This window comes from Tetrao urogallus (genome assembly GCF_951394365.1).
Source record: "Tetrao urogallus genome assembly, chromosome: 3".
In the NCBI taxonomy this organism is placed as follows: domain Eukaryota; kingdom Metazoa; phylum Chordata; class Aves; order Galliformes; family Phasianidae; genus Tetrao; species Tetrao urogallus.
This window is the reverse complement of record NC_136815.1, coordinates 55,428,440-55,572,618: the sequence shown is the minus strand read 5'-3', so window position 1 is coordinate 55,572,618 and position 144,179 is coordinate 55,428,440. Positions and strand designations below refer to the sequence as shown.

Genomic DNA, 144,179 nt, shown 5'->3' with positions numbered 1-144,179 from the left:
CACACAAATACCATTCCTTTAAAGTTGATGAATCTGAGGCTGATGTAAATCAATAAGACATCATTTATGTTGTAGAACTGCCCAGTAAAGCAGAAAAAAACATTTCAGATTAGACAGAGAATCTTTCAGGATGAACTCCCCCACACACCAATTTCTCAAAAATCTGTTGTATATTTGTTTTCTATTAATAGTCTGTTCTTGATTGCTTTGAAAATATAGCACAGCACTTAAAGAGACTGGCTTGTAAAATAGAACTGTAGATAAATTGAAAGTTCTCTGTTGTCTGTTTATGGTTATTATTGTCAGTTCTTTGATGAGTTTCACAAGCAGCTGTGTGGGCCTTAGGAAGCAACCCTGGAGCACAGTGCTGGGTGTGCTGAGGGTCGATGGCCACCTACACACTGAAACTGAGCAACAACTTAGGCTCAGCATGGCCTGTGACAGGCCAGAGCAATTTCATTTTTCCCATTTTCCCTGCCTATCCTGAAAATAGATCTGGCTTCTATCCTTTTAAAACCAGATGAGCTGTAGAGAACATCAGTGGAAATGGAAAGCAGCATGAGGCAGGTTTGTATTAAATAGCTTTATAGGAGGCATGCTTGTATTAAATAGCTTTGTAGAAAGAATCACTACATGCTACTAAAATCAACTGGTACTGTCAGTCTTTATATCTGCTTCAAAATGATTGGTATCAGAATGATATTTTTTTGCAGACTGTAAAGAATGAAGATGCACCATATCTTTTTCAGCTCAAGGATGCACACTTTTAAATGTAAGAATTAATGATTCACATAAAATATTGCAACAAAAAAAGCTCACTTTGGAGTAATGCTGTGTTATAAAAAAAACACTGCAGACACTGAATTATGATTGTATTCTGGCTAACAGTGTACATGCAGCAATTTTCCGTAGAATGAGTACTAAGTCCATAGCTCACTGATTACTTACCTCCCTGAGCTGTATATTGAAAGACTATTTTCTAAAATAATTGATATTAGAAAACCTTAAGACCAATCTTCCAGTACTGCAAGCTTCAGCTTTTCCGCTGTTCTTTGTCTTGGTGGACTCAGTTTCAAACACCCATTCACATTCAACATCGTTTAATTGCTAGTTATTGGATACTATATCTGTCTGCCCATGTGTCACAGCAGCAAATTAGGCACTTAAACATCTAACTACTAATATTTTCCCCAGCAGTTCACTGCATGCACTGGTTTCACATTTTCTTTTGCCAGAAGAGGATTAATTTTAGAGGCCTGATTGAGATCCAGCTAAAAGTTTTTCTCTCAAGTGTGAGCTTTTAAAGACAGCGGTAGGCAGTTGCATTAAAACCAGCATATAAAAATCACCTAAGAGATTGGGCGAATTTAAAAAGGAAGGAAGGAAGGAAGGAAGGAAGGAAGGAAGGAAGGAAGGAAGGAAGGAAGGAAGGAAGGAAGGAAGGAAGGAAGGAAGGAAGGAAGGAAGGAAGGAAGGAAGGAAGGAAGGAAGGAAGGAAGGAAGGAAGGAAGGAAGGAAGGAAGGAAGGAAGGAAGGAAGGAAGGAAAAGAAAAAAAAAAAAAAAGAGAGAGAGATTTATTCTTTGTTATATTCAGAAGTGAATGAGGAATTGTACTGTTACCATTGATTTGCTAGAACGGTTTTGGAGAGAGAGCATTTTTCAGTTCCTCTGCCAGAGCTGTACACAGGGCTCAGCCCCACATTTCTGTTTTCTCAACCCAAAGAGCTTTGTATTGACACCTCTAATGCTGCAATTCCAGCCCTTGGGCAAAACAACCACGGATTCAGTGACCCCAAATCTCTTCTGCCCTGTTCTGTCCCCTATGTCCCTCCTCAGGATGTACTTCACAGAACTAGGGCAATGTCCTGGCCCTTGCATGAACATAGCTGGGCCCTACAGAAGGCTGGCTGCAAATCTAGGATTTCACTGTGGCTGGGGTTTCACCCTGGCTACAATTTGGGTGACTCTTTTTCTGCAGATTTTCACTATTCCTTTTTCTTAGAGGTACCACTTATATATGAATGCATTTGGTGCAGCGGAGCTTGTGGAGCTTTCTTCCCTTGCTGCAGGAAGAAAAAGGGTTTTGAAGACATCACATACTGTTCAGGCAGTATGTGCTGGCCCAGGCTTCACCACGACCTCTCCTGTTACGTGTCTCACTCATGATGTGACCTACTAATTCAGCAAGCCTGAGAAAGCAAGAGGTGTGAGGTGGAAAAAATACAGAGCAGAGATTACTGCATGCAAATCATTGCTGGCTCTTCTAAGAGGTCAGTCTGTCGTCACTGATCCATAATCAGATTATTCCATTTGCAACACCTATCACTGCCCAATCAGTCACTTTGGTAAAATGTCACTCTAAAAAGCATATTATTGCAATTAAATAATAGCTTTTATGCCTGCATATATACAGACATGCACACATGCTGATATGTATGTATAGATATATCATTCATACATATATATATATATATATATATATACACTCATATAAAATACTTTGCTGTACAGAACTCTCTATATAAGGGTGATTTATTTTTACGCATTGTTAATATATATATTTATTATTTAAGTGCATACGTATATATACTTATATATATATGTCTAGAGCAATGTAATATATATTATGTGTATCATTATTACTGCAGTTATTATTATTCCAGACATGTAATTTGCAAAGTCTCCCTCAGTTTTCACATTGCTTTCATCTTATTACCTGGTGAGCCACCACTTTTGATGTTGGCGCACTTATTATTTTTCAGTTTCATGTTGAGATTTAAAAGCAATGCTTCTGCACATACTGAAACGTTTTGCATTGTCCTTTTAAAGAAATGATATTGTTTCTAAAATCTTTATTCACTAAGCGTTTTTTACCAGTAGAGAAAAATCTTTGCTGACCTTACATTGAGCAAGGCCAGGGCTATCTCTTGTTAAGCCATGAACTTCTAATTTGAATTTGTAATGTTTTATGCAGAGACACTTTAGCAGAGAAATGATCTTTTTTTTGCATGCTGTACAGTAACTCTAATGAAGCTAAATTGCAAAGGGAAGCATGTTCGGCTGTAGGAAATAAGCAATGATGTTGGAGTTGGCATACCCAAAGCAGAATGAACCCCTGGAGAGGTGCAGGCTGTACTGGCAGCAGGCCAAACCCAGTGCAATGATGGGTGATGGATGATTGCCCATCGGAGAAAGCGGAGAATGAAAGAAATGTATATACACAAAGCAGTACCATATGGCAGGCAGCACCTGAGACGGGAGAGTGGAGGATGTTCCTTGTTCTGCCGCTTCTGCCTTTCACTCCCACTCCAGTGTGCCTTGCTGGTGTGAGAAATCCCAGCAGCAGTGCGCTGAAGTGATCTCTGTGGGTTCAAGCTATCTTTGGAAAAGAGGGGATGGGATAGCTAGGAATTATTTCTATATTTTAGAACTTGCAAGTTTATTTGGTTTGTTAATTTTAGGCTTGAACTTTGGGTGGAATCTGAGGGCTAAGTTTTTGGAAATAAAATGCACGCATGTTAGAAAAAAAGAAAATGAATGAAAGCTCTGTGTTCACAAAATGGTACTTAAATGTGGGATTGAAGATGGCGTGTTTTTAAGTATCCCGTCTCTACCTTTGTCATGAGATTTAATACTGAGAACTGGGAGAAGATGGGGGAAGAATTAGGATGATTTATTCTTGAAATGTGGTTATGTTATAGTCATCTTGACTGGATGATAATGAATAGACAAGTTAGATTTTCCCCTAACATTACTGGGAGTTCTTCACAAATATTGAAAAATGAATAAACCCTTCCACAGAGCAGTTATTAAGAGTACCAGTAAGTAAAACTCTTCACTCTTTTCATTATCCATTCCTGGTTCTTAAAAAATACGTTTTGGAGATGTCAGCCTAATTATTTCCATGCCTTCAAAAATTGAAAACAAAAACCCTCTTTATAGATTTATGACATTCTAAAAAAAATTTTTCAATGTCTTAATAAAATATCTTTTACTACAAAGCTGAATAAGGACTTTTATTGTGAATAATGTTATTACATTGAATTCTGCAGAGGAAAGTATTTTATGATTTATTTTAAAGGATTGACAAATACTGTTTGCTAGATATTTGTATTCCATTCCTTTAGAAGAACTTTTAGCACACAGTGCTAAAGTTTATGATTGATCCAGTAGCAACAGTCCAATTCATTATGTATCTGAGGGAAAGGCAAAAGTACAGTCATTGCAGCTGGGAAAGTTCCCTTAATAATTTTCTTGGAGAGATCTAAGCGGAAGAGTTACACCTCGAATGCTGATACAGAGTCACTACACCAGGCTCCATGTGCTGGTTTGCTGAGTTGCTTTGGTGAACCCAGAAAGAAGCATAATGATTTATGCATCTTCTCTGTGATGATTCAGCACTGAAAGAAACATCACTTGCCTTCATCATTCCTAACTGCACAATCACAACTTACTTCTGGGAATATACGCAACAGTTCATAACTTTTTAAAAAAATGTAATGTCAGTGAAAATACTGTAAAGTCATATTAATTATTAGTTTAATTTAAACTCTGGAATATAGATTTAGAAATGAATTGCTGGCATGTTAAGGTCTTCAGTACTGCCTCTAGCATATGTCTCCTGATTGCTAGACAGTAATAAACAGAGAAATCAGCCTAGGTTTTTTGTTTTGTTTTTGTTTTTAATAAGAAATTGTTGAAATTAAGTTTCTTAGCCAGTGGAAATTAATTACTAAGCTAGCAGCAAATGCTGGCAAATGATATTTGACTTTAAAATCCTTTTTTGCATGAGTGGGTTCCTACTTGTCTACGGGGGTGATATGCATTTCGTGCCAGGCTTAGCAGTATTTTATGTCTACTTGTTTCCCCTGGAGAATATTAGTATTTCTTCTTCTTCCTCAAATACCTATAAACAAATAGCACCTTGCAAAGATACTGAAAAGAGAAGAAGGGAACTGTTTTTCAGAGCACTTGAGACCTTGTCGTATATGAATCAACTGCAATTAGTGTTTTTTTTGCAACATAGGTTGCTCAGCAAAACAAAATTTCCATCAGTATTTTAATGGACATTTCCATACACAGATTTGTTGTATTGTCTTTACTCATTTTTCATTGAACAGTATTTGCATAGGAAAACATGAGGGAAATACTTCACATAAATGGCTTTAGTGCTCTTCGGTTTTTTTGTTTGTTTTTGTTTTGTTTTTGCTATTGTATTCTAGACATATAATGTGCATTTTAATGAGTTTGGTAAATGGACTAAATCCCTCTGAACTCTTTCAAAGACATTACCTACTATTCCTGATTGTGATTCTTTCTCTTTTTCAGATTCTCTGACAATTTTATTCAGCACATTATTTTAGCTTATCAGAAGAAATGTATTATTTTAGTTTCTTGCCCTTATACAGGCCAGCTCATTCCTCCGTGTGAGGCAAAAGTGTTATCAATCCTTTTCCGTCAGACTCATCATGCTAACAGATGTCTTGATAACATCTACCTTGCTACTGTTTTCCTATAGTCAATTACAGGACAGAGGCTCAGGTGCACCACTGAACATGCTGGAGGTTAATGCTGAATCAGTCTTCAGGAACTTGAGTTTTTCTTGCTTTTGATAGCTCTGGAAAAATGAATGTTCAGCCAGAATGTTCAGCTAATTCCCACCAGCTGTGTGTATGTACAGATATTCACTGAACACTTTTATCATGAAAACAGATATCAACAGATAACAAGAAAATGCTGTATGCTGCAGAGAACTGATTCTGCACCTTCATGGCATGTCTCTAGGAAATCACATTAGATATGTTTCTAAAGTGTTATTATAGCACCAAATAATGTTTTCTGGCATATATAGAGACACAGATTCAGTAGGCAGCCTACGCAGATAGAGCTTTACTTCCAAATCCTGTTCCAACTATGGAAATTATAGCTCAGCTGTTCAATCAGCACAGCAGTTTGCAAATGTTGGTGTGGAATATATTCAAAGTAATTTCAATTAACAACAATTAAATTGTATTTGGTTTTAAAATAGAATGCTAGGAATGAGGAGCTAGACATGCAGCATCCCTACAGGTGATAAATGCAGATCTGGCCTGCTGTTCACCTGAATTTTTCAGATTTCTTCTAGGCGAAAGTATTACCAGCAGAACCGAGGAAATCAGCAGAACAGCAGTTGGTGGGAGGATATAATGTGAAGAGGGAAGGAAGAAGTAACTTGTTCAGCATGATGGAAACAGAATGAACTCTGACTTCTCTCAGTGACTATTTTGCTCCTAGCCCAGGAGGAGGAGAAAAGAGAAACAGTTGTCAGCCAAGAGGAAGATATCACACAAGGGAGCAACACAACTTCCCAGCTACTGCTGTTCTCAAATTATAACAAAATATATTCATCAGACTGTAGATATCAGAACTCCCATCATAATTCAAATAGCTGAATGTTACTAAAATGTGTAGCTTGGCTACGTGACTCCAGAATTCTTCCAAAAAAATGATCACACTTAGCCTGAACAACTAGCTTTATTTTGCTGAGCAAATTACTGAATAGCGAAACCCTTAAAGTTTTCAGTGACATTCTCAGTAATGGCTCTCTGTACTTTCTGTCAAGGAGCTCCTATGGATAGCTAGGCAATTTATGTCCTCATCAGAGGGAAAAAAAAAAAAGAATCAGAAAAAAGAATCAGAAGGAAGGGTTTCTGAAAGGCAGAAAAATGCAGGAGGATGTTTTAGAAATTAAAACAGAGTAATGTTAAAAAAAATACAGCATACACTCAAACTAATGCCAGATATTTCTTACTGTTTACTTACTCTAACTAAGTTAACTAACTCTAACTACTCTAACTACTCTAATATGACCAACATATTGTTAAATAAAGATTCCTGTTATATTATCATAGTTTGTTGCAAATTAGGCTTGTTTTTTTTTATTTGTTTGTTTGTTTGTTTTCTTTGTTTTTTGTTTCTGAGTGGGAGGTAGAATTATGAGGTAGAATTATTATTGTCAAAACATATAAAATCAGTTTAACCACATTATATGGGGAAGAATGTGAGTGAATAGGACTTGTGACAAACTTGTCTGGCTGTATGTAGTCCTTTTCCCATAGGCAGTTGCAGAGACTGATATTTTGTGGAAAAGAACTATACCAAAGTCTGCAACAAAGTACACTGAAATTAAAAAAAATTTAATATTACTGAGTCAAAGTGCCCAAAGCAGTGTTTGGTAAAACATACTGAATTTCTTTTAAAGATGCGTCAGTTTTTGTTTGGTTGTTTCATATGATAGTTTTGTTCTTCCAGATATTTTGACAAATGTTAAACATAATCTCTACATTACTTTTTGCTTACACAACAAAAAGAAGCTATGTAATAAAGAAAGTTTTTTATATTTGATGGTTGATGAATTTTTTTATTGTAGTGCCTTTTCAAAAGTGATATTGATAAGCCTGTTCCTGGAATAACTGGGGTACCTGTAATTAGTAGCATAAATCAAGACTGAAGAAGCAGTATGCTTTTTCAAGACTACTGTTAATTAACATTTTAGTAATTCTGAAAAGGAATGGGATCTTGTTTTTATCAATAACAGTGTAAAGTAAAAGTAACAGTAATACACTGTAGTTTCTTTTAAGCTAAAAATATGAGCTAGGTATTCTGTAAACAATAAAGTGTTTCAACTCAAAATTTAGTCCCAAACTTAGTCACAAATGGTTGAAACTTCATTTGCTTTGGATTTGACAATAAAGTTTTTGTTTGTTTGTTTGTTGCTTTTCATTTGTTTGCTTGTTTGTTTGTGTGGCATGCCGGAAAGTCTTCTTTTCAGGGAATGCTAAGTGGGTTGGTAAAAGCCAAATCATCTTTATTCAGTTGTGAATCTTCTTCCTTCACCTGGAAAACAATTGAAAAAAAATTGTTAAATGTTAATCAAATAGAAACATTGTCAACAAAACCAAAGCCAAGAATTCTGAAAAATCAAAATACTTTGAACCAGCATTTTCCAAGTCAAATGCTTAATTTTGGAATTGGCAATACAATTTCAGTCTTGTAGTTTTAAAATTAATAGCTTACTATTTATTTAGAAATGAGATTTTATTTACTTAAGAAGAAAATCAAAGAAAAAAGTTAAATATCATATACAACATGGGTATGAGTATGAACTAACCCAAAATGCAATCTGTGGAGTTTGATATCCCCTTACTCACATTCTCTACTCAAACTGTAGAGGGAGTCAATGACAACTTGACTTTTAACTAAAGTATACAAATTAATTGGCTGTAATTAAGTGGAACATTTCCAAGCTAAGACATAAGTTAGGGTAAGATTTAGGAAAATTCTGCTTTAAAAAAAATGTTGTAGTGTAAACATATGTTTAGATACTATAGAATTTTGAAGAGATTTGAATGCTATTTGTTGTTGTTTTTTTTTTTTTAAATAATTTGCAGAATATACCTACAAAATACCTTTTACTGGTATGAGAACAGTATCAAATGTAATTTTGAGCAACCTAGCCTGGCTATCAAAAGGTGTCTGACTGCATAGTTTTTTAGGGAAAAATTAATTATGCCAAGAAGTGGTATTTTGGGCTGTATGAAAATCCATGTGAGACTTTGTGTCAGTTGTGGTAACATGTTCACTCTGACTGCACAGTGCTTAAGTTTTCATGTTAGGCACGTCAACAGAATAACTTGCAAGGATTCTTGTTGTTAACTACTGTGAACAGCACAGATTGCTTACAAAAGAGACAATGCAATAAAAGCATAATTCCAATCAGCAATTATTATCAGTGATCTTCATAGAGGGAGTAATGAAGTATTCTGAAAATCTGACCATTTAATATTGGGTTAAAACAAAGTGAAACAGTACTACGGAAACTAAACTCATCTTAATTATTCAGATATTACCTCTTCATAATCTTCCTTTTCACTGAAGCAGTGTTTCCTTGCTGATCCTCATTCAGTGCTGCCTTTTTTTTTTTTTTTCTTTCTACAGAATGCATATATCAAACTGAATCTTAGATAAACAATAGATACTTGGGGTTATATGTGTTTATCCAATTGACCGACTTGTTCCTGCTACACTGTCCTTCTTCATTTCAACTGCTATTAATATCCACAGCATGACTTGAAAATTAATTGCCTATTTAGTGCTGTTGTTCTGAAGAACAGTTGAAAACTTATGCTAATAAATTACTTGATTAGTGTCATTTGACACAATGTGAATAATTTGTCAGTGGCAAATGTCTTTCCTCTTAGGAGAGCAAAGGTTAAGCAGAGACAAAATAGAAAAGCAAATATGTGAATGTCAGCATCATTATTTCTGGAATAGAATGTGAATAGAACAAACCTCTTTTATCACAGAGGTTCTTGTTTATTTTTGATCATCTTTGTTGTTATTTTGTATTGCCTCCTACAAGAATCCATATAAAGGAGAGTTTGCAGCATCTATCCTTCTGAACCAATGGAACATAAAAGACTGTGTTAGGAGAATGTGGTAAAACCCTCAGAGATTAATGCACAATATCTTTTATTGTCCAAATACATTTTTCTTCACCAAAGGATTTTATCTAGTTAGCCTCAGTACATGTATTTAAACCTCGGTTACTGTCAGTGGACCATCCTGAAAGTTACCTATTTGTTCTTCACTATTAAGGTTCTCCTTTATGTTTGTAATTTGGACAATGTGTTTCTTCCACTCAGTTATTATGTTTTCAAGATGTAAGGCCTAATATATTGTACAGTAGTGTTTACCTCTGTAGCTCTGCCAAATTGCAGTAAGAATTCAGTTTCAGTTTGTTCCAACAGGACTCTTTTGTGTTAATATCCAGTATGCAAACAAAGCTGAAATATTTCCTATCAGAATAACTGATGGATATCTATTAATTATTGTTTTTATTGTGGTAATACTTAAGTAAATTAATTTTGGATGATGATCCCACTTTTGGAGCTACCATATAAATGCAGGACAGAAAAGGAATGCCCTGGTGTTTGTGCTTGAATTTTAACACAGGAGATAGATGTGTGAAAGATGATTGGTGACCATAAAGAGCAAGCAATATAAATAACTGTGCGGTGGCTATGACAAGTAGTCATTGGTGCACATTCCCAGCTTTGTTACTGTTGCTTAGGTAGGCTTCATGAAGTGGGAGGCTTGCAGAAAGATATTGCAGTGCTGATTTTCAAAATACTGTGTGTCAGCATAAGGCAAAGAGTGGCCAAAAGCAAATGAATAAAACCATGGCACTGACAGCTGTCACCATGGAGTAGTCAGAACTGAACCTTCTATTTCTTATTATGCAGGAAAAGTTTACAAGTGAAACTAAAGATAAAACGTATAAGAAGTTTGAATTTACAGTGAAAAGAAGATGCACTCACAGATGTGAATCATTCGGTCAAAGGGACAAATCAGGGACCTGTTCTTTCAGAAGAAATTCAGAATGGTTAGCAGTAAAACAACTCTGAAGTTGAAGGCTGTGGCTTAACTAAATAAAGCTCATTTTACAGAATAAGTCTCTGTTTTTTTTTTAACACTGCTGCTCAAAGCTGTATTACGAAGACTGAAGAGTAATTTGAAATATTTTTGTATACAGCTTAGCAGTAAGCTCAGAGTCGGGAGAAGATAGGGGATCAGTCTTTTCTCTAGCAGTTCAGAAAAGGGAGACTGATAGAAGTTAGGAAAGAAAATTACCCAAAAAGACCATCAATTTGAAGCCCAATGCATCAGGAAGCAGGGGAACTGTTGAGCCAAGAACTGTAAATAAGCAGGACTGTGGGCCATGTGAGAGTGGAATTTGGTGGAGATAAAATGTGTAGAAGCACACAATACAAGTAGAAATAGGAAAGTGTCTGCCTAGTCTGACAAGAAAAATTCAGTCATCTTGACGCTAGAAAGTCTGGATGTGCATACGAGGAAGAAGATCAGAGATAGTAAAGATTACATTTTCTTTCATTTAGACTTCATTGTTCCAGACAAGTGAATTCTTGACATGCTTGGTGGACCAAAACATCTAGCAACTCAAACACCTACTGAGAGACCTGGAGGCACCTGGACGGAATGATATATTCTGTGCACGTTCACTGAATACCTGCCTGTATCACAAAGAATAAGAGTTTAAATAATTGATTGGCTAAGGGAAAGGAAAAGACTAAGGTGGTGAGCTCTGCTTCTGATAGGAAGAGGTTTGATTTGCAAATATCCTTGGAGATGAAAGGTATTGGCAATAAGAAAAATATATTTTGAAAAAGGTAAAATGAACTACACTTAATATTTAGTTCCACAAACCAGAAAAATCAGGACACAGGATATTTTGTTTTCAGTCTTATCCTTGCTAGTCATCCACTGCTGCCAATTGGTAAAACATCAAGCAGTAAGCAATATCATTTCACACCATTCTTGCATCAGTGTGATGGTCATTTGCACCATCTGTCACACAAATGTTATTGGACAGAGAAAAGCACTTCCTGAGAGCACTGTTGAAATTGCATTGAGAATCAGATAAACAGTTCCTGTGGCAAAAACCAAGGAAATAAAGAATACTGCTACAGACAAAACAGATGAAGAAAATAAGATTGAGACAAACATAATACTGCTGTTGAGTTCTGGGAGATCTTCTGTTGCAGTCCTATTGTTGTCATTTATACAAAGTCAAAATATGTGAAGTCTAGAACAAGGCTACAGCAGATTGGTGTTGTATTTTAAAACAGAAATAATGTAGATTACAGGCATTATTCCGTGAAATCATGATGAAAAGGAAAATTGTGTGCAGCATATAAGTTTTGGACAATGTCACAATGATGGATGCACTATAACTGCTGTTTAAATGCTGGTTAAAATGCAAAAGCATTAACCCGATTCATAACTTTTGGTTATGAATATGAGCCTTGGTGATTTCTTTTATTCTGTAACTCAACCTGTTTTAAACAAGCAGGCAGGATAACCATGCAAATGCAGAGCTCATCTTGAAGGAATTACCAAGTCTTCTCAGCAAGATAAATTAGAACACATTTGTGTAGCTGTGTGATTTCTGTGCAGCTGCTGTTTGCTTCTGCTACCTTAATTCAAACTATCTAAGGTTTCAGAATGCTACAAGGCCACATGAAGAATGAATATAGTCAACCTCTACAGCTCTAATGATTTCTGAACTTGATTGTAATAACCATGAAATCTTTAAATCTTTCTGATTGGAATAATCATCCTGTCTTTGAAATTTCTTCTGCACTTGAAAACAGCGATCACTAAAATCAGCATTAGAACATAGTTCCCTGTATCTTCTGCTTTATTTAAAAGGAAGAATAAATATATAATATTATAATATAATATATATATTATATTATAATAATATTATATATTATATATATATATTATATAATAATATAAATATATAATAAATAATAGGCAGTTGCCTGTGATATCACCACATATTAAACATCAGTGCATCTGAGTGTTTTAAGTGGCAATCATTGTGAAAGATGTTTCTAGAGATTTTTCCCCTGCCGTTCTGGCCTTTTCTAATTAAGCATGTTTGATTTTTAGATTTGGGAGATTATCTCTGGTATTAGGCCACTACTTGCAAGGGTTTGCAAGTAAGGAAGTTAAGACAGATAGATAGACAAATAGATTTGTATTTTCTTTAAAGCGTTACATTAACATACCTATTTCCAATACATATAGATTTTTAAAAAGATCTCATAAATGCCTCTGCTGTGCCAAGTAGTTTCCATAAGGCCTAATTAACTTTCTTCTCAAACAATATGAAATCAGATAGAAGTATGGAAATGCATTTTGTCTGTACAGTTTAGCCTATATTAGTAACAGGAAGAAACCCCAAAGAAAGAAATATCACAAATGTCATTGCACGTTACTGTCACAGGGAATTCAATTTGAGAAGGTTGCTTATTTGCCAGTGTAATTAGATAGCATTTCCTACAGTAGAAAGATACTTAGCCTTAAGGAACTAGGGATTGAATTTCTCTGAATGACTGCCTTATGGTTAGAAATTACCTCAAGAGAAAAAGAACGCCTGTATTTTAGTGCTCAGTGGTGCAAGTAGAGCATGGATTTCCATCCTATGCCTATTTAATACATATTTGAGGAAAGCTTGTACTCTGAAATTCTCTTATGATCCTTGTAAGTATTTTGTCAGTATGATAGTTGGCAGGGAAATATGGATTTCATTATCAGCGTTGGTGAAGAGAATGGCTATTACTAACTTTCAGTTAATATAATTTTGTATGAGTTTATAATCACTTTATTTGCAGTTGGTAAGCACGTGTGTGCTCATGTGTTGAAGATGTACTTATACACATCATTTGTATTTTCCCAAAGTGGACATTGGTGTATTCTATAAACATTATACAAAAAGAAAACCATTCAGGCTAAATAGCCTGACTGGCTAAAATGTTGTGCAATCGAAGGGCCCCTGAATTTTTCATCAATTAATGCTCTTTAATTATGAAAACTGTCATTTCTGGTAGCACAAAATACCTCTGGACTCATCTCAATACTTGGAAAAAAATCAATACTCGAATGATTTGAATAATCAGCGTTCAGAACTAGTTGTATCAGTTAGCATAAACCTTTTAACTACAATATTTTAAAAAATCAGGGTTGCTCAGTTTCTACCAAGTGCTTTACAGAGAGGAGAATGATTTTGCTGGATAGGTTTGTCCTTGGAGTTCCTTGAGGTTTAGTTTTAGTCTTGGGGCCAATCTTTTTCTATTAATGACAGTGGTACAAATAGCAGGTTCATGCTAATAAAATGTATGGATGAGGCAAAATTGAGATAAAAAATCTGCATAGAAAAGGATTGGAATGTCTTATGAGAGTAGAGAGTTAGTAGCAGAATGTGGATAATAACTGCAGATCCATTAGGACAGCCCTTAGGAGTTTGAAAAGCACCTGCACCCTCTCTGCAAAGAGCTTAGTTTTCTTGTAAAGGAGTGGCAGAACAAAACTGATGCAAAGCAGCTCCTTGTCCACCTGTGACTAAAGCTTACTCACTTTCTAGAAAATACTGTATTTTTGCTACCTGTGATAGTGGGAGACCGTACAGGAACTGTTGAGTCATGGCCTGAACCACTGATTGATCACCTGAGGAAAGGACTGAGTCAGCCGTGGGAGCACAGGTGAAGGCAATTCAGCTGTGTGACTGGAAGAGATGGAGCCTGGTTCCACCTCTCCTAGATCCCATTTAAGGGCTGACTGCCACTGGGGAAGGGTTTCTTTCTGGAGATCCTTCTTCTGTGGAGTCTTTTCTTCAAACCTAGAATTTCAGATATAGGTAAGTGTTCCTTCCCTGTTTGTTTCTTTTCCTATTTTCAGATTACGTGATAATCTTTCCAGCTGTTACACTGACTGTAACAGTGACTGTTTCTATACTCTCATGTTTGGGATGTTTCTGATAATAACACTAGAAATTGTATACAGCTAAGCAAAATATAAATCATGCTATATTAAAATGCCTGGTAAGGGCACTCAGATGCATTGTAACAGTATGTGTCAGACCAGGTCATGATTTTTTCTGTATAAATTTATAATTAAACTCTATTGCTAACCTCTAATTCAACATGCTAGAATTTAGAACCAAAATGTAAATGCATGTTACCATGCAGGACAGGTTTTGGGTGGGAAAATTACTCCTCTACTAGCTCATCACCGTGTTGCTTGATCATGAATTAAGTTTTTCTCCAAAAGAACTGTAAAAATATCTGTGTTACTTAACATGATAATACAAAAGGAGATGTATTTTGTTGAGTAGCTAAATCAGAACAATTAGAGTTGTCTACTTTCATTTTGGTTTTTTGTTTGTTTTTTTTTGGTGGAGCAGATGTGGAGGAAGATAGAGAAAAAAAATTCAGCCTGCTTCATCTTCGGGTGAAGGTGAAATTGGAAAAAAAAAAAAAAAAAAAAAAAAAAAAACCCTTAAAAAAAATCTCCTGTGAAGTGAAAATGAAAATGTTGCAATGAAGGAAAGAAAAAATACTGGGATTTGTGAAAAACTATTTATGTCTCACTCAAGTTAAAAGCTGTGAATGCTGCTTCAGTTCTTCTATTACCTGCTTCACTTCTCTCACGTGACCTGGCTGTCACTTGGCATGAGTAATGAATACTTCTTGCTAGCTCTGCATTCCTGATCAGAGGGCAGATAAAAAGTAAAGGGTCAGCAAATGACAGGGGATGTTAGTAGAGATAGTTAGAGGAATCCTAGCCAATGATTAAAGTAATATCTGTAATTATGGGGTATTTTCTTCTTGCACATCATATTTTGCATTATTTTATTCAGTAATACTGTAGATACAATCTTTAAGACATAACATTGCCATAGAGATAAATATCTTTAAGATTAATTTTAAACCAAGCACATATGAAACAAAATCATCCACTTTTGAGATAATCTTGAAAACTTCTTAAAAACTAAGTGAAAAGTATCAGCAATTCCAACATGAAAGCTGCTGCTCCATATTTTTGAAATTGAGATAATGAACAAGCAACCTGTAACAGGCACTGCACAATGGTTTGGCAAACATGATCACTACTTTAGCTTACAACTTTGCTTGAACATTTTCAATTTCTACATATTTATCACTATATGGCTTTGCAAAATCAATTGTTTAAAATGTAAGGTTGTTGTATGGGAACTATTAGGTCAGAGCTTGAACTAGTAATTGGGCACTTGGTGAAGGGGTGTGGCCAGCCTTGGGAGCACAGGTGGAACCAAGTCACCTGTGTAACCAGAAGGGGTGAAGCCAGGGTCTACCTCTTCCTAATCTCATTTAAGGGTTGGCAGATACAAGGCCTGTCCAGGGAGGTGGCAGAGTCACTGTCCCTGGCAGTGTTCAAGAGACATCTAGATGAGGAGTTTGAGATATGGTTTAGTAGCTTGTGGTAGCAATGGTGATTGGTTGTTGTTTGGGCTAGATGATCTTGTACATCTTTTCCAACCTTGTGATTCTATGATAAGACAAAGATCTGTGCTTGGCAGTTGCCTCCTGTGGAGTGTTTGGTGAGCCCTAATCTTCACAAAGGGATAAGATATTCCTTCTTTTTTACTGGATTGTGTTCATTACAGAATCACAGAATCACCCGGGTTGGAAGGGACCTCAAGGATCATGTAGTTCCAACCCCCCTGCCTAGCAGGGCCACCAAACATACACATTTAGATCAGGTTGCCCAGGACCCCGTCCAACCTGGCCTTGAACACATCCAAGGACGGGGCATCCACAACCTCCCTGGGCAGCCCGTTCCAGGGCCTAACCACTCTCCTCGTAAAGAACTTCCCCCTAACATCCAACCTAAATCTTCCCTCCTTCAACTTGGATCCATTTCCCCTAGTCCTGCTATTGTCAGCCCTTATGAAGAGTTTACTCCCCTCCTGGGTGTAGGTTCCCTTCAGGTATTGATAGGCTGCAATGAGGTCGCCCCGCAGCCTTCTCTTCTCCAGGCTGAACAAGCCCAACTCCCTCAGCCTGTCCTCATAGGGGAGGTGCTCTAGCCCCCTGATCATCTTAGTCGCCCTCCTCTGGACCCTTTCCAAAATCTCCATGTCTTTCTTGTACTGAGGGCTCCACACCTGGACACAGTACTCCAGATGGGGCCTCACAAGAGCCGAGTAGAGAGGGACAATCACTTCCCTGTCCCTGCTGACCACCCCTCTCCTGATGGAGCCCAGGATCCCATTTGCCTTTCGAGCTGCCAGAGCGCACTGCTGGCTCATGTTGAGTCTCTCGTCCATCAGGACCCCCAGGTCCTTCTCTGCCGAGCTGCTCTCAAGGACCACTCCTCCCAGCTTGTACGGGTGCCTGGGGTTCTTCCGGCCCAAATGCAAAACCTTGCACTTTGCCGTGTTGAACCTCATTAGGTTCATTAACTTTAAGTGATCAAAAACTGGCTTAAAGCAGCTATATCTGTAGCTGCCTATCCTTACAGTAGTTTAATTTCAAAATGAGCTGGGTGTTCATAGTTGAAATCTGATACTTTCCTCCAGGAAACCATGAAATCACCATTACTTCAGCTGCAGGTAGTGTTATTTGTAATGACTACTTGGGAGGTGTTTGAATGTAACATGTTGCAACAATTATTTCTAAAATATCAGGGAAATGCTGCTTTTTAAAATAGTAAATATTTTCAACAATACTTCAGTGTAGATTAGTTATTGCTGATGTATGTATTTCTTACATAGATATCATATATGGATTTGAACAAAAAATAACTTTCTCCCCTTTTCTTTTAACATTTGTATTTTATATGGCTTCCAGAAGTGCTTTAGTCCTTAATAAGGTAGTCTAAACCACCTTATTTCACTGTATTGTTCTTTGTCCAGAACTGAGTACTGTAATGTGAACTGATTATCTTAACTATGCAGTTGCACATTTCTCAGCTTCATGTTAGACATTTTCTTAACATACTGACACTGTCAGTAGTGAAAGAACTTCAAATAAACAAAATGCCTGAGCAGAGTAGATGTCTTTGCTCACTCACATGGATATTGTCAAGATGATATATCTACTTAGTTGATAGAGATTCTGATAATGATAATAATTGTAGTGAGGTTTTATAAAGGTCTCTTCTTATTGCAACATGAAGTTTTGAAAAGGGTTTCAACAGTGATATGAAGCTTTTTCTTTATGAAAGGAGTTGCTCAGACTTCAAACATTTTTTCACATTACTAGGAAAAAAATAATTGCTGGAATGAAAGGTTACTCCAAAGACAAAGGCATTTGTACATTGGACAAAGATCAGGAGAAATATTCCTCCTTATCAGACTACATAGATGTCTCACATTTTCAATAGAAATGCAACATCTGTTGGAAAAGCGTACTACAGTTGTTAGAGTAATACAGATTTTCTTCCAGGTTATATATAAGATAAATTCGAAGCCCTTCTGGAGAAAAAGAAAAGAACAAATATTATTTCTGTCTTCAGTAGTCTAGGTGCTGCCTACTCAGGCTGATTTTAATTAGCAACTAAGGCAAAATTCTCCAGTTGTTAAAAAAAAAATAATAATAATAATAATTATTATTATTATTATAAATAAAAAATGTTTTTTTCAGATAAGACTGTTCTGAATTTTATTGTTTTCAGACTATTGAAAATAATAGATTAAATGGAAAAAGGCTAAAGGTCCCCTTGCATTTTCTTCCTGACTTGCTCCTCTCAGACCCAGTGAAGGCCAATGCAGAAGGACTGAGACTTGTCCCTGATAAAGACAAGCTAAAAAATCTGTTTCCTGCATTCAAAAAAATTTTTTTTTTATCTAGCCACTGTCCTATATTCTCTTCCAAGGAGGATAGAGCTATTTACTACCTAAAGATTCAGGACTTGAGGGTGACTAAGCAAAGGCTGTGCCTTTACTGAAGGGATGTAGTCCCATAGCATATCAACATACTAGAGGGTGGAGTTGGGAGCTGTTGGCAGTCCCAGATGTGTCCTGAGTCAGATTGGTGGTCCACACAGTGTTTTATCAGGAGCAAAAGAAGATAGAGCCAGACAAGGCTGGAAGCAAGTGGCAATTTATGTACAAGGTCTCCACGTAGGAGAAAAGCTACCTATCATGGCCTTCAGAATCAATCCAATGATTAAGAAAAGAAATCGGCCTTCACCTCACTATATCCTCCCTTTGGGTCATTGTACAGAATAATGAGGTCTCCCTTCAGCTTCTTAGTCTCCAGACTAATCAACCTCAATTCCCTCAGCTTCTCCCCACATATCATGTTTTCTAGTTCCTTCACTAGCTTTGTTGTTCTTGTCTCAGTGCATTCCAGCAACTGTACCTTTCTGGTAGTTACTTTTAAATTTTGATTGAGTCTGAGGTAGTTCTGATAATCATCTGTAGCTATGCCATGCACTGCTCTTTGGTCAACCTTGTGATCCTCATGTAAGCTTTGATCTAGTACAAGGTGTTTAAGGCAAAAAATATTTCTGTGCATCACTCATGCTGTTAAAATTCCTGGGGATCTATTGAATATCTTCCTCACATGGAACAACAACGGTTGAGGAAATAATAATTGAGTTTTGCAACAAATTGGAAATGCTTAATAAGAAATAACTGAAATTTACAGGTTTTATAAACCAAAAACAACTTTATGATGATACTGACATACAACAGCATTTGTTCTTTTTTTTTTTTTAAAGGAGTTTTCTGTTTATTTTTAGAAAAAATTAACTTGGACTGAAAGAGGCTTAAGAACTGAAGTGGAAAACATTCTGTCTCAGTTCACGCTGAAATACAAATAAACATTTTGATGCCAAACTTCTGAATATCAAGCTCAGAATTATGAGCACCTAGGTTTTCCCATTTAGCTCTAAAAACACATGGCATTTCAAAAATGTTGTATGTATGTAAACACAACATGGTACAATTGTTACTACTATTAATGACTCTTTAATGACTCTAATTGTCTTTATTTTTAAAAATTAGTTTTAGAGTAGATCTGAGCATCTGATTCCCATTTGTCTTTTGTCTGCCACAACAGAGATGCTGGGTTCTTGTTTATCATTTTCTGCTCTGTCCTCTTTCCTGGGAATAATAGATCATACAAAATTTTCCATACTGCACTTCATGCCACTGTAACTTCAGAGGACTCTGCAAGCTTTTCTTGTATGTCATCATATAATATTACAAGGCACCACACGTTTGTGTGTCCAGTATCTCATTACAGTGATTGAGAGATTGGCACAGCAGAGGATTCCCAGAAAATTTTTCCATGGCAGCATGGACAAGTTGAAGTTTGTGTATTCCCTTTACAGCTGGCACTGTACCCACCTGGCCAGATGGGCGTGTTTGCATTATGCTTAGGTAACAGACATAGAATCATAGTCATGAAGGTTGGAAAAGACTTTCAAGATCATCCCATTTAACTGTCCATCTACCACCAACATTGCCCAACTAAACCATGTCCTCTAGTACAACATTTAAATGTTTCTTGAAAGTTTCAAGGGACATTGACTCCACCTTCCTGGACAGCCTGTTCTAGCACCTGACTACTCTCTTGGAGAAGTAGTATTTCTTAAATGAGTTCTGTGAGTTTCCTGGCACAGCTTGAGGCCATTCCCTCCTACCCTATTGCTAGATAGATAGGAGAAAAGGATAACCCTCACATCCCTTCAGGTGGTTGTACAGAGCAATAAGGTCTACTTTGAGCCTCCTCTTTTTGGGACTAAACAATCTCAGTTCTCTTAACTGCTTCTCATGAGACTTGTGCTCCAGATCCCTCACCAGTTTCATTGCCCTTCTCTGGATGTACTACAGAGCCTCAGTGTATGTCTTGTAGTGAACACAGTACTCAAGGTGCAGCTTCAGCATAGCTGAGTGCAGAGGATGATTGCTTTCTTGCTCCTGCTAGCAACACTGCTTCTGATACAAACCAGGATGCCACTGGTCACACATTAGGGAAAAAAGGATGCAGGATGCCTCTATTCTTTTTAAATGAGTGAAAATCTATATCTGAAGTTATTATCAACTAGTACTTTACTTTCCTTTTAAACATATTTTTATGAAAAAAAAATTATAAATTGAATGCATCCTATCAGACTTAAAAATTCTGAGACTCTATTATCTTTTAGAGAATACAATGTGTTTTAAATGATCAGGTGAAGTAAATGTGTATACTACCTTAGGAAGTGAATATGTCTTCTACTTCAAATTCTATAATGTATTTGATTCATCTACCAGAGAAAAGTTCACAATTCACAGTTCAAAGTGGCTTGTCCTCCAACCACCCACAGGATTTAATACATGTAGGTGTATTGTTTTGTAAAATCAGATGCAGTGGAAAAATAAAGTGAGCCATGTTGAGTACATTACTGGAAGTGAAAGGGATGTTTGGAAAAGTCGACATGGATGCTTAGGTAACATTATGTCTTACAGGTATAACAGAAGTGATAGTAAAAAAGAATGATAATAAAATCAAATATGAATAGTACAAGTCCCAAACCAGATTTTTCTTAAGGCAGGAAGTTCTGGTATTTCATATCCTTTCTTTGAAATTATCCATGAATCTTTAATAGATACTCAGTGGCGCATTTTTCACCAATAGTAGAGTGTCAAAGTTTTGTTTTTTTTTTTTTTAATTAAACAAAAGATGAAACAAAACAAGGCATAAGCCTGAATTTTTTTTTATACAGTATTCAATGGTTGAGGTCAAACAGAAAATTTTGGTGAAGTAAATAAGTACATTTGGCTTTTTCTGTTTGCATTCTGTTTGCATTTGTTTTTTCTCTAAAAAGCTTGGTTTATAATTGACATCTACTGTGCTGAAAAATTGTCAGAATATTCCACTGGGGGATTTTTGTTTGCGAGAAAGAGTATTAGAGAATAAAAGAAATGCAAAGAAAGAAGAAAAGGGAAAAACTTGGAGCTTGATACAGGATAAGTATGAGATGTGATCAGGAAAAAATTATGTATGAACTGGCATCTGTCCTGCTTGCCCTTGCATGACTGAAAACTGAAACTGTATAGTTCAGTTATTCCCTTCAAATGAAAACCCAATACTTTATTTGTTAAATATTTACAATTTTGTCATTGTTGTGAAATATGTATTTCCTTCCAAGCATACTTGTATACATGATGTATATATTTCTGTGTGGTATGTAAATATTAAATTTGATCCAATTACTGTAAGAGCTGTGAATGTTTCTGATGAATGAAGGTTGCAACTCAGAAAATTCACAGATCTATAGATGTGTACTCTGTACATATTGTTTCTAAATATTCTATAGAGGGAAGCCAATGTCATTATTTTATTCCATACAAATTTCTAGATTTGAGTGTTATGAAATATTACAGATGGCACAATAATATTCATAATACACTGAATATTTAAATACCTTTCACTTTGCTGCAAACTTGAAAGTTCATTTCTTACATTAAAAATCAAGATAAATTACGTGAATTGACTTGACTAAAAGCATTGATGCTGCATAGATGGGTGCTTGAATCCATGACAACTAGTTATACAGGGCCACATGCTACCTGATGATATTTGTATTCTGGCCACATCCTCTCCTGGTGCCCTTTGCCAGTGCTGGGTTGGGACTGAGCTGCCATCTAGGCTGATTCTGCAGTAGCTAGGAGTCTTTCCAAGCCAGATACCTTTTTGGCTCATCAGCTTTTATATTTTCTCTTCCTTCTATATTTGGGATCAAACCAAGATGCCAGAGTATTTTGAGATCATATATTTGTTTTAGCCTTTCTTCACACAATATAACAAGCAATCTGTAAATATTACTATCTAGTTGATTCCCTCTCTTTTCTTCCTTAGCCTCATTGAAAGTCTGTCATCAGTTTCTGTGCCAAGAAAAAGAAGCACAAGCAGGCTAATGATAAAAGTCAAGCCAAATATGTCCAAACCCCTGTTGCTGCTAGATTTAAGCAGAAGTGCAAGTTATGGGAAGCTTGCTTAAAAAAAAAAAAAAAAAAAAAAAAAAAAAAAAAAAAACCTGCAGTTCAAGACTTGGGTTGTATTTTAAGTGCTCTTCTCTGAAAAGATTTCTGTGATGTTATGAAGATTTTCTGTTTTGCTTGTTTGTTTAATTATTATTCATAACTAAGGGGGCAGCTCTATGTTGTAAGCAATGGAGGTACAATCTAGGTCTTGAAATCAGTACAGATTTCCAATTCATTTCAGTAGAGCAGGCAGGCTGAAGAGGGACTTCATATTATCACAAATAGTGAACCTGTTCCACAAGAGCTGATTGAGCTCCAGTGCGCTGTATATTTGGGGTGGGGGGAGGGGTGGGGAAATAAAGCAACATTACAAAATATCTAAGGAAAGATGTGTCTTACAGGTTGATAGGGGGAAGGAGGGTAGGGGAAGAAGTTTAAATCAGTTTTATTTATATGTTCTATGTTTCTAATTTGACTTCTTGTTCAACAAGAGGAACAGCAATATATCTGATACTTTAAAAAAAAAAAAAGCACTATTATACTATAGTAAGTTCCCAGAAAAACATATAACAGGGTCCTTCTGTGATTCAATTAACTTGTGCTCTTGGCTTCAGTAGATTATTTGCTCCATCTGCATTTCAATAGTTAGTAAAAAGTTGTGCCATTGATTATGCTTATTCTTTCATTTCTTACAGTATGTTGCCTTATGTACAGTGAATACTGCTGACAGCTTAAAAAAAAAGTATTTACTGGCAAACATAGGATTTTACAAATAGCTGGTTTGGTTGTTTCTATAATTGAAAACTTACACAGTTGCGCCAAAAAAAAAAAAATGACACACTGTACTCAAAAATTATACAGAATATGCTTCTTTGCCTTAATGTGGTTATTAGAATATTTTCTTACTATTTTACCTCTGATGTGCTGACTTTCTGTTACAAAATTGTAGTAAAATTACTTTATTTGTATCATAACCTCTAAAAACACAAATTAAAGCACAAAGCAATCTTGGTACACAAGTGTGTTACCTCAGTAGATAAACAGTTCTACTATTGCAAAACAAAGGTAGTCTGAGACAAATCATTTTTGTCAAATATCAGACAGAAAAACAGATTCTGAGTACTGTGATTCAAAATTGAAATTAATAACATTTCTTCACCAAAAATGAATAATTTTACAATACATGCACAAAAAACAATCTTCATACATGTGTCTACAGGATACACATTTTAACAAAAAGGCTAAAATTTAGAGGCACAGCTGAAATATTGGAAAATTGGAACTCCTGATCTTGACTCCCTGTGTCTTGCAATGTCTCATCACTTAAATTAACAGCAAAAGTCCTATATGTACTTCGTTGACCTATAAGGTCAACCAAGCAGGAATTCTCTCTCTTTCTCGGTAAATAGAGATAAATATACATCTTCATTTTCAGTGTTATTTTCCACAATTATTCCATGATCCTGAGTAAGTGTTTAATATCACTGCTTAAGTAGAGAAAATTTATTTTAAAAAATATATATTTATTCAAGAAGATTCTTGAGTATACATGAAGGATATACTGGCAATCTCTTTTTCTGTGTATTTGTTACATGCAGAATAAATACTCAATTTAAATAGGTGGACATAAGGAAGACCCAGAACTTCAGTCAACATAGTTTTCAGAATAGCTATAGTAGTATTCAGTAGTAATTGACTTTCAACTATATTGAGATGCATTCTTTACTAATTAAGTAACATTAAGTATGAAAAAACTAGAAAAAGTATTGATGTAGGTTTGTGGAGAGCTGGCTGCATCCTCTGTCTTTAAATGAGTTAGAAAAACTGTTGTCTCTGCTGTAGACTGTTTAGCAAGCTTTAACTTTCTACAAAACTTCCTCACTCAAGTCCATCCTATCTGACTGATCTACAGTCTACCTTCTGTACTGATTAAGTTCGTTTCAGGTTCATAGAAAACATCAAGTAACTGAAGGCACAGATGGGGCATTTGCAGCTGTATTGATCAATATCTGATCAATTCTTCTCCCTGGTGTTTAATTTAAAGCATCCTGTGGATGACTGACCAAAACAGAATTCTACAGATCTCACTTTTCTGTGTCTTTGAGGCAGTCATCCTCCAGGTCCTGGGATAAGTTGTAAGAAAATGAAAGCGTATTATAGAGTTATGTCCCTCAAATTGTAGAACTGGTTCCAAAGAATGAGATTCTGATGGCACATAGAGGGGCAGCTGCACCCAACTCTTCAGTTTCAACTGTGATTCAAACAATTCTTGCAGTATTTGCTGAGCTCTGGAAGCAGTTTCTAAGTTCCCTCAGGAGTGCAGTGTGTGCTTTGTGAACTGCAAATCTGCAACAGGTGTGCAGGGCCTCCTGAAATGGTCATATCTCTCCTCTCATCTGTGCATTTGCTCTTGCCTCTTTTGAAAAATTAAGGTCAAGGCATGAGGCTCCAGCATGTTTTTTTTAATAGAATAATGATGGTGGCTTTCGTGGGGGAAATGAAAAATTAGTTCCCTCTGCAGTCTAAGGTGGGGAGGATTGCATGGAAATTCATGTAGAAATTGTGCAGTTGTCCTTTGTGTCCTCTGTATTTACAAATAGTCCTATGCAAGAGAAAATACTTAAGTAGTTCAAGAAGCAGAGACCAGATTCCTCCTGTGTACAGTTCCAGAGTCTCAGCAAAAGGGTAACAACACATGTAGTTCTCCAGTGCTTGCAGGTAGGAAGGAGGGATTTGAACTCAACTGGACCTGGATCCATTTGCTATACAACTGAGGCCATGAGCATTTTTCAACACAGGGCAGGTGGTTGCACCTTCTATCTGCACGAGTTGAAAGGAAACACTAGGCACAGATGAGTTTTCTGAAATGAATGTTTTCTTCATCTACTGTGAAGAAAGAGTCATTGACTTTGGCCATAAAATAGCTTAGAGGTCTTTTTTGAATCACTGCCTTAGGTGCCCAAACTGTAGGGAGTATTTGGAATTCAGACTTTCACATAATATTTAGCACTGATCTACATTGTTTCTTCTAGTTAAATTTTGCGTTCCTGTCCATGAAAGTGGCAAAGTGCTGGCAGAACAGCATTAACTTTGGGTCCCCTGTATCCTTTATTGCATGTTGTCTTCACTTTGCTGGAATTCCTAGAGCTAATCTATTAACCACAATACATTAACTTCACATCTTTCTGGTAAGACTTTTTTAAGCGTTAATTCACAGTAAGGTTGTGGTGTATTGGTTTTGTAACTTTAAAGATAGATTAAACTCCTTCCCCTTATTTAATTGCTTTGAATTCTGCAAAGGACTGATACCTTGCTTTTCACACAGTTATTTTATTGAATACATGGGGTTTTTTTGTGTCCTTAGTGGTGTGAAATCAATCTGATAACGAAAGATCAGCTCTGTACAAAACCAGAGCTGTTTAAACTTTTAGGAGGATGGTGAACATTACTGTGTACACACCTAAGTCAGTCTGTTAGTGACTGAGCATGTGCTAAACGTCAGATCCCAGTTCTTGAGGTTTATACTTTGCATTCTAATAGTGATAACTGTCTACATTATTATTTTCATGTTTTCTATGTGCACACACAAGGGGGAAAAGTTACTAATTGTGAAAAAGTGTTATAGGAGCGAAGTTTTAGTTCAATTTCTGTTCATTCTTACTGTGGTTTAGCCCATCAGGCAGCTAAGCATTACACAGTTGTTTGCCTACACACTTCACAGTGGGATAGGGGAGAGGATTAAAGAAAGTGCAAAATTAACTGATTGAGATGGAGGTTAAGGTAAGTTTAATAAGGGAAAAAAAAGTCATGCAAAATGCAATTGTTCACTACTAGCCAACTGATGCCCAGCTGGTTCCTGAGCAACAGTAGCTCTCCCAGCCAACTTCCCCCAGCATTATTACTGAGTGATGTCATGTGCTGTGGAATATCCCTTTGGGCAGTTTGGGTCAGCTGTCCTAGCTGTGTGACTTCCCAGCTCCTTGTGCATCTTGAGCTCGTTGCTGGCAGGACAGCACAAGGAACAGAAAAATCCCTGGATTTGTGTTAGCGCTTCAACAACTAAAATACTGTTATCAAAAGTATTCTTATCCTAAATCTGGAGCAGCACCATTCACTGCCACTTTCTCAGGTGTAGAGGGAAGAATATTGTGAGGGTCATTCTGTGAAGAGAAACTCTTTCAAATTTCAAGTCCACTACATCATGGAGAGTTCATAAGCACAACTGTCTCTTGACACTGCAAAAGTTCAGGGACAATCAAAAGACTGAGCTGTTTTCAAATGAATAGCCTACTTCTAATATAAATCATACCCTTAAAATATTGCATGAGAACAGTTTTTGATGGTCTTCATCTTGTATTACCTACATATGAAATGTAGCTGCTGTATTAAGCACTTCTGACAGACAAAGCATGGGTATCATGCATTAATGCACAGTAGTGAAATTCATGGGGGAAAAATGATGGGAATTTGGGAAAAAAAATCTAGTCTTCAGGCTGGCATTTTAAACTAGATGGTTCAAGAGTAAAAGCAAAATTCCTTGGAAAAAATGGCATCATACAGTCTTGTGTCAACAGCCTTATGTGGAATCATGCTGTTATTGACTTAAAATGATGAGCTCGCAAACTGCTTGTGAACACTTGTCTATACAAAAGTACATTTCATGTTGAGGCATCACATCATTAGAACGTTGGTAGCCAATGCCTGAATATGATACTCGTTTTTAAAGTATTATCAGTAAAATGAATTAATTAGTTTACTAACTTGTGGATTTCATCTAATGCTGGCTTTAAAACAGCCTAATCAAAATTAATTTCAACTCTGAATACAGTGATCCTTAAATGATCTATTAATGTAGAAAATTTTCAGTACTAATAATTGTGCATATTGGGTTTACGTAGCCAGATTTCAGTAACTGGGCACTGCAAGCCTCTGTGAGGTGAGGCTGTATCATGCCAAACACAGTTCCAGCCAACTACAGTGGCCCCACCATAGGGTGCAGTTGGGCCCAGTAGCTGCTCTTGGAAAGCATGTTTAAGAAAGGATTAAAAAAAGTAAAATGCTGTGCAGCAGTGAGAAGTCATGAAAAAAGTGAGACACCACGCTGTTTTTCCTGTATTGTTTTTGTCACAGTCTGCCATCTTTTCAGTGGTTTCCAGCTGAAGTTGGAAAGTTTCGTTATAGTGTTCTCCAACCCCAATTATTATTTTGAAAGAGTATTGTGTGTTAGAATGACTACCTGTGCTTCTGAGACAACCTCCATGTATTGTATGCCAGGTACTTGAGGCTTTAGACAACCTGAGCTAGTGGAAACTGTCTCTTGCCTGTCGCATGGGTGTTGAAACTGGATGATCTTTAACACCCTTTCTGATCAAAAAATATGTTATGATTCTGTGATTGATTCTATGATTCCCAGAACTTAGGCAGTAGTCACTTGAGCAATAGATCACTCTTATCACAGATAAATACAAGGTAAAAGTAACTGTCAGTGGTTTATGGGCTGGTTCAGCTCGGTTCTGTGGCTAATGGGGTGTGGGTATACACAGACCCACAACCTGGGAGAGGGTAGGGAGATGGGCATAAAACAGTGGCAATGATTTGAGGGGGAAAGCTAATTTACTAAAGACAATATAGGAGTGAAAGACAAAAATATAATACAATATAACCAGAATGAAAGCTAATAAATGAAGTAAGAGGAAGTGTCCAAAAAAAAAAAAAAAAAAAAAACCAAAGCCAAAGGCCTTACTCTAATGCTGAAGGTGAAATGATCTAGGGAGAATGTGCTGCTGAGATCAGTGGGAGGGAAAAAGGGCACCTCTCATGATCTGTGAACAGTTTTATCCTTCCCTATGAACTGAAATGGAAAGTCCCCTGGGTTATGTAGTTCTTCTTTCCTGAGAACCAGGAACCTGGAAGTATCAGCAGTCCGTGGAACTGGAGCAATAACTCTTTAACTCCCAGTGCACTACATGATGTTGTCATGTGGATAACAGAAACCATAAAACCATGACAGTAGCTTAGGCCAAGAAACAGTCAGACTGAGATTTTTCCCTGAGATTTTTGTATTATCAGGTTGTTATAAAGTCTATAGACTTTAATAATATTGGTAAAATCCGTATGTCCTGGCCTATCTAAATATAGTGCATAGTGAAGTATATGCCTTCTATGGGCATATGTGGACACGTACATACATAGACATAATCTATATGAAGTTCTAAAGGAAAGCCCTATATGCTGCATTTTTATCACGTTGTACTTCTGAATGAGTTGGTACGTAAATTCTCTTCAGCTCTGATATTTTTTTGAGCACAGAGTTGCATGGAAAGGCCATTTCCAATCCCATCCAATGACCATCATCAGCACAGGAAGCTACTTTACAAGCAGAGCTGCAGCAAAAAGGGTTTTGCAGTTCTTCATTACAAAGTTCAGTATGTTGACACAGTTTTATCACCATATCGGAGTCTAGTCTACTTCTTATTCAATGTTTCATATCAATGATTAGATTAGAAAGAGGGGAATGCTGTGGCTATGTATATCATATGGTTAAGTTGGTCAAGCAGACCAATCTGTATTCAGTTCATTTCTCATGCTGTGATCACAAATGTAAAGACATTATGTTGATTGACAGATTATGCACAATATATCTCACTGGAAATCATGTTCAGCATCAGCTGACTTTACTACAACCTAACACTAATAGTTAGATATTTAAGTATAGGCAGACCCTTGGAAGCCAATTCTGAGTGTTGTTAATTTATGTCTATCTTCCAAATGCACAAACAGGTCAAATTTTCAAGGTCATTATTAACTGCTCTGGTAAACTTATCACATGTTTTTTCCTTTCCTAACTCCATCTTTAATGAAGTTCTGGACTAAGTGCAATTAAATAATTTGTTCTTTTCAGAAAGTTCTTGTGAGTCATATGACTTCTGGCTTTGAAAAGGAGTACCTTATGAATCCATTTAGTAACAAGTGCTCCTAAATGCACTTGTACAGCCCTTGATTTTAATGCATGCTATTTGCAACTCACGTTTGACCCAACGTTGATTTTTAGAAGTAATTTTTATTTTTGCACAGTTCTGTCTAAGGGCAGGACACAGAAAGCTGACTTTATTCCAGAGTAAATACATAATTTCAAAATTAATCTGTACATTTCTTACTTGTGTGATGACATTTTAAACAAGAATTTTAGGCCTCTACAATTGTAAATGTGCTGGTTAGCAGGTCAAGGGAGGTGATCCTGCTCCTCTACTCTGTGCTGGTGAGTTCTCACCTGAAGTACTGCGTCTAGATGTGGAGTCCTCAGTACAGGAGAGACATGGACCTGTGTGAGTGCATCCAGGGGAGGGCCACAAGCATGATCTAAGGGGTGGAACACTCTTCCTGGGAAGACAGGCTGAGAGATCTGGGGCTTCATCCTGGGTAAGAGAAGACTTTGAGGGGACCTGATAGCAGCCTTTCAGTATCTACAGTGGGGCTTAAGAAAGAAGTCAACAGAGGTTTTAGCGAGGTCTGTTGTGATAGGACAAGGGGAAATGGTTTCATACTAAAAAAGAGGAGATCTAGATTAGATATGAGGGGGGAAAAAGTTACCGTAAGGGTGGTGAGGCAGTGTAACAGGTTGACCAAAGAAGTGGTGGGTGCCCATCCCTGGAGACATTCAAGGTCAGACTGCATGGGGCACTGAACAACTTGTTGTAGGTGTCCCTGTTAATTGCATAGGAGTTGGACTATGTGACCTTTAATGGGCCTTTCCAACTCAAATGATTTTATGAGTATGTGCTGGAAGGATTAGTTGTGCCATTGCAAATTTATCTCAAGTATTATTTTGATCATGGATCTTTCATGTGCAAAGTATGCATATAAAGATTGAGTGTCATCTAATGGCAAGCATTAATTCCTCTAAATCCGTCCTAACATTCAGGCCACAAGAAAGATTTCTTTTTGAAGGTGCTAGTCTTCTATCACTGATTATTCAGGAGTTCAGGTAAATTTAGGGGGGCTATGTAGCGTAACTTATAACTATATTATAAATTCTTTTAGTGACTTTTTCCATATTCTGCAACACTCTTAAATTCTACATCTTCCATTCATGAAAGTGTATTCATGAAGGCAGTCTGGATAAGAGTTTCCGTATTACATATAAGAACAGAAAATTTAAATTTTTCCTCAAATAAAAACAGTGAATTTAAACAGATTTAATTAAATTGAAATGATTAAAAGCAAATAGTGAAAATAAAGTGAAATGAAATCAATATGCAAATATGTACAAACTACAGTTTGCACCTCTAAACTCTAACAAGTAGACTTAGATGTTATTAAATACATAATCTGTACAGCAACATGGGAAGTATGGGGGATGAGCTGCTGGAGAGGAGCTCTGCGGAGAGGGTCTTGGGTGTCCTGGTGGATGACAGGTTGGCATGAGCCAGCAGTGTGCCCTTGTGGCCAAGAGGGCCAGTGGCATCCTGGGGTGCATTAAAAAGAGGCCAGCAGGTCGAGGGAGGTGATCCTCCCCCTCTACTCTGCCCTGGTAAGGCCTCATCTGGAGTACTGCGTCCAGTTCTGGGCTCCCCAGTACAAAAAAGACAAGGATCTCTTGGAAAGAGTCCAGCGGAGGGCCACAAAGATGGTGAAGGGCCTGGAGCATCTCTACCATGAAGCAAGGCTGAGTGAACTGGGTCTGTTCAGCCTTGAGAAAAGAAGACTGAAAGGGGACCTCATCCAGGTCTATAAATATCTAAGGTGTGGGGGGCAGAATGGCGAGGCTGGACTCTTTTCAGTGGTGAGTGGAGACAGGACAAGGGGAAACGGCCGGAAACTGCAGCATAGGAAGTTCTGCACAAATGTGCACAAGAACTTCTTTACAGTGAGGTGACGGAGCACTGGAACAGGCTGCCCAGGGAGGTGGTGGAGTCTCCTTCTCTGGAGATGTTCAAGACCTGCCTGGATGCCTACCTGTGCGACCTGGTGTAGGGAACCTGCTTTGGCAGGGGGGTTGGACTCGATGATCTCTGGAGGTCCCTTCCAACCCCTACAATTCTGTGATTAGAAATATTTGATTTTTTTTTTTTAAGACATACCAAATTCATGATTCAGTAAAAACGATCCAGCATTTTAAGTATCCAATCCTATACTTATCCTTTAGTTTCTGTTCTTATTTGCTGAGTATTTTCCCTCAAGCTCAAAGGGTAACTTTTCATTACACTGTTTAATGAGTTATTCTTCCAATAAATTAAATTCACAAATAAAATATTAATGTTTAAGGAGTTCTTATGAAAAGGCTTTTGTGTTTTGAATTTTGAATATAAATAGCTCCTGTTTCTTTTGTTAAAACAAAATCTGCTCCTCTCAGGAAATTGAAGGTGGAGTAGATGATCAAGAAAATTATTTTCACTTCCCAGGCTCTTATGAGGAACTGTTTGTTAGCTTTGTCTTCTCTCCCTGCTTAATAATTTCAGATATCAGCCTGGTTGCTGCCCTAAAATTCTTCATTACAGAATGTCAGGTTTCAGGGAATTATGTTGGCATTTCTATGCATATGTTTGTACTATGCACACTTTAAGTTTCTAATTTAAAATATATCTTAGCATTCCTTGTCATAAAATAAATATCCAAAGTTTTGTCTGTTGGCAATATTTCACAGTCAGTTAATGTAAAAATAGGTATATTTAAAAAAAAAAAAAATTATCTGTTCAGAGAATCCATATTGTTAAAGGAACAGTTCTTCAACTGGTAGTACCTTGAAACCTCTTCTGCTATTCTCTCAAACACAGTAAGATATGTTATAGAACATATATTAAGGAATCCAGAGGTGCAATTAGATATAGTAAGATAGACTCTTTTAAACTTTAAAATATTTTAATTGTTTTAAATATCATGGTCTGAAAAAGATAGATGCAAAGGGATTTATAACAATAAACTGGCTTTTTATGGATATATGGATTGAAAAGACCTAATTGTAAAGATCTGCAATTGACTATGCTACTTTCATTGCTTATTTAAATGCAATTTATTTTTTTTCAACATGGATAGCATGAAATTTAATGTACTGATAGGATATTTTATCAAACTATTGATTTAAAAATTGCTTAAGTTCTGCTTGCCTCTAGAATTGTCTATACAAAATTATACAAAATGTATCTAAATTTTCCTTTGTCCCTTAAGCCCTAGGGCAACATTAAAATTAAATGCTAAAAAGAATTCTTGAAGTGTTCTTAAGCATTTAACAACACTTACACTCAAGACTTCCCCTGCACACGTCAGCAAGACAAATACTATAGTTCCATTATTTTTGAGATACTTTACAGTCACTGAATATATATATATATATATATTTAATATATTTCTGATTGGACTTTATAACAAACTTTCTTAATAATCTAGATGTTCTGTGCCTGTATTACCTGGGTAGAGGTAGCGTATAAACATAATTTTAATGGATGAGTGACTCCGTTATAGCAGAATGTGTCATTTTCACTTAACTGTTAAAACTCAGGAGACCTTGGGAGCTTTTACTTTTGTTTTCCTAAATACAGAATGCAATGGAATGACTGTGACGGGGGGGCAGTAGACCCCTGGGCTCCCTCAGCCCTGCAAAATGAGAAGGAAAGGAGTTAGAGATGGGAGTTGGGCTTGGGAGGAAAAAAAACAACACAAAAAACAAAAAACAACAACAGCAAAGGTCTATGGAGCAAAACTTATTTTACTAACTATGATATTGGAATGTAAGATAACACAATATAATACAATCTAATTGAAATTGAGACTAATAAATCAAAATAAAATAGGAAAGAGTGAGTTCCTGAGACAGAGTCAAATCTGAAAAGCTTGCTACAGCTAGGAAAGCACCCTCCAATACCCCCTGCAAGGCAGTAAGAGACCACCCGACCCTAACGGTCCAGATCCCATGACTTCTGTGACGTACAGGGTCAGGTATCTGGAATTGGAGCATTAACGCTTCAACTCCCAGTGCACTACATGATGTTCTGATGTGTAATACCGAGAACCAAAAATCATTTCATCCTGAAAAAGAATATTGTCTTGATGGAAAAAGGAACAATTTCGAGGATGTTTATTTTGTTAAAGAAAATAAAAGCTGACTGTCATTTTTGAGAAATGAGAGTGCCCACATGATCATTAATAAATTTAAAAAAAAAAGGGGGGTGGGGAGAGGTAGGTTATTTTTATTTTAATTAACAATTAAGTAGACAGTCATAGCAAGAAGGTTGAATGAATTGGTCAAACCTGACATTTGTGTGAGAAGTCCTGTGAACAGTTTTTCTGCAAAATAGCTACATTTGCACTTCTATAGCTTTTGGTCATGAGATTTTGAGCGGAACAGACATATCAGTGAATTATGAATTCCTTTTAGCAAGCTTGTTAAGTACTGAGCTTTGTATCCCTGCTCTATGACTTGAGATCTAAAAGCCTAAAATATTAATACATAAAAGACTGTTCATGCCTGGTGCAAGAGTTAAATGGAATCTTAGAAATCCCAAATGCAAAAACATAGGCCCTTAACTCCCTCGTTTGCCCACAACCTTATCTTGATGGTGCTTAACAATGTTACACTCTCTAGTGAATTTCATGAAGAGAAGAAAGATATCTGATTTAAATCCATGAGCATGAAAACAGTTAAAAAAAATAACTGCGGAATGAAAATACCAAGTAATTTTAGCAGGAATTGGAAACAAAGCTTCCTTTCTCTGATGTGGGTGCATTAGTGACAGTGAAGCAGGGCCATACTTTGAAGGTCTTTCCCTGACTGTTTTGAGTCCAATAAAAAGTGGTCATTTTTGCAAAATGACAGCATAAATTGACATATGTTACCACCACATGATCAAGTCATTATTTGGGAATACAGAAAAGAACAAACATCAACAACTTCAATGAACTTTTCTAATTTATGGCATGAAGTACACCCTGCTATCTGCTTCTTAATCAAATTTTATTATTTCTATAAAATTTAGGAAAAAAAAAGAGAGACAAGAAGAAGGAACAGAGAAAGGAAAAGTGATGGGAGAAAGCATGACAAGGGTTGGGCAGAGTGGTCCATAACGTATATACTAACAGATTAAGAACTATCTTCCACTTAAATGGTAGCTCTAGTTCCCAATTTTTCCAGTAGACTTGTTTTCTCTGAGCAGTGTGTCTTTGCACTGTACTGAGAAATCCACAGTAATTCCTATAAAAGTATTTTCAAAAATAAGACGGCATGACTCAGTCTGGTCTATGTACCAGCAGATGAGTTCAATGTTTGTTCAACGCACTTTGTATATTTCTATAATACTGATAAAGAGAATTACAGAAATCTAAATAAAATACCTTGCAACTTCTTCCATGAGATGAAGGCAGAAGCAAATTCAATGTATTTTGAAAAGACCTAACGTGAAAGTTACGCTCAACTGCAGATATGGTATAGTTTTCTTCTAACCAGCAAATACAAGCAAACATTGCCTTTATTTCTTCAACAAAATTCTGAAAAGGGGAATTCTTTATTTAACAAGTGAAAACAAAATGCTAGTTTTGTATTGTCTGTCATCTGGCCATTTTCCAAGCATTTACACTTTTCCCATAAAGCTGATGACTCATTCTGGCTTCAATGTTTCTGATCTGTTTCAAATTCCAGCCTGGATTTTATTAAGGAATCACAAGTATGTATTAAGAATAATGATGTGCATCTAAGCTTGTGTTTCTACTAAACAAACCAACTTACTTTCTTAGGCTAATTTAGAAAGAATGAAGAATTCATGGTTTTTAACAGAAATGAAATGAACATATGAGTTATACTTCTTTCAATATATATTTAACATGCATTTTTACCAAACACGTATTCCTGCTTTTGCAAAGTTGTCATGTCTTCTAAAGTTAGTAAGAAAATGAATATATTCTGCATATAAAAATGCATATAAAAATACAAATCTGCATATAAATCTTTTTCTATTTGAGGTTCAATTTCTTCATTGTAATGATTTCGTTTCTGATTTTCCACTGTCCTGTGAAGTTATTTTGAATCTTATTTCCTTGTTTTCCCACACCAAAAATAAATCTTTATATGCTATGCTTGGACAGGGTTATTGTCACTATAAACAAATGTCTCCCTCTGTGGTTTATATAGCTTTTATTTGGGTGTTTCCCATTGTTGTCTATATCAGGTTTTTAAGAAGAGGAGATAATGCTACTTTTAAGAACACATGATTTATGTTAATTTTTATTGATATAAATAAATATTTGAAGTATTATTGATTGTGGAAAGAATGTAACAAATGCATTATTAACATGTTCATCTGGAGACTAACCTTCATATCTTGGCTTTCACTCATCACTTAACATAATCTCTATGTTCTTTTCCTTTATTTTACCATTTTGTTTGTTCCCATGCTCCTCTCACTATTGTTAGGGTTCCACCCTCCACTTCTGTTTTTTGGTTGTTTGCCCACAAATGCTACTCTTTTCAGTTCTTTCTGTCTACTTTTTATTGCCTCTTTACTTATCATCATCATGGTGAGATACACATAGCTGGAAGTACATAGTATGAACAAATTACTGTTTTTTGTTAACATTCCTTACAGATTCAGTTTAACATAAGATTCTGTGAATAAATCAAGTAATTTTCTTAAAAATTAAAATATTAGGCAAGAAATGTACTTATTCGGCTATCCAAACCATACAGCGTTTGTCCAATTCCTTCATCTCTAGCTCTCTTAATTCTCCTTTCTCTCACAACTGCTGAAACCTACTATTCATTCAATACCTCTAAGCTTATATAAGCATCCAGTAATTAAAATAACAGACCTGATAGTCATGAGCTGTAAGAATAACTAGCTCCCACGAGTACCTGTGGGAGACATGTTTTTTATTTGCTTTCATTTTTTATAACTGTATGTAGAACAATAATAAAATTCTCTTGTATCATAAACACTTCCTAGACTGTTTTTGTTATAGAAGAAATTCAATATACTTCTTAAGAGGTTATTAAACAAAAAAATATTTTGTTTAATAATATTCCTTTTTTCTTCAGTTTTTTACTAAAAAATTTGAAATCAAAGTAATAAGAACTTTATCATAGAAGCTCAGAATTGTGTGGTTCTGGATCCCCAAGATATAGCCGGCAGAAACAGCAGATGTTCAGAATGTAATGGAATTCATGAAAAATTGAGGATGACAAATTTGCCAGGTCCCTGAATAAGAGGAATTGCAGTTGCATTCTCAGAATTGTTCTACAGATATTAGCTGTATTTTAAAATATATAGTAACACCTTACTTTGGAAAAAAATGAAAATTTTTCTTAAGGAATGGCTGTTGCTTGTTTTAACAGTGCTGAAATTGCATTGGCTTTGCATTCACAGTCTGACAGACATCTGAAGCACACTTCAAAAAAAAAATTCCTCTATGTGCCTGGCATATTTTTGAACTGACTGTGTTATTGGTCGTCTCCCACTGACTGATAACATTCATGAGTAACTGAACAGACATCATTTTCAGAAAATATATACATACCTTTAAGCGCAACCAGTACTACAGTCTGACTCATTTTTTCAGTGCTTATTAAGCATTCAAAGTGTTTCTTTATCTTTTGAGAACAATGAAAATATCTTACAAGACTTTTGTCTCATAGTGTATTTTCCATTTGCATTCTTCTTCACGTACATTCTTCTCATAAACTGTCTCCATATATATGTAAGTTCTGATAGAGAAATCCTTGTGCAACTGATGTGTAGGAAAATGGCATGAAATTGTTTACAATAGATATTTCCCTGTGTGTGAATCTTGGTCTGCCAACGACTTCTTCAGGCTTGAACAAGTAATGTTTTCTTACATTCTTCTTGCAACTGCTTTGTGGAAGCTGTTCCTTTTCAAGGACCTGTAGTTACCATTAAAAAAAAAAATTAAGTTTATTTTTCATTTATTCTTGGAAAAGAATGACATATGATGTATTTCCATAGAAATTATTTTGTTATTTAATTCTGAAATATTTAAGACACGCAGGTTAAGGTTATCAATCATTAAGCTTTAGGAACTCAACAAAATTCTGGCTTTTAGAGAACTAGTTAGCTTTTTCATGTCAGTTAACAGAAAAGTTGGAGATATCAACGGAAGAAAATGTTTCAGTGGATCTATTTCTGTTGCTTCTAAGAAATACAAAATAAACTGTAGTCTTTGTGATATGGAGCTGTATTGAACTAGATACACTAACAAGTTTCCAGTACTCTGGATATACTCTGTAGTCTTGACTGAGACCTCCTTATGCAATTCACAGCTCCTGGACATTTATGTACTTTGCAACTTGAATTATGCCCTTGCTACCACTTGCTATCACTACATTTAACAGGTCTTTTTGGAGATAATTTAACATCTCAGATTTTCAGGACGTTAATATATATAGTAGATGTATCTTAATCTAATCACAGTGGAACTTTTGATCATGAGGCACTTCCTACATTTCATAATACATATTCAAAAGTGCAGGAGCTTACAAATTTACAGTAGTTGACACACAGCTCGGTCAGTATCTGCAGAATATCCTTCGCATCAGAATGCATAGGAAATTCTAATTATTTTACATCTATTGTACACTCAACCTCTGATTTTGTATCACATCCTAAAAGAATTTTGTATGGTTGGGATGGAACAGACTCTTCATTTGTAGCAATGTTTGTGCATGAGCCTTGCTTACTTCATGGGACTGTAGCTATGCTTTAGCCTAGATAGCCAGAAACTCAGTAGATTGCTGCTAAAATAGGCAGGCCTGTGTAACTGATTTAAGCCACTTTTAACCACCTAACCCTTTAACCAATGTTTTTCTAATGATGATTTGGTTTTTATATATATATATAGGCAATATATATATATATAGGCAATATTCCAGGTGGGGCCTCATGAGACCAGGGTAGAGAGGAACAGTTACCTCTCTCACCCTGTTAGCCACACTTTCCTGCAGCCCAGGATTTCATCAGCCTTCCAGACTGCAAGTACTGATTGCTCACATTAAGTTTTTCATCTGCCAGGACTCATAAGTCCTTCTCAGTAGGGCTATTCTTAAGGAGTTTTTCTCCTTGAAGAGCATATCTGGTATTATTACCCTGACCAAAGTGCAAAACCTTATTGGTTGTCCACTTCTGTAAAGGAAGATACATTTCAGAAAAATTTGCTGAAGGCTAGAAGCCACTTAATTGAGAATGCCTGAAGAATGACTAATCATTTTGATTGTTAAGGTGTTTCTTCTCTGTAATCTTGTAGCAGCATTTTTAATTTTTTTTTTCATAGCTTTGCAAAAACGTCAAATTTTTGTTTGTTTGTTTTCTGTACTGCTGTACATACACTGTGGAAAGAAAAATGTTGCCATGATTGCACAGTCCATATGATCTCTTCTGATCTCTGGTTTTGGGATTTGTTTCCTGGAAAAGAAACAGTCGATTAACAAATAGGATAGTTGATGGTTTTTTTTTTCCTGAAGAACATCTTGATCACCTTGTTTAATTTATTCCTCCTCTGCTGGCCAGTGTCAAGAATGGCAGGGGCATAACTGCTTATGTCTTTACGACTTAATTAGATTGCTGAAACAAAATATTTAAGGAGCCACTCATTTTCTGGTCTTCATTTGGAATATAAGCCTAAATGCTGAGCTGAATATTCCCAACCTGAATGTTTAAATTTCTCTTACTATATCTCAGTCTTATTATATCTGTCTTCTTCAAAACATATGTGATTTGCTGGCGAATGTATTCTTGGAGTTTTTTGTTGTTGTTGTTTTTTTCTGTTTATTGCTCTTGTGGATAATGCTGGCTTTATGCAAAATTATGCTTTAGAATTTAGTTTTAGTACACTATCACTGCTGTCATTCTCAGCTATTAATTTGAGTATTTTCTTTTTATCATTCTTATTAAAAAGTGCTTTCAACACAGTTGTGCGACTGATCATGTATGCTGTTAAGTTTCACAGGAAACTTACTGATGATAGATGATCAGTATTTGTATTGATACTTCAATTTTATTAGCTTTTGTAGTGACAAAAAATTAAGCTTTTTCTTTTTCTTTTTCTTTCCCTTGCAGCATCTCAAAGATACACTTAACTTTTAGCACCTTTTCCTTTTTATATGTTCAACCCTTTTTCAGTATAGTTACCATATACTACAAAATACATGCATAACATCTTGGTGCTTTCCTTTTTTGTGTTTATTTTGTTAATGGTCTGCACCCACTTTCCATGTGCAAGAGGTAGTGTTGGATGGTAATGATGGTTTGGTGTGCTCTTGTGGATTTCTGCTTTCAGGAAGTTATTGAGTTCCTTTCAAGGACAGATTGGAGAGACTCAAATACATAATATAACATAGCATAAGAACAAGATTTCATCTAAAATGATCTTTATTTTTTTCACTAATAATCTATTGTGATAGAAAGCTTTTAAAATTGTCTTAATTTAAGTAATGAATAATGAATAGTGTAATTACACAGAAATAGCGTTTAATTTTTTTTTTTTTTTTTTTTTTTTTTTTTTTGCACAGTGTGACCTATTAGCAATAGTTATTGAGGCTCATTAAACTGACAAAAGCTTTCACATAGTGTATCTTGGTCGTGCCAGAAACACTTTGTACTATTCTGTACTGCTTGACATTGCTTTATTATGTTTGAATGACTGCAATGAAATATGAATTCTATTGTAGCTGAAATTAAAAATTCAAAACCAATTAATATTTGAAATAAATCTTTGTAATCCTAACATAGCTCCAGAATATTCTTTTAACATAACTTTCCAATTCCAATGTATCAAAACAAAAGGAATAATAATTTGTTAATGGAAAGGTATATAGAAAATTAAACACTAATCATAGGCAATAAACCACCCTTTGCCCCAAATTAGCACAATCCATGAAATATATATGGTGCAGCAAACAGTTAATGAAATCTCAAAATATGAATATTTAAATGAATGACTGTACATTCAGAGTCATGGGTATCAAATTTAGAAAATTGAAAGGCTTTTATGCACCGAGGAAGCAACCATATGTAGTACAAGAATGAGTAAGGAAGAATTCATTCACTCATATCAGTGAAAAATGCTGAAGAATTAAAAAGAAAAGAAAAAAACCCCAAACATTTGAACGAATTGCAGAGCTGAAATATAATAAATGGCCAATCTACAGAAAGTCAGAAGTGCTATGAGTAATACTCTTCACTGTCTGCCTGAGAGAATCTGATTTGATTTCTAGATTTGTTATTTTCCCTTATCAGGCCACCAAGTAAATGCAGGATTCTAGCCAACATCCCCTTTGACTAAATCAGCCAATGTCTTTGGATGTTGTCCAGCCTTTGCTGAAAGCATAATGACTGCTTTATTTTTCCGTACAGTTGTTGTCCCATCAGGATTTAACTCATACTTGGTAAAATACCAACCATCACGAGTGTGAGAAGAGCTAGTTAGGAGTAGAACCCTTCCCTTTGGTTGCTCATGGGAAAGGAGGCTGTGCTATGTGGTATAATTCCAGGGTGTGAATACTCAATAAAAATAAATCCAGAAAATCATATTCTGACTTCAGTGAGAGCAAGAAAAGTCAAGTATAGCTTCCGTAATGAACACTGTGATACAAGCTGTAAGACTGCTATCATAAAAGTACATTCAACAGTAACTGTGCCCCACAGCTGAGTTGGCATGCCAAGCTTCACAACCTTTTATTTATTGAGAGTACAAAGAAGCTAATGACATGAATAAGATTATACTGTCCTCAGCACCTCATCTCACTCCACCTCTTCGAAGGCCTGGTGCTGCAAGACTGGCTGACACAAACAGCCTTTGTAATTATGGCTAGACCCATCCTTTGCAATGAATGTCAAGCACAGAGGAGGAACAATTATTTCCGTGTGTAGAGAGCACAAAGGTTTAAATATCTCATTGAGACACAGTTGCTCAAAGTGAGCTGAGAAGATAAGGAGATCTTTAAGTGTGATCATTAAAATATGTAAAACAAATGCAGAGAAAGAAAAGTCAACTTAGAGTCAACTTTGCAAGGTGTTGGAACCATACCAAGAATCTTAAGGATAAGCCATCTATTTGAAGTGAAATAAACCAATGACTTCAAATATGCACATATCTTAAGCAGCGCAGCCACATTATTCCAGTCTTGTTTTACATAAATCTCACTAATCATACAGTAAGGAATAATTAAGAACCTCAACTTTGATTAGAGTATCAATTAAGTTATCTTTATTTTTCTTATTAAAAAGTCCAAAAAGATGTAACTGTATTAGAATGTAATCTTCATATTGGTCAATGGCAGACTACTATCTTTCATTTGCAATTTAATTTGTGCTACAGCATACTGTTGTGCTGGGAGTAAAGCAGACTATTCAGCAGGAAATGGTATTTATGCTAATATGAAACAATGGATTAGCACTGCTGCCTCCAGCATCACATGCAGCTGTCTGGAAAGCTACTGTTCTCCAATGTAGTGCTGAGAATATGAGGGTTGAATGAGGATAAGAATTTCCTCTCTTTCCACAAATATGCAAGTATTGAATCAGAATTATTTTTAGGGCATCTGTATGTTCTTGAAAAATAATGGTTCGAAAGAGTAAGATTGTCATCCTTGCCAGTTAATTTTAGGAAAAAGTACTTTAAAAAGTCTAGGAGAATCTCTCATCTGATTATCTTTTCATTTGAAGAGCAACAAACCAAAGTCACTTGTAAAAATATTTGGCAGCAATATCAGCTGGGATCATTAGAAGCTTTAAAATCCCAATGAATTCTTGCTGCTTGGCATGCTGCCAGTATGAGTTTCCAAACTCAGAAGCTTAATGCAGGTTATGTAAGACGAGATATAGAAAGAAGACTAGATAATTCCAACTGTTTGACACAATATACTTATAGAATATGCAGTGGTACTATACAAGACAGTTACTATTTGGGACATGTTTAGTATGCTGCAGGTGCTTTAGTTTAAAGCACAACCTTCAAATAACGACAGCTATGATGCAATCTGGGATGCAGCAGCTGCTAATGTGTATTAATACTGCACAGGAAAAGCAATTGTTTTTTTTGGCCAGTCGAGCTGGCTTTGAGTAGAGGAATGTAGCAGAAATACTCAGTTAAATGATTCTGTCAGAAAAACTGCCCGTGTATCACATTCTTTGCTTTGCTGATGAGTATTTCCAGTGCACAACTGAACCTGTATAATTTCTTGTCAGACTTGCTAACTCCTGTAGGAGTTTTAGCTTTTTATTATTCTTTCCTTAAATATTTCTCTTTTTAAGCTTTTAATAAACTGAATTACTGTGTCATTGCAATCACTGCTGAGTGAACGCAGTCATATTACAAGGACTACAGCGGAGGGTAAAGAAACTGTTGTAGCAGCTATTGCAGGGAGATATATTTTATACTCAAATCAATCTTGTCCAACTTTAATTTTGTTTATTTTTATAAACAGTGGATGAAATGCCTTGTTTTAAGATGTAGAAATGATATAAATGGTATAAATCTCTACTTTTACCACACCTTCACTATTCCATTGGCTTACATTTCCTCTGTGAGGAAAAAGTGAGCAGCTCTCTTTTAAACATCTAACTGACCCTGGGAGTCAGTATTCCTAAATGTCAAAAGGCAGTCCAGACACAGCAGCTGCTGTCAGGAACAATAAGCATCCCTTTGCTAGTCCTTGCTCACCAACTGACTTGTAAAAATATTTGAAATTATAGAAATATTTGAAATTCAGATCAACAATATTTCACTAATTTCTGTTATCAATGGCTGTGAATTTACAAGGATTACTGAACTCACAGCTCAGTGCCTTGATTGCAGAAAGATTTTGAACAGAGATGAAACAAAATTCAGACCCTTTCCATGTTCCTATGTGGCACGTTTCTCTTCAAATGTTAACAAAGATAAAGAGAATCAGCTGCCACCTGAGATGCAAGACTCCTTCCTGTAAGTTGTCATTCCTTTGAAAATGCTTGTATCAGGGAAAGCATGAGGACAGGGGAAGAGCAGGATATTACTCCTTCACTTTGGTGTAAAGCTTGCACTGCATTCATTGGCAGACTGGCACTAAACCTGCTGACCTAACTCAAGCAAAGGCTTGAGTTTGTAGAAGTACATCCTTTATACAAGTTGTACAAATAATAGTCTGTTTTTGTTCTCATCCATCATCCTCAGAATGAGTAACTAGCGGATGCCAAATTCAGAGGAACGAGAGCAAAGTCTGACTGTACTGCTGTGGATTTGCAATGGATAACAGTTATATTTCTTGAACTATTTAATTTATTTGGAAATCTCTAATTTCGTTTTTTTTGTTTGTTTTCTACCAGATGATATCTATCAAAATGGAAAGTATCCCCCAGCTGTGATGTTCTGAAAAAATCCTACGCCAGCTAGCATGACTATTTCTTTCTGAGTCTGAATTTTCTTTGAGGTATAACTCTTTTATCTCCTAAGTAATATCTCTAAACAAATCACATGAACTGTGGAGACATTTACATTTATTTTGTTCAACTTCGATAAATTTGCAAGATAGGGTGAAGGATGTTAATTCTGGCAGAGATCAGCTGATGTACTCTGTTATTCCTGGAGAAAATTGGCCATGTGCTTAAGCCCATGTAAGGCATAAGAAGTGATGGTTAAAAAAAAAAAAAACAACAACCAAAACATCTTGTTCTACTGAATTTGTGGCAGTAGATCTACTCTTTTGCTTTAAAGTAGCCCAAATCTTTCTGCTAACAATTCTTTTCTATTCCCTTATTTACCATTTCGGTCAAGCAAGGAAAAAGAATTAAAAAATATTGGTATTGCCTAGATGCCCACCTACTCAATGTATGTGGGGCACAACCTTGTTCAAAGCACCACAGTATATATGCTACTGTGCATATAGAAAGGCCAGGACTGACTAAAGTCTCTCGTTTCTTTTGGTTCTCTTTTAATTTACATGTGCTAAGGAAAATACAGATCTTTTGAGGGACAAATTTTTCAGACCCTTTTCTCACCAGCATGATATAAAACTGAGTAGTGTTCTTTTTCATTTTTCAGCTACCAAAAACCTCAGTTGCCCATACAAGAGGAAAGTTTAGATTCATTTACAGTGAATCCCTCAGACAGGAGAGAGTCCTAATGAACCATAAAAACTGGAGGCTTTGATATCTTGCTGTGAAAAGGTGCCAAGCCATTTTCTTTGAAAAATTTGATCAGTAAAAATCCAAAACTTCGTATTAAAAAAGAGTAAGGTGTCCTTCCTTAAAGTCTTTAAATACAGCTGTCAGTCATGAAATGTACTTGCTGCTAAAATCTGAATCACTTTGAGCCTATTCAGATACCCAAGATGATCTTTATCTGAAATAGTCTCTGTAGAGTCACTATCTGTAGATCACTGTTTCTGATTTTTTATATAAGCTTTAAAGTAAGTATTGAAAGGAGGTGCACTTTTTTCCTAGAGCTGCTCATGGGCTGTTGCCTTTGGAAGGATTTTACAAAGTATTTTATTATTGGTTGGTCACTTATTACTTGAAGGATATCTTAGGCTTGAATTGATGTACTTCAGCCTTTCCCATCTAATAAACAGCGCTAATATCCCCAAAATGTTTGCAGATATGAAAAGATCTCAGTACTAGAAAGACTGCTGGAGAGCAAGCAGAGGAAATGCTGCTAACTTAAAGTGAAGCTTTCTTTAATCAAGATTTAATCTTACTAGGTATAGAAGTGAAACTTAAAGTTTCATTCTAATTTTGCTTCTGGCATCACAGTTTTGGAGTGCAACCTGAACAAAGAGAATTGGACAAAATAACTCTTTTAGATTTTTCAAGAATTCCTAAAATCCTTATATTTTTAATCATTAGTTCATTCACAATCTCATCAGTTTGGTTACCAAGAAACTGTGTTTTTTATTCTCTCATCCCAAGAAACAATTTCTTGTAATTTTCTTCATTTATTATTATTATTTTTTAAATATTACTATTCCAACATGTTAATCAGAATCACAAAGTCATCTAGGTTACAAAACACCTTGAAGATCATCTAGTAGTTCCTTACATCCTTTTTTATACGTCCAAATAATCAATTTCTGTAAAGGATTTCTGCAAAATATGTAAGAAATTTTTGAAGTTTTTACTGGCAGCTTCTGAAATCGTATTTCTGCCTTCAGGCTTCAGTTAGCAGTAGAAATCATTAAAGAAGTTATACAGAATAAAAAGCAAAAGCCTTTGTTAATGCAAATTTGAAATAAGATTCTGGTCATTGAAAATCTACAAGTTAATGCAGAGATTCAAACTCTCAAATGGTACCGAATTATGATACCCTATGTAAATCTTTAATACTGAACAGCTGTACTCTGACTATTTGTAATAATTTTTTATAAATTAACCTGTACTAAACCTTTACTACAACATAGCACTTATAATTTAGAGTGGTTGGGTTTGGGTTTTTTTTTCAGTGATCTAAAAACTAACTAAGTACAGACACGAGCAGCTTTACATTTAAGGATGTTGGAGTAAAAGTCTATAACTAGGCTTCTCTGAGTTGCAAGATTTTCATACTTACAGCTTTGGACATGAACATAGCTGCTTGAATTAATTTCCATTTCACTGAAATTTGTGGATGAGTAGAATTATTTAACTTCTCTCTATATATATCTCTTGCATTTTTTTTCCTCCATCATATCTTTTTCATTCTCCACTCCCCATGGAAATTGAAAGAACAAAATGTGAAAACAAGACAATTTATTTGTCAGTAACTGATTTTGATGGTTTTGTTTGTTTGTTTGTTTGTTTTGCCATAGCTTAGATTTTTTGAAGAGGGTTAATCAGAATCCTAAGCAGAAATCTACATAAAATGGGAGCTGCAATGAAATTTTAAGTTACATTACAAATATGAAGGTATATGTTAAATTTACAATTTTATGGATGTACCCTGCTTTGTGATATGGTATTACTGATCTCCACTGAATTCTACGGGAAGAAAAGTGCTTTATTACCCTTCTAGAATTCATTATTAACAGAGCAATACCTTAATAAAGATATTGTTCTCAATTTTTTTTTTTTTTTTTTTTTTTTTTTTTTTTGTTAAAGAAGCAAGAAAAAAGTTGATGTGTCCTGCTGCATCATCACAACTGAAAGCTTCCTAAAGAACTGAGTTTGATTATTAAAGAGAAGTTACCTTTGGGCTAAGATCAGAGAATTCCAAAGTATTTAACTTGTTCTTTGTATGCATGCAGAGGTCAGACTGTTTCTGCCTGTTCTTTTGGGAAGCTTACTGCTGCCAATTTTGTTCTGTATGACAAATACAAGTGAAGATAAATGACCTTCATTTCCAGAGTTTAACTGAAGTCATTTTTCCAGCAAACTAAACTGCAATTAAAGAAAAACAAAAGTGTGGTTCACAGCTCTCTGCTGTGTTATAGCGATTGATCTGAATAATCACTATCTGTTTTATTTCTACTGCTTCAGACAGATTTTTAGAAGTGCAACATACACAAACAAGAAGTCTTATCTACTTGTCAAATTATTTGTTAAGCCACTGGTTATCAAGGGGCCTGACCAAAGATTCTGAAGACAGAAATTGTATTAATTGCCACAGGTAAACAGATATGCAGGATTGACTAAGAAGGAAATGAATGTTTTTGAGATTTTGAAAAACTCTATTTAAAAAGAAAGAAAAAAAGAAAGAAAGAAAACAACAACAAAAGACCACTAAACTTGTTTCCTTGTTGTTTTCACAAGGAAGGATGTAACTATTCACTGTTTCCAGGAACAAGTTCCCATTCTACTCAAACCATACATAGAACTTCAAATCTGTTCTTCTAAATTCCAGCAAGGACTCTAAATTTTAAGTTTGATTGCTGTTCATCTTATGTAAATAATTACCCTGAACAAGTGGGCAAAAGTCACATGTTCCCATGTAACATATTTGGCTTAATGAATCAGCAGTATATCTCTTCTGAGTCTTGCCTTGTCAGCTTCTCTTAATTCTTTCTAGAAGTACATGAAGGAACAATTTATTTTCTTTTTAGCTACACTGTTGACCTTTGCTAAGCGAACTCACAAGGTATTTCTCAATTTCAAACACTGTAATAATATTTTCAATCTTGATTTACGCCCTAGCTAGATCAGTTTTACACCTATATTATTAGACAGTATTTTCACTGAACAATTTTTATTTATAATTAATCTCAAACAGTCTGAAAGAGATGCATAGTTATCTCTTCACAAAAGATGTGTAAAGATGTTCCAAAGTTATTACGGGTTAGTGCTTTGATTATATTAATTAAATTATATTAAACCACTGTGTAGAGATGGTTATTCAGAACCACAGGGTTTTAATTCAGATTAATGTGTTTTGAAGTGAACTGCACCAAATCAATTATGCCACTTACATTCAGAATGAACATGTTCATACGGTTTGTACATAAGTTTAAGTAATCTACTTTAAACTCACATGTTTAGTTAACTACTTAACTTTTTTGACTACATCCATACAGCATGGTAAATGTCATGGTCTCTAAGTCAATTTCAGCATTTATATAAGCACAGTGAAATTTAGTCCTCATTCTTTTACTTTTATTCAGGCATATATTTGAGAATAACTAGAGAGAATGTAGAATATTTTTTTTTAATGAAAATCCTTTCTCCTTCTAACAGCTTGATTAAATCAGATGAAAGAGTCATTGAACATATTTCACAAATTAAGTATTACAATAATTATCCCTTAGTTGCTTGATCTTTAAATAACTGTAGAAGTATACCTACTTAGCAAGTGATATTCATCTAAGTTGATAGTCAAGGCAAAAGCCCTTCTTGATTGTTTCTACTCTCTTCAAACAAAATTTAAATGCAGAATCTTCTCTCTGAGTAATTCTCTTCTAGCTAGTTTTGAGCCAAGGAAATTAAATCAACATAATATATTGCTAATTAACATTACTGATTCTCCTGCTAAAAAATAAACAAACATTTACGGATATCACTTCAGGTTCCCTCCAGGCCACTCTCCTCCCCTCTTTCTGGCTGCTCAGTCCCTTGATGCAGGCTGTACTCAGGCCTATCAGAGTGCTGATGAAGATCAGTGCCTTGTGGTTCCTGCTGCTCCAACGTCGTTCCTCATCCTGAGTTTCCAATTTGTCCCTGCTCAACTGGCTGTTTTGCTCCTGCCCTACTTGGGGCTGCTAGCTTTCCTTCAGTGATTTTCCTGTTCTGCTGTCCTTCCTGTCCTGGTTTTCTTCTTACTTGTCTTGCTCCTACTCTAATGATATTTTTTGCTCTGTTTTCCAGTGTCTTTCCTGCTCTTATCCCTCCTTTGTGTGTCTTCCTGTCTATCCCTACTGCTCTGGGATTGTTTTCTCAGCATTTAATGTCCTTTCTTAAATGCCTTCGCAGAGACACCATAAGCTTATCTAATTGTTCTGCTGCACAGTGATCTGTGCTGTCCAGAGCCAGATGGAAGCCACTGTGTTCAGCACAGTTCAGACCCTGATTGAACTCATGCACAGGCCATTCCTATTCCTTTTCCACTACCAAAACCCTGCCAGTTATGCCCTGTACTGTAATGGGCTCCTAAATTTCTTGTTTGGTCAGACTCAGACAATAAACTTGTCAAGACTTTCCCTGTGAAAAACCTTTAGAGATCCAAAAGGTGCACAATATAAATGACAGATTTCCTGTTATTTATTTTACACCCTTGTAAGCCTGAAGTGATTTTGCTCCTGTCAATGACCAGTTTAATAAGCCATTGACCATTTTTTATAGTCTTCACCCAGACAAAATTTTCTTGGCGGCTGGCAGGTTGGTGTTTCCAAAGGGACACAGCAATGTCTCCTGCCTTATAAGGCAAATAATGAAGGCTTTGTCATGTTCAAGCCATTTGCTTGCAAAAATGGTATCAACTCGTAAAAACCCATTCTGTCAAGAGTGATTAATTGATTGCAATGTAGAAATCAATTCAGAATATTTATTTTTTTAATTTTGAGTTTTACTTAGATCTTGACAGTCCCCACCTAAACTAAAATGACAAACATTTCCTGAAAGATTTGGTATTCTTCACATCAGGCTTTCATCATTTGTTGATTGGTAACTGATGAACTAAATCAGGAAGAAAATACAAAACAAATACCAATCAGTGCCTACATTGACTTCAGCGTGGAACAAAGGTATAAATGAGTTGCTAAGCTGAAGAAAGTGTAAAACTTTTCATGGAGATAGTGAAAACCCATATTGACTAATGCTTTCATGAAATCTGGAGATAAATCTTCCTGCTGCTCCCTGGCACATTTTCATTTTTTCTTGCATTCTCAACAATCGCTTGAAGCTCTGTTAAGCTTTTCAAAGCTGCCCATTTAGTACAGGAGGAAACTTCTTTGCTCAGTATTTTTGCTACGAAATGTAGGAAATGTAAATGCTCTGTCCACTCATCAACAAAGACCAGAATATTTTCTCACAAATTAAGTATTTGGAAACAAAAGCTCTCGTAATAAAATCTGATCGTGAATCTAGAGCAACGCGTAGTTGAGGCAAAAGGAAAGAAAAGATGTGTTTGAAAGAGTATGCCCAGAGGACTTCAGCTTGCTTTAAAACTTCAGAAATGGAAATTAGTTATATGTGACTGAATGTAAAATTAGAACTAGGCAACCAGAGCTGAACCACTTAAAACTGTCTGGTGGTGCTCCAATCCAAATATATATTTTTTGCATCTTGTACTTAAGTTAAATCACTGGAAAGTAATGTTTCCATATTAAAGGGCAGAAGATTACAAAATTAAATTTTGATCCACCAGTCATAGAATATCTGAATGAAATGTCAGAGTAACATACCTTAATCGTTGGCTGTCATTACCTGACTAATGTTCTAATATATGACAGGTCAATAACTTACTCTGCTTCTTAGTTGATAAAATCCATTCAAGGACATCTCAGGTCATTATTTTATTGAAGTTAAACAATTCTTGAATCTGCAAATAGTACTCCTACACTCAGTTTAGATATAAATACTTTTTTGTATTGTCTATAATAGTTCATGTAAGTGTGAGATCTTGAAAGTCTTAATTCAAGTGAAAGAAGATATCTTCTTAGGTTTTTCACTGCTATAGAAATGCATTGAATATAAGCTAGATTAACTGTACAACGTACTCATTATTTTTTGGAGCTTTTATAGGTTACAAAATCAGTTTTAAAAAGTTTTTCAACTCTTCTCAAAGAGTGACTACTAGTTTATAGAGCTGAAGCCAAAAAGGGTTTTGTAAGGAAAGTTTCAAACATGTGAAGGAAACTGTAAGCGTCATTATGCAGATCATCATTTAGCAGCCACTCATATCTGAACAGATGGTGAAATCAATTCAAATGAATATGTAAACATATTTTCCAAGATCACAGCACCCTAAAGGAGAGTGCTAGAATTTATTTATCTTGAACATTTCAAATATCTTAAAATAAGACAGAGATAAGACTACTGAGGCAAACGTTTTCACTGATGATTACCATTTTAGATGTTTAAATACAAAGTATAGATCCTGGTCCTTAAAATCTTTTCATAGCTTCAAAGGTTTCAGAATTTCCCAATTTCATTTTTGTAATGTTGCATGACCTTTATGCAACTAAATTTCTGAAATGGGGTATATCCATGTCTGACTAAATTTTATCTTTTAATGCTTGATTTGCACTAAGGGTCAGGGGACATTCACAGGCTGACTATTTATGTAAAAGACATGGCTAAAGTTACGCCCTCTATTCTTCATAGACCCAAATTTTGAGAGGATGAAATCCTTTCTTACAACTCAGTCCACCTGCAGAGTTTAACTGGAGTGTGGGAGACACAAACCTTGTCTTTTTCTCATCTATGCTTCTTAACTCTTCCCTACCCTTTCTTTCCCTTTTGTGCCCTTCTGTTTTCTAAAATTTTATTCTCTGATTTTAAAAGGAATTTATGACTGACTGGTATCAGAAAGCTGTATTTTTCTTGGGATGATACGCTTTAAGTGTTACACTTTGTCATTTTGTATCACAGCAAGACTCTGTCACTGTTAAGAACATTCAGTTGTCTGAATCTACCCTATCTTTGACTTTTTTTCTATTGTCCATTAATCTTTTACAGTAGAAGTATAATGAAACTCTCTTGTTTTGTGTGCTAGTGGTTCATCTAAAAATCCAAAGCTTATCTGGTCTCTGAAATATCTAAGCACAAGCAACTATAGATCTAGAGATCCCTAATCATAATAAAACTGTTTTTTGATACTTACGCAGTCTGAAGTATTTTAAGATATTGATTGGTTGCTCACATTTAGCTAACAGTTTACATAATGAAAAATACCTGTGAATCTCACTATTTTCACAGATCTATTATTTTTTAATTGTAAAGCAAGGATAGCTATCTTGTTACTTGCTCTTGCCAGGTTACCATGTAAACTTTTTGACTAGTATGTTGAGATGTTTGTATAAGAATAGATGCCATTTTTTGTTTGAGTATGAGCTCTTGGATTCTTTAGAGGCTTGTGGCCAAGATGCATTTTGCCAAACAGATTAAGGAGCCCTTTTTTCCCTCCCCTCTCTCACCTAACCCCCTAGTTATTACTAGAGGGCCACTGAGAAGAAAGCAAGAACCAGCTTTTGTATATATGTAGCAAAAGGCACATACAATCATGCACAATCCTTGTGTGAGATGTTAACAGTCAGTACAGATAATTTAGCCACTATGGTAACCTTTTAAAGTTTAACTGACTCATATCTCTTTTTCATCTTCTCTGTAATTTCAGTCTCATCTGATACATGTCTAGTTAACAGGAACAAAGAGTATCCTTAAATCTGTCTTGTCATATTCTTTTCATCTCCCAGTGAAACAAGAGTTCCAGTGCCAATTCAGTCCATTTTTTTTTATTTTTTTTTCTTTTTTCTTTTTTTTTAACTTCACATGCCTTTTTTTCACCCTACAACATTACAACTACAAGTACAGCAATTCATCAGAAGTTGGCCATAGAATTTGGGTATGGAGAAACAATAGTTGAAGTTACTTTTTTTTTTTTTTACAGTGGTCTGCATATACTTTTGGCTGAAGTGTTTCACTCTTAAGTGTTCCTGTGCAACAGGAAATTAGAAATTCTGATTGCAATGACAAACTGTATTTATGAAGACACTCACACAAACATATTTATATAAATGGGCACCAAATATAAATCCTAGATTGAAAGAATAATTACCATTAACCATGAACTACAAGAGAGCATGATCCACATGACAAAAAATTTACCTTTAGAACATTTTGTAGAATAGTTGATCGGGAAAAAAGAACAAACAAGGAAATTAAGCTTTTCCTACTACTCCACTATAATCAAGATTTTAATCAAGCCATGCAGATTCATCATTTCATTTGTTGTATGTATCTGCAATAGTCCTCACAGTAAAGCATCTGGAGATCTGCTATGTTACATGACAGAGTAATTGTCTCAGATTATGGTAACCTCAAATGATCAAAATTGTAGATTGCACAGGCTGAAGTATTCTAGGATTCTAGAAAAATATTAAGTAAAATATCTTGAAGGAATAAATCAAGAAGAACCCAATCAACATTAATATCTTAGCAATCATAATAAAGAATCAGATATTTTTAATGTATACATTTTCACTCCTTTTATATTTGTTGCCTTCTTCTAGTTTTCTTTTGTCCCTGACTAAAAAAAGGCAAATCTCTCATATCCTGTAAGGCTGCTGTATATGTAGCAAAGTACTGTTGAAGCTCATCTAAGGGCAAGAAAATCTGAAATGGAGAAAGATACACATTACAAAAAAAAAGAACTTTATTGCTTGAAGTTGTGCAGAATTTATATTGTGTGTCATGAGATGATACTACAAAAATATTTTTCTTTGGCTTATGCAGCAAGCTGACGATCCAATTTATGAAATATTATTGGGAAAAAAATAAGCTTTTTTTTTTTTTAAATCCAAACCTAATATATTTATATTTTAGTCTGATTTATCCGTTATGTCAAGGCAGAGACATGCCACTGTAAGTTTATACTCACTGCTAAAGGCCTACAAGAAAATAAGATTGTCGAAAGATTGTCAGTAGCTCTGATTTTATGTGCCAATATGTCTCTTTGTTAGATCCATATTTGATTGGTTTGATACATCCTTTTCCAGATTATGGTAAGTGCTTCCTATGGTGGAGACATCTCTGCAGTACAATATTACCATTTCTTGCAAAAAAAAAATTCTGTCTATCTACAAGTAAAGGAATTGAGTTGCCTCATTTCTCTACTTAAGCACACTCACTGGAAAATCCTGAGACACGGTTTATTCTTTCTATAATGTTTGTTGGCTTGTGAATTCAGGTACCCAATCTACAAGGATTTGTTCATGTAATTTGTTAATCTACTTTTGTAAAGCCATTCAGGAATAAGCTGGTCATTCCTAATTGGAAGACAATAAGGTCACTAATTGTTTTTAACTTTAAAGAAAATCTTAGGATGTTTATAATATGTGTCTGAAAAACATATGGTAGTTAAGTGAAGTCTTCTTGTTAGTGTGTTGCAGTTTACTTTTTGTTCATTTAAATATTTCCGTCATTCCTGTCTTTTTACTTAAAACAGTATAAGTTTTATTGGTAAATTCTGAAATTTTTTTTATTTGTCACTGGAAAACTTCTGGACACTGTATTAGTGATCCTCATTCTTGATTGTCCTTGAACAGAGAAAGTAAGATAGCTCTATCAAATTATAATTATAATACAAATGCCTTAAGGAAAATACCTGCACAACCTTATTCCTATCTAATATTTTTGAAAACAACTTCCAGAAATTTGTTTCTTGAATCGTCTTCATTTCCCTTGATTGATTGATTGATTCCCTTGGTTTTCCCTTAAAACTGCAAGTATCCAGGTGGCAAACACAGAATGGGCTGCTTAGTTATTCTTCAGCTTAAATATACTGATCATCCTAAGTCTATCAAGTGAAGTGCATAGCTGCTTTGGAAGATCAGAGAAAAGATCATTAAATAGTTCATAAAATTTTCACCTTTCATTTTCACAGTGTTTCAGAACATGTGTTCCAGAACAGAACTGCATTCACAGGTAATAAATTATGCATGAATTAAATTCAAATTATGGTACATGCAAGCAAGAAAACTGGATGTGTTGATCTTTGGTAGCTTGATCTCCTGAGATGTTTTGAGAATAAAGTTGCTATCCCATAATTGTCTGATCCCTTCTTTGTTTTTGGCTCAAAGCTTGCTTTCTGAGACATTTCTTGTGATAAGACTGACTTATCTAGGAGATGAGAGGTGGTTGTTATCGTGTGGCAGTTGGCATCACTATGCGGACAATTATACATTTGAAAGCATTTCTTTCACTGAGGAATAGCCGAAGGAACTGGAAATGTTCAGTCTGGAGATGAGGAGGCTCTCTTTAACTACCTAAAGGGAGATTGTAGTGAGCTGAGTGTTGGCCTCTTCTCTCATGTAACTAGTGATAAGATTAGAGGGAATGGCTTCAAGCTGCGCCAGGGGAGATTCAGAATGGATGTTAGGAAATACTACTTCTCTGAAAGAGTGGTCAGGCACTGGAATGGGCTGTCCAGGGAGGTGATGGAGTCACCACTCTGGTGGTGTTCAAGGAATGTTTGGATGTTGTGTTGAGGGACATGGTTTAATGAGAGCTATTGTTGATCGGTGGATGGTTGGACTGAGTGATCCTGTGGGTCTTTTCCAACCTTGGTGATTCTACAATTCTATGATCCTCCAGAGCTATTTGCCTTCAGAAGAGAGTGCTTAGGACCGTTTACTGGCCTGTGAACAAAATAGCTCCAGCTTGCTATGGGAGACTGGGGTATGATACCATTTTATCCTGTGAAGGCAAGATACAAGTTGGCACCTCCATACTTCCTCTTATCTGCTGGAAAGGCCCAGAAGATAGGAACAAAAGGAGTTCCTGCTGAGATCCGAAAGCCAGAAGCTGTCACTCTAAAAAGAGCTGACTCTTGAGTCACTTTGGACTTACTTATAAGTTTGTACTGCCATTGGAAGGCATCGCCATTGTCACCATTCTCTCCGTGGTCACTGTCATCATTGTCAACCAAACAACGCCCAGTGATCCACCATTACTGAAGATCAGTGACTGAACTACAAACCACGCTAAACCCATGGTGGTGACTATCTCCCTCTTTTTTTTCCTAAAGAGACTCCTTGCTTCCATTTCCTGTCTTTTCTATCACCCTTCTTCCCTTCTCCATCTCTATGAATGACTAGGATTTGTTATAAACTGGTTGGGCTAATGTTTCACCCATTGTGTCTTAATCTTGCCATCAAGTATACATGTATTAAAAGAACCTCCTCTCCCTTCTATAAATTGGAGTGACACAATCACCTATAAATACAGGATACTTTTCTTCTCACAAGCACATATGATCAGAAATGTTTCATAAAGCATTTTGAAAATATTAATGGAAGAAAATTATATAGCTCTGTTTCTTGACTCGTCTAAAATTGATTCAGTGACCTGATTAATCAAAACTGAAATGAATGGAGGTATAACCACCTTGCTGTTAAATATGTTCAGAGTTGTTTCTGTCTGGACTATGAATTCATGTGATAGAGATGTTTTGCTTTATTTCATTTGAAAGAAAAAAGTTCTTGCCAGGAAACATTTATTATCTGTAACTTTTAGAGGTCTTCTGAAACTGTCTTGGCAAAAATAGATCAGAGTGGAGACACAAAAAATATACTCAGAAAGAAGTAATTGTGAACCCATCCCATGTCAGAACATTTTTTGTTGTATTGCATCAATTCTCATGTTGGTGAAAATCTCAGGATGCTTGCTCAAGGTCCTGACCTGCAGATAGAAGAATTTTTGATTGAGATTTTTCAGTGTTGTCTGAAAACTTTTTTGAATCCTCTCATCAAGCGAATATCCTGACCTTTAAACATAAAGGGCATATAACATTCTTAAAACAGTCAAAGGTTTTTATTTTATTTTGAATGAAAAGATGAGCATAAATCTTAAGAAGAATGAAATTATTCTCTTCCACTATGTTCTATTAACAGATCCTGCAGATCCTTAGGGCAATGATCTATATCAGCTTTATAGAGGATTACAGCAGTCAGTTGGTAGTTCATAAGACACCAGAAATTCAAGTGTTTGCTTATTTTCAACTTGTAATGAAAAAGGGCCCAAGGACCTGCTATTAATATCACTGTATCATTCATGTCACTATCATGAGACTGCCTTTAGCAACTTTCTAAGTGGTATTTACCCTCAAACTGGTACTTGAACAGCTTGTGTAATATTTGCCTCCCTCAAAAATAAATCACTATCAAAACTTTCATATCCCCAGACATGTGACTGTACCATCAGCACTGTCTGTTTTCCTACATGACCTTTTTCAATATATTTAGAACTGTCTTATTATTCTTGACACCAACATCATTTCACACCATGTGAAAGACTTCAAACTAAGCGTCTGCAGGTGGAACTGCTGAATGAAATCTTGTCTGACTTTTCATTACCTCCTGGAAGAACTATATTCTCTTTTTGCAATGGTTATCCTGTAGGAATAGTAAAATATATTGCTCAAGGGCATTTTGCAGAGAAGCATTTGCTGCACTGAATGTTTTTACATCATGGAATACCCTGATGATTTTGAAACTCTAACATTATGTTAATATATCTGACAATGTAAGACGTTCTTGCGCCTACATCCACATTAGTCGTGAACCTAGATATGTCTTATCATCTCATTTTTAAAGCTACTAAAGAATGCAGAGATAAATTGCTACACATTGCTTGCCCCAAGGACAGTGAACTGTAGGTGTCAAAGCAGAGAAGACTAATTAGTCACCATCTACTACCTCAAGGTCAGAGGAAGAGGTTTTCTGTAGCTTGCATAGTGATCACCTACTCTGTCCTATGGTCAGAGTGTTCCTCTCAATTTTTTCTTTCTCTGTACCTTCTATCCGGGCAGCCATGAGGAAAAACCTCCAGTATTCAAGTCCTATTTTTGCAAAGTGCTTTGTTCATCACCAAGTCTTTGAATAATACGTAATTTATTTTCCTCATAGAGTCAATTGATCATGCCTTCGCCTTGGCTGTATTTCAGTAACTGAGGGGACTGGCATTGAAGTCTGTTTATCTTCTCATGCATTCTCATGTGTTTTGGTTCTTTTTAATGCATGCCAGGATTGTGCAACTTTGAAGACTAAAGCCATATTGTACTTCTGTGTGTTCAGTGTGCATGCATGGTAAACAATTGTCCATCCTCATTCAAATTTTCCTATTTATAATGTCTTTGAAATGGCTTTATGCTATATTAATACTGAAAATAAGTTAATCATCATTTCTAATACACTGTCATACAAATTCATTCATTGCCATTTAAAATTTCAGCCAAGTAAGATTTTTGCCATTTACAAGAATTTTCCTTAAAGCATACTGTCAATGTCACATTTTACACCATTCTGTATTTGACTAGATAAAGCTATTGCTTAAGTAAAAATAAATGAGTAAATAAAATAAAAATTGAATTCTCTCTGTACTCCTGTGATCAATTACATGCAATTTCAGTGAAGAAGCAAGTATTCTTTTTTAAATAGGCTTATCTTACTTGTAAAAGTAGGACAACTCTTCTGACCTCGCCATGTGATTCTAGTCAGATAATCTGCTACCATATTGTTATTATATTTCAAGAAGGGTAAAAAGGATGGACATATTTGATTTTCAGGAGAGAAGGATCTTCTTTCTGTGGGAAAATCATGTAACACCGTCATATAGAAGAAGTGTGACTGATGCTCCATATTCTGAAATATGACCAAATATTATTAAAGCTGTTCTAAAATAATTCATATTCACAATGAAACAACACTCCCTTTCATTTAAGGCATCTTTAAGGTGTATAACAAAGTTAACCAACTAGCTGGCATCATCACTGTGCTTCTATTTCTGTTTCTGTTCTGTTTTCCCTTCATTTAGTCAATCACATGAACAGAATATTTGCTCTCAAGCCAAACATTGTTCAAACCTTAAATCGGTTTCTTTTCCATTAGGTCTGTAACAAATCAGAAGGGATACTACAAATATCAGTTGTAAGTTTGTGTTAAATCAAGAAAAGAAAAAAATCAGATGATGATTAAGGAGAGGTTATCTTTTAAACCAGGACAAATAGCTTTTTCCTAACATTTAGGTAGGGACATAACATTATATATTGCAGGTACATCAAGATTTTCAGGATGTCATTTCTGCAATGCTTTCAAAACACCTGAAATCATGACAATCGTGTTAAGAACGACTGAAACTTCTGAGAAAAATTGCATTTCTTTCCATCTGTATCTCAAGTCATATGATGAAAGTGAATTTCATTTTTTTCTCTTTGAAAGATGACCTCTCTATATAGTATTATGAAAAGGGACAAAAGTTGAACAAATTATTTCACTCAAGACTGGGAAACAGATAGGAGAAGATTATTCCACAAATGCAGCTTTTAGTTAAACAAACTGCTAACTTTTCTGTAAAGTTTTGCAAAAAGCATGTAAGAGTCCGAGTTCTAATCAAGTTGACTATTTTGTTCTTTCTTCATTCCTAATCATTGATAATACTCATTTTGTCTTTTTGCTTGCTGAAAATTCTAACTGATATCATTCAAGACCTCACCACAAAAATTCAAGACCTCTTTAATGCATCTTAGTAAAGTATAGTTTATTACTGCATGTCGCTGGGTGATTTCTTTTTTAGATGTTACTTGGTATTACATCTTTGAGTTAATCTGCCGCTTTATCTTCTATTTTTGATACATCACCAAATATTATAAAGTTCTGTAATACATTCAGCTTTGACTGTTTTGCATTATTTTTTATTTTCAGCAAGCTATATTGCATTGTTTTCCATAAAATTTTCAGATTTAGATATAAAAATGTACTTAACAACAAAGAACTATTGAAACTATTTCTTTGAAAAGTCCCTACAGCTGTGAAAACTGCCATTTATTTCAGCGTTTTATTTCTTACCACATTGGAATCATCCCTGTTGTCACTGAATGTGCGCACTGTGTTGAAGAGCCAAGAATGGTCTATTAGCCAAATAGCCTTTCACTTTCTCGCATGTTCATTAGTACCTTAGAGAACTCTGACAAATATGTCAAAAAATTACCTTCTTCTCCAAAAGCTGTGTGGATACTTTGTACCATAGCATATTTATCCTTAGGTGATCCTTGACTTTCATTTCTGCCATTTTGCCTTCTTTTAAGCTCAGACTGATCTGTGGTTATCCAGATCATTACCTGGTTTTCTTTCACAAGCAGACATCACTACTTTTACCTTTTATTCCTCTATCAACAGTTTCAGTTTAAGTAATACTATATATTCATCTATAAAAAATAGTTTCAAAGAGAAAATATCCTCACCTCTGTGATGAAAAAACAATACAGAATTTACCTTCTTTTTTATTTTTCTGATAGAACTTCATCTTTCTTGCATATTATATGTATAATGTCTTTACCTGCCTTGTATATCTAAGGATCTACCCTGACAGATTTTTATTAAACTTTGAAGTAATGGATACCAAATGATTGCATTCTATTTTTTTTCTGTATCGTGTATTTCTGATTCTGAAAGGTATCACAAAATCCAGTGCTAATCCTATTAAAGTTTTCATTTTATGACTCAGAAAGTGAATGTGGTTTGTGGTGTACTGTAGCAAATACAGCATTTCATTAAATAAAACAAGAGTGATATGTTTATTTGGTTCAAATCTGTTATGAAAATTCACTTATTAAGCCTGATCAATAGAGTTGGGGAATTTTTTCATTTGTTTTTTAAATGATTAATTTTGCAGAGGTAAAGACCCTTGCAAACAGTGCAGTTATGATGAATTTGTGGTCATCTTTCTAAATTACACTGCGAAAAAAGTTAAGGACATACAATTTTTGTAACACACTAAGTCACAATAGAAAATCAAGAGTATGTAACTCGTAAGAGCATTTTTGAATTTTATCACCTATAATTTCTCACTTTCTGTATGGCAGCTCATTTCTGAATATTTTGAAATGGCATTGGTATGATTAATGAGGATTACTATTTTATTATTTTCACAAATGCAGTTATCTGCTTGTCCTTGAGATTTTTTAGAAAACTTAGGTATTATCTGGGAATTACTTATATTCTAGCAAGCATGGTCTTGTGTGAAACTCTGCCTTGACATTATATGTTGTGGATAAAGCATAAGGACTTTATCATTTGTTTCTTTTCTTGGTTCTGAAAGGCTTATGCAGAAATGGGCTGTGATAAACCAAATTGTGATTTGTAGCATCAGCCAAAACAAGTAAGTTGAACAGTAGTGATGGACTTGTTCCATGTACTGCATTAAGTAGATGGGAGAGAAATGAGGGAGGAATATTTGGCATCCCAAATGTCTCAGGCATGTGGTGTCATATTATATCCATGCCACATAGTGTTTAAATGGTGTTACAAAACTAAAACTGCAATACTTTCCATAAACCACTGAGAAATCACTTTAAAAGTTCCACATGTAGCTTGCTCGAGCAGTAGAAATTTGGCAAGGAGCTCCTCTGCAGCCCATCTGGAGGTATTAAAAGTGTTAAACCTGTGGTTTATGCTTTGAGGTACCTCATTTTGATATCTTCTTGTGAATTCTGTTTGAGCCAAAGACTAAACTAATCATAAAGTTTAAGTGCAAAATCTAGCTCCCTTAATGGGGGGAGTAAGCTTCCAATGAGTAACACCATGATATTCAGATCAGTATAAGCTCATACTCTTGTAATGCTTAGACATGTTCTGTTGGATGGTGTACTTTGTCAATGTATGGTTAATTTGCATCCAGAGATTCAGGTTAGATATTAGTATAATTATTCTAATAATAAGGTCACTGAAGCATGGAAAGAAATTGCCCATCTAGACTTTGTTATCTCCTTCACTAGGTATTTTTAAGGGTTGGCTTCACAAGCAGGCATCAGGAATGACAAAGATAAAGTAGTTTTTCCTGCCTTGTGCCAGAGAACTCAGTGACCTCTTGAAGTCCCTTTCAGCTTTATTTTCCTATGATTCTATGAAGATTTGAAAATAAATATAATAAAAGCTTTGAGATGCTCACAGACTTCAATATTGGAGCCATATAATGTTTTGAATAGATGACACAAGTGCTCTGTTCCTGGGACTTTTGCCAGCTAAAGGGTTTTGAACTATGGCTTTCCTGAATACTTATACTGCCGAATCCCTCAATTTATCTCTAGTGAAGCCTTTATTCTTAAATCCATATAAATAAATTAGGCATCTGAACAGAAGAGAGCACACTCAAATTGTTGGGAATTGATTAGTATGCTGCAAGTGCTAATAAATACAAATACATACCTCTATAAAGGACGTTTCTCTAATTTAGTCAATTTCCCCTTTCACCTGCAGAGACCTCCTTGACCTCTGATCTCTGTGTGGGTCATCAGATCAATTACAAGCACATGCAGATGTAAAGATGTAAAAACTTGTCTTTTAAAATTTTGAAAATTGCCTTAAAATGTACATGGAAATGTCATTACAAGATACATTCAAAAGTTAGGTAATGCTACATGTGAATTATTTTATTATCTTATTATGATACCTTATTTGTGTAAGTTGTGTGGATTTATATTTATCACAATCTAATATTTTTCTAAAAAGATTTTTTCAACAAGAGCTAAGCAATAGCACCATCTAGAAGAAGTATTGTTTCATTTATATGTTAGTTGCTACTGTTTCCATCCCTTTTTCCTTCTTGATGGCAGATAACTCTAAGCTTCTGAAATTAATTCTAAGTCTTTTAATTTAGTCAAATTTGGGTGGACATTTATTAATTTGCACAAGGCATTAGAAACTTAATGTAAATTCATATTCCTCTATGTAAAATGAGGTTTCTGTAAAACTTTTCAGTGAAATAATTATAATAAAGAATTAATGAAGAGAACATTTTTCCTGTGCATCAGACTGAGAAATGGCTGATCCATTCTAGGCATTTTTCTAAAGTACAAAGATAAAATCAGATACTTGGAAGAAGGGATAAAGCTTAGAAAAGTATAAGAAACTGAGATTGGACCTTAAAATTGAAGAAGCTGAAAACTCAAGATAAGCATTGATACACTATATAGGATATATGCTCATATCAATAACATTGGGCCAATACTAACATGTCACATGATAATGGAGCTTAGTTAGATAATACCATGATAGCCCTGATAAACTTTTCTCCCAGAAAAAAAAAAAAAAAAAAAAAAATAGAATACATAAAATTTTATCTGTAGGCAAAGATTGGGTTTTCAAGTGTGTAGCACACCAAAAAAAAAAGTTTCACTAACGCTGGATCACTGAATGGTTGAAGAAGTGAATGGTTAAACTCCAGAGAATGAATGATTGAACATCCCTTTCTGGATATTTATGCTGGTACTATAAATTTAGGAGCCGAGTTCAATAATATTAGTGCTATGAATATTTATGCTTAAATTTGGAGATTCAGTCTCTCTAAATTCCAGAAATTGGAACCTGGCACTTGAGCTATAGAATCCTCATGAACTGTCCAAAACAGTTCTAGTCAATCAGTAGCCAGTGTATCTAGCACCATTCAAGTGTTTAATGTATTTTAGAAGGCCTATATTTTTTTTTCAGGGAGGAGACTTATGAAAGATTTTTTTTTTTTTCCCTAGAAAAAAAAGGTTCTCAAAGTGAAATTTTTAATGCCAATGTGCATACGTACCTGAGTTAGCACCAAGCAGTGGTTATACAATCATAGGGCAAAGTGAGCACTCTGTTCTAGAAAACAGAATATGTTTCCCATAGATGGCTTGTAGCTTGAGCTCCTTCAGGCCATGGTCATTATCTTGATGAAAGTTCTCATCTAGCTGCAAATGGAATCAGAGCTAGTTCGGGAGCTGCCATGCTATGCTTCTTGACACAATGGGGACAACCCACTGAGGCTTTCATTGCTCTCCTCGAGGAGATGAAATCACCAAAAAAGACACAGCAAAATTGTAGTACAAATTGAATTGCCTAAAACTCATGTTCCTTCAGAGGTAGAGTGCCTCTCTTATATATAACATAAATGATGGCTAACCTGGAGAAGCTGTAAATTTAAAGAGAATAGAAACCACAATTCCATAGCTTCACATGAAAGGTGTTGTGGACCTCAACTTTTTTTTAACCTACACATGGCTATTTCCATAACTTCACAACTGAGATCTGTTATTTTATGCAAAATTAATATGGTAAGGAGATCTACTATGTACCAGTTGTTTTTCCAATTTAGAATGAGTTGAAAGAGAATCAAAAAGAAAAATAGCATAGCTAAGAAATATGATGCATAGACTTCTACTTTTTTTTTTTCTTTTCTTTTGGGTCAGTTTATCACAGAATCACAGAATCACAGAATTGTAGGGGTTGGAAGGGACCTCCAGAGATCATCGAGTCCAACCCCCCTGCCAAAGCAGGTTCCCTACAGCAGGTCGCACAGGTAGGCATCCAGGCAGGTCTTGAACATCTCCAGAGAAGGAGACTCCACCACCTCCCTGGGCAGCCTGTTCCAGTGCTCCGATTTATAAATATCAGGAATGTGACATATGTCTTCAACATATTTCAACTTACATTTAAAATGCATTAAACATAACTGATTTAGACTGGTTTTTTATATTCTAAGTACAAAGAAGCAGGACATTAGTATTTAGTGTGCTTTTAATTAAAATAGCAGTTTACTCTAAGCCCTGGAATTAATTACTTTTTGAACTGCTTCTCTGCTTTGCTAATAATGTTTGGCAGTTTTAAAATAGAGTAGCTAAACTTGAGGCTATTCATTTTAGAAAGCTGATGCAGAATACATTGGATAAGCAGAACTGTAATTAAAAAAACTGTCATGTGCGAGTTCATACAATTAATTTAACCATGAAGACCTCTGTGAAAAACTGCATATGTGAACTGTGAATGAAAAGCTGTTCAGAAAATGGAAATCAAAGCCGATTGTTGCATTATTGACCTAATGACACAAAATGTTGCTCTAGCGAGGATTTTAAACAAAGATGATTACCTTTCCACAAGTTTTGCCCTTGGAAAGAAACAGTACATTTTGCAAGAAATGTGTACTACAAATACTGTAGTACTGTTTTTTTACCATATTTAACTGTGGAGAATTATTACAGAATTAAATAACAAGACATGCATTTTAAAGTAGAAATTGAGAAATGTTTTCACCTGTTAACAATGTGCTGATGTAAAAAGTAGTCAAGGAAGGATTCTGTATTTATAATTAGCTTGCAAAAATGACTACCTTGATACCTACTAACATTATGCTTCATTTAGAGTATTTTGATGCCAGTCTCCTAAAAGCAAAACCACCAGTTATGTGGAACAAGAAATACTCCCCAGACAACTTTAGGCATTAATTAATAGGTTTCTACATAAGGCAAATAAACTTGGAAGTAATACAGAGACCCAAGGATGGATAGATGTGGAATTAGTGTGTCAGTTACTGGCAGGGACTGGTAGTTTGATTCACATTGGTATATAAAATTATAAAACAGTATCGTCTAGTCGCCAGTCGCACTTGTAGGTGATGATGTGTCAGTGGCTCTCTGGAGTGCTTTTCCTCTTCTTCTTAGGTCAACTACACCTTGGATTTGCTTCGACATGATTCTGTTTTTACTCATGCTCATTGTGTTTAAACCTCAGAAACCTGCTGAGTGGTGTAACTGGATGAGATGATCCTGAATAAATCCATCAGAGGTTGCCAGTGAATACATGAATTCAGATCCTCAAAAATATTTAATTTTCACTGCCAGTTGTTGGTTTAATATTTAATAGTGAAGCTTCCTGTATTCGGATGTATTTGTAATGAAACAGTGCTACCTGAGAAGATTTGTTTGCAATGGTACATATTAGGAGGGTGTTCTGCTTATCACTACATATCCAGTCTTTCCAATCTCTGCCAACCTTCCCTCTTCTCCCCACCTCAGGATTAAGAGCAGAAAAGTACAATGCCAGTCTAAACTATGTGTTAATCTAGAAGCTAGTAATTAAAATTGAACTTCATTTGGACTGATAAATGTGTTTCCAACAGCCTCAGTGAAATTTTGTTGATTTACACCTGCTGACCCAGCTGGACATGTACTTCTAATTCAGTGTTCCCATATAACTCTTCCTCTTTTACTGTCATCTCAATCTAGTTACCAGTACATCATTTATTTACTTGTAGCTTTGCTGTATATGCTACATATATAAACCTTGTGATGGATATCACAAAGACGCTGACTTGGCAGTGAAAAAATAACATGCAACATTCCAATTCTTTTCCTCTAAGACATTATAATTAAGTCTTTTTTGAATGAGGTTTACAGTAATGAGCATTTCCATGCAATCTAACTATAATGTATTTCTGTCTGAAATGTGTGACCTGCCAGTACCTCCCTTATTCTCTCACAAGTATAAAATGTTTGACTAGACAGCAAGATTCATACTCTTCTTTCCACTACATGAGATTACAAGCATACCATTTAAATAATAAAATAGAGCCACTCTGCCTCCCTAGTGTAAAAAAGGAGTATTTGTCTTTAAATTTAAATTGAGTCCTATTAACATTTCCCAGGAAAAATGAACTAAAGCTGTTCCAATTGAACATTAATGAAATAAGAATTAGTTTAACTTTCCGATTAATTCTTTTAAGATTCTATACTGTCAGGTAGGAGAAACCATGCTGTTCAGTCTTAATAAAGACTTCATTTCCATTGTCATTGGCAAAGAGAATATTTAACAAACTTGAAAAATCCAAGTATCTTCATGACAAAATTAAACTTTGTTATAACATACAGTAGAGAGCAAGTACTTTCGTACATTTTTCACACAATCTTTGTGTAAATCATTATTTTTAAATAAAAAATTTCAGGTGGGACACACATTTGCTATTGGATATATTTCTCCCAAATGCATTTGTAGGAAGAACAGTTCAGGCAAAGCTGTAATGAGATGGTTCAGAGTTAACTAAGATGAATCAGCTAATATCTAATAAACCACTGAAACAAGGATATTCACTGTGGTGCATAGTCTACTTTACCTGTACATTGTGCCAAGATCCCAATGGCATCGATCAGTAGGCTATAAGTCATTACCACAGCGGTTATTTCTAGATGTTTTCCATTCATACATGGCAAAACAAAACACAAATGAATACTCTGTTAGAGCGTTTGAACATTATTAGTTAAAGATGACTGATGTAGGAGAAATTTTCTGTTCCTCTGTGAATTGATAGGGAGGGTTATATTTCAGAACACCAATAGAGGCAATGCCCAGAACTATTTCACTTACACTAGTAGAAAGTTCCTGAAGTCCATCAGCAGCTTCTATTGGCTGCCTGCAAGCACTGGAGTCCTCATGAGGATGAAGTCACTTGATTTTATTGAGAAGACCATCCTACAGTTTACATTTCACTCCTCCACTTGGGATCCTCATGGTTTTATCTGGTGTTTTCATTTTGGATTAACATTTTCGACTTATCAGGATTCTTCCCCTCAGACTCCCACCATTTATCCCTGTACTTCTCCCCCCCATTTTTTTTTTTTTTTTTTTTTTTAATGTTAAGATTGAGCAAGATTTCAGAAAGGATTCATTTTAATTCATGTAAATGAAATATTTAAGTGTGTTCTGCCTTGTATGAGTGTTCATATTTGAATTAGCATAGTTCAAATAAAATGAAGTCAGAAACCTCAAAGTTAACTTGTAATCCTCATTATACAAGATAAAGCAGTTCTACTAGGAATACCTAATTTCAAAATTCCGCATATGCATATGACTGTGTTTATGCAGATATGTAGCATTTGATTTTAGCAAGATTTAGAAATCTGGAACACAGTTTAGGATGTAAAATGAAAGATGGCCTACATATTTTGCAAGTTTGAAAAACTCCTGGAATATTTTCTTGTGTGTGCAAATATGAATCATACAAGAGAATATTTTTCCAGTCAAAGGATTCTTTTACAGATTTAAAAATGGGTATGTATCTATCTAAATATTTTGTATGACCCTGAATTATTCTTTACTATCGGATCCTGAATTCTTTAGTACCTCATATCATCCTTGAATCTAGCAGTCTTTCATAGTATTAAATATTAGTTTTAATAATAAAGTACTTAGAGAAGGACTGATAAAATATTTGCAAATAATATATAATAATATATTTGTAATTTATTACTTCATAATGAAAATCAAATAGTTACAGTCCTTTAATGCATTTATCCAACATAACTTTTTTGCTGTAAACATGTAAAATAATGTTGCATGTGATTTTGCAGTTGGTCTTTACTTACAAAACCAATTTTTGGTTATATGGTGGTTATTAGGTTTAAAGAGTCAATGTTAATGTTAATAAGCCAATTAATGCAGTGTGGTCCCAAAATCTAGTAAAATGTTTTTAGTAAGACTGATCTTTGTAAAAGAGATTTTCACAAGCATATAATATGGCTGTTTTTTGGCAACTAGGTAGAAAAAAATATTCGGGGAAAAATGCAAGTAGCAGTTTTAAATTAAGTTTTCATTGTGTTGTAAGTTAAAGATGTAGATTTTTTGAGGAGGAAAATATATATTTTAGAATTAATTTTAGCTTCTGCCATTTTGGTTTCCATTAAGCACATTCCTATGGTTTGTATTCAACAGATTTCTTAAAATTCTTAGTCTGTGATAGATGACTCAGAATGTAATCTTGGGAAAGTTTTGATGTGAGATTTCTGTACTCTTAAAATGTCTTATTTGGAAACTGATTATGTATATGTTTTTTTTATTTTCACTTTTTTTTTTTTTCTAAAACTTTATTTTGATCACAGTGGTAATCACAAAACTCCTGCAAAATGAATTGGAAAGGAAGATTTCCAATATTTCTGTTTAACAACTTTCTTCCAGATTCTGTCAATAATAAGCATGGAATTTCAATAGTTCTTTCATATACCAATATATCTATGCTTAATGATAAAACAATTCACCAAAGTGTGAATATGTGAATTACCAAAACAGACAAAAAAACCCACCACAACAAAAAACAAACAAACAAGAATAAAATAATAATTGAATCCTGGCTAGCACTTTTGCAACTATCATTACTTCAGGCATAACAGCTGGCAGTGGTTTTCTAGGTCAGTGATCCCCAAAAGTTTTTGTTCATGAATCTGTTTTTGTTCATGAATTTGGAGTATGTACCTTCCAATACACATATATTTTACTTATACATTATACACATATACCACTGTACTAGTATATTATGTACATTATGAAATAGATGTCAAAAAAAGAAATTAAAAGATTAAATAAACCTGAAAGAAACACATGTTTTAAAATTGTTTAATTTATTTAGTTTCATTTTCTAGTGATACAAAAAATACTTTCTTCCTCCTCCTCTCCAATGGACTGTCTCATGCATCTGCATGAGGTGCATCCCACTTTAAGACAACCATTCTAGTTAAAGCAAAGACTGAGAGCAAAAACAGCCTTGTCAATTCCTGTGTCACCCAACAAATACCTTTTAATTAATTCAGTTTCTGAGTGAGCCTAGATCAGATGGGAATACTCTGCTATCATTACCACCACCATCATTATTACTAATGCTGAGCTAAGAATCCTGTAGAAAGATGTCTGTTACCTCAGTGAAATCATGATCTTTTATATATGAGATGCATAGAGCAATTAGCATGTAGTAAATGCTGGGCTAATTATGAGCAACTCTGCAGATAAAAAGCACCAATCTCTCTTCTTTCCTTGTTTAGATTGAGTTGCTTTTTTCTGATATTTAAGTGTTATAATATAGGCTGCCTTTAAGAGCAACAAGAAACAAGAAATGTATTTCCAATAAAAGCTAGTGAAAAGAGGCGCTCTAACCCTGCTATGTCCAGGGCATTTGGTTGGAGGCATGGAGCCTCAGAGTCCTTTTGCACTTATGGGAGAGAGGTTTGTGAATGCCCAGAAAATGGGTAATAAGAGAATTGGTTTTAAAGGTGACCCGAAGATGCCATTATCCTGACATCAAAGAGGACCAGTTTCCATTGTTTCAACTTCTGTCCTAACTGAAAGAAATACTGGGCAACACCAGGCTAATGAGTTATTCTGTGCAAAAAGATTTTACTCAAAAGGTGAAATGGGTGTTGCTGAGATCTTCATACTGATAAGATTATCAGTATCTGTTTTGAGGGGAGTTTCTTAAGTTTAGCATAACTTTCTCGTGTACTGCTTTCCCTTCAGGTGCTGGCAAACAAGACTGCTCCTGAAACATCTTTCAGTTTAGTTTCATCCATAAATAACACAACTCACACGCTAATAGGCTGCTCCAATTTGCAATCCAAAATTCAGTAAGTGGGGGCAATTGGGAGATTCACTTCAAAAACACCCTCCTGATCTGAACCAAAGCATGAATGTAGATGTGACGATTGGCTTGGTGATTCATTTTAGCATTTCCAAATGTCAGGCTGTGTACATTTGTATTATTATGAGCCCGTAGTTTGGAATCTAGCAACAAAAAACATTTGCAGAGATCATAACGAAAAGTACATTTACGATTACATACATCAGCATAGAATTCACACTATTTTTTTTAAGTGTAGAGAAGTGAAATATCATTCTTATTTCTTCTTTCCCACCCTCAGAAGGGTAGATTGCTATCCATAAAACTGTAAAACAAATTCTCCTCCATTTCAGAACTTAGCTGTTTCTTGCAGTTCAAGGCATTTTCTGTATAAGAGTGTGGGAGTGACTCATATCTACTTGGAATCCTAAAAGTTTTTTTTATCTACGCCAAGAGGAATTAATTCACTTAGTTATTAAAGGACATAGTAATCAATGGTAAAGTAGGGCTAGGATAAGACAACCTGAAATGGCCCAGAAAATAAGAAAGATTTTAACTGATAAATTTACAGGGGCAATTTACCTCAAGTACCTCCACATTGGGAAATTTTTGACTGAGACTGAGTAATTTTCTGAACTATATCCTCTGGTTCAAGGAGAAAATCATTCACATATGTTGCTAATTCTACTACATGTTACAAGTGAAAGCAAGCTAATTCAATCCTGATATTTAAAGAGATTCTTCTTCTCCTTTATGATAAAAAGGAGAAAATCCTTTTTATCCCTTTCATCATGCTTCTTCTTCCCCGGTGCTTAATTCTATTTATTGTATAAACAAAGAGATTAACTATAGAAGGAGAAAGCAAGACAGAAATCTTATTTTTTTCTTTTCTTGTGATTGAAACACCTCTAAACACAGTTCCAGAGGAAAAGATTTTTATCTATTGAGTGTCCAATCCTTGACTTAGCACTAAATGAAAGACTGCACACTAGTGCTTCTGTCAGAACTGTCACAAATATTTTCATACTTGTTTGTCTTTTCTTTCACTTTGCAGATCTCAGCTAAAAAATCTTCCGTATTGCCTAAATTTGTGTCCATATGGTTGGTCTTCTTTCTGCCATCCTATCCATCTTCTCACTGATCAGTGCCTAAGGAACTACAGGACTTTAGGAAGGAATTGCTCCATATCTTGCTGAATAAAATCTTCTGAGCCCAAACAGACCCTCTTAAAAATGAATAAAAAAACTCAACTGTGAAAGTGAAAGAAGGAGGCTGGCAGAATGTGCTATATAGAGAGATTGCCACATAATGGATGGTTAAAACTGAAAAAAAAAACATTGCACTGTATGTACGGAATCAAGAAACACAATTGTGTTTGGGTGCTTTGCTTATTTTTAAGAACAAGATTTCAACTGGCAGCCAATAAAGAGCTAATAAAAGATGAAGCTGTCACTTTTTGTAATAAAATAAGGTGATGTTCATATTCTAAGGAAAATACAAAACTTAACTTCAAACTTGAAAAAAAACAACACCCAACATCTTAAAACCATTAAAAATCAATTGGAGTTTTACCAAACAAAATCCAGAGAATTCAAAAAAATAATAAGACGTCATTTGAGAAAGTATGCTTATTCTTTCCCATTTAAAAATTATAAATCTTTAAACAGGTCATCCTTTATTAAATGTGAATACATTTATTCCTTTATTATTATTATTATTTATTATTATTATTATTAGTTTACTGCTCAGTAGAAATGTAGGACGTGGTTACTGGCTCATTAAAGGCTGAAAAAAGAGTCCACACTAATTATATGAACATTTACCTACACAAAATCAGTGCAGTGAAAAATGGTTGATGGCTGGTTGATGAGCTGCCACTTTTTCAGGAAGAGTTTTTATCAAAGCTGATACAAACAGATTCTGTGACAAAATGAAACATAAAGCCCTCCAGAATGTGCTGGTGAAGACTATACTGGTTGTATGAAGTTCAAAATTTTGTACTCTCTGTAAGAAAGAGCTCTGTATAATTGGAAAGTGGTTCTGGTCAGTCTCTAACTTGCAAACCCTGTGTGAAGTGGAGTTGGGATAAACAGCCCCTTTAATGGCCCCTTCCTACTCAAACTATTCTATGATTCTATAAATACATTTGAACAAGCTTTTTCACATCCAGTTATGTAGGTCCTGACATGTCCCCAGGATGCATCTTTAGTAGAACAGGTAATGGTCACTGTGGCCATTCCTCAGCTTTTCTGTAGATGTCTTACTCTGTCGTGACAATTGCTGATTACATTTTGGTATAATTTAGGCATACCTGCAATGTAGCAGTCACTATCTGTCAATACTATTGCAGTGGTAACCTTCAAATAAAGAGTGCCAACCAAAAGATTTCTGAGATATTTGAAGATATAAGCCCCCAACTCAGAAAAGAAAAAACCCTAAGGCTTGCTGTTGTACAGTGTGACACAGCACATTTCCTCAGAAGAGCAAAATCAGCTGTTTTGTGCCTACTTGTTCTATAACCTTCTTTTAAATAACTATAACTTGAAACTTAGCCATATGGATGGCTGCATCACCCTGCCAAAAAAACATCTGACTGCCTATAAACACTTCTCTGACTGTTCTCAGCATTATCCTTTTTCAGTTATTCTACTGTTGCTTGACTAAGGCACACTGCACATCTGTAGTACAGAAATTTATCCTATGGATAAATCAGAAGACTTTCAATTATGGAACAAATGAAGTTCTTTAACTTGAGGTGGGAGAGAATAGGGAAGGTCATAGAAAGCGCTGAGAGGGCTGAAAAGCAGAGCAGGACAGTTTATTAAGATTAACAGCTGCAGGCTTGATGTCGCTAATGGCAAGATAGATTGCACAAAACACAGGTGAATCTTTTCACAGTCTTCTTTTTGCTACACTCCTTATTGTAGAGTGCTTTCTGCAGAATCCTTTGACTGTGCCCTTCTCACCCCACATCACTCGCGAAGGCACAAGGCCAGGCTGAAGGTGTAATGGCTGATGGCCACATTAGCAATTAATTCTGCCAGCCAGGATCCCCTCTGCTCCACCGCCAGGTGCATGCTGCTGCACTGACTGCCTGCAATCAAAGGGCCAATGGAAAATATTTCCTTGATTTCAGAGTACAGAGCAGACAATCCACAGTGTGAATAAAAATGATGTTCTTTGTTATAGTATGGCGACTTAATGGGAAAACAACAACAAAAAAAACCTGAGGGTTTCATATGGTTCCCCTCCTCAATTCAGTGCTGTCCCAAAGGCGGCAAATAATCCCTCGGCTCGTTAAAAATCTGCCCTAACACAGTGGTCCCGCAGCTGGTACTTTCCCCTCCCCCAGGCAGCAGCATTCCCGCTCCGCGGGCGCGCATCGCCCCTCCGCGCCCGGCCGCGGGCACGCACCGTGCCATCTGCTTGCTGCGCGCAGGTGCGGATCCCGGGTCGGATTTTAGCTTCTCTCTCTTTGCAGCCCCTTCCCTGGCAGCTCCCCGCCCCCAGACGCACTTTTCCCGTAGAGCGCAGAGCATCAGGTGCGGGTGTGGAGCAGCGGCCGCCCTCTTCCCCCGCACCCCAATGGCACAGATCCTCCTTCTCCTCAGTCCCTCGTGCTATGTGCCCCCTCCATCCGCCGCCCTCTCCTGCGGGCGTCTGCTCTGTCCGCCCCGCTTTTTCTCGCTGAAATCCTTTCCCCTCGTCTCAGTACTCTCAGTGTATTTGCCCCACTCTTCTCCCTCCGCAGCCAGAGGGATGTGAGGGCCTGGGGGTGGGGGGGGGGATATAGCTGAGGAAGCGGATAAGCTTGGGAGAGGGAGGGGGGGAAGCTAACGGGAGAGATTTTGCTGTCGTCTAAGGGCTGATTGGAAGAGGCAATCATTGTATCTGCGGTTGGAGGATTAGAGGAGAAACTTTTATTGCTCCCTTTTGTGAGTGCGTGCGTGCAAATGGAGAAGTCTCTTCTCCAAGGGGAGCATCCTTTCGGTTGGCATCAGGTGCAGCTCAGGGAGGGACTGAGAGCATTTCCCTCATCCGTGAGCTGAGGGACGAGGGGAAACGACCCCTCTTCTCTCACTCTTCTTTCTCCAGTTCTGAAATCGTTCCTTCTCCACCACTGCCGCCTCCCCGTTCCTCCCCTCCCCTTCCCCTGCTCTGGATGAGTGGAATAGCCTCCAGGGTTTCCTCCTGCTCCTCGCCCCGGACCGGAGCAGTGAGGGGACATCACTAACCCTCATCCGTCTCCGTCTCGCTCCATCCGTTCCCGAGAGGACTTCAGACGGTGCCATGTGTTTTCAGCCTCTCGCCGCTGCAACCACTTGATACCACGCAACGCGCAGGGAGAGAGAGGCTTTTGCAAAATGGATTTGTTCGATTTTAAAGGATTTCTTCTCTAATAAGGATCGCATTGCACACAAATATGACTAAATCCCCTATTTGGTAAATCTTTCTTCCCCCACCCCTCCTCTTTGGGTTCCCTCCCTCCCACCCCCACCCCTTCAGAGGAGCAAGCACGGGGAGCTGATGACGGACCCATTAATCCCTTCTTCAATGCATCAAAAGAAGCCGAAGGGCTGGAAGTCGCTGGGCGCGGAGTCCTGCAGGAGATGTTTCCCTCCGCTCTGGGTTCTGTATGAAGCTGGGGACTAAGGCTCGGCTCGCCCCGCCGCCGCTCGCCGGCACCTGGAGGCGCGGGTCGCCGCCGTGCCCGCTGCCGCGATGCTCCGCTGCCGGCAGTGCTGCCGGGAGCTCGCCGTGATGGGATCGAGCCGGCCGTGATCGGTGGAAGGCGGCGAGGGAGAGAGCGAGCGGGAAGAAGGGCTGCTCCGCTCCGCTGTGTGTGGGCTCCGCGTTTTGGTGTTTTTTTGTTGTTTTGGTTTGGATTTTTTGTTTGTTTGTTTTTTGTTTTTTCTTTTCCTACTTCCATCCTCTCCCTGCCACTGGAAGTCCTCCCGTATCTAAATGGAATTAGTGGAGACCGAAGCCCCTTGTGTAAGGCACAGACATGACCCATGGGCGCAGCTTCCTTCACAGTGAGTATCTCCTCCCGCCTAGCCTTACCTTCGCTGTCCCCACAACTCGTCCTACGGGACCCCACGGCAAACTCCCCCCCTCCAAAGCACCCCCTTCGCCCCTTCCCCAGCACCCCCCTGCGGTGCGGTGGGGGGAGGTCTGTGTCTCCCCCGAGCTCCCGCTCGGTCTGTCTGTTGGTTTTCACCTGGGTGCGAAAATGGCTTTCGGCGTGCTATGGGGGAGAGGGGAAGCGGCCCCCCTGCTGCCCCACTCGTGACTAGAACCGGCGGTCCCAGGGGCGGCCATGGGGTGCGAGGCTCCAGCAGCACTGCGCCCATCGCCCGTGGGCTCTGCGCCGGCTGTTCCCCCCCAACCCCCAGAGGGGTCCTCCCCAAGCAACGGGGGGCACAGAAATGCACCGAGACCTCGGGCTGCATGGTAGGACCCCCTCCTCCTGACACAGTTTTGGAGAGGATCCTCACTGCTGGAGGGGTACAATTCTTTCACCACCTCGCTATGCGCCCACACCTGTAAAACAGCGGTGCTACGACTGGGTATAGGTTTTCCAAAAACTCTTCACTAGGCTAAGCCACATGCATGCCAAATCATAGCCTCCAAAAAGATTCCTGGCAGAGAGATAAACCTCTTAATGTGAGGCTTGCAATGGGAAAATGCACAAATCCATAAAGATTCAAAGATGCGCAATCAGTGGAAATAGAAAGTGTGATTATAATCACACTGATGATTAGGAGAGGAAAGATAGGGAGAAGGCAGAGAGAATGCAACAAGAAATTTGGTGGAAACTCTTTGAAATAATTCCCAAACCCAGATAATGTCAATATTGTTGGTGTACTGCTAAAGATTCCCAAGTGACAGCTTTGAATGTGTAAAGACAGTGTGATTGGTCTCTTTGGAGGGGTCTTTTTATTTTATTTTTTTCCTGTGAAAATGTTCTTTTCTGATGGTTTGAAAAAGAAAAATGCAAGAGATCATAGCATAGAATGGACTATCATGACTGCTTGAGTGAAAGGTATCATGTTATCTTTCCCTGTCAACCCCCCAGTTTTAATTACTTTCTGGCACCATATGTATTTTGGCAATGCTGGTGTTAATGCCACCGTGTCAAGAAAAAAATCTTTTTTTTTTTTTTTTTTTTTTTTTTTTAGACGTGAGAGGTATTTCATTTCAAGTGATGGATATGATATATATGCAGAAAAAAATCTTTGCATCTCTCTCTCTCTCTCTCTTTTTTTTTTTTTTTTTTTTTTTTCATTTTACATTTCATTGTCAAATTTATTTTGACTCTGTGATGATAACTCAGTGTAGCTCCCTGCTTTGGAATAACACAGCTCTGCAACTTGGAAGCACTCTTTCTAGCGGTTAGCTGGAATTGAAAAGACCTGTGTTTTTCTATCATATCTGTAATTATATCTCAGTGACTTGGACCAAGTCTCTTTAATTTTCTTGACTTCAATTTTTAACATTTAGAAGAGTTGATAGATAAAGGGACCCCTTAAGAAAAAGACATGAACTGTGATTAATAGCCTAAGAAGAAACATTTCTCACATAGGGTTTGTTTAGCTACTGTTCTGCCCATTCTAGCTTTCATAAAGAATGCTGTCTCCACATTCTAGCACCAAACCTCCTTAACTAAGGAGAAATTTGGTTTCAGCTGGTGAGAATTATGCACATAGATGCAGTGTGTTCACTGCATGAAACACAACTAAGTAAATGAGCAACGCGCAAAACCTTCATTGCCTCCAGATTCTGACATAGCCGATGGTCAGAATCCCAGCAAGAATGCATTTCCAGAATCCATCCCTGAGGAGCGTAAGGGCATGAATAGTTGGGTAGCATCCAGATCTGAGCAGAAGATGCAATGTTCTCACTGAATGCCCAAGACGCAGAAGAGTTTTTAACTACCAGCCCTGCCAACATCCTGTCTCTGTTAGCTGGGAGAATCAGGAAGACACAGGGACTGTGAGCCTGACCAAGAGATAGAGAACATGCTGCCAAGACTTTATTTTCCCAGCACTTCAACCTTTCCTTGCTTAATAAGGTAGATGACGTGCACACCTAAAACCTTCTGTCATATGGGAAGGGTCAAAGGCATAGAAATAAATCTCAAAGCTAAGCTATTTTCAGAAGGACCACTGGGGGTAAGAAGAGGAAAGCACATCATTCAGTTATATGTGTTGAAGACCACCAATTCCTCCATATAGTCAACGATACAAACACAAGCTGATGTATCCAAAATACTCAGGATAAACAGACAAGTTTATCTCCACTTTAACTTTAGTCTTGCCTGGGCACTAAGTTTGGGCTTTATGCCAAACTCACTGGGGTCAAAATCTTGAGCGCTCCAGGAACTCATGCTCTTGCTATCCCACTTTCTCCTGGAAATAGCTAGAGAAGACCAGGGAGGTGGGAAAAAAATCATGGAACTATGGAATGGCTTACGTTGGAAGGGCCCTCAAAGCCACCCAGCCCCACCACGTTCCAAGGGCAGGGCTGCCCCCACCAGCTCAGCTGCCCAGGGCCCCATCCAATCTGGCCTTGAGCACCTCCAGGGATGGGGCACCACAACTTCTCTGGGCAGCTGTGCCAATGCCTCAACACAACCATCATCGTTCTGTGATTTCTTCATCAGAGAGCTGGTTAGTTATTTTGGTCTTCTGAAGTAAATTATCTGAACTACTATTGATCTGAACATTTCCCTCTTAGCTTTTTCTAGTTGAAACATTATATTCTGTAATACCCAAAACTCAAGAATTGTCTCCAAATTGAATTCTGTATTTGTTCCCAAGAGCCACATCTGTCCTATCATGGTTGGAGATTATTTATAAAACAAACTGAAGTTTAACTGCTGCATAAAGCAACATACTCTGGTCAAGTCAAACAAACTAGATTAATGAGACTATTAAATACACACAATAATTTCTTTCACTGAGGATTTGCATATGAAAACCTCAGCCCTCACTTCTTTCAAAGTCCCAGTGCTTATTTTTTAATTTTATTATGCCTTGATAAGAAACCAAAGTGATTCAGTGGCACTGAAACTTAATAGGTCTTTGTCTACTTTGGTTGAATACAGCTTTTTTTTAATTTATTACTGGCCCAAGCTATGATTATATAAATAAATATTGCTAAAATGTTTTGTAATATTAAAAAAGGGAAAATAAAATAAGAGGCAAACATTAATGCTTGGAAATTGTATTTTAAGCCAAATAGTTCTCCTCTTTATTTGAATACTTTTACAAAGATAAACACTTATGTGGGCAGATTACATGCAAATGAGTTCATATGAAAAGTGAAAGTTTTCATATGAAAAGTGATTAAGGATACAACTACACATGAAATACTGAAATTTTTACAGTAATTCTATTTAATTTGTGTTCTTTTCAGATGTTTACATTTGATTTAATTGCAGACACTATTACACTATTATATCTAATGCAAATCTCTCTTTCAGTCGTAGCAAGTCTAATCATCCTACATTTGTCTGGGGCAACCAAAAAAGGAACAGGTACGTAAACTTCAGGCTTGTTTTTCAGATATTATATTACAGTCTTAAGTTTGGATGCGAGTTGTTAATGTAGGTCTGGAAATTTTTTGTAGTCCACCTACTTCCAGTGTCTGTAGCTTGTTCATTTGTTTTCTGTCTGTAAACTGCCAAAAATCCAGTGGTGATTTTTTAACAAGTTAGTGACCTTATCCATGGCTAAATTTAACTAAAGGCTCGACCTGACCTTATCTAGTGGTTGCAAAGTGCCCTCTCTTTCAGACTAAGTGTTCATATTTGGTACCAAGTAATTTTGTCTCAAAATCTTTTTGATTGCTGAAATAGAATTCAAAATGTGAAATCAGGCTTCCTGGCTCCTTGTGCAGCGTGGGGATAGAAAAACAGCCTTCAAAACCCTGCATGCTAAGTGAGGTGATGGTCAAGCAGGGAGGGATGCTCAGCACAGTGTGTGTCTGAACATATGTCTGAATGCTCACTCCCTGCAAACCTGAATTCATTTCAGAGGATCAGGATCCATTTCATTCTTAACTTGTATATGGACCATGAAGAAAGAGAAATGCATGCAGAATCTGAGGCAGATCTCAGGTGGTTAAAATCATGCTTGGAAGGTGCCTGTCTCCCTCCATTGATCTTAAGAACCTCAAACAATTCGGCCTTGAACATGAAAGTCTTGGTGGGACAAACTTGGATACAGGCACCTGGCTGGGAGCTAAGCATAGGAGGCCATTTTTGATTCCTGTGAACTCTAAAAACTGGTGCATTTCCTAGAGCCTGCTGTCCCTTCAAGTCTAAATTTTTTTTCCTCCAATAAATCCATTTTATTTTGGCTTACTAGTTAAAGCACAATGTCCAGAAAGCAATTCTTCATCCTTTTCAGCCTGAAAAGATTAAAATCTTAAAGTCTTCAAGCTCTCTGCCAATGTGCAGAAAGGGAACACAGAAGTTTCAGGGCTAGCAAATGAGGACTGACCCTGCTCTCTGATGACTCACCTTGGAGGAGGAAAGTTCTGGGCTGTGACCCCATCTCTGTCAGGTGAATCTAGGCTCACAACACTGTGAATTAAAAACAGTTCTATTAGAATTCTGGAATGGTTTTTGTTCTTTTTTTTGCTTGTTTGTTTCCTTAATTTTGTGTCTTGTTGAGAAGGCACACACTTGGATTTTTTGAACTACACAAGTGAGAAACTCATGTCTTCGATTCTCGAGCATGTAATTTAAAAGGTGATGTAAGGATGACTTCCCTCAGATATTCAAGACTCTTCTCTGCTTTGAAAAAAATATTTTGAGTGAGAATATCCATAAAGAACAGTCTAATTTTCTTCCAGGTCAATGATCATACTTAGACACAACTGGAAAAAGCTGAGACCACCATAAGATGGAACTATTTTGTTCTGTAGAGGAGTTCAAAGTGTCAAATAGCCGTCATAATTTTTAAACTAACCATATGATTTTTAATGTGATCATTTCACAGAAAAGCAGACTACTGCCGAAGGACAGAAACCAGTGCAGTGTGGAACTTGGACAAAATATGCGGAAGGAGGCATCTTCACTTCTCCCAATTATCCCAACAAGTATCCTCCTGACAGAGAGTGTGTCTACATTATAGAAGGTGAACAGTCAGTGAATCTTTGTAGTCTATCAACTGTCAGAAAAGTATTTTATTTTGCTGTATGTGAAGGGTAGATAAAGCTTCTAAGTTCATGATAGCATCAAGAAGCAAGATTTAGAAAAGTTCTATCTCAGCAATTTTTTTTAATAAAAAAATTAAAAAGCATTGGAAAGCATACTAGGAAATACTGGAAAATGCTAGCTTTCCTAACAGACTAATAAAATAGCTTAGGTGTCAAGTATACATAAGTCACTTAGGAATAAACAGTATTATTTATTTTAGAGAATGAATAGAACCTAAAAAGCTGTAATACGATAGAAACCAGAATATTTAAAATGAATAAAAGGCATGAACACAGGAAACTAAAATGCTTTTGACTCCTCATATCAATTTTTAAACATGTCATAACTGAATCAGGGATGGCAAGCACAGCTAGGTGAAGTACAGTAAAGAAGATTATGCAGAAAACATCCATACAGTGAGTATAAAAATATTTTCTACCCAAGTAATCATAAGAAAATAAGGAGATTAACAAAATGAAACAACAACTAGGAAAAACAACACAGAAAATAGTAGATGTAAGATTCAGTTCTCAATGAGTAGAGAGTTGAAGGTCTGGAGTTGATGTAAAAAAGGCTTATTACATACCTGTAATTTCTTTTCATGAATCTTAGCAAAATGGATGTGAAGGGATTCTTGTAAAAAGGAATCTGCTGAAGGTAACAAGAGATTAGATACTGTTGGAAGTTAGTAACAGAAAAGATGAATCAGGAACAGAAGTGGTAGAACTCTGAAACTAAAAAGATTAATGAGTTGTGATAACATGCAAAATACAACACTGATGATTGCCCTATACATGCTGAGTTGGACAGAACTATTAATTTAACATGCTGGAATCAGGAATTGTAGAAATACTTATTTTTTTTAAAGATGCTGATTGTTCCAAGAGAGATTTTGAAAGCTGTATAGATCATTCTAACTAAATTAGCTGCTTTAGAACCCTCCAAAAAACACTTAGAGAAAACAGTTTGTCTTTCCAAACCTAGTGCTGAGTTACTAATAGAAACGTATTTCATAAAAATCTTTCAGGGAAATGATGGATGGTAAATGTTGTATAGTTTGAAAAGAAAATAAATAAATAAATAAGTGAGATATCTGAATTATACTTTAGTGATAAGTAAACTGACTGAAGTCAGAAGTAAAAAGATGGTTATAAATAAAGGAGTCAACAAGCCCTTTGAGATAAATTTATGCTTCTACAGTCTTCCATAATTCTTCCAATATAAGTCTGGAATTTAAGCAGATGTATGGTAAGCATCTCAGTTCTTTCATAGTTTAAAAATACTTTTAAAACAGCAATGAAAATCAATAATAATAATGAATATATAGGGTCCATATATTCTACTTAGTATTATATTTTTGTGATATTTTTGTATCATTTATGTTGCTACATCCAGGTCTTTTTGCACACTGCAGTGAAATGATCTCAACATTGCTCTAAGGAGGGGAGGAAACATGCCTGTTTTATTTTCTAGGAATTGAGGCGCAAAGAGAAAGGTGGTGGGAAAAAAACAAACAGAAAAACAACAACAACAACAATAAAAACCCATCAATTCTGTAAACCATAATCCAGTCTCTTAAGCCACGAGGAATTCCTTCTGTTAGTAAGAAAGTGCCAGAAAAATATTTATTGTAAGGACCTGTCTTTATTATTTTAACTACTTATGATAAGATAATAAAATGAAAAGTGGTAAAATCTGCTATTAAAATAGACTGCTTTAGAATAGCTCAAATTGGAAATGTCAAAGTATAGGAAGGAAATATTTAATTAAACATTTGTGTTCTAGATGATGAAATTATATGTTGACAATTTTGTGGTAATTTCTATGCAGTGCAGGAAATAATCTGAATTCAACAGACATCTTTATATTCTATGGGATAAATCGATTTTAGGCTTCTTGCTTCTTGTCCAACTGTACTGAGGAGTCTGGATTCCAACTGGATAATTTAAAACCTATGATGATGTCATCTGTAATATGTAATTTAGTGGGAACCATGCATACTGCACAACACATTTGACTCTGCCTATTTTTGTCTTCCAAAATGGTCAAGAATAGAATGTTTTCAAAAAAACACCAAAATGTGGAGATGTCTTAGAAACCATACTTTCAGTAGTATCAGTTTTGGAAAAGGGCAAAAGGAGACACACTGAAGTAGAAAAAAATAATCTTCTGTACTTAAAGTAATGTGTCTGTTCCAACTCTTTTTACAACGGATAAAGACAGCATAAAATGACAAAGAAGGCTAGCCAATGAAGATATTCTTGCATATCTTTTGTACGTTGTAATATTTTCTAATCCAAGACATAAATGTCTATAAACATCTCTCTTTACATCTCATTCCTATATTTATTACTGAGATTCAGCATGCTTGGAGTATCTTCTGTCTGCTGTTATATTCCAAGTATCAAATGACAGGGACTGTTGATGTGATCCAGACTAGCATTCCTATACTGAGATCTCTTCTTTGCATTTCTTAGCTCATTGTGCCAGTACCATAGAGTTTTGACTACTGTGTAACCAACTATAAATACATATAAGGCTCAGCAGGTTCTTTCCTGCATGCTTTCTTTCTTTCCTTCATTTTTTGCTATCAAGTACTATCAAGGGTAAATTCTGATGGCTTCCCACAAATACAATTCTGACTGACTTTATAGGATTCAAGTAAGCACTGCAGCAGATAGTCTGTTACAATAAAATTGATTTTCATCTCACGATGCAAGTTTTCCCCCATATTTTAAGTCATCTTAAGTGTATGCAAGCCTTTTATCATTTCAGAATTATATTGGTGAAGTAAAAAGCTGGCAAAAATTGCCATAATCATACACAGTGAGCTTTTAAAAGTGAAGAGGATTTTGATTGTAGAGTCAAAGTTGCAAACAGATCAAACAGCTAGAACTTTCTTTTTTCTTTTTCCTTCTTTCCTTTTTTTTTTTTTTTTTTTTTTTTTTCCTTTTTCTTTCTTTTCCTTCATTTTTTTTTCACTTCTCGTTTGATTGTAATGACAATTAACTTTTGGAACAAGCAGAATTTTTTGAAGTCCAGGTTGGATGCCTTTCTAAAAGAAGTGCTTTAGGTCATCCAGAAGTCATGGACTCAGTACAAAAAATTTTATGCTATAAAGCAGCTTCTGGTGAGTCCCATCTACCTTTCAATATGAATCAAGATTTTTTTCTTCTTCGTTGTTGTTGCTGTTGTTTTTTTTCAATCCTATTGGGCATATAGAGAACATAGGAAATAGCTGAATGTACACATTAAGTTCTCCGCTGGGACTAATTTTACCCTTGTTTCACATGTTCATGACTCTTACCTGGCAAAATTCACAGCTGCTTGGAACAAATGCAGGAGCAGCATTAGACTTTGCCAGACTGCAGAAAATTGGGCACATGTACTCTAGAGGGAAATCAAAGAGGAGTTTTTTAGAAGCAATCTTTTGTTGGTGTTAAAAATATGTGGGCAGTAGGACTGTCATACTTTACGTAGTATATTTTAAGAGCTGTTTTGGAAATAAATAATCTTAATACTTCTATGTTTTTATCAGCTCTTCAGTTTTTACTAAATAAATGCTTATGTATAAATAGAGTTATGGACCAGAATTGCTTATGAAGAAAAGTATCGCTTCACTTATGAAGTAAATCTTACACTTTATATCCTTGTGGAAGTTCAGAGTAAGTTTTTTTGAAAATCTTCCATGTTTTTTCCTAAAGACATTAAACTCTTTACTCCTAGATATTTACCTGTATAAAAATTATCACCTCTCAAAGTCCTTTCATATTTCAGGTTGATTTTTTGTGTTCAAAAATATTCATCAAAACAAAGAAAAATTCCTCTTTCAAAGGAGATTGTAAGTGTCTTTCCCATCAACAATAGCTGTACAACCAGAAATACTACGGATCATTCAAAATTGTTAGTACTGTAGTATCCCAGATAGATGATGTTTGATTTTTCATTTCTATGCTGTCTGGTAAATTGAAACATTTTTTGCTTAACTTCCATTGTCACTTACGGTCTCAGAGACTGATCAGAATCTAAATCCTAATTGTGTGTTTTGTTGCAAATGTTCTTCTTCAGCTGGAACCCAAATGACTTTTTTTTGTAAAATCTTAGTACAGCTCTTGTAAAAGATAATTAGATTTAAAAGATGACAAATGTAAACATTAAGTAGCTTTTCTGCCATATTAAATGCCTTTGAAGAAACATAATTGGAAGTTAACTACAGAAGAACTTATGATTTGAAATTTCTGAGGTAGCTTCAACATGAAGCTTCAATATGAAATTCATTTGAACACAGCAGAAACTTTTCCTGTGACACTGTAGTCACAAAATAAGCTTTGAAGATGTTAGATGTGAATGTGATTTACCTGTGAATGAGGATCATTTCATCCCTCCTTTTCTGATTAGACAGTGGATTCCAATCCAGTATGGAATAAATGCTTTTTTTTTTTTTTTCCTTTTTTTTTTTTTTTTTTCCTGTCTGTTTACTTGATTTTTGTGTGTGTCTCTGTGTGTGAATACTTATGCATACTTTGTTCTTAGTCATTATTTTAATCACTGTATTTCCATAAGGCTTACTGTGATTATATTTGAATACACTGTTGCAGAAAGAAAGCTGTGACACAAGGCATATATTCATAGAGTACCTGCTTGCTTTAGTTAACTTATAGCAAGAAAACCTTTTACTGAACTCAGAGTAAAACTGAGAAAAGATTTTTGTTTGTTTGTTTGTTTCTAAAGTGTAGATAAAGTTGGGAGTTTGAATTGTGTTTTTATCTCTTGTTATCATTTTCAGGAAGGTCTGTATCACTTTGGTAGATTATTGCAACAAAATGTTTAACCTTTTACTCTAAGATGAAGCAGGGAAGTGTATATAAAAGTAGAGAAAAGGTAGCATGAATGCTTACTTAGTATCCCTTTCAATCTCTGCTCAGTCTTCTGTAATCACCACAGTCACTGTAATTATGGAAACAGAAAGTGTTGCATTCCTGAGAAGAGTCAGGAGAAAAGAGCCATCATCCTTTGAGCTAGTGTGCACAGAAATTTGTGACACAGACTAAAATAAATTGGGAAGCATTCATTGGGTTTAAGACGTGCAAATCTGCAGGAACATATAAGCTCCTTTCATCTTCCCAGTGACCAGTACAGATCCAAACCATTTGTTGTGAATGGTCCTTGGCTGATGAGGAAAACCACATCATGCCTAAGAAGGCTTTCTTGGAATTCTGACTGTCACGGGCCAAAATCATTCTAGCAGGTGATTTTAATGGTTATGGAGTGAGAACTGTCAGTTGCCAGCTTCTAGACTCACTCCCTGGCCTTCTTTTATTTAGCAGTGGAGAAGCAGAGCTGATGAATGGTCAGTGCTCCATTCTTAAAGCAGAGCAGCCTCTAAGCATGGGAGACCTGGTGGAAAGATAGAAACTCTTCCCTGGGCACTCCGTAAGCTGATGTGATTTTCTTCAATCCTTTAGCAAGAGCTGAGGTTGACTGAAAAAATCCTTGTCTTGGCTTTGTTGGAAAATAAGCAAAAGCAGAGGAGAGTAAACAACAGCAACATTTTGATCCTAAAACTAGTTTGCCTTGTGAAATTCAGATTTTTAGTACCTATCGCTAAAGTGTTTTTTGTTTTTTGTTTTTTGTTTTTGTTTGTTTGTTTGCTTGTTTGTTTTGTCTAAAATGACCACGATAAAGTTTCTTCAAGGTTATTCTAAATAACATTTTTTTGCTCTTTAGTAAATTACTTTTGCTTCATCTTTATTCTTAAATGTGAATTAACTTTACTTTTCCGTGTTTTAATGAGATAATTGATATGAATTGTACTCAGATCTGCATTGACTACTGTATGTATGGGAACAGAATTTGTGCTTAGTGCTATGCCACCATTCCGAACAGACTTTTCTTCATCTTTGTATTAATTTTAAAAGTATTCTGATTCATATTCCCCCTCAAATAGAAGACAAGGCTGTTTTTTTCAGATACATAAGATTCTTAGAAAGCTGTTGTGTTTTACATAATTGTTCCTAAATTGTATTTTGCTTTACGTCATAGATATCTCCTTTAATTTTACTAAAAAATTACACATTTTTCTGTGAATAGATGAGTAAAACAATGTGTTTTGTTGTTGTTGTTGTTGTTTTTTTAAGTAATAATTTTCAAACATACAAAGGGTTTTGTTTTTTTTTTTGTTTTGTCTATGGACAATGTTAAGATTCGTATGTTAAGGTGTATAAAAATTGTTTGATTCTCTTAATTTTGTATCGAGTTTGAAGGATTTTGCTTTAGAAAATAATACAATAATTTTCTTTCCATCTCCAGCTGCCCCTAGACAATGCATTGAACTACACTTTGATGAAAAATATTCCATAGAGCCTTCTTGGGAATGTAAATTTGACCACATTGAAGTACGAGATGGACCTTTTGGCTTTTCTCCAATCATTGGACGTTTCTGTGGACAGCAAAATCCACCTATGATAAAATCCAGTGGCAGATTTCTGTGGATTAAATTTTTTGCTGATGGTGAGCTGGAATCTATGGGGTTTTCTGCTCGATATAATTTTACACCTGGTAAGTATAAAACATCACAATTATTGATAGAGAACTTTGCTTTTAACTTTGCTTACGATGTATAATGTATAGTGGTATGTTATTTAATATCTTCAATGGGGTCTATCTTTAATATCAAAGAAAATATTAATAGATAGGAGATAATAGAAGATACATTTCACATAATAAGTAGGGCTTATTCAAGCAAAAACTTTTCAGTACAGTTCTATCCAATATACATATACTCTGGCTCTGCAGTTTTATAAGAATTGTTTTCAACAAAATTCTATTACAGTAAATCATTCAAAATATTTCATGGGAAATGCTGTGCTTTATGCCTGACTGTTACACCATACAGCTTATCCTTCAAAATTGTTATTGATAAAGTATTCTAATAAAAAAAAAAACTAACTACCTCAGGAAATTCCATCTTTGCATTTCCACTTCGCCAATTATTTCACCAGTTGAGGAGTGGACTAGTTCTCCCTTTTCAATAAAGTAAATTCATATGTTTTGCCAGAAAAGTGTGAAATACTAAATTGTATTAAGTAAATCTTAATTGTAATTATACAGCTATTCACTTGTCACTTTTAAAACTTAATTCATCAAAGTAAAATAAAATTCATGGTCATGCTTTCCAACTGTTTTTTCTCCTACTTATCAACAAAAGATTGCTGCCTTTAAATTTCATTTTTGGCTGAAGCTACAGTATATTGCACTGAACTGCTGGATTTGACGTGCTTCTGTACCTTCTTATGTATTGAGTGATGAGTCATACCTTAATATAGCTTGCTCTAAAGCACTACAATTATAATGTAATTTTATCAAGTATGTCACCACTGATTCAATTAAATTGTTGTATTAGGTGGAAAAATATTCTTTTATAGACATATATATATATATATATATATATATATATATCTGCTAAAAATAAAGAGCCTCAGATTCTGCTTGCTTAATTGTTCCAGCAGCATTACAGAAAATACCGGGGCTACTTGAATGTTCTTCTATGTGGCTTTATTTCTCTAATGCAAAGAAAATAGTTATAAAATTAATCAGAGCGGTTCAATCTTCTTTAAAGTCAAAGATTCTGGTTTCCAGAGGGAAAGCATACTTAGATAATTCAAAGAGCAACAGAACACAGAATTTCTGTAGGAAATAACCTATAAACAGGTAGATGTATATGTTGTAAATGCAAGATAATACATGAAATAGCATTATATCCTTACACACTTGTCTCTGAAAAGTGAGTTAAATTAGTATGTTTCAGTTGCCATGGCTCTCTGGACTTTTGCCATTTTCCTCTCCATCATCCCCAGAAGTTCTTTGCTTCAGATTTCATTTCCTTCTTTTACAAAGGGATTTGTGATATGGTTGAAAATATGTCCATAGCATGACCTGCAGTTTAGTTTGTCTAAAAAAATTCTCAAATGATTATTTCATGGACAATGTTTTATTCTCATTTATTTTCTTCTGATGTAAGGTGGATTTCTACATGGAGATCAATGCTGTTAAATTTCTGTAACAGCATGAATTATTCCAGACTTCAGATGGAAAAGCTGTCTTTTTTTTTTTTTTTTTTTTTTTCCTCTTAGCTTTTTATAGGAAGCTTTGTAAATGATAAAGGGTTTCTATGAATATTGGTCAAAATGAGAATATGGTTAGTTTTACAAGTGCAAAGCAGCACTGCTGCCTCGTTAATCCTCAGTAACAGGATCCAGATCACATTCTGGACGAACTGCTTGACCAGTTCTTTGTGATATAAGAATGGATCAGGCCTCATATTTTGAGATGTGCTGTCCAAATATTTGAAGTTCAAGGGTTTGCTGTCAATTCATCAACGACTGACAGCTTTCAAGAGGGTGTAAAAGAGAGGCATTGCCTCTAGAAAGTAGCATCTAAATCCTTCTTTGACTATTTCTGCAATTAAACTATTTACAAAGGAAAGGTCAGAAGAAAAAAATACAGCTGACTTATTTTTAAAGAACCTCAAGAATATGACTGAAAGTAATTTGACCACTGTTGGTATCTGAAACAGCTTAATGATAGCTGAGTGATAGTTTGCTACCTCTACCTGTATGGGTGTAAAAAGTACTTGCAGTCCTGTGTAAGAGGCTTCCTTCACTCTTGTGGTAAGCACTACACAGTTGTCTTTTTTTGTAGCAGCACTCTTTGATGTTTCCCCATGTGAATTGTCCCCCAAAATTCCCCAAAACTTCCTCAGTTGCCATCTTTGCTCTTGGTGTCTCATGGATGTGTTGGTTTGTTGATGAAAGAAACGTAGTGCTGAGTGTGTGGGTGTTTGTGGTGTTGTATATAATAAGATTTACAAAATAAGTAAATTTGGCTAAATTGAAGCTGTAACCATTTATTATTATTTGACTAGTACATGGGAAAGTAGAGAAAGAGATTATTTACTTTGTCTCCAGGGTGTACAGAAACAGCTCAATAGATGGAAGTTGAAAAAATATCAATAAAGGTATCTAGACAAATGTTCCAATGAAGATCTATTAGTCTGCGTAAAAGGAAAAAGCTCTGAGGCATTTTAAAACTAGTTTAGATTAAGTTCTAATAAAAAATAATTTATGTAGAAGAATCCTAAGGAATAGAGTAGTATTTTGCATTTACTAAACCTTTCCTGTTTAATTTCTTTCACTTTTTGGATTTGAAATGATTGGAGCCCTAAACTTTATACATAGATAGAACTTCTTCTACCAAAGCAAAATGCCAGTCTAACTTCAGCAGTTTCCCAACAGGTTGGGGTTTCAGGCATCTTGAAACAAACATCATTGTCTCGTCATATACTCTATTTAAGTGAGACCATACTTTCATTCCTCAGATTACTTTTCAGCATTCTGAAAGATGAACTCTAGGAGGACAAATGACTTTTATGACAAAAATTTCCAGAAGTCTATATAAAAACAACATCATCATATACCAAATAAGTGATAATAAGTGTCAGGTCCTACATTTTGGACACAACAACCCCAGGCAGCCCTACAGGCTTAGGGAGGAGTGGAGGAACGCTGCCTGATTGAAAGGGACCTTGATGTACTGATGAGCAGTCAGCTGAATATGAGACAGCAGTGTGCCCAGATGGCCAAGAAGGCCAATGGCATCCTGGCTTGTATCAGGAATGGTGTGGTGAGCAGGACTATGGATGTCATCCTGCCTCTGTACTTGGCATCAGTGAGGCCTCAACTCGAGTACTGTGTTCAGTTTTGGGCACCTCACTACAGAAAGGACATTGAGGTGCTGGAGCAGGTCCAGAGAAGGGCAATAAGGATTGTGAAGCACTTGGAGAATATGCGCCACGAGGGGAGACTGAAGGAATTGGGGCTGTTTAGTCTGAGGAAAAAGAGGCTGAGGGGAGACCTTATTGCTCTTTTCCAATGTCTGAAAGGTGCTTAAATGAGAGTGGGTTGATCTCTTCTCACTGGTGACAGGTGACAGGACGAGGGGAAATGGCCACAGGTTGTGCCCGGGGAGGTTTAAGTTGGATATCAGAAAACACTTCTTTACAGAAAGGGTTGTTAAGCACTGGAATAGGCTCACCAGGGAGACGGTTGAGTCACCATCCCTGAGTGTGTTTAAAAACCCTTTGGAGTGCTGCTCAGGGACATGATTTATCGGAGGGTTGTTAGAGTTACGGTAATATTGTTAAGTCATGGTTGGAATTGATGATCTGTAAGGTCTTTTCCAAACTGAGTGATTCTATGATTCCATGATTCTATGATTCCATAAAACTACTGACAACTGCAAAAAAGTAGGCTTCTGGTTTTGTGATTTTATAAGCTATAGGGTTAAGTATGATTAGGTTGAATGGTATAATTCTCGAATATTTTTAATGTTAAAACGCTGGGTTAAAGGAAAGAACTTTTTATTTTATCTAAGTACCAGTAACAACCAGATGCAATTTGGATTTAAAATATGAAACATGTTGTATGCTTTTATGTTTTTAAAAGTAAAAAAAAGTTTAGTCATTCATTTTATGCTAGTTTGATTTTATATTTATTGTTAAGTAGAATTACTATCAAAAAGATTAACTTCAATCATTTCTAAATGAAACTATATGAACCTATTAAATCTTTCTAAATACATATACAACCTTTTATTTTTACTTTCCAATCTCAGGTATGAAAAAAAATTAATCAAAATATTGTATTGTCATTTTTGATATTCAAAATATTCTACAATATTTTGCAGTTGGTCTTTGGTTCATTCTGAATGCAAAACATATTGGTTAGTGAAGTACACAAAATGTCCCTTGCTCTTATTTCATTATTCTCTGGACCACTGAAACACCTACAGCTTTCAAACACATGACATGTCTGGGTCTTATTCTCTATCTTTTGTCCTCCTTTCCTCCTTTCTCCTAAAAAAGTTATGTCTCAAGAGCATTTTCCCAAATGATGTTAAATTTTTTGTCCAGTGCCCCACATGATGTTATGATGTGGAATACCGAAAACCAAAAATCACAAAGCCATGACATCTAATCTTGCTGTTTCCAGCAGTACTTCAAAGGGACTTATTCTTGACAACCACTCTTTAAAATGACTCAGTTTTTCAGAGTAGACAAGGATTCACATAGAGAGTGGACATATTTATTCCATCTCTGCTACTCAGCTAGAATAATCAGATTTTTGTTTATCCTGGTCTCTGATTTTGCAGGACAGTGGCTTAAGATAGCACATCATTACTTTCAGTTCCATCACTTAGTAGAAACCATCTGTGTTTTTATTTAGTCTTGTTAATATAAAGGTCAGACAGTAATGTTTTCTGTTCAGCTGCCTGAAAAAAGAAAACTGAAAAAGCTCTATACTCTTATTCCCCAAAAATGGACTGTAAAACTCTGTCTATTCAGAACAATGATACTTTTACATCCACATTGCACTAGTACAAGTAGCTCTAGAAAGACAGAATACAACGATAACATCATCTATCTTGAGGAAAACAAAAAGCAAACCCAAAAAGAACAACAACAAAAAAAGTCTTCTTGATCAGGGTAGGTCTGTATTTTAGGAATGATGAAAAATGTTTGATAGATAAACTAAATTCAACTGTAATTCTAGAGAACAGTCATTTCGACACATAATATCCTTGTCCTTCTTTGTGTGTATTTAGGCATCCCAGACACCCAGGACAGGTGAAGAGCGCTTGTGAAATCTTGCTCACTTTCATGTTATTTTCATTTTGTTTCGTTTCGTTTCATTTCATTTTGTTTCATTTTACTTTAATTCCCAGTTCTCTTCAGACATTGGTCTAATTGCTTCTAAGTTAAAATCAGCCACAACAATTTTTAACCAGCTTGTAATCCATGTAAGTTTTCTGGAAAATAATTAACTGTCTCGGAATACATGAGACTATATGTGTTTGCGTTTTCCTCTAGGAAATTGTCTAACATTGTGAAAGATGAGTCATTGTAAATCTTCCTTTAAGCTTTTGAGCCAGAACAATATTTCTTTTTTTTTTTTTTAATGTGTGAGTTTGTTGCATTTATTTCTAGTCCTCAGAACTTCAAATTGTTATAAAATACTTATTTGAATTATGAATTTTTAATGTGTTCATGCAAGTGTGCAGGAGACAGCACTGCACTGCCTTTTGTAATGCGTGTATTAGGACTTATGGTCTTCTGAATGAAAATGAATTGCATGTAATACCTAGTATGATATATTTGCTCGTTAGAATGGACGTCATGATCAGCTACATAAATGTATTTTCAAGGGAATTTGTTTTGCGCTCTTCTGTTCTACAGACCCCATTAATTTCCATGAACTGTAGGCTTAGGTCAGAGTATTTCAGTATCATACATATTGGAAGGTAATGAGATAATGAGTTTCTTTCAAATACCAAGAGAAAAAGAATGCCTTGAGTGGAACAAATGAGTATATGGAAGTTCTCAAAAGATTCTCAGGTCCCATGTCACCTCTTTTTATCACTTTTCTTCTTCTTTTTTTTTTTTTCTTTTTTTCTAATAATACCTTGCAGAACTTCCTGCTATAGAAATCTCTGCATGCTGAAAGTATTATACTACTAGCAGAAAGAAGCTGTACACTGAAGTCCCTGCTATGATGAACTTTGCTGTAAAAATAAGGGTAATAGAAATAGATGACATGGCTAATATTGAAAAAGAGAAGAAACCTATTGCAGAGTTTGGTAACAACTGCATTAACTGGAGGCATAAGAGTTGCATTTGTGTTGACTATGCGTACATAGGAGTGAAGGGACTTTCTAAGATGTGTGGTACTAACACCACACATGCAAGCAATATGTTTCTAACTCAGTGTTTTATTTTATTTGGGTATCTTCTGCCTCAGACACTCCTATGGAAGTCCTATTGAAGCTTAGAGATGATAGTCATATAGAATCATAGAAATTACTCAAGTTGAAAACGACAAAGATCATCAAGTCTATCCACAACCTGACCATATTACCCTAACAACCCACTGCTAAATCATGTTCCTGAGGACCATATCCAATATACTTTTTAAGATGCCAGTTTTCTTAGTTACAAAAGCTAAATTCTTCTTCCTTAATGCCACGTTCCTTTTGACATCACTACCGTCCCTCTTCCCTCCACAAGTCCCTTCTCCGTGTCTGTTCCACAACTACTGAACACAGAATACTAGAGGAGGTTGAGTAGGACATTTTACAGTATTATATGTGCAAATAATTGTTCTCTATCTCCACTGGAAAAACTTTTCCATATATGTGTGGTATGTATGCGATCTTACCAATAAAGGTGATTATAGTTTTTCATTGCTAAATATTTTTAACTGAGGAACAGTGTTTCCCTGACAAAGAATTTGTCTTTTCAGAATCACCTAGGAGGAAAATTTAACAAATTTATACGTATGTTCAAAAATAATCCAAGCAAACTTTTTTTTTTAATATTAATCCGTATTTTTACAACACCATCTTCTGAAAACAGTTTATATTATTACTTGATAGAGAACAATTAAAATGAAATCTTAGAGGCAGAGGAGAATTTTCTTCAAATATTATCTTTGTTATGCTTTTCCCCTAGAGACACTCTTCTGTCTTTATATAATTACTACACTGAGTTGGTAAGCCTCAGGTCTGATTTAGAGAGGTCATCCTCTGCTTTAAAATGTAGAAATAACCAGTGAGCCCTAGACATTTATTTTCCTTTTTAATGCTTGATCTGACTGTAATATTTGTGAAGCACTTGGAAATGACAGAATAGGGGAGATAATAAAGAATTTGTACTGAACAGAAGCCTGGGTAGTCTTCTTCCACAAATGCTTTGGAACAACTAGTCTACTATGAGCATTTTCACTATTAGTATATATATTCAGCGTATTACCTCCAAAATTTATAAGACATCTTCACAATTCTCCTTCAAATATTTTCACACCTATTTCATCAGGTAAAAAAATGAGAAACTTCTTACCTAATATGTAACAAATAAGTATCCAAAATATTTTAGTTCACTATAGCTCATCTGACTTCCTTATCTGTCAAATTTTTGGTCTATTTTTACTGGGATGCATTTCTAGATGATTGTGTTGTGACCCCACTCTGGAAACACTTCTGTCTGTAGCATTTTCTCTTGGTGACCTTGGCAATGTGAATGTCCAATTCCTCTTTACTTATCCATTCCTTAAGTGGTTGAATTTTCATCTTTATGTATCTACAAGTTTCTGAGGTGTATGGCCAGTAAATCTTGACAATGATCTCTGTCCTTTTGTATAATCAGCATGACTGTGACTCTACTGTTAGGCAGAGAATCTATTTCCTATTCTAGCCACAGACCTGCGAGTAGTCTGATTCTTTAGCTGTCCGTATTGAAAACTATGCTTTTATGTTAGGTACAAAAACATGTTTATATCACTTGTTTTCATTTGTCAGTTATCATTTGTTGTTAATTTGACATCTGCATAAGTGATTGTTGATTTTTTTTTTTTTTAAATCACATTATTTACTGAAGTATTTCTCAAATCTAGCAGTAATAATTAAGGCTTCTTATTGTTATTCTTCTTATTATTATATTCAGCTTTTCTTAACAGATTTTTGCTTTCTTTGTATAGTTCTTCTGCCTAACTGTCCTTAAAGAAATTGACACAAACCTTTGTTTTAAAGTTCTATATGCACCATAACTGAGAAAAAGTGTTCTTATCCAATAACTAGGAACTCTTATTCTGCATAGTGTAGTCTTTGAAAAAGTCAGTCATGTTTCCGTTTCTAGAATTGAGTATTTTTGCAATATGAATAGTAAATTAGTAAATGCATCAAATTCAAATTGGCTGCAAATCAAACTAGTGGGGAAAAAAAAAGAGCTTGAATTAAGTTTCTAAACACAGAGATTATTCTCAGCTGTCTCTCCCAAACTCTTTATAATTACAAAGCTCTGACAAATCAGAATTACTAACATAAGCTGCTGACAAGCTCTATTTGCTGTATTCATCGTTACCTGCACTAAGGGTTTATGAACAAACCCCATCTCATTAACTTTAACTTAGACATATAGTAAAAGTAGACATACTGTTCTAAAAATCATCATGAAAAACAGAGAAAGTGAGAAGCTGAACTTTCAAAAGTGAAATCTTAAAAGAATCTAAACTTTTAAATCTGAAATTTTATAGGGAATATGGATATGAAGATAATAGTAGGTTGATGCAAGAGCCATTTGATTATTGTGAGACCTGTTCAGTATTTGTGTATGCTAGGTTAAAAATGTTTTTTCTTCTAATGTTAATTCCCTCTGTGCACTGATACTCCTTTACAATCTCACGTATAGCATATTCTCTAGGTCCAAAGCGTAAGGCTGACAAAAAGTTCTATTGCCAAATATAAGACACAGCAGGGCTCAGTGGTAGTTCTCCACTTCTACTCAAAATATGTGGTAGATATCAATTTGGTGACTGTCAATTTAATAATTACCATAAATCTAATATAACCTTAAGAATGCTAAGTTTATTCACTGACTCTCAGTTCTCTCTTTTTTTTTCTTTTCTGATGCAATAAATTGAATTTTGTTGGTGTTAGAACACCACAATTAGTGATTTGTCTGTCTTCCTCAAAATCATCTGAAATGAAAGTACTTTCTTTATGTAAAAGTGCATCTTTTTTTTTTTCAAATGTGGTTATTGGTTAGTTCAAATACATTTTTTATCCCAGTTCCATTCGTCAATCAGTTATACTGCTTTGTAAAATGAAGTGATAGAAGTTCTGCAATAACAATGATTACTGGTTCCTCTCCTTGTATTTTATGTTTTGAATACAAAACAAGTAGATTTTTGCTACATTTCCACTACTGCCAGTTGGGCTTTCTGAAATGAAAGTGTCTGAGAATGTTTTTTGAAAGGAACAAGTATTGATAACAAAAGAGGCCTGTGACTTTTGCTTTCAATTTTTTAATTATTTTGTGTGTTTATTTTATTATGTGTTCCTTTCTCTAAAATTGGAAATTAAATTCCAGACAAAATTTTCACTAACAAGAGGTACCAAGCAAAAGTCATGATGATCTTCATTGTCTTGAGCTGTTTACAAAATCTCATTTCCTCACCCTATCTGGTGTTGGAATTTAGTAGAAGTCAGGATTGAGAAGCTATGTATATTGCATGCTTTCCAAAAATGAAGAAACAAATTTCTTGAGTCTGAGCTAGCTCAGCTACAGATTTTCCATAGAGTGGTGTCTATCTCCCACATTATGTGGTGGGAACTGGCAGCTGTGATTGCATATCATTAATTTACTTATTCCTTAGTCACCTCATTCATTTATCCAGCACTTTGCAGACACTTAAAATATTGTTTTGTTTTTTTTTTTCTCAATTCATTTAGGAGCTAGTGTAAAGACATTTTGATGCTAAAATGTCTATTGAAAGAAAAAGAATTTAAGTAAAATTGGATTTAGGAAGATGTGAATTAAAAATGATTATTTTCTTCATAGGTCTGGCAATTAATTATCTTCCAATTACATTTTATGTATTTGCACTGTGTGCATTTTCTTTCCCCTTTAAGTACAAAGCAAAAGAAATCTTGTTTGCTAGAAATTTCATTCTGTTAAAAGGTTATATTCTCAATTTATTAATAAAAGGTGATACTTAAAACTACTTTCAAATTTTGCATTTATGATTAGTAAATGAAAACAGAATTCCTTAATCCTTCATGTATTCCCAAAAAGTGCATCTTATTTTTCAAAGTGATTTCACTGCAGTACAATGTTGATTAAATTAGTGCAATCTTATTCATAAAAGCATTGTCTACAACTTTATACAACACTGAAAAGATTTCATCTAAACAGAACAAATTCTTCTCCAGTGTAAAGATGGGACTGTAGTCATATCGGTGATATTATTTGCATAGTCAGAGACATTAGATTAAGTCTAGTTTTCCATTCTGGTGTGGTATTCCTAATCTAACCTAAGAGTGCTTTGCAATTTTAAGGACATACAGTTTAATTGAGATTTTTTAACTAAAAATATACTGATTATTCATAACTATGTCAATAACATTACAGTGAGCTAAATTACATCTGTCCACATGTTCAGTTTCTTACAAAAAATGTACAGTATAATAAATATCATAAATATTCAAATTTACAAAAACCTTTTGAAATCAAGAAATTCTGTTCCCTCAGTTTTCTTTTTGCTCTGAAGACTCTACTCAGTTATGTCAAATGCACTTTTTTGAATGGTAACAGCTTAGTTTAGAACTCACTAGGTAAATGAGGGTCTGACATTAGCGTTTCCTCAAATAGATTTGTAGAGAATTTAACTTCAGTGAGCAAAAATGTTTTAGTCTGTGCTACATGGTGTAAAATGGACTTGTAGTTACAGAAAAATTTTGATATTTGAAGTCTACCAGATAAATGAAAATACTATCTGATAGGAAGGAAAATAATGGCAGATTTCCAGAAATAAGTAAGCAAATGCTATTCAATAACACTCAAAAAACATTACTTCAGAGATGTTATGCTAGATATACATAAAGGTTATTTGAATACTTTGATATCAAAAGACTATTTTGTGTTTGGTGTTAAGAAAGACTGCTCAAATAATGAGAAAGATGATGAGAACAGAATGGCCAAATATTTTTTTGAGAATTCAGATTCAAATAAATTAATGCCATGGAACATCCATTATTAAAAATCTGTGGTAGCATGACAAAAGCAGGCAGCATGAAATGTGCTATTCTAGTCACATATCAGCCCCGTAGATGACAGTGAGAAGCCAGAAGTTGTGTAACCGGACTTACAAACATAATTTGCCAGATGTTATCTGATAGTTGAAGCTCAAGAGACAATGTTATCAAATCTGCTGGTTGCGGTATGTGGGTTAATAAAAGATTGTATGGTACCACTTCCGGTTTGCTTTTGAATTTTCTTTTCCTTTATTTCGTGTAGTTCATTTCTAAACTCTAAGTCAAAATTAATATTAAATGAGAATGCAACAAATTACTCACATAATTGTTTTGCTCTTTAATGCTGATTTAATTTTATGGATTAAACACTTGGTCATTAACTGCCACCAACTACAAAGTTCATGATGAAATTATTTAAAATAAGTAATTTTTTTTTTTTGTAAAATACATACTGATGCAGCAGTTTAAAAATCAAGATTCAGGTAACTTTGAATCTCTTTCTCCTGTGTGCTTGCTCGATCTCTACAATGATCATTCTTAGCAGTAATATACTTGTTTGTATAAAGTTTTATTCATGTTGATGGGGTTTTTTGTTGTTGTTGTTGTTGTTTTTATTGTTTTTTTGTTTTGTTTTGTTTTTATCACTACAGTTTTAGATGACTCTTTTAAATCAAGCTAGGAAAAATCCTGCTGTTTGGCAGCCAGAAACCTGGTCTAGTCAAATGAAATGTAATTATTGCCTGCCTGCTGGATAAGCAGCTGACCTATACGTAAAAATCCTGGGTACTATGACTGACCAATTTTCACTCTTTCTAAGACACTGAGCTAGAAAATTGCTGTAACATTCAATGCACAAATTGCTAAATTCAGGTCGGATTGTGGACATAATTATCTGTATTGATTAATTACTTGAATAATATTAAGAATGCTAGCAAATCCAGTGGAAGTCAAATTGTTGCTTTGGATTGGTAGTTTTTGAATAGAGCAGAAAAAGTGCAGATTTGTTAAATTAGAGAATCACAGAATTGTAGGGGTTGGAAGGGATCTCTGGAGCTCATCTAGTCCAACCTCCTGCTAAAGCAGGTTCCCTACAGTAGGTTGCACAGCAAATCATTCAAGTGGGGTTTGAATATCTCTAGAGAAGGAGACTCCACAACCTCTTTGGGTAGCGTATCTCAGGGAAAAGTAGATGTAACTATGGTGCTAGCAGACATCAGTTTAAAGCTATTCAAACTCTGGATTAAAGATCTCCAGCTCTACAATGAGCTATATTTTTCTGATTTCCATGATAAACCAGCTTCAGAATCATTTAATGAATACTGAGCATGTGGCATGAATGATACATAAAATTACTGTCAATTGGTTAAAATGTTCTAGTTTACAGAAAAAGTTTGAAGACCCTCTGATTTAGAATTTATCATCCTGTTGATTTTTTTCATGTGGGTATGTAACAAAACATGTCTTACTGCTCCTGATTAACAACACTTTTTAAGTGTTTACCTTAAGTGGAAATCATTTGGGGCTAGGAATAGTATGAACTATGTTTATTTTAGACATATGTATGGATATAGTAGGGATTTCCTCATCAAAATAATAGAAGTCCCAGATGACGTAGTGTCTTGTTTCTAATAGATTGTCTATGCTATATAAGTATTAGCAATTAATTGTGGTTTGGATTTTGTCACTTTTAATTGGAGCAAAACTGTCAAAGAAAAGGAAACGTTACCTTCATGAAGTTGTAACCAACAGGAAGCAACAGAACCGTAAGGCAAAAAACTAGCTGTAAATCCTTAGGTAAACCATGAATTCACAATCTGCACATATATCCTCCTTCATTCCTTCATGTTTTTTTATTCTTCCTTAAGTGTATGAGGAACCAGAATGACCTTTCCAACATTATTCTTCCCCAGCATCTGCATCATGGCATCTGTCACCTGATCAAAAGGCAATAATCTACGTGGGGCTTGAACTTTGTCTAGGTGTTTTTGTCCCAAAATCTCAGAAATTCCATCAGGAAGTAGGGAAGTGTTATTGCTCCCTTCTTATATATTACGTGTATCCTCTTTATATCTTGATTTTATCCTGTATAATGAAATATAAAATTCATAACTATATGTGAAATTTAAGTAGGAACTCACAGGAGTCAGTCTTTTGAGTTCTGGAATATATTGAAACTCTTCCCCATAGAAAAAACTTTTACTCCCTGCTGTTAACAGATGAAGAAAAAAAGGAGAGTGAAAGTACGACTATCTCCAAAGCAGTTCTACAGTATAGTCTACATCTCAAGCTGATATAAATCCACCTTCATAGGCCATATTACATTTAAGAAAACTGCTGTGGTCAGCAGCTCAGTGCACTCAAAGGAACATAATTTCTAACCAAGAAAACTCCAAAAAGTAGCAGAAAGAAAAAGAAAAATTGTATGACTGAGAGTTATAGGGCTGGAAGGACAGGACAGATGACTTATGACTTCCCTGCAGATGTTTCATTGACTTGCTGTTGAGCTCAACAATTCCTCATGTTACAGGAGTTTCACAGCTCCTCCTCTTGCTTACTGAAAGTGAATACTTAAGCTTTTTTTTTTTCCCTTTGGAAACAGTGGAAATTCAGGCTACAATGAGAATGGGTGAAGCTCTAAAATTCTCCCTCTGGTGCTGAAAAAAATACATATTTCTACTGGATACTAAATACATTTTAAAAACATCGTACAGCTCTACAATATACTTTATCCATTAACTTTCAAAAGTCTAGCAGCTGCAGAGTAAAATAATGAAAAGCTCTTTTTCTGTGATTACTTCTTTCCACTCTAAGGATCACATATTCAAGAGCATTATGTCTGTTTTATCTTTCTAGTATCTTATACAGACAGATGATTAAGCAATCAGTTGTTTTTGCACATTCAGCTAGATTTATTTTCTTACAAGGTTATTCACTTTAGAAAAATACACCTGGTTCTCTGCTAGGTGCTAAGAGAAAAATATTTGAAAATGGCAAGACATCTGCTCTTAAAGTGGAAGATGAACTGTTCACATATGACAATTAGGATCTGTTTAAAAACCGTTTGGATGTGGTGCTCAGGGACATGATTTAGCAGAGGGTTGTTAAGAGTTGGGGTGATGTGCCTAGATTGCGGTTGGACTTGATCTTTAAGATCTTTTCCAACCTGAGCAATTCTATGAGTCTATGTACCTTACAGCCTACATAACATTGCCAGCTACAGCAAAGGGATGTCAGTTGATGTAAACACTGCTGACATTTCTATTTGTATTGAAAATATGTTTTAACATGTGGTCAGCTAAAGGTTATTCAGACACAGACACAACTTGAACCAGCACAATTAATAATTTCATTTGAATATAATAGCTGAAAACAAAGTAGCACTTCAACAGAATTGAGAGTTCTCTTGAATGTTCTGGTTAATTTTTTAAAAATAAATATTATGTCCAGAATACAAATAAGAGAAAGCCTTTCCACTACAATAAAATCACAACAGTTACTTTACATTGCCAAATTATTCCCATACATTTCTTCCATCCTGGTAAATCCACTCTATGGACTAATATATCATGAACAGCTTCTCTGAAAAGACAATGTGAGTTTTCACACAATGGTAGCAAGAAAAACCATGTATGAATTGATTCAATCTGAAGAATGCCAGCAACCATTCGTGGCTAAACCCACTGAGTCATTTTCCCCAGTATTTCTATAGCGAACTGAAAGTATTATTTCCTTGGACTGGGCTACCAGTCATCTCTAACAAATCAATAAGACAAATCATGAGCCTTAGTAATATTATACTGAAATTACATAACTAGGCCATATTTAATATTCAACATCATTCAGGAAAGGCTCTGTAGCACTTTTATTTTGCACACCTTTCTCATCTTTCTCCCTGGTGAGGTTTAGGTACCATTAATCAACCACAAGAAACCACTAAGATATTATCTTGGGGACACATATGCAATACTGCCCTTGATAGTTGACAGCCAGTCCTGGCAGCCATATCAACTGCACTGTCGCATCAGAGATTGCTTGGCTGCAGTTCTTAGATAGAATGGGCTCCTGAGCTAGTTCAGGTTTTTTTTCACACATTTCTGGGCAACTGGCAGACAAAGGTGTATGCAGACTCTGAGATATTTCTCATACGATGATCTTTTCCCCATATTTCTAGACACATTGTGCTGCATGAGGGGAATGTGATTCCTAATTGGGGCATCCTGCATCTAATATAAATATTTAACATAAGAACAATTATCTGCCAAACAATCTCACCCAAATCATCAAGGCTCCCAGAACCAATGTTTCCACTAAGCAGTAAGTAATTGTGGATATTCCTGTTCTCCTTTCTAAGTCTGTATTGCAGTACCAAGAAGTACTTCACACTTTTGAGATTTAGGTACAGATATCAAATAGTCCAAACACTCTTTGAGGATGTATTTCAGGATGGCTTGATTCCCGCTCATACAAAAGTTATATTGGAGAAATAACTTACTCTGAAGAGATGATAGAGTAAAACAGAAGCAGGCTGAGATCCCAGAAGTCCGCCATTGCGTACATAGAGAGAAATCTAGACACAAACTCTATATTCATATATCCTGTTCCAGTGGAGTTCATTCAAGCACTTCTTGTGTACATAGTCTCACCAAGCGTAATAAGTAGCTAAGATTGGATTCTCTTTTTCTGATGACACTGCCCTTACATTTCCAAAATTATGCCAAAGAAACAAATATTAATTTTTGGCATACAAATATCTGTCTCTTGCTAATGCATGCAGTATATCTCATCTCACTGATGTCACCACAGCTATGGAGGTTGAACACTGGTGTTAACTTACCAATTACAGCATACAGATAAATTGATTGTGAACGAGCTGAGAACAGTAAGTGTGACATAAGAATTAAAAAAATAAGTTAGAAATACAATTTCTGGGAAGCAGTCTTTGTTATTTCAGCAATACTATATGGAATCTAGTTAAAGTAGCTTGAGTAAGTAGACTGTATATTTCTATGATTTTTTGTTTATTTGTTTATTTGATTTTTCTTAATATGATTTTACTTTCCTTACTACTTGCATCATTTATTTATAAAATTTCTTCTTAAGAAAAATAGAAGCTGTATACTTTACTGGGACATTGATCACCAAGCACAAGGCAGAGTAGTGCATCCTTGCAGTCCTACATTTTCAAAAACAGAATTTCTCAAACTTCTTTAGGGCATTCACTTCAATTATGCCCTGTTTCAGATAAAAAAGCATTAATAGCATAACCAGCATCATGGCTGCTAATGAGCAACGGAAACACACCCAGAACAGAACTCTTGAGGAGGGGCGAGCCACAGCACTTATGTTCCAGCAGTAGAGGATGGGGTGGGGCCAGAACAGGTGGCCTGGATTGCTAAAGGGTTATTCCATGCCCTGTGACATGTGGAAGGCTATAAAGCTTCCTGCTTTATAGCCTGCTAAGGGGAAGATGGCTAGGAGGGAGGTGTTTTTTTGGAGGATTGCTGGGTGTTGGGTGAGATATACTGGTAAAGGGTTATTGGTTAAGTGAAAGAATGACTTTGTGGTGCTGGACTACTGCTGAGTTAAATCCCAGTAACTGAGTTTTCTTCACGAGTCCTTGTTGATCTAGAATGTCGAGGTGAAATGCTGAGTTGTACTCACTTCTTACTTACTTCAGTTAACTTCTTTTCTGACTGCACTGAGAAACGAAGAATTTGGAGGTGTTGTTCTATGTATAACCTCAAAAGTATATGTTGTTGCTCACAATGTTTTCTTTAAAAGTCAGTATGTAAAATATCAAGGCTAAATATGTTTTTTGCTAGCTATAATTATTATAGAGCTGTTTTTCAGGGTGTCTAGTAAACTGTGTTTTTATTTGAAGATCCTGTTTTACAGACACAGAAATATTTATTGGAGTGTCAGTAAGACTACAGAGCCATAAAGATTCATTGAACGAATTTCCTTTTGGCTAACAAAACAATAATTCCTATATTTTTGTGCATCTGGTTCACTTAGAACTTTTTTGTTCCTTAGCACTTTTCCATTGCTCTTCTAGTGGAGTAGCTAAATCCCCTTGCTCGTACACATCACAAAATATTTATTTTTAAAACCTTTTTCCCCTTCATTTTAGATTTGTTTTTGTGATTCTTTAACAAATTTTCATGCTTTTAGAATATTTTGGTCATTTTCCTGTTTGCTCATTGTATCATCAAATACTAGGAGAAAATCATTAAAAATTGTTTTGTACAGAGTTCTGCAAGCACTGCTTTTACGGAGAAGTATTATAGTTCACCCTTTGAAAATGCAGGACTAGTTTAGGCTCCTATAAGTAACTGTAAAAGATACCTAATTTCATAAGCTTGAAAATAAATAGCTGATGATATGGTGAATATTACAATTATGTTTACTTTTCCATGAGTATTTACATGAAATCAGTTCTGTGATAAATTCTGTGATACAGATAGATGTGCATACACTAGAATACCTTAAATATTCATAGTTTAAAAACTGAATGACTGCTTCTAGTTTTTTAAGTACAGGAAAATGAAAAGATATATCTGTAGTTGTCTGTTCAATAAATGAAACTGAACATGCATTTTTTTATCATTAGCGATTTCAACTGCTACATGCTGTGATTCTTGCTTATATATGTAAAGTATATTTTTCTGTATAAAAAAGCATAAACATTTGTTTCGAAAATCAACAATCTATACTGCATAGTTCAATCAAGTAATTCCTTCATTTCTAAGTAATAGGGGGAAAAAAATTAACTGTAAAATAGGTCTCATACATGCACTAGGATTTTATAGCTTGTGTCTTCTAATCATACATTAATTGTTCATTGTTCATATTCTTCAGCATGTGTACTTTATTCACATATAAATGATTCTGAGAAATTAGATGGATTCTAGATCTAAGATATTCTAGGAAATGCCAGTTGTATTATGATTTGGAGCAAATTCCACTACAGTGGACAGTGCACTCCAGATGAGGCCTCACCAATGAAGGATCAGCTGTTGGTGATATTTTGCCTAATGTAACCCAGGTCCTGTTACCCTCTGAGCCTCAAGGGCATATTGCTGGCTCATGTTTCACTTGGTGCCTAGGTCCTTTTCTGCAGATCTTCTTTCTAGTTGGGTAGCTCCCAGAATGTCCTGCTGCTTGGAGTTTTCCTTCCCAGGCTTTGTATTTGGGCATCACAAGGTTCCTGCTAGTCCATTCTTCCAACTTAGGATTCCTCAAGATGGCAGCAAGACCCTCTGGTGTGTCTACCAGTTTAGTGTTCTTTGCAGACTTGCTGAGAGAGCATTCTGCTGCATCATCCAGATCATTACGGAAGATACTGAACATAACTGCAGCCATCAAGTACCTCTGCACACCACCAGTTAATGTCCTCCAACTAGATCTTGGGCCCATCTGTTCAGCCACCACTGTCTCATTATCCAACCCATTTCTTACAGGGTAAGAAAACCTACAGATATCATCAGCTTCTTCCTGGCTACTCTAAATTATCTCATTCTGTTTGTTTGGTGGTAACTCTAAATAACCTGGTACATATTTTGTATCTCATAATATTTTTTCAAATGTAGTACTGTGCTTTACAGGGATTTTGCAGTAAAGCTTGAGTTAACAAAACAACAATCTGTTATTTATGAAACTGATAGTGGTGTATCACCTAAGGAAATTTTTGGATACCCTTTTTTGCTTGCTAGTTTTTAAAGGAGGCATTTCATATCTAAGAAGCATTGTATTTATTTTGGCTGTAAGGTCTTCTATTTACATATGCTTTACATATTTGCACGTTTCCCATGTAAATACCATGTTTCTCATATTTCAGTTAATGAGAGAGTTCCCCATAAGAAATAAAACAAGAAGTCAGTGTATTGCAGTGCTCTCAAGACTTACTGCATGTTTTTCTCTCTAGTTGTAGGTGATCAATCTTGTTTTTCACAGTGGTTTTTTTTTTCGTTTTGTTTTGGTTTTTTTTTTCTCTGACTTGGGAATTTTCCCTAATGGAACTTGATTTTCATTAGTTACAAAAGAAATGACTACCTGGCTATCAGAAGATCTAGTCAGTCAGTGTTTAGATACCATTAAAAGAGTTCTGACTCAGCCAGACAGATAATAACAATTTAATTGAATTGCATACAGAAGAGATGTTGAAGTATAATCTATTTAATGGTAGATTATTTTAAAAACAAAATTTTGCTGGGTAAATATGCTTCAACATCATTGAAATTTCAGAATCTCTGATAATGCCTTACTTCCAGACTGTTGTATCAGCCAATATACTATTAATATATTACTTCAAGTGTCACAGACTTTATTTCACTCTCACTCTTAAGCTACAGAAAGATAATTTTTCACAGCCTGTCCAATTCAAGATCTAACATATCTGTAGAATTTTAACAGATTTTTTACTTAGGTGTGACTTTGTAATAACTGTATTGCTAAAAAATGGGAAGGTATGACTGGAGTTTTTTAATGCATTACAATGTATGGTCTGGATTACACTTCAGCTTTATTAAGTTTACTCAAGTAAGATGCTTTGAAAATTGATAATAAACACTGAAACAGCAGGTAGAATGAGTTTTACATCTGGAAAACAAAGGTTTTTTTAAAATAAAAATGTATGAATTCTTTTTATCTTCACTTTGCTATCATTTTGAAAAATTTAATTTTATTACCATAATATTAATACTTATGGAGAGCAGATAACTTGTCTTTCTACTTCTGTCATGAACTACCAAAACTGGACATGGAAGCCTTCTAACACAAAGCGTATCAACTACCTGGTGGGCATGACTGAACAGACACATTTTCTCTCAAATTATTGGACTTGGGTCTGAAAGCACTGCATAATAAGTCAGGTCTTTCTCTTTGCCCCAAGTTTTCAGAGCTTTCTGTCCTTCGCAGCTTGGCAAAAGGTTAATGTATGCTTAATATAGGATGTGATCAGACTTTAAAACCTGAACAGCAAAAGTTTTTCACAATCTGACACACAGTCTGTGTCCAATTCTCTCCACCTGTTTCTAGTATGGTCAGCTGATGCAGCAAGACACTTGGATTCTTGCTACCACGACTCCTTTCTATGAAAATTCACTTCAGCTGAGAGAAGTTCTATCAAGATCTGTTTCTTCCTGCTTGCTTCTCTGTACTTTATAAATGTGTTGGAGTGTTTGCAGACCAGTCCTTGTATACTCAGAAGAAATTTGATGGTTACACTAGGCATGGTTTTGATGTTAATTTAAACCAGTAGTTAAATTATATTTCTTTTAAGTGTCTTGCTTTCAGCAGTAGATATCAACATCTGAGTACATTAATTGAAATGTTTAATTATGTTTACTATTGTTTGTTATCATATCTATGTGCTGATCTATAAAACTACGTAATATTAATTGCCTACTCAATTATATTTGCAGTCTCCTAAGTTCATGAGTATTTAATCAAGATTTATATTGTGCCACTGTAAAAGAAAACTTGGAAGAACAATGGCAGCCTGTTTATAACAAGACAGTTTTAAAAGGTGATTTTACAACTCCAGTTCTGACAGTATATCCTCACTGTTTGGACTGAAATGGCTATTCTTGCTCATAGAGCACTGGATTTTGTTTTTCATATTATTTGTCAAATTTTCTCCTCCTTGTTTGTATAACTTTTGATACATTGAATTGAAGCAGTAATGTGTTCTGACTAGACTACACGGCTCAGACTCTAACTTGGTTTTCCTTTTGTACAGTCCTTCAGAGGCCAGGGTAGAATGTGGCCAGGAGAATCTTGATGCAGAGTGTTTGCATGTAGATGTTTATAATTGGTTTTGGAAGAGCAGATCCTATCAAATTTTGTGGAAAAAAAGAGTAAAGAATGGTGGAGTTCTTTGCTGTTATATTCCCCCTGAAGATGAGCAAAACAGTATAGAATATTCGTGTTAGGCAGAACAATAATGCAAGAGAGAAAAAGTACAGGCTAATCTGTTCTGAAGAGATAGTTGTCCAGAACCAGAAATGTAAAAGGGGCTAAAGTGTTTCAAAGGAAAATATCTTCAAACTATGGAAAAATCTTGTGAAATACTGCTTGTCTATGGATACCTGTTTGAGACATAGATCTATGATCAAACTTATTTAAGTGTTGTCAGGCTGTAAAGGCATGATATAAAGCATCTTAGTAAATATTATGTTTATCAGATAAAAAATAGCAAGCATATTAGGCCTATTATCTTATTTATGTGATGAATTCCATTACTTATGGAATGCTAGGTGGGTGCCTCTGAGAAAGAAAGAGAATCCTCACTGTTGATAGGGGTGGTAGAGTATTCATAAATGCAGAACCAAGTTAAGTTGGGTGTTATAATCACACTGAAAATGCAGAATAGGCAAAGGGGTTCTGAAAGGATTTGTAAATTTATCCTATTTTATCTGCCTGTATTCAAATGTCTTGGGGTAACTGTGTAATGTTCTTGCATGCCTGGATCTGCATAATTTTTTTTAACTCTCACTCATGAAACAGTGAGTGAGATAGAGGAAATTTTGACTAAAGTAGAAATAGAATAAGAACTTTGCACAATAGTATCAATACTGTCTGCATTAATAATTACTGTGTTGCCATAGTTTTTAAACTTCTTGTATAAGCAAGTCATGATCCTAAGAAATGTATGTATAACTATATCACTCCAGTTAAAATTTAGCACACTGACATTACAGCCAAGATATTGAACAAAACTAATTTTCTCTTTCTCAATTTTTAAGATCCAGATTTTAAGGACCTTGGAGTTTTGAAACCATTGCCAGGTTGGTATGTTGTTTTTTCCTAAGCTTTGGAGGCCTTTGTGCTGTGCTGTAGAAAATATTTTTGTTTGCTGTTCAGGATTCATTTTTCTGATATTTTGTTATTTAGTTTGTGAGTTTGAAATGGGAGGACCTGAAGGAATTGTGGAATCTGTACAAATTGTCAAGGAAGGAAAAGCTTCTGAAACTGAAGCAGTAGACTGTAAATGGTACATCCGAGCACCACCCCGATCCAAGGTCAGTCCTTCATCCACTTGCTAATTTGCCACTTAATTTAAGAAATTGACTTTTCTAATATGCTGTGCGTTGCTTAGTACAGACAGACCTTGTTTAATAACTTTACAGCTTGAACCTGTAAACTGTTGTTTTTTTTTTCTGCTGTAGAAAGGTAATTTATCACCTCAATCAAAATAACCTTCTTTCTCTATAAATAACGATGTGGGCAGCATTAATGTGCTTTTTGTGCCATAAGTAATTTTCTTAAATTCATCTTTAATTTTTGGTCATACTTTTAAGGCATCAGTTTGTTTAGTTAAGTGGGAAGGAATCTTATCTAACGTAGGGACTATTAAGGGAACACTGCTGGATCCCTATGATCATTATTGTTTCTCATCTGGGAACAGTGAACATGGAGCCAAGGTGAATTAACATTCTTGTGTATGAAGCCTTTTTCTATTATTGTAGAGCGATTGACAAAAAGAGATAGTATTCTCCTTTCCCTCTCCCACCATACACAGCAAACCATGTCTTTGCAACAAACAGGAGGGGGATACAATTAATTAATGATTCTTTTCTTAGATTCTGATCCTCTCTTATCCATGGCTTATTTGTTATTATTGAAATTAATTTTTGCTGGCTACCCTACTGTTTCTTTTCTCTGAGGTCAAGCATCTCCATACCTCCAACCTACTTTCATTCCCTCTGCTAAAGACAAATTCTACGCATATTTTTATTAACAGGTTTGTTTTTGGAAGGCTTTTTTTTCTTTTTTGTAAGCTCAGAGCAGACTATACTGCATACATCTGATTGTTCCAGCACCCAATACTGAATAAGCAGCAGGCAGGTTTTCCAATAGAGAAAAATTATTTAGTATCAAGATTTTTTTTATTTTGAAAGTTCAGGAGTTGAATAGTTGGCACATAAGACTACAGATAAATTATTTCTAGAATATACTTCAATTTCATATTTTTTTACATTTGCAAAATTTAATATTCATAGAAGTTTCCAGTTAAGTAGATGAAATTTCCACTTCACAAGAGTAAGTAGCTATCGATGTGAAATTACTAGACTAATTAGTTATTGCACATTATATACTTAGTAGGTAAGAAAACAGGTAAACACAATTAAAGACTTAGCCTGGTTAAATAAGATAAAAGTTGCCCTACATTTGTATATCTGTTTAGTTTGTCAGATAATATCATGACATTCTTATCTAATCCAGCTCTAAAGTGCCACAATTCAAAGTGCTCCTGGAAATCCCATATTTAGTTATCTGTAGGATTTATACAGAATTCAGTCCTGATTTAAAAATACTAATTTTGCAGCCACATAACTGTAGTAACAGTGTATAACACAAATATGCCAAACCATGTTGTTAAGAGGATAAAAAATTATTAGTTATTTGTGAATTTTTATACCTGGATTTAGCTTTGCTTCATTTCATAAAGTGTAAACCAGCTGAAGAGTGTCTGAAATAAAGAGCAATGAGAACATTTTATAAAATGTGAGAAAAGATTGGGAGTTATATAATGTTACACAGAGGTTTTTGTGAAGGAGGGTGTTACGAGACAGTATCCCCAAGTATCTAGTGAGGAGGAGAGGCTGCTCAGATGTCAATTCATTTGCAGAAGACACCAAGTTGGCAGGAAATGTCAGTCTGCCTGGGGATAGGAAGGTCTCACAGAGAGATCTGGGAAGGCTGGAGCTGGGCTGAGGCCAATGGGATGATGTTCAGCAAGACCAAGTGCTGGTCCTGCCACTTTGGCCGCAACGGTACCAGGCAACACTACAGGCTTGGGGCAGAGAGGCTGGAAGACTGTGTAGAGGAAATGTACCTGGGGGTATTGATTGATGCTCGGCTGAACATGAGCCAGCAGTGTGCCAAGGTGGCCAAAAAGGCCAATGGCATCTTGGCTTGTATCAGAAACTGTGCAGCCAGCAGATGCAGGGAAGTGATCATCCCTCTGTACTCAGTCCTGGTGAGACTGCACCTCAAGTACTGTGTTCAGTTTTGGGCTCCTCACTACAAGAAAGATATTGAAGCCCTGCAGCATGTTCAGAAAAGGGCAACAAAGCTGCTGAGGGGTCTGGAGCACAAGTCTTATGGGGAGCTGCTGAGGCAGCTGGGATTGTTCAGAGAAGAGGAGACTCAGGGGTGACCTCATTGCTCTCTGCAACTACCTGCAAGGAAGCTGTGGTGAAGTGGGGGTAGGCCTCTTCTTCCATGCAACCAGTGATAGGACTAGAGGGAATGGCTTCAAGTTGCTTCAGGGAGAGATTCAGGTTGGATGTTAGGAAATATTACTTCTCTGAGAGAGTGATCAGGCAGTGGAGTGGGCTGCCCAGGGAGGTAGTGGAGTCATTGTCCAAGGAAGTGTTCAAGAAACATTTAGATGTTGTAGTGAGGGACATGGTTTAGTGGGAAATAGTTGCAATAGGGGAATGGTTGGACTGGATGATCTTGCTGATCTTTTCCAATCTTGGTGATTCTATGATTCTGTGTCTTTAGGATAAGTCACAGTATCGCATGGGCAAACAAAAGATTTAGGTTAGATATAAGGAAAGAAAAATTCAAACAGTAGGACATGAATTATTGGCTGACGGAAATTTGTTCAGCTGATGTTGTTAGCAACATTAAAGTGCAAGTAAGGTAAAACAACCAACCAAACAAACAAAAAAAAAAACATGGAAAATGTGAGAAACATCCCTAATCTTATGTTTTGTCTCTTGATGAATCACATTGCTCCCATCTTATAGAATTATCTGGCTGGAGAGAGAGGACAGTATAAAAGAATTTAAATCAGTGTTTCTTAAGGTGAAAGATTTTTCAGCAAGCTAGGAAAAAAAAAAAATCAAGCCTAAAGGGTTTTATTCTGGCTTTCTTGTTACATACACATGTGTATAAATGTGCATGTGTGCATATGCATTTATATTCACGCGTCTGTAGTCATGGTATCGCTGTACTGGGAAACTGGAAAATTTTCAAATATTGAAGAAGAAATTGGTGGATAAACTTTAAAAAGGTATTATATGAAGTAAGATCTATGGTAGTACTGTTTTTGGATCAAGATTCTGTTGTCTGTATTTTACAGTCAGCTTCCTTTGTGCTTATCTAACCTTGAATTAATGACATATTCAGTACAGTGTCAGTGACATCATTCTAATTTATGGCAGGTTGCACCTATGAAAACAGGCTATTCAGCTAGGAACAGTAAGAACTCAACAGCTGTCTTTAAATCTATATGCTCATGTGTTCTGGGCTGCACAGTTTGTTACTGGGAACTATGCCTAAAAGGCCAGAGTTTCTCAGATGATTTTGAGTTGGATCTTTACATCTTTAGTTTCTTAATCTTTGCCAGTTTGTGGGCAATTTCATTTGGCTTAAGCTCATCCAATCTAGCAAGATGCAAGTCTCTGCCACAGTTTGCAATTCCAGATTCAAGCCAAGTCTGAGCTCAACATATATGCAATGAGATCAATTGGGGTGTATGAACTTGAGAGCTCTAAGTCTGAGCTTCAACCTAACAGTTTGGATGTAATGCTGCTGCTCTCCTCACCAAGCTAGAATGACAGAGAGCACTCAATTTCTTTCACAGGCTTAAAGTATTGAGTCATCACTGATTACCTTGTAGTATGAAGAGTAGAATGCTAAAAATGAATGCAGAACTGGAGCTTTCTGGAAGTCCAGAAGACAGGAGAAATACAACTGAAGTCTTTTTTACTTGTTGCAAAGTATGTCATTTGTGTAATCATTTGGAGACTATTCCTGTTGAGTAAGATAGCTGTGAATCTGAAATTCAGAAATACTGAGGGTTGTCAACTATGTATACGATACAAGTGGATGAAGAACTCAACGTGAGCCAATTGTGTACTTGCAGCCCAGAAAGCCAGGGCAAACATAGGTAGCAGACTGAAGGAGGTGAGTCTTCCCCAGTGCTCTCATGAGACCACACCTAGAGTACTGTGTCCAGCTCTGGGGCCCTAAACATAAAGATATATTGGAGTGAGTCCACATGGGGGCCACATGGATATTCAGAGGTCTGGAACACCTCTCCTGTGAAGAAAAGCTGACAGACTCAGGGTTTTTGAGCTTGGAGAAGGATCCAGGAAGATCTTATTGCAGCTTTCCATTACCTAAAGAAGGCCTACAGAAAAGATGGAGAGAGATGGTTTATCAAGGAGTGTTGCAACAGGACAAGAGGTAATAGCTTTAAACTAAAAGAGGGGAGATTTGGATTAGACATTAGGAAGAAACTACTCAAAGTGTGGGGAGGCACTGGAACAACAGTTTTTTCCAGGTAGTTCAAGGTAAGTTTGAACGGGCAATCCAACCTAAGGTTGGATTGGAGCAACCTGGTCTGGTGGAAGGTGTCTATGCCTTTGGCAGAGTGGTTGTGGAACGATATGGTCTTTTAAGATTCCTTTTAACCTTAACTCTTCTGTTGTGGTTCAGTTGGTGATGGTGACGGAATCTGACTCACCTTGATCCAGGGTGGCTTCTTGATACGATTAGACCAGGGCAGTGTGGTTGGTCATGGGCTATAAAATATCCTGAGCAGACTTCAGAGGGTCCATGTTCAGTCAGAGCCACCTGCCCAGAAGCATGCCATACTGCTCTGCTGTGTTCATCGGAGTCAGCATGGAAAAAACAAATCCAAGCCAAGCCTGCCCTTACGCCCAGGGTCATGGTAGGAGTAATCAGAACAGGACACTGGAGCTTGATCATTCAGGCATGCCATCAAAATATTGCTGTGGAAAAAAGGCATCTTCAAGACACTGGCACATTTAGAAAGAAGGATTTAAATAACTTCTCACTGTTTTCACGGTGAACCTTGAATTTACTTACCTAATCAAAAACAGATGATGCTTTCAGTTCCAGAGCCTGACTCCAGATTGATTGCGGTCTTGAAGGAAATTTGGTTGTTGCTCATGTGTTTCCTGTACCCATAAGAAGAAGTAGGCAGTGAAACAAATTCTGGAGCTACAATCTGACTGAAAACATTTCTGTTCTTGTTCACAAATGGCAATTTATGCTCTGAGATGAGACCTACAAGAGTGACAGTTTAAACTGTCAGCTCTAATATACCAGCGTAATCCTGATTTTTTTGAAGGATTCTTTACCAGCACACTAAAATTATAGAATCATAGAATAATCAAGGTTGGAAAAGACCTCTAAGATCATCTAGATCAACCATCCACCTACCACCAATGTTTCCCCCACTTAACTGTGGTCAGCAAGTTAAAGAGAAAAAGAATTTAGAGTTTGAAAAACCTAAGGAACAGATGCATCATTAATGGCTTTAGGTAGGTTCCATGTCTGGAAATCTCTGAAGCCTGATAGTATGCAAATAATATTATGAATGAAAAATCCTGTGCATTTTTCTGGCATATGAAAAGCTTTTTCCCTGGAACAAGAGGGGCAAATTCTGTTTGAACAAGTAGAAAATGTTGTTTACCTATGTTAAAATATTAAAATCACTTTTCTGAAACAGTTTTTTCAGATGACATTGCAAGACGACAATATGTGTGTATAATATTTTCTAGCCGATGTGATAATACACATGGCGGACTAGCACTTGCAGAAAAATGCTGTTAAGTTAGCATTAATATATTCTGTTCAGGTATAGAATGGAATTATCCTTAGCATCCTCAGTCCAAATAATTGTTAGGAAATACAATTTAAAAAGGTACTCATGAAGGTAATAAAAAATCTCCCAAAGAGAACAGCAGAATCAGAATCTATCTATGGCTTTCACTGTTAAAAAGCAGAACAGTATCAAGGGACGTTAGCTCCCACTTCCCACTATTTTTCCATTGAGCAAGAGAGAAAATGCAAGTGATAATGGCTAGAATAAATGTCAATTACTGAGAACTTGTGGAAGTCTGAAGAAAAAAAAACAGAACAAAATAGAGGATTCTAAAGAGCTTCACTCCTTAGGGAAAACAACAGCCAGTATTTCTCAAGTGCCAGGAAAGAGGAAAACATGAGATATGGAGTTCCGTCTTTCCATGGTATCACAGACAGGAACCACCACTGATGCTTTTTGGTTTATGATTATCGAGAGAAATGTTTAGAATCCAAGCAACAAGATGGAAGATTTTTAGAAGAAAAAAAATCAGTGTTTTAGTAATATGACTCTGTTTTGGCTGTTATGTTTGTCATCTTTTTGCCTTGAAGGAGAATAATTAACGTTGCAAAAATCTGCTTTAAAAAAACTGAACTTGCTATGCCAAAATAATTGAGGTATTGTTAAACTCCATTGCTAATTGCATAGAGCTGAACAAGATGCAGAATAAAGCAAACGTAAATGATCAGTAAGCAGTAGGGAAAGACATAGGACTCTTTACCCTAGCCCTGTGCTTGCAAGAGAATTGACTGAACCTAGAAACTGAATATGTAAAATTTGGAACTTCAGACCTGATGAAGAGGAGGTTTTTCTCTCACTTCTAAAGCATCGTTGGCAGTTGAATGATGGCTTTTTCTTCTTTTCTATCGTTTGGTATTTTTTTGTTTTTTGATGCATTATAAGGGACTGAATGTCTGTGCACATATATTAAGTCTGATATGCTAGGATATGGTTAGAAGGTTTTCAAGACTGGTCTGATCAATCATGTTGTCAGCACTAACCTTCAGTGATTGATTAAAAAGCAGAACTCATCAAAAGTGATTCACTATGAAGAGATTATAATCTGACTATTTTACTGAAGTGATATATTATTAATAGTTAACAATCATTCTTTTTTTTTAATATATGCAGTAAAAGATTTCTCTTGTTTTCAAATTTAAACAAAACAGTGAAACTTGTCCAACATTTTCTTTTTCATTATTATGATGACAATGGGAACCTTAAAAGTGACAAGACAATTATTTAAACTGTAATGTGACTGAGCATTAATTATATATACCACAGTACAGTGAAGATTTATCAGTTTTGTTTCTAATGACATTAGTATTTGTAGTGACATCTCAAAGCTCAATAAAAGCTAATACTTGAGTACTAGCAACCTGTTTTTCTAAATAATATGGATCTGATTATGTGAGGAAAACGTCTTATAAAAATTTTACAAGAAAAATACAAAAGGACGAAATACAGCAGTTATGCTTCTTTTGGATACAATGTTATCTTCAACAAGAAAGTCCTCATTATGCTAAGATAATATGTCAGTACCTACAGAAATAGTAACATTCAAAAAGCCTCCATTGGTATCAATGGAAGAAGGCTTAATGAAGACAGAAGATAGTATTTCAGTTTTTCTTCATTTGTTTGCTTCTGAAGGGACAATTTCTTATCTACTGTTGGTGGAAGTAACGACTGAGATCAGAGCAAATGAAATAACCAGGAATATTTATAATTTTTCTCTCCCTCTGCTTAATTTATCATAGTGAGATCTACATAACAGTGAAAGTAATCTTGCCACTAATTTTGGAAAGCAATGTATCTGAAATGTTTTGCATTAAATAATGATTTGTTCTATAATCAGATTTATTCTTTCCTTGGGGATCTCAATTTATTAGTGGTTTTTGTTTATTTGTTTGTTTGTTTTTCTGCCAGTGTGGACCTCACCCCCAATGACAGCAGCAATGGCAACTATATTGAATAAGACTATAAAAATTGGCAAAAATATGCATATGCAATTAAATTACTTTCATCTCTTTAAAATAAAATCTGATTCAATATTAGATTGTCAGTTTGTATGAACAGTTTCCAATATTAAAAAATTTGCTCCAGTCTTAATCCATAGGTATGATCCAAATAAACTTAACTAAATTGATTTCAGATAGCTTTGGATCAAGTCCTCATTGCTTTATATAAAGTTCTAGACATAGTTGTCTCCAAAAAAGAATATAAGAACTAAATTCCAGCTCACCTCAGACTATAGTAAATTTATTTTTTCTAATTTATGAAACTTCATGCCACTGTAGAAGGTGCCATCTTTCTTCTGAAGGATGGGCATAGATTTTTTTAAGCCAAATATTTATTTCCAGTGGTGCCAGCACCAAATCTCTGTCATATATGTGTGTGTATATATATATTTTAGCTGAATTTATCACATACAGGAATCAACAGAAGTGACCAAAAGCAGAATTCAATCTTGGAAAAAAGTTTGTAGTGACTTCCTCACTGAAAGAATCAAAGCAGAATGCTAAACTGTTGTTCTCCTGTTCCCTTCTCAGAATTTATAACTGTTTACTCTGAGATATATTTACCATTTTAGAAGGCTAGCATGATATCAGAAACTAGAGAATGTCAAATGATAAGCTTATAGAAAAAAGACTTTGGCCATACAGTTTATGAGTAGTCTCTTTGAACAGATCAAGAATAATGGATGAATGCTGGAAATTGCTGTGAGAGATATTTTTTAAATAGTGAGAATTTATTGTAAGAATGAAAACTCTTAAATTTCATTTTGGTTTTGAAATAGTGTATCCTGTACAGATATATGTATGTGCTTAAAAATGTATGTGAACAGATATATACAAATATAAATATATATATATATACACACACATATATATATACATATATATAAGATATCAGGGTAGGAGGAGAAGACAAGAAAACAAATGTGAGTGATCCTTGCCCTATTAAATTACATATAGTTTTATTGATGTTATAGCAGTCAGACTAAGATATTTTTCTTCTGGAGTAGGTAAGAGTTTTCCTGAAGACAGCAATAAGTCAAAAAATATAATCTGTGCATTTTGCATTATATCTATATGGTCTTACTATGTCTGAATATGATCTATTTTATATACGTATGCATAGTGATAAGTGAAATATTATGCAGACATGGACTATTTCAGCAGCTTTGCAGGGAGGCTGAGTGCCAGGGTTTCACGGTGCCTGTTAGGCTTGTGTTTGAACATTGACTGGTCTCTAGGCCACAGGAAACTGCTCTTCAGACCTGTCCCAGTTATGGCTATTTTCAGATGTGGGAGTTCTAGTTCTGGTTCCTGCCATACTTCCCTTCGTCTTCCAAATCTTGTTCTGGCAGTACAGTGGTGACCCTAGGAGCTGCTAGTATAGGAGGGCCTTGTGAACCACTGGAGTGAGGAGCCCATCTCACCCATCTGATTTCTGCATGGCTTCATTTGAATCTTTTGCTGTGGCAAAACTTGTGCCTAAACCTCTCTTACTAGACTTTTGTTGCTCATTCAAGTTTGTTTTCCAGTTGACTTCTGCATGTTTTCACACCTTTCCTTTTAGAGGTGTAACAGCTTCTAGGAAGTAGATTAAAGTGAATTCCAGCCATGGAATTGTAGAATCATTAGGTTTGGAAAAGACCACTAAGATTGTCTAGTCCAACCACGAACTCATCCCCACCATGCCCACTGACCATGTCCCTCAGTGCCACATCCACACCATCCACACATTTCTTGAACACCTCCAGGGATGGTGACCACCTCACTGGGCAGCCTGCACCTGCTCTTTATGAGATGTTCTGAACCCAGTCTGAACCTTCATCTGCTTAGTGGCCATGGAAGAGGCTGAAAAGGGCAGGAAACTGAAAACTGGGATTCCCCTGAAGAGTTAAAGTTGCCTGGCATCAGCAAGACTTAAATGCTCTGAATGAATGGAGAATGGCAAGAGCAAGGCTTGGAGGGAAGAGGAAAAGGGTCAGATGCCTTGGCACATGGTGAAGGGAGAAAGATTGGAGAGAATGAAAGAGACTTGCAAAGTGATACAGCCAGTGCAGAGAAACTTCAGAAATACATTTCCTGTACTCAAGAGATTTAAGAGTTCAAAACAAGCCTTTAAATATGACTTTGCCAAGGAAGTTGGTGACCCATTTTAACTGAAATGGAATGTCTATGCTCCTAATACAAGAGGAAATTACAGGACAATTCCAGACAATATATTAATAAAATTGGTGGATGACTGAACTCAAGTAATTTTTCATTTCTCTACAGGAGTGGAACAAGGGCAAATGAAATTAAAAACAAAATTATCAAGAAGACCAACACTACAAAAACAATTTCTTTGCATATTTGCCATCTGAAAATTATTACTTTTTGCTGCTAAATGTTCAATTTTGTGGAGATCAGTACAGCTGCTTCAATTTGTAGTATTCAAAAATAATAATGTAAAAAGATGCTGAAAGAAAGATTTATCTGTAATTTAATTGAAATATGTTCCTCACAGTTCTTCTGGAGGATGGCTATGTTGGAACAGAATTAGGATATGCTCTAAGAAATGACATAGTGGAAAAAATGAAATGAAATTCATATACTGAATTTCATGTGCAAGTAAAAAAATGTCTAGCAAATATTTGCTTCAGAGAGACCAGTTACAAAGAATAGCAAGGAAAGGAAATGTGCTGTAATATGATATCTTAAAAAAAAAAAAAAAGAATAAATAAAAATCTGAGCTATAATTAAGCAGTGTCAGACTTCTTAGTAAGACTTCTGAAACATTATGAGTTCTGATATGTCAGTGAGGTCATGTGTTGAGTGCTGTATGCTTCTAGAATATAATGTTTGTGTACTTTGTGCCAATCCATAGAAGCCTTTTTGTGAACTGTCCTGTGTATGTAAATCTGATGTTAATAAGACTATTTGTAAAGTTAATCTGATGTATAATACAGTGGAGTTTTGGGGGGGATTGTTCTTTCAAGATGCACACAGCCAGATGTTCTCTGACTTTTTATGCAGTTTCTGCCCTACTCCACCTGTCTGTATCATTCTCTTGAAGTCTCCCAGGTACCCTTAGGTGTTTGATTATATATCATCTATCTAATGGAAATTTTACTTAGTTTCTGTTGCTGGAATATTTGATGTTGCTTGTTTTAGCAGTTGCCTTTAAAATGAGATTGTTTCCCTGTTCAAGACTGTATAAAGTTGAGTATCAGAAAATAGCATTTTCTCCTCACTTCTTCTGTTGGGTGGGTTTATAGACATCTTTGTGAAGGGTAAGACATATATTATATTTGTAAGAGAACTTAACTTGTATGAGAGTGATATTTTCGAAGGAAAATTTCAAGGTTTCTAGCAGTTTCCACAGGATAATCTTGATTTCATTCCTGCTAAATTATGAAGACAAGTACTGTAAGAGCTTTGTTTAGGAAAGCTGAGATGGTGGCCAAATTGCTTGAGGAAACATGAAAAGATTAATGATTGAGTTCTGCCTGTCTCCTAGATTCTCACTTCCTGATCTGTGTAGCTGAGACATATCACTAAGATGACACATTGACTGTGGGGAGAGAGTAGCAATTATTTGCCTTGTTACTTTCCATGTCAGGCAATAATAGAGCAATACTGTGCCAGTTAAAAGAAGAAATTTCCAGCTTATCTCTGTCCTTCAGCTTCAAGGACTGTTGTACATACTTCTACTGAAGGGGCATATATTTGGAAATTAGGACCATGCTGCAAAGTATAAAAATCTCGATCTTCTATTTTGGAGTTCTGTTTTGGAGCAAGACAAAATACAAGGAAGTATAAATAGTTTGCACTTTCTGTATTAATGCCCACTCAGGGAAGTTGTATGTGAATCACTAGCTCCAGGAAAATTATTTTGACGCTGCTGTGTAGCCTTTCTCCCACAAGATAGAGCACTGTTGCTTAATGCGTTTTCAGTCATTCTAAAATGTTTCTACATGTTGCCTTTTCTTTCTTGTTTGTTTCACAGATATATTTGCGATTCTTGGACTATGAGATGCAGAATTCCAATGAATGCAAAAGAAATTTTGTAGCTGTCTATGATGGAAGCAGCTCTGTGGAGGATTTAAAAGCAAAGTTTTGCAGCACTGTTGCAAATGATGTAATGCTGCGGACAGGTCTTGGAGTAATCCGTTTGTGGGCAGATGAAGGCAGTCGAAGCAGCCGATTCCAGATGCTCTTCACATCTTTCCAAGAACGTAAGGTCTTAATCAATGTGTCTGCCTTTCAGTTTGTTAAACAATACCAGTCCCACAAACTGCCAATGTTTTCTTCGTGCAGAGTATACACCAAAGGATTCTCCTGAACAAGCTCTGTGAACCAACAGAACAGATTTAATTCTGTGAATTTTTAATACTGCACAATGATTTGTAACACAATAGGTAGAGCACAGGATTCACAGGCAGGAAGGCAAGCTTGTCACTAAAATATAATTTTTTCCTGACTCCCAATCTACTGGGCTACTCTGTCAGTTTTCTCTTACATGGCTGGAAAACAGTACAACTCTGAATGTTTTTATCAAGTCTTATGTTTTTTATGAATGTGATTTTTTAGATCTTACAATGATGGTACTTTAAAAACGCCGTATGATTATTTTATAGTAGATGATGGGTACGTTTGTTCATATACCAGAATTTCAACAAACATGTATCAGACAGCGTTAGGCAAATAATGAAGGATTTTGTGGTTTTAATATTCTCTCTATGCAGCTTTCATTCATACATCTATATGATTTCTGAGCTCATGTAGTAGGAAAGACAGCCTGTGAAAGAAACAAAAGGTACTTCTTGCCAGTCTGAAAAACACAAAACCCAATTATCTCATTCACTGAAAATTATTAATTCAGTTAATCACTTGTGAAAGATTTTGCTTTGTTTTCTTTAATGTAAAAATGCACATATGGTCCCTCGAGGAAGGAGTGTATCTATTTGTTTTCTTGTTCTGATTTACGTTCATTTTTAACTTATTTTTTGGCTCTTGTTTCACATTTTTCACAGAAAGATTTCTATGTGACTGTCAGTGATTGAAATGAAGGTGCAATCCTACCAAGCATATCCTTCATCTGTATTCTGTGTGTGTGTACCCCACAATGAGACTGTTGAGAGCGGCCTCCGTAATTCTTTAATTATGGCGCTGATTAAAAATTTCTGGCAGTTTATGTGCTTGAAACTGCATATGCCACTGTACTTGCATGCTGCAGCATTAGGGTAGATTATATTTTTTTTGTATCTAAGTCAGACCATAGTCTAAAAGAGGCCTCAGTTGAGATGACACTGCCCTTTTCTCATTTCAGCAACTGGAAATGTCTTGAATATTCAAGATCTGATTCTTTTTTTTTTTTTATTATTATTTATTTTTTTTATTTCTCCACAAGACATCCTGATCTGTTACCTTAGAAACGACTGCATAGACACTGGAGGTTCAGAGCATAAAGAGAAGTAAAGAGTGAAGCACTGTGATGACTAACTTGAGATGAGGGTTTGAATAAGTGTGGGTTTGCAAGATTTCTTCATTTTAAAGGAGAATAAGGAAAGATTTTGTTAGTTTTTATTTTTGTTTTTATTTTTCCTCCAATAACATTCTAATACTACATATTATGAACTCCTCTGTTCTTGTAAACAGCTAATGTTTTATAATGGATGATATTCTGACTGGGAGGTTGAAAATAATAACATGATGTGCCTTCCGTAAATTTATTCTGAACAGGTGTTGCAGACACAAAGCTGTAAATTTATAAAGGGATAAATTGTGCTTTGAGATATGTGTACACAGCCTGATCATAAATATTAGAAGAAAATGCATCTGTGTTTTAATGCTGGAAGCTGACTTAAAAGATATAAAGGTGACACTGACTGTACTCTTTGTGCCATGTTAATTGTGCGTAGTGCTGCCCCATACTGCAGATTTGTACTGGCTGTGCAAAGTCAGATCGAGCAAACGCCCAGTCTGCGTGGTGTGATGCAACACATAGTCTAAGTCTTCCATAGTGTGTGGGAATAATTAGATCATCTGCATGGAAGAGGAGGAATGTCAGATTTCATTCAGGGAGATAAGTATAAGGAAACAGACACCCGTGTCTCTATGCACAGAAAGGAAGAAAAAAAAGCTTTTTGTTCACTTAGAGCTGGGGAAAAAAATAAAAAATAGAGGATGACTTTTTTGTTGTGGTTAACTTGCATGTAAAAGAGTGACAAAGTGACTGTTCCTGTGGGAATGGCCAGGTGATGCTATGTATAGTTATATGGTGCTCCTTGAGTTCTCCAGTGTGTGGGGTTGCTGACTGTAGACTTAAGTTGTTGAGACTGTGAACTCTCTGTTAGGCAAGGCTCCATGAATGTTTTCTTTCTGAGTCTGTTCACTGTTAATTCTTGTTACAATGCTGTTTTGGGGGAACTTACATTTGTGCAAAAAGAGGAAATATTAGAGATTTCTTAAATGATTATTTTCATACTATTTCTTCAGTCTGCTCCAATTGTAAATATGTACTAGTCCTCTTTTTTCGGCTTCTGAAAACTGGTCTTACAAGTTTCCAAAGCCTTAATGGTGATGCTCTGCAGAACAGCAGTGCTATTAATATGTTTCAAGGAAGAACAGTCATGAGATGCAATAATTTGTAAAGTTTACTACTCCAGAAAATCGGTAGTGATTCTCATATCATCAAAATTTTAGTAGAGTTCTAAGTAACATTTAATAAAAAATATAGCTAATATTGTAGAGTGATGATTTAACAATTTATGATCAGTATTATCAGCTATTCCAAATATCATTGGATTTTATCTGTTTAAATCCTTACCTTTTCAATCTTTTATATGCCCTATTAGCACATACATTTGCGTCATGTTTTTTTGTTTTTTTTTTTAAAGGCCTAAAATGTATTTCAAATATCAAACTAAGTTAAGAGGCAGAAAAAGGAGGGGGGGTGGGGGGGGGGAGGAACAAAAGCTTGTAGCATCATCAAAAGATTTATGGCCTTTGGTATATGGTGGCATTGAGTGACATGGTTTAGTGGACATAGGGGGTGGTGGGCTGACATTTGGGCTAGATAATCTTAGTGATGTTTTCCAATCTTAATGATTCTATGATTCTATATGTTCATCTGGTAAGAAGACTAGAAAAATGAATTTTTGTTTTTTTCAACCACTAGCTGTTCATTTCATTTTCTATTACTGTGATGTAGATTAATGACAGACATGCTACACCTACAGCTTCTTCAAAGAGATGATCTTTGAGAGAGCAAAAGAGAGCAGACACACCTACACTTTAACCTAAAAGCAGATCTGTAAAACCAGGGCATAAGGGATAAAAGAAAATCCTTTTATATGCAGACCAAATTGTTTATTCTCTCACCTCTGACAGGCGTTTGGTAGCATTGCTTGTCTCTACATCCACAACTCTGCTTCAGAAACCTCACATCAGAAAAAATATCATTTCTCTTATTTTTTTGCTGCTTTGAGCTTTAAGACTATTTTAAAGGCTCTGTCATGTGTAACTTTCCTAAAGAAGTACAAAATATGACTAAAACTTTATTAACAAAACCTATATTTATGTAGAAATCTAGAGTCATCTTTGGAAGAGCACTGCACAGATTTATAGAGTAAGAGCAGTCAAGCCCTTATTTGCAGACAGAATCCTTGAATACGATCATCCCAGCATATGAGCAATTCTCTAATGGGGAGAGGGCACTGCAGGTATTTGGTATTAATGGCTGTGTTTATTGTGATAATGCAAAAGGAACACTGAGAAAGGGAACAGAAATACAATAAGTGCAATGCATGCAAAGAAGTAGTTTCCACTTCGGAGGACTTAGAGGTGTAAATAGATTATAGCCTTGCTGGATTTCTCCCTGCTTCCACACTGATATATAAAAAAAAGAAATCATTGGGATTGCCTTCTTAATAACGAGCACTCACCTGTGATTTTCAGCCCCTCTATGCTATCTTAAACTGTCTGTAATCACTAACCCCCACTGGTTAAGCTTCCCAATGGTTTTCTGCCCCTGAACAAAACAGGTGCTTGTGGTGCCTACAGTGTGTAACTGTGCTGAATGGAGTGGTGCCTACAGTGTATAACTGCTGAATGGAGCTCTGAACACAAGCTTCTGAGCTGCCAGTCTCTAATAGACTCATATTGACATGTGTCTAATATTAACTCTCAGAAAAGATTACATTTATTTGGAGCAAAGCTGTCTGAAGCTGGCTGAGAAAGAAAATTCAGAATTAAAGGCATTTAATTCATTTTCAAGCTCCTAATAGATGGATTTTAATAAATTGTCTTTTTTTTTTATGGGAAATGAAAAAGTAATTTTTAAACACTTCAATATACACTTCTAAAGTCATCTGAATTTTATAATTTTAATAAAACAAGCAAACCCAGCTATCAGTATGGCTGATGGACTTTTCCCTGGGATTCCTGAGAGACAAGTTCCTGTTTCCAGGATGACTTGAGGAACATCTGAAGAATTTCTCTTTTCTTTCTCTTGCGAGGAAAAGAAAGCTCTATTTTTCAGTAAGGAGCAATAGGAAATTCTAAATGATCTATGCTTAAAGAATTGATGTGCAGAGCATGATGCAATGAGCTATGTTGAGAACATTAAGAGTAGGTGTGAAATGTGTAATGAGTTCAGCGGAAAATATTTTTCACATCTAACCATTATTCAGATTTCAGAATTTTCTCATTTGCCCTCAGGAGATGGCAAGACCTCTAAAAAATGTTGACAGGAATGGAAGGGGGGAAGCCTGTAAATAGTAAGTAGGATAAGGCATTCATCTAAGATTACAGAGTTCTGGATTGAAAACCCTATCCTGAAATAGACTCAAAGGATAAATTCTTAAGTTTCAATTAAATAAGATGTAGATACCCAAGATAGCTTGCTCAAAGCTATTGCACAACGTAGAAATAATGGAGTTAAAACTAGCTCCATATAGTGCTGAGAAATAGTGTAAATACACTGGGGAAAGCACTGCACTGGACCAGGCAGGCATTACACCAGATATATAAGAAGTCAGCTTTTGATTTCATCATGTAAAAATACTTTGACCCCACTATGTCTGCATTTTATACCCAGCGTATAGCATATACCTGGCGTAACCCCTCTAAAAATCATGCTTAGCACACAGATAACACATTTTGTTACTTATACTACTATATCTCTATACTGTACTATTATAGTATAGTACTTTTACTACTATTACTCTATACTATTACAATTATTAATATCACAATGAATATGTTATAGTCCTATATATATCATATTTTTTATATAGTATAAATGGGTGAATACTAATTTGTGATTATTTATTTTGCTACCCAAGTGAAAGCAATATTTTTGGAAAAAAATATGAAATATGACTGCTTTTATTTCATTTACTTTGTAAACATGGCGTATAGAAGAACTACTAATGCTCTTTATATTTCTCTGCCTTAGGGCTATTCAGGATTAAAAGAATTTGTGATTGGTTTGGATTAGTAAATGAAACTGTATGAATTATTACCTCCATGTGCATTCCAAGAACCTTTTAACATTGAAAAGATGTAGATAATGCCATTGGCTCAATTGTCATAACTTTTGAAATTATGCTTCAAATTCTAAACTTGGCTTTCTTAAGTGCCAGGATGGTAACCTTCTGGAAATATGATGGTTGTAACAAACTTCTAGTCTTCTAACTTGTCTCCACTAAGAATAAATTATATTTATTAGTCGGGTAACAGTCATAGGTTTATTATTCTACAATTTTTTAAAGTATATGTTTCATAAACCTAAAAAAGTCTCTCTCTATATACCGTCTCTCTACCTTCTTAAAACACTTGTTTATGTGTCTTCTAGGGTAAGTGCTCCATCTTGTGTTCAGAGTAAATACTTGTTGCAAAAGAGAAGTCACTACATTAAGCTTTGTTCCATGACCGCAAAATTTGTTTGTGTATTGAAATGCAAGGCACACCTACACATAACATAGAACATTTTTTAAGAACGTTTTACATCTTAAAGGGAAACTGTTTGAAGGTTTATATACACACACATATATGTATTATATATATATAAAAATATATATATATATATATTATATATATATATATGTATAATTTCCATAGAAATAATGCATGGTTCAACTCTAAAACAGAAAAAGGTCTTTGAATATTTTTTCTCATTGAATTTTTAAATTACAGTATTTTTGTACTTTACAAATTCAATGTTTTAGGAATGACTTTCAGTTATTAAAGTAGATCAACTTGAATTATATGAATAATTACAATTTGTTTGCTTGTGCTGTTAACATTATGAATTGTTCATTGTGCTGAATATGTTACTAATTTCTAGGCCAGTACCTTGGCTGATTTTGATTCAAGGTTGCATTGGGATACAGTAAAAATAAATGCAACTTTGTGATCTAAGCTGTAATTTTTAATCCTATTATCAAGCCATGTCTTTTCAGCCTCTTTGAGGCTGGAAGCGACTTTGGGGTTTGAACTCTGCCTTAGACCTACTCAAAACAGGGTCAACAGCTGGTAACAGGGGGTGGTGGGGCAGTGTCTAGTTGGATTTTCGATATCCCCTACAAAGGAGACTGCAGAAACTTGTGGAAAAACAAATCTTGCCCAGTGTATGACAACTCACAAAGTAAAAACTTTGTTCTTGTGTTTAGGAAGAATGTGTTTCATTTAGAGCTCATTGTGTCTACTAGGCACCACTAAGAAGGTCCTAGATCTGTCTTTTTTACTCTGCCCCATTAATTTGTACAGACTGACAGTATTTTCTCTGAGCCTTCCCTTTTCCAGATTGAGTCAGTTCCAGCTCTCCCAGACTTCCCTCATACGTCAGATTACACAAGCCTTTAATCATCTTTGTGGCCTTCTGTTGGACTCAGTCCATAATGTTCGTGTCTTTCTTAAGCGAAGGAGCCCAGAACTGAACACAGCACTGAAGATGTGAATCATAGCTGCTGGGCAGAGGGTCACTTCTCTTCAGCTCTAGCAATGTTCTTTCTAATGCAACCTAGTACTTGATTGACTTTCCTTGACACAAGGGCAAAGTGTCGGTTCATTATCATCTTACTGTACATCAGCACCTTTACTGCAAACTTGCTTTCCAGTCTGCTGTCTGGTCCCTAGAACATGAAATTATTCCTTTTGTGCCCTCCAGTGCAGCCCTACACAGGCTGTTAAAATCCCGCTAAGCCTGTGAATATGTGGCTACAGACACTTACTGCAGTATTTCTCTGTAGTTCACATTTGTCTGCTCACTAATCCTGGACCTAAAACCAGAAGTTAACACAATCCAAGGCAGACAGACCTCTGTTCAGTCCTGCTGCTCACTCATGTAAGGACATTTAAGTAGCTGTGGAGAAGACTGTAGACTGATGAATCTGTCTCCTGTTGAGTACGGAGGCTTTCTATTTGAAGCTAGTGATAGTGGCTACTTCCTTTTGCAAAAGCATACATTCACACTTTTTCCTTATTGTTAAACTTTTACGTTTGTGGCATTGCTGTAGAAGATAGCAAAGGTTGAGCTATCCAGTGGTGCAGCCACAAACCATGTCTGCTTGATTCTCCTCCCATCCAGAGTTCTGTAGCACCCTCAAGGTAAGTATTGGACCAGATTCATCTTGCTTTAAAAACATCTTGTTCAGTTCCAAATAGGTTTTTTTGTTGCTGTTACTGGAATACCCCTGATACTGCATCCCAAGAACCTTCTGCTATGCCTCTTCAAGGACAAAGGAGCTAATTCTTTCAATGTATGTTCAGACTGGCAAGTTTTCAGCTTCCCTTGGTGATTTCATTCCACAAAAAAAAAAAAAAAAAAAAAGGGGGCGGGAGGGGCTACTCAGAGTGGGGAACAATATTGATTTCTTGTCCAAAACAATCACTCTAATCACTGAGTTTAAGAGACCAGAGAATATTTGACATATTAATATTTGAGATATTAATTTTACAAACATAAACAGAGAAGTACTCTTCATTGTTATGTCTAGAAATATATTGTGCTTAGGTTTTTCTCATGCTAGGTTTGGTGTAGTTATTCTGAGATTTCCTTCCTCTCTTTCCATCTAGTCTTGAAGTTTATTCACATAGCCTTTCTTTCTTCCATAATTCAAGGTGCTGTTGACTGTAGAGAGATAGAAACTCTTTCCTTCATTTCTCCTGACTTTTGTTTCCAGATCTCCTTGCCATCATTTTGCATGAATATTGTGTCTTCTAAAATCTGCGAGAGAAAAAAAAAAGAAAAAAAAAAAAGAAAGAAAGAAAAGAATTGCTCTTCTTTTTTGTCTCTTATTGCTGGAACATTTCCTGATATTTTAAATTTGATGAAGTATTTTCTAATTACTTTCAGCATGGAATGTCTTATATTTCCTCTATTTCTCTGTTCTTCATGCTTCCTTTACTGTTCATTTCCTTTACTACTTTCCTCCAGCTATTCTTTTTTCTATTTACCATACCTATACTTCTAAATTCCCATATTTCCTTCTTTTGTTTAAATTGTTCTCTAATGTTTTGGGGAGCTGTTTTCCCACTATGAATCCTTTCTTTGCTGTCACATTCAGAGTTAGATCAGACTGAATTTAAAGTGGCAAGGGCAATCGTAGACATTTTAAGGTTCTGCCTGCTGAAACAGCATTTCATCCTCACCACATCACTTCTAATTTCTTTCACACCAGTTTATGTACTGTTTGTTTGTTTGTTTTCTTTATGTCTTTATTAGCATTTTGTCTTTTCTTGTGCACTTCTTATGCATTACCATTTATTTTGATTGGTAGCTGGTTGGGTATTCTTTATTTCCCTTTTGTAAGTTCTCTCCCTTTCTCTTTAATTTTTGCTTAGAGCACACAGTTAGAGTGCCAAATTATCTCCACACTGACCAGAACAAAAGGAGTGCAGCTAGATTGTGAAAGAATGATGGTGCCTCTGGCAGGTTCTCTACTACATCATGATGTGACACTGTCCCCAGATAAGGACTGTTCCAAAGTACTCTCATTTTCTAATATGTATGTGTGCTGTTCTGCTTTTCTACCTGCTTTAAAGTAAAAGCCTTCCTTTAACAAACTTAATACCTGATCAGGCTCTCTGCAGGCTGGAGAGATGGTTTATGGATGTTTTCAAAACTGAGCACTGCTAATTGGCAGAATCAGTTTAGCCAATTTGCCTTCTGTAAAGGCACTCAACTCTTCCCCTACCTTTTCCACAGTGTGGCTTCCCCAAGCCTTGGTTCCAGGTACTGTGCAGCCAAGAAACTCAAGCTGTAATTTGGGCAGAAGGAAAATATAATGCTGTAAGCATTAAAATAGATCTTCTGCTATGGAATTGTAACCATTGCCACTAAGGGATATTATGATGTATTATATATAATTTAGTAGCATTTTCTACTTTTTAAAAGCAATGCAAGCAGTGGAAACAAAAGAGCTGCTATGTTTCGTATTTTAAAAACATGTAAAGCCAGCTTATAAAGCCTCTCAAACTGAAATTTTTATCTACATTATTTTATGTAAATATCTGTGTTTTAAAAATGTGTTATTTATATAATAGATCAATAACTCTTTAAGCCTCTGACAATACTGGACTTCTGTGAAGTCAACAGAAGCGTAGTTTAGAAAGTACATGCTATTTGAAGATGCAAATCTTTATATATGCCATAGATAAAATTCTATAGTATGTGATAGGATAGATCTGTACAAGGGCTGCTCTGAGAACAATGTCTGTTGTACTATAGTGGCCCATTATATTATAGGTAGATGATGGTGATATGGTAGTAGAGTTTGAATCTTCCCACCGATATCCCATTACTTGTTGCAGTGTGACAGATGGCAGCAGAGGGGCAGTCAGACAAAGTGGTGTCTGACATGAATGTGTGTACGAAGTAAAGATATGCTGCTGAATTCTCCCACGTGAAAAAAAAAGAAAATGCACCCATGGATATTCATTGGCACTTTCTGAATGTTCATGGAGACCAAACAGTGGATATGACTACAGTGTGGCTGTGGAGACAGTGACATGATAGACAAGGCTAGATGGTCATTCACAGCTGTTACTCCATGAGAAGACAGGCATCTCAATCAGCTAATTTGTGTGAATTGGTGGATTTCAGCCAGGGAACTGTGTGTAGAGCTGAATATCAACTTCATTGTATTGGAAATGATGGTTGCAGCATTGGAATACTGCAAAGTTTGCAGCAGATGGGTCCCATGAATTCTCCTGCAGGAGCTGAAAGAACACTGTGCAAGTTTATCAGGACCTATTGAACAAATACAAGGCTGAAGTTCACAGTTTCATGGATCACGTCATTACCATTGATGAGATGTGGTGTCACCACTATGAGCCAGAGTCAAAACAGCAGTCCGTAGAGTAGTGACATGTGAATTCCCCATACTATAAAAAATTCCATATGAAGTCCTCAGAGGGTAAAGCAACGTACACTGGCTTTTGGGATAGGAAAGGAGTGATTCTTTTAGATTTCTTGAAACCTGGACAAGCCATCAACTCTGACTGCTGCACTGTGACAATGACTATAAGCTGATGGCTCGAATTTCCAGAATCAGGCCAGAGAAGAAGACAGCCTTTCTCCTGCAATGTGGTAGCACCATAACCCCTACCAGTTTGAAAATTGTGAAGCACACTGCCGATCTGGGCTGGACTGTCCTGCCACACCCACTGTATTTCTGGATTTCACGCCTTCTGACTTCCATCTGTTTGGGCGCACGAAAGATGAACTGTGTGGCAACATTTTCCCACTAATGGTGCCATCACAGCAACTGTGAAACAATGGATTACCTCTGCTGGTATAGATATTTACAAGCTCAGCATTCAGCAACAAGTTCCTCTTGTTGGTGAAATCACACAGCTAATGGTGGTGACTGTGTCAAAAAATAGTGTTGTGTAGCTGAGAATTACCTTCAGAGAAACCTCATATCTAGGGATATATACAAGTTTTGATGGCTTTTATTATTTATTCAAAAGAATGTAACTGATCTGGAGAAGCCATTATAGTCAGTTATGCATATCTGAACTTATACAGTTACTGAAAAGGGAATTTCCTGATATAATATATGAAGGCATTAATTTCTGAGACACAAAGCCTTTGCATTGTCCTTAGCAAATCACTGAAGCAGTCTTCTGCTCTCAACCAGTCTCCACGGTGCAAATATATCTTACTATATGAAGTATTTTTAAAAGTGCAGGAGAGAAAAATTTCCATGAAGCATCAAATTTTATTACTGTCAACATCATAACTGATTAGCAGGTTCTTAGGTTATTTTTAAAAACTTTTCTTTAGGAAATATAATAATGGTTTGGGGTTGAGCTAAAATAAAATTGCATAAAGAGTTCATTTTTGTTGATTTCACACTGATAAATTGTGTAGCTTTTTTCCATAATGAGGAAGATTTGGCTTTTTTTTTTTTTAATTTAATTAAAAGAAATATGAGAAGTGAATTATCTTTACTATATTAAATGATTTTGCAATACTGTCTTTATAACCCCAATACCTGAGAATCAGGTCCAATTCCTATTGATGACCTCAAAGCTGCCACCATTGTAAAAGTTTGTTCTTCAGTAAAGCTTTAATCCTGCATGATTCCATTAAATTATGAGCTCTAAGGACACTGATGACAGTTGCTGTTTTTAATCTTCACGTGTGGCTAATAGGATACTTTTTTTTACTGCAATCTTTCTTTTTAGCTTCTTTTTTTAATAGTTTTATTTTCTCTGAATGTAAGGGTTCAGATATCATTGATACAAGCACTAAAGTATGTATCTTCATTCAGCCATGCAAGGTTTCTTCTAAAATTGGAGTTTCTACAACAAACTTTGAAATGAATTCTTTGACTTGTACTGGATCTAGCTATGATATAGTCAACATTTTCCTTATTAGCTCATAAAGTACTGTGTTTTGGATCTATATAGCTAAAACTATGTTGATTACAGACCAGTGACCCCCCACCAATATATGAGGTGTCAACCCGCTGCAGCCATCAGAGTTAAACTGTGGTGAAGAAGTCCATCTGTCTTAGTCAAAAGTGAAAATCTGTTGCTCCAGAGTAATAAATGGTGTGTGACTTGAGTGCTGCTGATAGCGTATGTCAGATATTAAATATGCTTAAGGAACCTATGTTGTACAGCTTTCTCCTAGTACAGGTGGTTATGATACAGCCTTGATATACTTGTTGTAAAGAACTGAATGATTTACTATTTAATATCAGCTTTTTATTTTTGTTTTTAGCCCCTTGTGAAGCCAACACATTCTTTTGCCACAGTAATATGTGTATTAATAATACATTGGTCTGCAATGGACTCCAGAACTGTGTGTATCCTTGGGATGAAAACCACTGCAAAGGTAATGTGTAGAATTGAAACCGTCAGTTTATCAGACACATGGAATACAGCATGTTCTCCTTAGTTTCTTGTTAAGTATTTATCAGGTTGATCAAGGCTCATGAAATGTAATTCAAGGGCAGCATGCATCAGACAACAGATTAAAATGCAGAGCTGAAAATCTTCGTGGATTTTGCTTTCAGTGTTTGCATTTGTTTTGTTTGGTGCTTGTTTGTGTTTGTTATATCCTTCTGGCAGACTTTATGACCATTTGGTTTCTGTACAATACAAAAGTTAATTAATAGTAATCTTTTGGTTCCTTTGGTATAGTTGCCTATGCAGTGGAGTAGCATATGCATAAGCAGGTGTCTGCTAGCTGCATGTCATGCCAACAATAGCCCAGGTGGGCTAAAAGCAAACGACATAGCTGAACTGAAATTAGCAGCATTAAAAAGCATCCAGATCCATTTATCATCACCTAGTGAAATTGAAGTGCAAGGATAAGCACAGGCATCATGTCTGTTTCATAGGCAGGAACTGATATTCCCAATCAGGTGTTGACAAAGTTTCTAAATATTGCTCTATATCTCCATAGAAGCCCGCATCTGTGTTGTCTTCATAAAAAAGAGCTTAACTAACTTGCATTGTAGATTCAGGATATGGTCTGCTGCTTCTTTTTTTTTCCCTCCTCTGCTACAGCAGATTTGTTCCTTACAACACGAGTAATGCCAAATTTAGGAACCAATCAAGAAAAAATTCAGAATTACGGGGATTAGCCATCAGCTTGTGAGTCTGCTGAAGTCTGTAAAAGCCTGACAAGCAGTGCAGCAGGATAAAAAATAGATGAAATCATGTTTCAGAGGAACACGACAAAATTGTGACATCAAAAAATATTCTTCAAAGAAATAAACAACCAGGGAAGAACTGTGCTTCTTCAGCACAGACGAAAATAGAAAACCTTCCCCTCTCTAATTTCCAGAATGATTTTCATCTTTCACATGCCAAATATTTTTTTTGTTGGGCCCTGTGCTTGTATCCCATCCTGTTTGATGGTTCCTGCAAAAACAACTGTTTGCTGCTCCATTGCTTTTTCTAAATCTGTTCTTTCCCTACAGGCTTTGTCAGTCAGTTAAAGAAACCCCAAATGGATCTATAAGAGTAGGCAATGGGGAGTACTGAAAAGTTCATTTTGCGTATCAAGGAGATTATAAAGAGCTGGATTTTATCATTTGGGGGCCAGTGACTTTCATTTCAAAGGCTTTTTATTATGTTCTTTGGTATGTTTTAAGTTGATAGAAAAATAACACCAGATAGGGTATTGAAACTTAATCACAGTTGTCAATTTTGATGTGCCTGTGAGAAGCTGATGTGACTGCTTTCAGCTTGGCTCTGTCACTGTCTCAGGTGTCATCAGCTGTTTGAAATTAAATAACGGAAGAACATACAGAACACTAGAGTGATTTTTTTTCTCTGTATTATTTTATTGCATATTTTTCTTCATTCTCAACACCAAATTTTCTGGCCAGCTTCTTGGCAGACCTTGAGTAAAGCATCATAGCTCTGATCAGCTTTGAGCATTTATATATCTTTTGTAATGTTCTGGAAAGTAATAGGTCACAAACAAAATAAATAACCTGCTCTCTTTTTTTTCTTTTTTTTTTTTTTCTTTTTTCCCCTTTCTGGAAGCTCAGTTTGAATAGCTCTTCTATTTTCTCCTGACTTAGCTTTTCATTGACTATCAACAGTCCCCAGTTAGCCCATAAATAACAGTAGTTCAAAAAAGTTCCCAATGCAAAGAATTTATTTCTAGAACCTGTAAAGACTTGCTGTTTCATTAATCTTAATGTTCCACCTGCATGTATTTACTGGAAAAAAGAGTAAATAACAGAAATTTTGCATCTGACATGGGGGCTTTAGCAGGTGAATAGAGTTCAGAGATGGCACTAAATCCATTTATTTCTTATTGTGTTTGCTTTTTCTGTTAAACAAGCATATAAATATTTCAGCTAGCTAAGATTATAATATACCCTGAATAAAGCACTAACCACTGTGATCCACATTGTGGGGCCAATTGGAGGACCTACGTGTTATTTATTTGGTTTGCACAAGTACCTGATTTCTTCCTTTTCACTTTTCCCCAGTAAGACCAACTATGTGAACTTAGACATAGTCTAGGCATGGCTTTGCAGTGATCTGTGAACGCATCATGGCTGTTTTTAACCTTGATATGAAATTAATTCTGTGTTTTATTTCTTTTCTTCATTGCACACAGAAAAAAGAAAAGCTAACTTATTGGACCAACTCACCAATACCAGTGGGACTATAATTGGGGTGACCTCTTGCATTGTCATCATCCTCATTGTTATCTCTGTGATAGTACAGATCAAGCAGCCTCGTAAAAAATTTGTCCAAAGGAAAACAGACTTTGATCAAACAGTGTTCCAGGAGGTGTTTGAGCCTCCTCATTATGAGTTATGCACCCTCAGAGGGACAGGGACTACAGCTGACCTTGCTGATGTTGCAGATGACTTTGAAAATTATCATAAACTGCGGAGATCATCTTCAAAATGCATTCATGACCATCACTGTGGATCACAACTGTCTAGCACTAAGGGCAGCCGTAGTAACCTCAGCACAAGAGATGCTTCTGTCTTGACAGAAATACAACCCCAGCCTGTAAAACCCCTCATTCAACCCGTGAACAGGAGAAATATCCTTGTCATGAAGCATAGCTACTCACAAGATGCTGCAGATGCGTGTGAGATAGATGAAATTGAAGAGGTACCAACCACAAGCCACAGGCTGTCAAGACATGATAAAGCTGTTCAGCGGTCAGTATCAATAGATTTTTGATGAAGACTGTTGTGTAAGGACTTGATTGCCCAAACATATTCACTTTTTTTTTTTTTTCCAGTAAAGGCATATTCTTTTATTTCTCTGTTTATTGCTTAAATTTCTGTTTCTTGACAGCACGTGCCATTTGTTATCACTCTCTGTCTCTCATCTCTGCTCCAGTTTCATGGAGGCTTCTGCATCTCAGTTTCAGCTTTCAAACCAATATCTTTCTTTCACTGTTTTATTTACATGCCCACATGCGTGCACACACAAGCCAACAGAGAACAGGTACATTTTTTAAAAAAACCAAAGATTTTGTCTAATTTTAGCTTTTGAAATAGCCACATGCATATGGTTTCCTTGAAACTGAGGTGGCGTTGAATTTTGTCCACTATTGGTCTAACATTTCTAAATCAATGCAACAACAAAAATACATTTATTCATTATGACACATGACAGAACAAGGAGACGGGCAGTAAGGAAACCCATGAAATAGTATCTTTTATGAAGTGAGTGACAATATTTGCATAACATTAATGTATGTGTTCCACTATCACAGTGTGTTTTTTTTATATAAACATATATTAATTATGAGACAGTGTAGCAAATAGAGAATGCTCATATATTTACATATAAGAATGTAGTTAAAAAAAATCTTTTTAATCAGTAAAAATATCAAGCACGATATTTTTAATAGAAAAGTTAGGTTATTGTATACTGCACTCTAAATGACTGTAAATATAAACTATTAAAAGTTTACAAGTAGAGAAAAAAGGAAAAAGAGATATGAACCATTTATTCGGAAAAGCAAACAGAAACTTTTTATAAATACTTGTGTTTTCTCTTGCATGCATTATTTATGCACTTCTTGTGACTGTTTACATGCTCTCCGTATTTTCTTTGCACATTAAGGCATTTCTTTCTCTTAAAAAGAAGTTTTTTATCTTAATCTAATTGCATGCCAATGTAAATTACTTCATGAATATTGAACAGCTAGTCAATATGTACTCTCTATTAAGTATCTATATGCATATATTTCTTTTTTTCTATGCAAACATTATTATTTTGAATGAAATAGCCATAACATTCCAGGTTCTGCCTCATTGGGTCTCTAAGCAAACATGAGTCTGAGTACAACACAACTAGGGTCTAAGAGACAAACCTGAGGTAAGTAAACATACCTGTACAACAAATGAACCATCTGTTGCATTTCATTTTATTTGTTATATTGTTGAAATGTCTGTTAGTTCCCAGTTTATACACCACCTCATAGAAATCTTTGCATAGAAAGAGATGTACGTTTGAATACAGAGAAAACTAAACATCAGATAAATGATTAGTTTAGCACTGTGAACTAAAACAGTAACTATTAAATTCTTATGATTGATTGTAGAATCAGCTAAGTATAATCTTTCATCTAAATATAACCTGCATTCTAAACACATCATAAAAAGAGATGCTTAGCGTGGCTCCAGTGTTTTATTAATTTTTTGTTTATGGAAATAAAATTTAGAGTCTTGCTATGTGAAACTATGTGAAATTTATCCATCTAACCCATGCCATGAAGATAGGAAATACTTGTTTTCAGTTTATTTTACTCTTTAATCTTGTTAAGTGTCAGGGGAAAAAATTATGGGAGTGCAGATAAATTTAGAAATTCTTTAGAATTAATGTTAACGTTGGAAATTAAATTTTATTTCTGAGCCTTTTCCTAGGCGTTTAATTTTATGTAATTTCTTATCAACTCTTAATAAACACCACCTCATTTTTGTATATTAAAGTTATAGTTGTTAGTCTGCCAATTTATGTATGTCTATATGTATAGACATATATATGCATGTACATGTTTACATGTACGTGCATCTATACAACAATTTCACTGAGAGATTCCATTAATGCTTTTTATTTTTTTTTTTATTCTAATAGTTTAAGTAAACCTAGAGAAAACATATTTTAACCTTTTTTTGCTTTCAGAGAAGAAATATTTATAGAGTCATGTGAACTGAATGGAAAAATCTATAGTGAATTACTTCAGCTGTCAGAAAGAGAGAGTGGACATGTTTCTAATTTCATTTCACTGCCTTTATCCAAACCTAAGACGTTTCTTACTTCTTTAGCAAAAATCCCCATTGCACAATAATATGTTTCTTTTCTAGTTTGGTTGCTGGCCACCAAGTGCTCCTTAGTTTTTAAGTACATTTTAAGATTTGCTGCAAACTTGAAGAAGTTAGCTCCTGGCTGAGACTGTCCCTACTTTATTTTTTTTCTTAGATTTATTTTGTTTGATATATTTCTTTTTGTCTGTTATCTACATGTATGTTGTGTGATATGTGGAAGAAGAGTTACACTGAACTTTTGTTGTATGTACATTGTTTTCATTATATAGAGTTCTTGAGAATAGTGCGCACCTGGGTGATTTTGAACATGCTACAATGAAATGTGAAACTATGGACCTTGGAAACACCAGCTAGAGGTTTTATGGACTCTCTGACCAGCTATTCTCATATCATGACAAAATTCAGCAAACAGTGTTGAGTAAAATCACTAGATGGCAATAAGACTTTCATCATTATGCTTATCAGTCCTTTCTCTTTTTCTATTTCTCTCTTCTTTTCATTGCAAGTAAAATTCCCAATTTCAGGAACAATTTATTAAAATCAGGTATTTAGCAGCTCATCTTCAATAGAAATGTTTGTTGGATAAGCATCTAGCAATATGGCTGAATTTGACATTGAGAAAATAATCTGCATGTATGTTACTGAATATTTGAGTTGGCAAAAATCTCTTTATTAGACACATTGTAAAAAGCATGCATTCACAACTGTTGCTGTTACTGTTCCATTTCTGTGTCATATGCTTGCTACTTGTAACTTTTTATATAAAGATACATAAACAAATGTATAATAATTTCCTACCTTGAGTTTAATGGCAATTTTTTTTTTTTTTTTACTAAATTTACAAATCTTTTAGCATTCACAAGTTTAAACTGTTTAAACTCAAAGCTAGCTCTTAAGAACATGAAACCCCAATACATCAGAATCAGCTGCCTCTCATCCCTTATTTATTTTGCATCAACCTCTTCAGATTTGAGCATTCAGAATACATAACAATGAAAAGGTTTGTGACAACATTTTGTTGTCACAGTTCTGCACTCTTAACTATTTTATTTTTCTGGCTGTTAATGGGGAGTTTGCTTCAGTGCAGCATAGCAGGTGATTTTTACCAGTTATGCAAATATTATGGCTGCACTTCAATTTTAGAGATGCATACATACACTACATTCTCATACAAGACAAAGTGCTATCTGTAATTCAAGCCATAAACAGTAATAACCAACATTGGAAGCAAACTTTTGATGCTAATTGATTAATGAAATATCGTAGGTTGAAAATTCAAAATTAGGTACACTTGAAAAAAAAAATTATCGGTTTAAGAACTCAATAACCTTGCATAAAATCATAGTATCAATTAGTTACCTTCTAAATTCTGTCTAAAAAGAAATCTCATTTCTTTCTTAAACATTTTGTCATTCATAGTGGTTTACTAGGTTTAATACTACTGTTATGTATTTCTGATAAATATTTCTATTGGGTTTTATTTTATTTTTAACTGGGAAGAATTCCTTGGGTCTTCCCAAAGTATAAAAGGATGGGGAAAAAGAATACCTGAGGCTGAAAAAAAAAAAAAGAAAAAAGAAAAAAAAAAAAGTATTTTATCATCTATTTATATATATGCTACATACTTTACATAACAGCCAACATAGAAAATTTGTTTTCTTCGAAACAGATTATTTTCTACAGATACATTTTAGGAATTACATGTGATGAAGAAGATTTCCTGTATTTTCATGTATATTCAGCATATTATACAGAATCTAATTTTAGCCTGATTTATGAAAAATACTCCCTCTCCACTCGCTGATAGTCACTGAGCCATTTGTAAGTGGCATAGATTCTGAGCATGTGTTAATAGTACGTTTTGAGTATCCATTTCGAACTTCATACACTTCGGTTTTTTATTTCTTTTTTCCTAATCTTCCAAACTCTATTTCATGATAATGTTTTTTGTCAGTTCTGTGCTTAAAATGGATGCAACTATGCATCCATAGAAGTAGGAAAGACTTGCTGAAAAAATGTATATACATGCACACACATTTTTGTATATTTATAAATATTTGCTAATCTGACAATGTATAAATAAATATATAAGGAGAAATCTAAATATGTGGATTTAGCTTTGAATTATATCTGCCACCTAGAAAAATACTGAAGCCTTGGGTTTCAAAGCTGCTATACATTTAAGTGTCTAAATCCCACTGAAGCACAGAGCTGGTCTACTCTCCACTATGAACACAGGAAAATCCAATTTATGATTTTTTAGTGAAATGCTGACTGAGAGAACGTAACTGGAGAAGACATGGGCATTAATGTTGATGTAGCAAGCACATCTTTACTTTCTTAAGGAAAAATTAATTGCATCAAGGAATATGAATGCAAAATGCTAAAATCTGTGATAATGCAGCGGTTCAAGCAAAACAGTCAAATTATACAGAGGAAACAGTCAAATTATAAAATTATTGGCTAAAGAAATAAACAATTTCAAACCCAGTTTAAATATTTAAATAGGAAGAGTAGTTTTGAGAGATTTTATTCTGCGTATAGTCTGTGTAAATAATATCCACTATATTACAAACAATAATGATAGATTTTGTTTGGCGTTACATAACAGTAAGATATCTTAATCTGATATATGAAACTCATCACATTAAAACAAAGGGGATTGTTGCTGAAAATATACAGTTTGCCTTTCCTATAAGCATTTTTTACTATCGTGAAGCCAGTTCTTTCAAAAGCAGAAAGCAGTTCAAGATTTTCAATTTCAAATAAAATTAATCTCACAACTGGTATTCGAACACAGATTACAAGAAAAGTTTTACCAGCTCCATACCTTCTTCATTCTATGGAAAGGTTTATTTTATTGAATTAACATAACTAATGTGCTTTGTCTGACAACTCAGTTAATTAGTAAACTTAATAAAAAACTGAGGATTAGATGAGTTGGGAATTATAGCTTCATGCATTTGACCTCATGTTTGCCTAATGCTAAAACCAAGACCAAAAGTCACTAGAACATTTTGATTTGACTGGTGGATGCAATGTGTGTGATGTATAGCCATGCTCACAGTATGCTCATTTCTTACATATTTGTTTTAAAGATGAGTTTTTGTAATCATGGTGCATTGCCACATTACTTTTATCTTTTTCTGTTCTGACTTTCTAAGCCTGTAGTGTTATGTATTTACTTTTCTTTTTAGGTAATGTGTGAACTACTCCTACTCATTTTTCTCCAATGCAGGAAATACATTTTTTTAGTCTTCAAATGTTTTTTCTGCATCAATATTAAAAAATCCCAATAATTCCTTTTCATAAACCATCCCAATGTAAACATGTTCATTCCTTTCCTAATCTTAACAACAGCTGGGGAAAAAAAAAATGAATCTGAGAAGTTTAAGTAGCTTACTCTTCTGCTTTTATCCATTTTTTTTTTCTGGAGATATTCTCTTGAAGCAAGTAGGTATGATTTCCTTTTGGAAAAGGTTTTCTCCTCATAAAAGATTACTGGCACCCAACTAAGCCAGAAACAAAGGGAAATAACAGAGCAAGGAATGCAAATGAAGTGTTGTAATTCACAACCAATCACAGATTTGCAGACAACACAGATAAATTGTATTGCCATCCAGTAAATATACTGTCCATGTTCAAATCCAAAAGGGAACTATAATACTTAATAATACTTAATAATTTTCTTGTCTTCTACTTTCTTTATGTGGAGTCTCCTGGCTACCACAGAGAGGCACTAGAGTTAAGGGAGCAGAGATGAAGACCTAAATGATAAAAAGATGAAAAACTGAACCATTCAAAACTGTTTTAAATATTAAAGTTTCTATCTGATCTTGGAGTCTCATATCTCCTTACACCTGACTTAGCATTTGATGTGAAGTTTTTGACTCAGGTCTCCACTTCCCTTCCTTTTCATCAGTATCATCTCTCTTTACTCTGATGGTCATTTTACCTTTCTCACTATCACTTTTCACTTCTGTCCACATTTAATTCAGTTTTGATCCCTTCTCTCCTCCAAATTCATAGAAAATGCTGAACTCCTGTTAGCTCATTGGACTTCCACCTGGCTCTTTCCCATTTATCTCATCCAGACCCATCTTAACCTTCTCTTGTCCAGAAGCAGCAAAATGAAAACGTGATCACAGCATATCTTAATTACCATTACTCTGTACAGAACAACGAATCTGTTAAGATGTATTGGGAAGGACTGGGGAAAAGTTTTACTGGGAATACTGTTTTTTTTCTTAATGATTATGCATCAGTGTTGTCTGGGCCATATACCTCTGGGCTGACATGCATGTTTCTGCAAAAACCATACTTCAGTGTACTGGGAAAAAGAATCTCATCTCCACCCATTTTCTTCTTCCAAAGACATCTGTACCATTGTTGAACCAAATTTTGCTTAAAGCACTTCTATGTTTTCTCCCATGCTGTGTTTGTAAGAGTATGTTCCTCCACACAACATAAATCACCATTCTAGCTTCCTTTACATGTATAGGAAAACAAATTTGTGCTGCATAGCCATGCAAACATGTGGCATAACAAAGCTGTCAGCAGTGAGGCAAGAACATCAGCTACCAGGAGAAACAGGAGCTGCTGCTTCCCCTTCATTTTCTTTCTCAGAAAAAGGATTCAGAAAAAGTTGATCTGGAATCTCTCAGTGTCATCTCAGGAAAAAGGGAAGCTACCAATCCCTCCAAACAACAAGCCACAATGAGAACAGCCCAGCTGCTTGTGATAAAAAATGGAAACAACGCTATTCTGGTTTCATTATCAAAGTAACAGGCCTGACCAACACCATGTAGAAATATTGCATCTCTTCATTCTCAGAAAATGGAAGACTGCAGTGCAATCCTGTTTTATTCCAACCGGCGAAATTCCACAACTGTGAGTACTGATTTGCAGTGCTCTGGAAAGGATTTAGTAGCTGCTTACACAACTATAGGAAGACAAAAACTTACTGGGTCTATAGGAAAATTCTCATGCTGCCATATGCAGAATGTTCTTCAATATCAAATTATTCTGTCCTTTTAGGCTTACTTTTCTTCAGTACATTCTCCTCAGCTCCAGTGAGAGATACAGTAAACATATTCTACTATTTATAAAGATATGGCTTCATTGGAAAGTGGTTATTTGGAATTTAGCAGTTATTGGATGTGAAATGGAGCAATGGTGTTTGTTGAACTGATCCTAAAACAAAAAATTTGGGGTCGGGGGGTTGCACAAATCCTCAATGATGATATCTGGTTAAATGAACATCCACCTGTAACAGCTGAATCTGCAAATGAAGATACCTTGCATATGAGGTTTTGCTAATACAACTGCAAGCTGTAATTCATGCCCTATTCACATCTTAATTCTTGATCCTGCTTTGCTTTGTTCAATCAAAATTTTAATTACAAAAAATCAGTTTGTTGGAAGTGAATGGCTTTCACTGCCTTTAGTGATGAACAAAATGCAATTTACATTAGGGATAAACTACTTCAGTCCTCAAATTTTTGCTAAGTGCTAAAGGATTTTTCAAAGTCAGTGACGATATAGATGAGCTGCACATTAACAAATCAGTAATTCAAAGAATCCTCTATGAGTAATTGACAGCTGTAAGTTAGAAAATAAAGTAAAACATTGAAAGGGAGCATAATAAACAAAAGAAAGTGATTTTCCCAATGACCAATGCAACAATGACAATTTTAACAGTTACAAGACTAAGAGATGGAACATTTCATTACCATGCAAATACAACCCTAACCCCCATCCATATAATAAATTTAACCAAAAGGAACAATGGTTTTCTTTGATTCAAAGGTAGGTTCTTGTATTTTGAGTATTCCTTGCCAATGGCAGACATTTTTAATTCTTTACAACTTTTTCACTCCCACATTCTGCTGAATGTTTTGGTATAAAAATCATCTGTGGGATGACTTGGTTTGATATTCTGAGTGTATCTGGCACCTTCTTCATAATGAAATGAATGTTACAGCTTTCTTGGAATGAGGAATGTATTCAACTGTGGCCTAAGTTTCATGGTAATGTTCAAGCCCAGACACTTGTGTTATCGTAAGAGGGTAACTTTAATAACATAACATTTCTTCTTAACTTTTAGTCTATTGGTGAAAAGTCTACAACAGCATAGGCAAATATTGAGCATTTTGACTTAGTTGGTAATAAAGAGTACTATTACAAAGTTCATCATCACATTGGTGACTGAAAAAGAGTAACTGGGAAAACTTTCAGTTCTTGTCAGAAGGAAGAAAAGTTAATGTGACCTTAATGTTATAAGAGCTTGTTTGTTCAAATCTGCTTTTTTCTCCCAAAATTTTGCTAGAATTCTTAGTTTTACTTCTCTTCCTCTTTTTTGATGCAAACATGCTTCTGTCAAATGGATGACTCAAATGAAAAAAATATTTGTTGCGATATGATATAATACATGGCTTTTTTAAGAAGTGCTATCAGATTTCATTAGAGTTTAGCTGAGTCACTTAATGTACTGCTGGAAAATGATTAGATCCAAGGTGCATAAAAACAAACATAAGAAAGTACACTAGAAGATCCGCATGATTTTACTTCTCTCATATTTTATTATTCAACTTGCTTTGATCAAAAGATGAATCTCAATAGCACAAGCTTTTCTGGAAATCACTTAAGAACATAAACTTTATGCAGCATGATTTTTTAAACACACATCTGTTTGGAGTATATGGAGAAAAGAAAGAGAACTATTAGGAAATTTTTGATGGTTTGAGAAAATGAACGTTTCTTCTACCTCTTAGGATTAGTTGAG

The 144,179-nt window shown here is 35.7% G+C and overlaps 1 protein-coding gene across 2 annotated transcripts; it reads left to right on the top strand.

Annotated features, from left to right (window-relative positions):
• Positions 1 to 74,642: 74,642 nt before the first annotated feature.
• On the top strand, positions 74,643 to 137,749 carry NETO1 (neuropilin and tolloid like 1; the record flags this gene model as incomplete). 2 transcript variants are annotated; one of them, XM_079533395.1, is made up of 10 exons in its annotated part: positions 74,643 to 74,670; positions 78,123 to 78,176; positions 79,645 to 79,782; positions 86,154 to 86,402; positions 108,233 to 108,274; positions 108,381 to 108,508; positions 120,118 to 120,346; positions 132,352 to 132,465; positions 134,716 to 135,274; positions 137,665 to 137,749. In XM_079533395.1, the coding sequence occupies 10 exons, from the start codon at positions 74,643 to 74,645 to the stop codon at positions 137,747 to 137,749; spliced, it is 1,626 nt and encodes a 541-aa protein (XP_079389521.1). The 2 variants fall into 2 exon arrangements, with proteins under 2 accessions (XP_079389521.1, XP_079389522.1); XM_079533396.1 differs by lacking the exon at positions 137,665 to 137,749 and adding an exon at positions 136,371 to 136,431.
• Positions 137,750 to 144,179: the final 6,430 nt, after the last annotated feature.